The 130,154-nt window shown below is 46.4% G+C and overlaps 1 protein-coding gene across 2 annotated transcripts; it reads right to left on the bottom strand.

Annotated features, from left to right (window-relative positions):
• Window positions 1-15,165: 15,165 nt before the first annotated feature.
• EPHA8 (EPH receptor A8) lies at window positions 15,166-76,786 on the bottom strand. Of its 2 annotated transcripts, none has more exons than XM_083752526.1 (17): window positions 76,541-76,786; window positions 58,608-58,672; window positions 55,885-56,548; window positions 47,399-47,554; window positions 40,434-40,769; window positions 36,577-36,701; window positions 35,113-35,275; window positions 33,633-33,729; window positions 33,139-33,206; window positions 31,251-31,376; window positions 30,818-31,003; window positions 27,981-28,042; window positions 26,953-27,162; window positions 25,032-25,181; window positions 22,035-22,225; window positions 20,923-21,078; window positions 15,166-17,668 (listed from the first exon to the last, which is right to left on the bottom strand). In XM_083752526.1, exons 1-17 carry the CDS (start codon window positions 76,626-76,628, stop codon window positions 17,554-17,556), a joined length of 2,958 nt encoding a protein of 985 aa, XP_083608652.1. In that variant the 5' UTR covers window positions 76,629-76,786; the 3' UTR covers window positions 15,166-17,553. The 2 variants fall into 2 exon arrangements, with proteins under 2 accessions (XP_083608652.1, XP_083608653.1); XM_083752527.1 differs by having other exon boundaries at window positions 33,633-33,726.
• Between the last annotated feature and the right edge of the window lie 53,368 nt (window positions 76,787-130,154).

The raw sequence follows: 130,154 nt of genomic DNA, 5'->3' as shown, positions 1-130,154 counted from the left end.
ATCTCAGCCGGCGGAGGCCCCACCAAAGGAAAACTGACAAGCCAACAAATACTGTTCCCCCCTCCTGCCGAAGCCAGTCCTCAGCAGGGAAACACATGAAAGGACAGCAATAAAGCTGGGGTACATAATTAGTCAATGAAGATGATTAAGCAGCCATGATGGTGTGTTGATGTGAAATGACGGACAGCTGGAGGCAGCCAGCAGGGATTTGCTTTGCAGAAGGAGTGGGCTGTTGGGTAAATTTCTCGTAAACAGAGTTGCCAACACAAAACTGAACACAGCCTGGACAGGAACAGGAAATGGCCTGGACATCTCACTACCTCTTTGTGGTGATGAAAACGTTTCCGTTCTTTGCAGCAGTTCCCTTTGGTGGGCAGGGAGGGCTTGCCACCCGCTTGTTCAGAGAGACCAGCTTGACTCTGTCACGGGGCTGCTGAGAACTGCCAACCTTTGAGGTGGGCTGTGAAGAAAGCCGGCAATTTTTCTCAATATGCTTATCCGGAACTGTCAGCCATTAGCCAGAGTGAGGTAGCTGCCTCAGGAGACAGATTCCAGGGGACGAAGAATGACTGGAAAATGCTAAGAGGACAGAACTGCATGAGGCATGTGCTCAGAGCTCACTAAGCTAATCTGTTGCCATTGTGTGCATTGGAGGAAACTCTCTGGTCGACAGTACAGTGGTACCTCGGGTTAAGAACTTAATTCGTTCCACAGGTCCATTCTTAACCTGAAACTGTTCTTAACCTGAAGCACCACTTTAGCTAATGGGGCCTCCTTCTGCTGCCGGAACATGATTTCTGTTCTCATCTTGAAGCAAAGTTCTTAACCCAAGGTACTATTTCTGGGTTAGCAGAGTCTGTAAGCTGAAGCGTCTGTAAGCTGAAGCGTCTGTAACCTGAGGTACCACTGTATTGCTGTAAAATGCAGCACTAAGACTTGGTGCAAACGGTGTGGATTTGATCTTGTCCTTTGTTCCAGGCACCAATTTTTGTACATCCCAGGTAGAGCTGGAAATGTCCCCCATCTGAAGCAAGGGACCAGTCAGCGTAGACAACACTGAGCTAGATGACCCAATGGTCTGACTCTGTGCAAGGGAGCTTGCTTTATTTCTCAGATAAATGCCCTTCCGTTGAGCTCCGGACCTTGTTGGTGCAAGTTGCTCACTTGTGAGTGTCATGTCCTAAGTCCTAATCAGAGTGAAGGGACGCGGGTGGCACTGTGGTTTAAAGCACTGAGCCTCTTGGGCTTGCCGATCAGTAGGTCAGCGGTTCTAATCCCCACGACGGGGTGAGCTCCCATTGCTCTGTCCAAGCTTCTACCAACCTAGCAGTTCAAAAGCACTCCAGTACAGGTAGATAAATATGTACCACTGCAGCGGGAAGGTAAACGGCATTTCCATGCACTCTGGTTTCCATCATAGTGTTTCATGCACCAGAAGAGATTTAGTCCTGCTGGCCACATGATCCAGAAAGCTGTGTGTGGACAAACGCCAGCTCTCTTGGCCTGAAAGCAAGATGATCGCCACAACTCCATAGTCACCTTTGATTGGACTTAACCATCCTGGGGTCCTTTGCCTTTTTTACCTTTACCCTAATCAGAGTTGACCCATTGTAAATAATGAACCTAAGTTCACTGTTCCCGTTAAGTATCCTGCCATTGGAGTGTTGGCACGGAAAATTAAGATCCCAGGAGTGTTCTTGGAAAATCATCTCCTGCGAAATTTCAGCAACATCTGTGCCTGGCCTCCTCCTGAGTGATAATATGTGTTGCTAGACACCAGGTGGCACCAGTGACAAAGTCTGGTATTGCTCAGCCACTGAGACAGGGCAGGTTTGTTAAGGGAAGCCTGACAGACAGAGAGGTCCGGTTGCTTAGGAAGGCAGCGGACTCACTTTCTCTAGAGAGCTCCAAGGGAAGGTTAGGCAGGCATCCACGAAGGATGCTTTCGAAATAAGACGACCTGTCTTTCGGGAGGTGGCTAGATGTGAGGGGCAGAGGCAGCTGGGAGACGAGGTGAACAGTTGCAGCAATTTCACCTTGTCCGGGTGGAATTGTTTGTGTGTGTGATGTTCATTTTTTGATGTGAAAAACTGACATTTTGAAAGGTTAAGAAACACCTCCCCACTCCTTCCTGCTATTTGGATCTTTTATTTTATTTTTATGCCATTTGTTCTATTGACATTCTGGTGCTTCCAATTCACATTTTTGTTTTGTTATTTTATTTTATGTTATTGAAAGGACATTGTCTTGCTACTCTTTCAGCCCCATTGGCATAAGCAATGGGTCCTCAAAGTGGTGCCCAGCACCCTCAGAATCCCCCCTCAGTGCCCACTGAGACACTGTGCCCCATGATTTCCTTTAACTGAAGTGTTGCTTTTTGTTCTTCATTTGGGGTGGGTGAGGGGTCCTGCTTTTTTTGTCTCTGTTTTGTGTTCCGTAATATGTCTCTTTGGAGAAGGGGAAGTGATTTAAAGCACCACCACTTTTACTTCTGTGAAATGGGTATTTTGTGGTGCCCAAGGCAACCTCTTAGATTTCCAAGTCATCATCATCAAACATTTATTGGCATCACTTACAAACATTCAGAATAAATAAGCCAGTGCGATCTAGTCGCCATTTCAACAGTACAGTCATTTGCCAAAGGGAAGAAGAGGTGAGCAATCTATTTCATCTCTGTGGGTCTCCAGCAAGGGCAGGATCCTGTAGCGTACTTTGGCGACAAAAAAAAATCTAATAGAGGAACTTGGTGAGCTCCTGGTCTCTCCCCTGTAATAAGAAGCGTATAACCTCCATCTCTGGTTTCCATGTTGGAATACATAGATGATCTAAAAATTGTTGGCGGAGATCATCATACATTTTACATTTAAGGGTCATGTGAGCTAGAGTTTCCACCAGGTAGGCATCACATGGGCAGATCCTATCTCCTGCCATACCCCCAAACCCTCCCAAACAAGGATTTCCATGTCCTTCAGTCCCCGTGAAACAGTTAGGGTGCTCCTGCAGTAGGTTGATATACTTTGTTATTTACTGCACTTTTAAATATTTTTCAAGCTCACTGCACACTAGTAGCCTATCTACTGTAGATTTCCCAAACACAGAAGTCAAGCAAGCAGAAAGTCATGTTCATTTCCTTCTTTTTAAGGGTTTTGTTTGTGTGTGGAGACTTGCCATTGTTTGTTTTTAAAATAAAAGTCATAAAACTCCAGCTGGGGTGAGGTGGTATCAGTTTAGGGTCGACTTTTTATGGATGCAGAGTGAGAAATATCATGGTGTGTATTTCCCAAAATACAGTGAAGGAGATGGGGACCAGAATTTGGAGGAAGTTTCCAAAAGCTTCTCCTTTTTTCCCATTGTCAAAGGAGGCAAGTGTGGAGATGTTAATGGCCAACTCTGCTTGGGGTTAAACTGACCAAAACCTTAGTCCACACAACCAATTTATTTAAGTCTTCAGTGATGTCAGACTGTATCCTGTGGAGCACAATGAGGCTTACTCCCTAGTAAAGTGTACATAGGCTTGCTGCATACAGCTGCAGTCCCAGGCTCTTACCTTCAGCAGAAGAAACAGGCAGAAGAGCCTGCTGGATCAGGTCCATGGCCCATCTGCTCCAGCATCCTGTTCTCACAGTGGCCAACCAGATACCTCTGGGGAACCCCCAAACAGGGCAAATCTATCAGTAGACTCAGGACCTGGTTGTCACTTGAGTCAGCTGTATCAAAGAGTTGGAATGGGTCTTATGGGCCATTTAGTACAACTCCAAAGCAAGAGCATCTGTGGCAGATGACCTTCTGGAGCAGTTGGGTCCTTGGATGTTGTTGGACTACAACTCCCATCATCCCCAGCCATTAAGGATGATGGGCATTGTAGTCCAATGACATCTGGGGGACTCAAGGTTGAGGAAGTTCTACCTTCTAAGCAATTTGCTATGTTGCTTAATGGCTCTTACTGTTGAAGTTGTTTTCCTAATGCTCGGCTGAATCTACCTTCCTGTAACTGAAATCCCATGAGACCTAGCCCTGTCTTCTGGAGCAACTGTGAATAACTCTTTGCCTTCAACACTCATCATTTTCCATTTAAGAAGCCATTTGTCATGTGCTGCTCTTCTTTCAAATAGTTCAAGTGTGTTTCACAGGGAACAGAGAACCTTTCTCAAAAGCGGATGTGAGTTTGGTCTTTCAGATACCTGAGTTCCATCGCACAACATTTGCCTCCTCCTGACATTGTTCCTTTTCCTAATCCTTCCTTCAGTTCAATGAGCTTAAGAGATGGCAGAAAGACCACCTGATAGCAACTTCATTAAGGGCATAAGAAGAGACCCACTGGATAATAGCAAAGCCCTTTCTAGTGCAGGATCTGGCTTCCCACAACAGGCAGGTAGATGTTTCCAGGGATCCTGCAAATTGAGGCATTGAAGTTATATTTTGCTATCATAGCAAATAGTCATTGGCAGACCTCTTGACATGTTCAGCCTAATATCGTGGTGGAGGGGAGGTTTACCTGGGTCAACCATACCTGGGCCAACACCTAGCCCAACCTGGATCCAGCCAGAAGGAGGATAATCTTTAATTTGGATTTTTTAACCCGAACAAAACATACAGTTAGGAAGGGCCAGAGGAAGGAGATCCTGTGTTTCTTCCCTCTGCGAACCACAATGCAGTGTTCCTGCAGGGAACACAATGATGAAGCAAACCTCGGCAGCCAGAAGGATTGAATCTTCTGGTGACTGGAGTATTCAATGGAGGATTCAATCCTGCTCATTTTGGACTGCATGCATATGTTCCCCTGCTGAGAACACACAGTCAAAGCTCCTTCTTCCTGCCCAGTGCCCCACCCCATTGCAACCTTAGTTTGTGGTGCAGGGCTGTTTCCACCTGACTTAACCAAAGCCAGTGGCCCCAGCCAATTTGATTCAGGATTTGGCTGGATCTAGTGCATAGCCCTAATCCTGAATATTCAAGGACGCATTCCAGCCAAGTGAAAGTACCATACCTTCCAATAGTTTTCCAATGAAAATGGGGGGGGGGGCTATTCCATTGTTGTTGTTGCTGCTGCTGCTGCTGTTGTTGTTGTTGTCATCGTCCTCATCATCATACCCAACCCATCTGACTGGGTTGCCCCAGCCACTCTGGGCAGCTTCCAACACATATAAAAACATGATAAAACACTCAACATTAGAAAATTACCCTATACAGGGCTGCCTTCAGATGTCTTCTAAAGATTGTATAGTTACTTATGTCCTCGGCTTGAGGGTCACATAACTCCATACCCTCCAACATTTCTCCGATGAAAATAGGGACGTCCTAAGGAAAAGCGGGACATTCCAGGATCAAATCGGAAACCGAGACGGCTTCTGTAAATCCAGGGCTGTCCCTGGAAAATAGGGACACTTGGAGGGTCTGAAGAACTGGAGGGAAGTGTGGAACAAGGCTGGTGAGGGGTGTGGTCTGGGAAAGGGGTGTGGCCTGGGGATAGTCCCAGAGGCTGACAGAGAATCCTGGTGCTCTGCATTTGGCTCTCTGGCTTAAGCTTCCCCATCCCTGTGACTTGGAGGTTGACTGTGAGCTGTGTCCTGCTCCTCTCCCTCCCTCCCTTCCTCCCTAACCTTCGATGGCAGCAAGGCCTCCCCCACGTGATTTTTTTTTTTTGCGGAGCCTGAAATGTAAAATGAAGAGAACTCCCAGGAGAGAGAATCCTGCACAAGAAAGGGACAGCCTGAGACAGGAGGAGGGGGTGCAAAGTCACAGGGAGAGAAGAAAGGGAGGAGAAGGGAAAGGAGAGGCCAAGGAAAGCGATTCTTCTCCGGCAGAATACTCTTTGCAGCTCTTTTTGAAAGCATTTATCTCTTTTCCCCCTGGAAATGGTGTCTTGCGTCTTTAAGGCACTGCTGCCAGAGAGAGAGAGAGAGAGAGAGAGAGAGAGAGAGAGAGAGAGAGAGAGATGCTTTCTCGAAACTGTGTGTGTGTGTGTCAGTCAAGAGAAATCCCTGGCTATTTGCCGTGTTGTGACAGCACTGGCGTGTTAAGGACTATCCGTGTAAGGAGGCATAGCATGTCAAGTGCTCCCCAGGGGAGGGGTGGGTTCGCTGCTTGGCTGTTGCTCCCTTCCCCCCTCCCTTCCCAGGGAAAGGAGGGCCCAGGGTGTCAAAAAAAATAGGAGGAGGGGCAGGGAGGAAAGGACTAGACCATAGCAGTCAACTTTCCCCTTTTCTTGCGAGGAATTTCCCTTTTAAAAAGGGAAATGTTGACAGCTATGGACTAGACTCTCCATCCACTATCAGGGACAGCAAGTAGCTCTGGATGTCAGCTGCTGGGAACAGCAGGAGGGAAGAGTTGTTGCGCTGCTCAGGTCCTGTTTCTGTTGGCTGTGTGGGAACAAGATGCTGAATTACATTGGCCCCCTTAGGCCTGATCCAGCAGCGCCCTTCCTCTGTTCTTAGCTCTAGTCTGAACTGGGAAGTGGGGGTCACTCATCACTTGTCTTGTGAGACAATGGGGTACACCTCTGGGAATGAAGTCAAATCACTGTGTTAGCAGCACTGACGTGACCTCCACAGGGGCAGAGAGTGCATATAGAGGTCCTGGGCTGCCCAGATGACAGGACTCTCTCCCCCTCTCGACCTCACTGATGTGGCCCAAAGGAAGGCAGAGCTTGCCTGGAAGGAGACATACAGGGGCCATCCAACTGTCTTAGGGACTCTTTTGTAGGGTCTACTCCTTACTTTTCTTCTTCCAAAGATATCCCACAAGGCAGCAGAGGTTTAGAAACATCAGCTACCTTCCCAGGTTGATGAGCCCCATCTGCCTCTCACCTCCCTCTACAGCACATGCAGAAACTGCCTTCTTGACCTTGGACCCACTATTGGTCTTGTCTGCTCAATCTGCCAGAGCTTTGACTAGAGGTGTAAAAACTGGGGATTGAGGCAGCAGGGGGTAACTGTATTGGGGTCTCAGGACTTAGGGTCAGACTTAGGGTGGTGCAGGCAGGTCCCATGCACAGGGCGCCGAGCTGAGAGGATGCAAAATTGGGAAGATCCATAACTGAGAAGATCCATTTGGGGGTGCCAAATTTTGCCCATGAGCAGGGCACCATATTACAAAAGATTACCAAAGTCCACTCCTGCCCAACACTGACTTTCGACAGCCGTAATCTCCCTTTGCCTGGGGCAAGATGCTTTGGTTGGCATGTATGCACCAGCTGAACCAGGTGAAAGGGGTCCAGTGGTGTTACCCTACTAAGGACCCCACCCACAAAAAACCCCAGGAGTTCGTACTGGGGATTCGCAGTAAAGAGTTTCCACACTTTGTGTACAGCAACCTCTTCCCCCAGAGGCCAGCAGAAGGAGCTGACGTCTGTCCACTTTGCATGCAGGAACACGTTCATGGTCAGCATGCAGCACTGTCTCTGAACCAGGTATGCATGAATCTATCAATTTCACTTTCATTCAATTTCTCTTCCTGTCCCCCATTCTTAAGATCAGTTTTCCGCATCAGCTTGTGAAAATGTGCCAGAATTTTATGGAGCATTTCTCCTAAAAATACATACGCTTTTCATATGAAGTTTTGCCCGAGTTACACATTTTCACAAGAAATTTACCTTGATGCAGTGCATTATTGCGTGTTGTTTTATTCCCAATTTCCTCTAATAAATGTATTATTATTATCAATATTATTATTATTTTAGTACACATTGGTTGAAAAATCATTGCAAAATTCAGAGGAGTGTGGATTTGTAAACTTAGCCACATTTTGATTCACCTGTTGTCTCTGGGAAGCATGAATTAATGCAAATGGAATCAAATCTCTTCTCTTCTCTTCGATCTTAGAGTTGGTCCCTTCCAGCTCTAAGATTCTATGATTTTTTTTTACAAGTCTTGGGTGCACTGGACTGCATCTTCAGTTTTATAATGGCAGGCTTTACTTCCATTAAGTACAACAGAGGTAGGACCCACATTAACAGGCCCCAGAAGGCCTACTACCCCACCTCCAAAAAAAGACCCCACATTCTTTTTTTATGACTAAGCTCTATTTAGAGAAGCACCAGATGAGGTGGTTGTAGCTGATGCTACCTTAACAGGACCTGGAGGCAACATGGGGAAATTTAAGGAGGTGGTGGCAGTTGTGGTTGCCTTGCATGGAGCTTATCTTTGGAGTGCCAGGTATTTGCCACCACCCATCTCTGCAACTCCTCTGTGCAGCATCTCTACCACCCTTGTGGAGGGTTCGACTTTTCTGACTCTTGAGATGCAATTCTCAGACAACCAAAGTTATTTTAAAATTGCACATATGATAGGGAAACATGCGTCTAAATGCATATATTCATAAGAACAACATATAAATATGCATTATATTAGGAGGAATCATTTGGGGGGGGATGCATGTTAGCTAAACAAATATCCATTAGGAGAAATTCACATTAAAACGCAGGAGAATTTTCACGAACATTTGGGAACAAATTGCAAATTGCTGCAGAGATACAGAGAACGGAATTTAAATCTGGAACACCGAGAGGACCAAAATGGGGCCCTCCTTCCTAGCCTTGTCCATTGACTCCAGTGGGTCTACTCTGAGTAAGACTAGCCTTGAGTCCAAGCAGCTGGAGAGCGTGCAGGCCCTGCCGCCAGGGCTCTTGAGGAGCAGCCTGCTTTGCTGGTGACCCCTCCTTGGGCTGAGCTGTGCGCCAGGGCGGAGGGAAGAGAAATGTTCTGCCCGCACGGAAGCGGGCGCGAGGAAGCCCTGCACAGCGGGAGGCATTGATCTGTTTGCATGTTTCCGTGCCAAGGTTTTCGTGCCTGGCTGGTGTGTGGATGGATTCCATTCCCTCCTTGTCACCTCCGCTGAAGCTCACGCAGCAGCGATAGCGTGCTGGGATGGCCGTGACTCAGCCGCAGCTGATGCCAGAGCAGTGGGTGGCGAGGCAGAAAGCAGGATGGCCTGGCATGAAACACTTCGGGGGGGGCAGGGAAGATCCCAGAGGGCCCCACAGCACCGTCGACTAATAGTCAAGTGGCTAGACAGAGGAGGGAGAAAGGCGGGTGGGGTGAAAGAAAGAAAGAAAAAGAGAGAGAGGGAAAGAGAGAGAGAATGACTTTTGAGCATTGCAACTTGTATGGTATTTGAAAAAGACATCTCAGCTGAGCACTACAGATGGCTTTTCCATGTCCCGTGCTCCCAGTTCCACTTCCCACAGTGGCAAAATGCCATCTGGAGTTTTCTTCTTTGTGTTCTACATGCTTCTACCTCCCAAAGTATCACTGGCTTTCTATTGTTGTTGTTCTAGCGTTGTTGCAATAGTGCCCACCTGAGAGGTGCTGGAACTGAGTTCTTGTGAGTTCCAGCCATAAAACTCATAAAATCATAAAAATAATGGAACTAATACTATATATATATATATATATAGCTCAGCAGTATTAAAACCCACTTCCTTAAAAAGCAGCCAGTTCCAAAAGGTCTGCCAGAATAAAACAGTCTTCACCTTCCGGCCAAGGGACAAGAAGGAAGGGGCCAGTTTGGCTTGTCTAGGGAGTTCCAAAGTCTGGGAGCAGCCACCAAGAAGACCCTCTCCTATGTCCTCACCTAGCATGTCTGTGAGGGTGGTGGGACTGAGAGAAGGGTCTCCTTTCTCAGAGCCCAGGAAGGTTTGTATGATGGACTAGTCTTTCCAACAGCTTGGACCTAAGCCTGAAGTGGTAGTCATACAACCTGAGGTGTAAATTCAGACTTGCACTCGGTTCTGCAGCTTACATCTTCTGCTATTAAGATTAGAGCTCATATTCATTGACTTGCTGAATATGTGGTTGGATGTTGCCCTGCAGACTAGGGAAGCTTATCTTTGCTTGAGCTACAGGCAGGGATTATTTCTTTACATGTTCTGTCATTGGAGCGGCAGTGGAGGAGTTTGTGTCCATGTGTGTGCATGCTCATTTCAACACACATTCAGAAACCCTTCTCTATCCTCCATTCCAGCAGGCAAGAGGCATGGTCAGAGTTCAGCCAGGAAGCCAGGGACTGGGGAGAGAGACCCAAGGACCAGATAGAGACGGGTCTATGGGAGGGCTGCATTTGGCTCCAGGCCTAGGGTTCACCACTTTTGGCTTAGAGGACCACATTCCCTTATAGGTCACTCTCCAGAGGTTCAGTCCAGAGACAAATGTGTTTGAGGCCAGAGGCAAACATGAGCTGAAGAAAGGATGCAACTCTTAATTTTGTTTCATAGGATACAGTCCAGACATGCAGTCATGTAGGGCTGCCATACGCCTGGGATTTCCTAGACATATCTGGGATTCGTCTGGGCAGAATTTCTGAAAACTGGGGGAGAAATGTCCGGGATATGGTTGCTCATATTGGAAGTATTGTGTGTTTTTCTGGTGAACTTCCTTAAAAATAGCTCAAAAACTCCATATTTTTTTTTAAGATTTTGCTGGGGAAAGCTCAAAAACTTTGCCCTTGGGTCTGGGTTTTCACTTTTTGAAATATGGCAGACCTACAGACAGTCACTTGCACACTCGCACAACCCTGGCAGGTGAGAGGCATTGTCTAGTACTGTGCAAAAACCTATCCTCCAGTTTCTTTTAAAAATATATATACAGTAATCTTCTTCTTTAAATAGGTTTCTGTTTTTCCAACTCATTCCTAGGGCACTTGAGAATTAATCTAGTATTCCCCTCACTGAGGGTTTTGAGCTTGACCTTACGGTTATGTGTTTGTGCGTGCCTCAACTCCCCTAAATGGGTCTAATGGGTGCTGCGTCTAGTGGGTGTCAGAGTTTAATCAATGTTTGGAGTATTAAGTTGTGCACCTAGGTGCTGAATTTAGCAGTGTCAAAATACAGGCAAAACCAGTTTGGTGTTGTTTCTTTCCCATGCCCAGGAAATTGCATGGGAAAAGATGGAGCACTAAAAGTGGACAAAAAGGGAGGTGAAGAGCCATTAGGAAAGCCATAAAGAAAGCATAGGCTGTGCCAGACAGCAAAGGGGTGGAGCCCCTTCTTCCACTGAGAGATAGTTAGCAGAGACAAAAGTGTAGCAGTAGTGGAGTTTTGGGGTTGCAAAGCTTTGAAGCAAGCGAGCTGGAGGAAAAATAGTTGCAGTCTCTAAAAACGCAGCTGGCTGCAGAGGATCAGAGAACCATGGCTGATTTCTGGTTTGAGTGTAATGCTGGAAGCCCCTCAATTTTAGGTTCAGGTTGTATATACGGTGGTACCTTGGGTTAAGAACTTAATTTGTTCTGGAGGTCCGTTCTTAACCTGAAATTGTTCTTAACCTGAGGTACCACTTTAGCTAATGGGGCCTCCTGCTGCTGCCGCACCTTCGCCGCGTGTTTTCTCATCCTGAAGCAAAGTTCTTAACCCGAGGTACTATTTCTGGGGTAGCGGAGTCTGTAACCTGAAGCATCTGTAACCCGAGGTATGTGTAAATAAGCCATATACCATAAAGACACCACAGTCTCTGCTGTGCCTCATTTCCAAAGGAAACACAAATCCTGGGTAAGTAGAATCATAGAATCATGGAGTTGGAAGAGACCACAAGGGCATCGAGTCCAACCCCCTGCCAAGCAGGAAACACCATCAGAGCACTCCTGACATATGGTTGTCAAGCCTCTGCTTAAAGACCTCCAAAGAAGGAGACACTTTCCAGTGTCTGGAACCCCTGAAATCTCACACTGGCATAGGAATTGTGGTGGCATGTAACATTATTATGAGATGTCCAGGGGTTAGATATGTTGCTTCTTTGCAGTAAATATGTCTGCTACCTTCCTGGTGGCTCCAGGGAGCCATAGTGTCTGCCCTTGGCAGCAACCCGTCTGAACCCCTTGATCCGAGAATATGGGGGATGTATGGGAGAAGTTGTCTCGTGTTGTCTTCTCCTGTGCTTTAATTGAAGTTAGATGCTTTGCAGAATGAAAGGCCAACACCCCTTGGCCACCTCATTAGTAAAGGAAGCCATTAAACTATGGAACTCGCTCCTGCGAGGGGCAGTGGTGACCACCAATGGCTCTAGAAGAAGACTAGATTGGTTTGTGGAGGACAGAGCTCTCGGTGGCTACTAGCCACAATGTCTATGTTCCACCTCCACTGCCAGAGGCAGCATGCCTCTAAATGCCAGCTGCTGGGAGTCGCTGGTGCGCAGAGTGCTACTGTTGTGCTTGGGTGCTGCTAGCAGCCTTCTCATAAGAGGCATCTAGTTGGCCACTGTGATGCTAGAGCCAATAGGCCATTGGCCTTATTCAACATGCTCTTCTGGTGTTCCTATAAAAGAACCTGCTCCGGACTCTTCATCATTGCACATTTTGACATCAGAGTGCTAGGTACATACAGTTGGGTTCCTCTAGCTGAGTGGGCACCTTGGCTTGTGGAGCATAGCCAACAGGTATGCTGACATGAAAGAGTTGGAAAGGTAAGGATATTTATACGGGTAAGGTTATTGATGGCTACAAGGCGCAATAGCTGTGTCGTACCTCCGCTGTCGGAGGCAGTGCACTTCTCAATTCCCAAGTCGTATCTCCTTTGTGGGCTTCCCACATAGACATCTGGTTAGCCACAGTGAGAATAGGATGCTGAAGCAGATGGTCCTTTGACTTGATCCAGCAGCCAAGGCATTCTGGCGGTGGTTTCCTCACTGCGAGAAGTGAAGCTATAGGGAACCAGAAAGGAGGCCTTCTCGGTAGTGGCACCCAGCCTGTGGAACACCCTCCCATTAGATGTCAAGAAGATGAGTAACTATATAACCTTTAGAAGAACATCTGAAGGCAGCCCTGTATAGGGAAGCTTTTCAATGTGTAACGTTTCATCATGTTTTTATATGTGTTGGAAGCTACCAAGAGTGGTTGGGGCAACCCAGTCAGATGGGTGGGGTACAAATAATAAAATTCTAATTATTTTTTTCATAGAGTGTTAATCTTTGAATGGATCAGGTCATCCACTGTGAAGAGCAGCTACAAGTAGAACTCCATTAGCAGAATTGGCCACTCTTATAATGAGGTTCATGGGAAAGGGTGGAGCTGAGGCTCGGTCAAAAAGCCCCCTCCATGAGTTTCCTGGATTATTATTATCTGCCTTCCTAAAGTGGAGGCCATTTTTTTCTACTGCTTTCTAGTGGGCTGAAGGACTTCTCTGAACATTTCAGGGGGTACCACTCACCTTCCTGGTTCCCACCAGGAAGTATGTCTCTCTAGGGAACCATAGTATCTGCTTTGAATGCAGGAGGTCCCAAGTTCAGCCCTTGGCTGAACACCCTGTAGAGCTGCTGCCAGCCAGTGTGGACAGTATTGAGCAGGATGCACCAATGGTCTGACTCAGTATAAGGAAGTTTCCTGTGTCTTTCTGCCCCACAAGTGCTTGGGTTGTTTTTTTCCCAGCTCTGCCTCCCTGCTCCTCAGCTGCCAGCCAGGCCAGGGAATTGCGGTGGGGGGGTCACATCAAAGGGTGATTGTTTGCTTCTGCCTGTTTGAAGTTGGCTGCTCACAGTTGGCATGTGGAGTGCAGCCCCCGCTCCTCAGCTCCCACAACGAACCCTCATTGCCTTGCTCTTAAATTATCAGAGACACCTGCACCCACCAATTTCCATCTTTTATTCATGCTCTCCTGCCCAAGCAGAGGCAGGCGGACACCTTCCAAAATACAAAACGGGAGAAATCTAGAATGGGAGCAAGCAGGAATCTTTTTGTGGTCAATTGCCGCATTCCCATCTAGGCAATCTTATGAAGGCCATATGTCGCTGGTAGGCAGGAAGGGCCGGAGACAAAGGAGGGTGGAGCAATTCATGCTAATTTCCCCTTTGTACAGTAGGCCAGTTTCTACTGTCCCACTTTTCCTTAAATGCAAAGGGACCCCTGACCATTAGGTCCAGTCGCAGACGACTCTGGGGTTGCGGTGCTCATCTCGCTTTACTCACAGAGGGAGCCGGCGTACAGCTTTCGGGTCCTGTTGCCAGCATGACTAAGCTGTTTCTGGTAAACCAGAGCAGCGCACGGAAACGCCGTTTACCTTACCACCGGAGTGGTACCTATTTATCTACTTGCACTGCATGCTTTCGAACTGCTAGGTGGCAGGACCAGGGACCGAGCAACGGGAGCTCACCCCATCGCGGGGGATTTGAACCGCCAACCTTCTGATCAGCATGCCCTAGGCTCTGTGGTTTAACCCACAGCGCCACCCGTGTCCCTCACTTTTCCTTAGGACGTCCCTATTTTCATCAGAGAAATGTTGGAGAGTATGGAGTTATTTGACCCCTGAGCCAAGGAGATACAACCTTTAGAAAGCAACTGAAGGCACCTATGTATAGGGAAGTTTTTTAATGTTTAATGTTTTATCATGTTTTTATATATGTTGGAAGCTACCCAGAGTGGCTGGGGCAACCTGGTCAGATGGATGGAGTATAAATAGCAAAACTGTTGCTGTTGTTTTTGTTGAATAGGACATCCCTATTTTCATCAGAGAAATGTTGGAGGGTATGTAAAGTTTATGGCATGTGGAGAATCACACCAGCTCTCCAACCAGGTGGGGCAGAAGCAAAAATAATTAACAAAGAACCCGCTGCCCCCAATCTTGGGAACTATAATTTGTTAAGGTGCTTGGCACTGTAGCTTTGTGAGGGCTGAACTACAATTCTCAGGATTCTTTGTGTGGAGGGTGGGGAGAGAAATGTGTGTTAATTGTGTTTTAGGTGTATGGAGAGGATGTGACCTCAATAAGCCTAATGTCAATTAAAATGCAAACTGATCTAAATGTCTCCTCCTTCCATATCTTGAACTTTGGGAAAAGTTTGAGAGAGAAATAGCTTGTGCCAGAAGGGATAAAAGCACCTCCCTTCTGAAGTGAACTGCAGAAATTGAGTAGCCACAGATGACACCTCATCAAATAAGGAACAAAGAGGCAAGCTGTGAATGGAAGAGTTTTATTCTCTGAGGACAGCCTGGACAGGAGAGGCGTAGGAATCAGAAAGAGCAGGAAGGATGAATCAACTGCCTGGCAGAATCCTCAACCACATCCCTCTTCCTGGCCCTTCCTGGCCCTGATTCTGGGGAGCAAGGTCTGCCCTGCAGCTTTTTCTCCCCCCAATGCACCCTCTTCCTCTCACCTTCTAGGAGTCCCTTTTAACCCCCTATGTGCTGGCTGCGAAACAAAACAAAACAAAACATTGGGCTCTGCAAGCCCTTGCAGTTCATACAGAAGGTATTGCATCTTTCTCTGCTTAAAAATAAAGAAAAGGAAAAAAACGAAAGAAGGAAGAGCTTCCATAGGAAGAAAGAGTTGCTGCTATACAACTGATGTGGCATTTGCCCTGCAGAGATGGCTAAGGTTAGCCAGGTTTATTGCATTATGGAATGACTCAAATATTCCTCCCATGTCTTACTCCTAGGATCTTGCATGTGTCACATGAAAATATATGTATGGAAACTGATCACTGGTCCACTTAATTGAGAAAGATCTGCTCTTGGGGCCTTCAAAAATGACACCCTTGATGTTTTTCCTTTACACCCACAAAGCCCCTGAGCACCCTCTTCCCAGACTTACTGCCCTCTTGATGATCATGGTCTCATGTTGAGAGTGGGAGTGGTTATCGTCTTATCCTTTGAAAGGTACATAGAGATGAAGGAGGAAGTTGGAAGAGTGACAATCTTCCCCACTTCCTCTTTCAGCTTTGTGTGCTTTTAAGGCTCAGACTAATGCTACTTGGCTGACTTTAGCCCAAATATTTTGGAAGAGCAAAGTGTGCCACGCTCTGTCTCTTTTTGTGGGGAGAGTTGATGTGGTGGATAGAAGCGACCAAAGAGTGTGGCACCCATGTCAACTCTCTCAAAAGTTCAAATCTGCCCACTGGCTTAAAAAGTTGGTGGCCCTGACTTACTCCAGCAGCAGATCCCCAAGGTCTCTGGTAGAGCCCCCACCCAGCTCTGCTACCAGAGTTCAGGAGATGCTAATTATTGAACCTAAGACTTTTGGCATGCAAAGCAGGCAACTATACCACTGAGCTACAGCCTTGGGAATGCACAAAGAAAGGTGGCAGCTGTGGGTGGTGGTCAACAAAGTTCTACTCATAGTAGAACCACTGAAATAAGTGAACCCAAGGGTTGCATTCAAATGCTAGTCCTATTTGGAGTTGATCCACTGAAATAAATAGACATAACTAACTGAGGTCCATTAATTTCAAAGGTTCTGCTCTGAGTAAACATTAGTTGGAGACGACCCTGAGTGAGCCATGTCCATATTCTGCTCTTAGGACTAGCATTGGGTATAAATGCTCAATTGTTATGCTGGGAGTCAACATTCCAAAAAAGATGGACCAGTTGAGCTTCCTTTATGTTGGAGACTGTGCAGGGGGCAGGGAGAGATGCTGTGCTTTTAGACCGTTTTTGCTTATTCGAATGGGGGTGGGGTGGAGAGAGAACCATCTGGACTGTGGCAGACAATCCTATTTACAGGGAGGGCTGTGAGTAGTCTCTCTCTCATGCATTGCTTGTTCTGTGTCTTTGTTTCTTCAGAGGGTTGTTTCTCCCCTCCTTCAAAAAAAAAAATGAAAAGAAAATGGTACAGCCCAACACCAGAGTGCCTGGATCCTCTTGCCAGCAGAGAGGCCTACTAAGAGATCAATGGGCTTTCTCAGACCCAAGTTCTGTACTTGGCTGGAAACTGTCACAAATGCCTTTCAAGGAACCAAAATACATCAACCCAACCCCACCCTGTATCCCATAATGAAAGACCAGAAGTACAGTGGTGCTTCCTAGCAGCTGAAGAGAAGCTATGTCTGGTCCCATCCTGTCCCAGTGAGGACAAGACCTTGGTGGACATTAGAGAGATCAAATAGATGAAGGTCTTTCTTTTAGCAGCAATGGAAGAACAGCGATAGTCTCTCCCCAGACCCGGAAGAGGAACTGGGCCACATCAGGTTAGTCTCTGGCTGGGTGAGCTGGAATGTGGGAAACCTGAGTTTGTGGCCCCTAGTCCTGGGCCCCCAGCCCAAGCTTCAGGCTTGTGGGTGTGAACTGCTGGTAGATTCAAAGTGTGGCTTTTTCCTCCCCGGCAGGCAACATCCTCCACTTCTGAAAGGATCATCTCAGATTCCAAGGCGCAGGTGAGGACCCAGAATGCATCTTCTCTGCCTGTCCTGGTTTTGGTGAGGTGTTCCTTGAAAGCCCATTCTCTTCCATCCCAATAAAGGGCAGCTTAGGGTGCCTGCCAGAGCTTATTGCAATGGGATGGCAGGATAAGGCTTAAAGTCCCTTGATAGTCCTCCATCTCTGCTCATGAAGAATGGTCAGGACCATCACGCATTGCAGAAGTGCTAGTCCTTGGTCCTCTGCAAGCAAAGTCCAAGATATGGGAACTGCAGTGCATATGAAGTCCACCCTAGTGATGAATTGTGCAATGCAAGCCCCAGCCCTCCATCTCCAGGGGGAACAGGCCTTCCGCTGAGAGTGGCAGATCATTCTGTGTGCAGCCCAGAATCCTACGTCTAACCAACCATCCTACCACACAACCTTTAGAGGAATTTCTCCTTGGCAGGTGCTTAGCCACCAACACAGGTGAAGAAGCTTCTCGGTCTATAGAGGAAGGGTCCATCACAGGTGTCTTCTGGAGCCCATGGTATTGAGCAGTTGAGACCTCATGATCTGGATGCTGGTCAGGATCTTCCTCTGGTGACCCACGAGGCTGATGCCCAAACTCTGCACATCACTGTGGAAACAAAGGCAGCATCAGGCAGACCAAAAGAAGAAGACTCAAAGAGGGTGCAAAGTAGGGGGAGTGAAGGGTGTGGCCTGGGGAGGGTCCCAAAAACCAGAGAGAAAGAGATCTAGAGAGCAACATTTAGCCTGTTCAAGGACATGTTGCAATCAGGAAGAAACACTCCTAGGGGGTATAAAGCAAGGCTGGTGAAAGGCATGGCCTGGGAAGGAGGTCCTGGGGTCATATAGAGAGAGCCACATTTGACATACACAGCCCTGCTGGGGCCAGATGCTTCCCACCCCTAGTCTAGCTAATAATGCTCATGGGTATTCTGAGCCAGGCGACATTATGCCGATGGAACTTGCAATGCAAAATGAGATTCTACCCACGTCCCTCCAAAACACCATTTAGGTTGCTTGATAATTGAAAGTGCAAAAGTGTGTTCAATGAGGGAGAATCTTTCACTGAAGCAAATCACGGGGGAGGGGCGGAATGAGTATTTCTCCCTGTTTTTCATTTTAAGTGAGATTCTTTGCAGAGCTCTATCTAAACTGTGATCACTATCCAGGACTTGGATCCAAAGGAGTGGTGGTGGTGGTAGGGAAGTACGTTTTCAGGGGCAATTGAAACTGATACGGCAATAGGATAAGGGACAGATCCACCACCACCACAGTGGTGGTCAGTGCCCACTGGGAATGGTAGGGTGAGGCCAATAGTAAGTGGCGACAGAGCCAACAAAAGGAAAAAGCAACAAATTCTACTCTTGTCCCCATCTCCCAACAGCAACACTGGGACTAAGGAGGAGGAAGCTGATAGCCAGGGATACCCTCGCTGGACTGGTTGTCAGGAAGATGGCAGGCAGCTGAGGGCAGGCTTAGAGCACACAGAGGTCATTGGGGCAGTGCACAATTTGCCCTAATGGAACAACCTCCACCTTCCCTGAGAGTAGGCATGGGCAAGTTCTCTCGGTTTCTCATTTTTCCAACCTTGAGTTCAGGTCTCCACGTTTCCAGAGCAGTTGCCTCCCCACCCTGCCCTTTTAAAGAGTCCTTGTGAAAATTCAGCAGTCATTTAGCGTGAATTTCTCCTGAAAAACACACATCCGTATGCAATTTGGCCCAATGCACACATTCCTTTGCAAAATGTTTTACCCTAATAGAATGCCTTTTTGTGTCTTATTTTCATGAGGATATGTAGTTTTAAGGACACTGGTATGTGCGTTTCTATACACAAGTTGTGGCTGGAGAAACGGCATTGCAGAGAAGTGTGAATGTTGAACGACGGCTGTGGAAATTGCGAATCAGGTTGGTTCGCCTTTGAATGCGAGCCGAGTCATAATTCCCCCCATCCCTACTTGAAGGAGCCTTGGGCTTCAAGCTGATTTTGAGCTGAGCTGAATCGAGTTCACCCACCATGAGCCAGAAAGTGGGATCTCTTAGAATGCCTTGCTGGTCACCCATGGAGCACTGAAGTAGCTTCTGCTGATGTTTTGTGGCTGCTCTCTGAGTGAATGAGGAGGAATCTGTTCTGGGTGGGTGCGGTAGTTGCCTATTCCTGCACCAGCATGACTAAGTCTCTTAACATCTGCACTTCCCAATTTTCTCCAACAGAACCGCACCTTCTGCTCAAGCCAGAACAGGTGGGGGATACAGCCAAGTCTGGAACAAAAAGCTCCTCAGCTGTGGCTGAGGAATTGCCTGACACTCCTTGTATAATATGCTAATGCTTCTCCTGGCTTCTTTCAACTGATAGGTTGTGTAGCAGTTTAGGCTCCTAAAATGTAATGTCAGGGAGATCCAATGGGGCTCAAGAGGCATGTAGATGCATCCCAGGGATCCTGATTGGAGGTCAGTAGCAAAGCAGGCCACTGGGATTGGTAGGGTGGGAAGCAGGGAGGCCAACAGTAGGTGGAGCCAGAGCCAAGAAGAGACAGACCCAGAGTCAATGATAGACGAAGCCAACTAATTCTGGTTTCATCCCCATCCTTGTCTCTACTGAGTTCTACAAGGGCAACACCGAGGCTAAGAAAACAACAGCCAGCTGCAGCCCCTAGAATGGGGGCTCATCCAGACTTCCGCTTGTCTTACTTCTTTCCTCAAGAAAAACCCAATCTTTACCACTGAATTGGAGGAAACGTCATCTGGGTTTCCTGCAGATTGACAGCTGCTCCAATTTAGCACTAAATAATTGGGTTTCCCTAGGGGAAACAGCGGAGGAGACTCTTGAGAGTCCCATGGACTGCAAGAAGATCAAACCTATCCATTCTTAAGGAAATCAGCCCTGAGTGCTCACTGGAAGGACAGATCGTGAAGCTGAGGCTCCAATACTTTGGTCACCTCATAAGAAGAGAAGACTCCCTGGAAAAGACCCTGATGTTGGGAAAGATGGAGGGCACAAGGAGAAAGGGACGGCAGAGGACGAGATGGTTGGACAGTGTTCTCAAAGCTACCAGCATGAGTTTGACCAAACTGCGGGAGGCAGTGGAAGACAGGAGTGCCTGGCGTGCTCTGGTCCATGGAGTCACGAAGAGTCGGACACAACTAAATGACTAAACAACATCAACAGGGGAAACAGCATATAGAAAACCGTTTGGATAAGCAGAAGCATGGAGGAACCCTAAATGTGAGTAAAGAGGTAAGCTGATGGGGGCCTGAGGGCCGACTGAACTTGGAGGGGCAGTGCCCCACACATTCCAATGCACCAGCCTCCATTCAGTGGAATAACATGGGTCCCCTACCAAAGAGGAGCATGACCAAAGCTCAGTGTAACAGAGAAAGGGGTGTCACAGTCATAGTACAGAGGGTGGGGGATCCTTTTCAGCCCAAGAGCCACATTCCCTCTGGTCAACCTTTGAAAGACCATAGGCCAGGGGTGGGCAGGGCCAGAAGGAAAAGTGGGTAGAGCACAAGATGTAAATTTTACCTTTCTGCAGCAGCCTAGTTCTCTCTCTCTCACACACACACACACACACCTCTCTAGCCTCCAGCCATGCAAATGAAGTGCATGGTCAGAGTTCGAGGACCAATTCCAGCAAGGCAAAAACACTCAAGGAGGGTGCAAAGTAGGGGGAGTGAAGGGTGTGGCCTGGGGAAGGTCCCAAGAACCTGAGAGAGAGATCTAGAGAGCCACATTCAGCCTCTGGTCCTTACCCCTGCCATGGTGCCTAGCAGTGACTGAAGAAGAGATGTTGGGACTGGCACCCCATTTTGGCCCTGTTCACCAAGCCTCAACCCCCCCAGCCCTCACACACATTTTGTGCTTACTCGATGTTCATCCGCATCACCATGCCAAGGGAAGAGTAGCCGGCCAGAGCAAAGTTCTCTTGGTATCGCCCCAGCCGAATGGAGTCCAGCCAGTCTTCCACAGTTGCACAGCTGGTGAAATCGATGCAGCCTCGTTCCGAGATGGTTTGGGTGAATCTGCAAGCCAAGAGGGAGAGGTGAGTGGAAGGTGGAGCAATGATTCTGTGTAGAAAGCGTGTGGTAGTAACACAGCACCTAAGGAAGCATAGGCCAGTTATTTTTTTTCCCCTTTCACAGAATGAGCTGCTTCTTGACAAGAGGGAGAACAAGGCAGAGCATGGCAAACTGAGCTCTGGCTCACTCTGTTCAGAGCCAGTAAGCCAGACAAGGGAAACATCCATCATCCCTGCTGGCTGGGGCTGATAGTCATTGTAGCCCAACATCGAGAGCAGTGTTTCCCAAACTTGGGTCTTCAGCTGTTTTTGGACTACAGTTCCCATCATCCCTGCTCACTGGTCCTGCTAGCTAGGGATGATGGGAGTTGTAGTTAAAAACAACTGGAGACCTAAGTCTGGGAAACACTGATGTAGAGAGCCACAAGTTCTCCTTTTAGTGTGTCAATAGAAGTCAGAACAGCGACTCATACAGAGAAACAGCACAGAGCCCCCTTTTTGGATAGGGATTCCAGGATAGGAGAACCTGTGGCCTTCCAGATGTTGCTGGATCACAACTCCCATAATCTCTGAACATTGGGCATGCTGTCCAGGTGTTGGTAGCAGTTGGAGTCCAGCAGAATCTGAAGTGTCACAGGCTCCCCATCCCTGTAGTAAGCAATCACTGCTCCTCCTCCTCTAATTTCTCAAAGGTGTTCTTCTCTGTCGGTCTGCCTCATTCACAGAGCGCTTGAAACTTTCGTTATAATTTCGATGGCGCATGATAGACACCCCCGCCCATCACCTCACCTTGTCCTGGGTGGTTCTAACCACCTTTGGCTGCCTTCCTCCACTCCTGTCTTCATTGCCAGGGGAACAATGGACACCGATGGCCTTACTTTGGTTTCCAGCCATGGACACACAACTATCTTAGTTCTCTTCCCATGGGAGCAGAGCATCTCTCTGCTGGCAAGCACGTACCTGTTGACTGTGGCCGTGCACTTGAGGTTCTGTGGGCTGCGGATGAGCTTGTCCAGGATGCTGACAATCTGGGAAAAACGTGGCCTCTCATTCCGATCTTTCTGCCAGCAATCCAACATGAGTTGATGAAGTGCTGTGGGGCAGCCCATGGGGGCAGGCAGTCGGTAACCCTCCTCCACCGACTGAATGACCTGCGATGAAGATTTGACAATGTGTGTTTATTGGTGTTACACCTCTCTTTCCTCCAAGGTTGTGCACTCAAGGTTCTGCCCTTCTCCATTTTATCTTCACAACAACTCTGCATGGGAGGTTAGGCAGATAGGTAGTGACTACCTCAAGGACACTCAGCGAGCTTCATGCCCGAGTGGAGATTTGAACCCTGGTCTCCTAGGTCCTAGTCTGATACTCTAACCACTACACAGCACTGCCTCTCCCAAGGTTTGCCTTTCTAAGAATCACCCTGCTAGGTGAGGTCAAAAAGTTTGTCTTGATGTCCCAAGAGAAGCTGAGAAGCAGGAAAAGACAGTTGCAGCTAAGGAAGGGTGAACCTGCCCATTTCAATTTCTCTCATTTTTTCAGTCTCAAAATTAGTTTTGCCCATTTCTACATCAGTTTGCATTTTTAAAGGAAAGAACAAAATCCTCAGGAAAATCCGTCAGCATTTCTCCTTATATACACATTTTCATATGCTGTGCAACATAGCAGACACATTTTAACACAGCAATTTCCCCCAATAGAATGCAATTTCATGTTATTTTCACTAATATATGCCCACACCATCCTAGTATGTGTGTTCTCTTTAAAAACTACTTGGTTGGAGAACTGCCTTGCAAAATTCAGAGAACTGCAAATGCTGAAGGACTGCTGTGTTCCAGTTTGTGTATTGTTTCAAGCATTGCAAACTAGGCAGGTTTGCCTTTCAATGCAAACACTGATTCAAATCTCTCTCTCTCTCTCATCCCATCTTGTCAACCTCCAGCCTTGGGCCTTCAGGGCTGCCTGAAGAATCCTTGGAAAAGGATACTGTGATGCTTTAAAAAGAGAGATGGCGGAAAAGGAAAGGAAAAGTAGAATGTGCTTCTAGACCTCATATCAAATTCACGGAAGACCTTTTTTGAATGGGTAGAGCCCTGCTCCTGCCAGAGATCATCTGCCCCATCCAATTTCCACTATTTTTGCCTGAATTTCCTTCTACATGCCTTATTGTCCCTGGAGGCTACAGGGACTGAGCAGAGGTGCAATTTGCCTGATTTCCCCAATTCGTTCACTTTTCTCTAGAGCCTAAGCCCACCCCGCTTTGCAGCTGTGTCTGTTTCGTAAATGACCAGCTCTTTTGCTTCAGTGTGCTGGGTCTTTGTATGATTTCATAATTGCTTACTTTGTGTTTTGTGAACACACAGAATGCCTGCATGATCTACACTTCTTCCCCACTGCAACATACAGTGTGTGTGTGTGTGTGTGTGTGTGTGAGAGAGAGAGAGAGAGAGAGAGAGAGAGAGAGAGAGAGAGATTGAAGCAGTACTAGCCATGCTGGGTAACCTGCAAGCCCCCACTTGGGAGGGTACGCAGGGATGGATAAGCAGAGACCGAGCCAGGGTTCAGGCTAGTGCAAGATTCATCCAGGGAATTGACTCACTTGCAATTAATGTTCTTTTTTGTTTTTCAAAACAACACTATCAATTGATTCTTAACAGGGTAATCAAGTCACACAATTAACTGAAGCATTTTTTTAATTTTTGACAAAAAAAGATTCTAAACACATGTGGAATCCCATTCAATGTGGAGTGCACAACTACAACACATGCCATGTTTGGGTAGAGAAAATTCTGCACATTACGACTTTCTTTGCAATCCCACACAGCAACAATGATGTGCAGAGGTTGTGGGGGGCTGGGAGACATCTATAACAGGTTGACCCCCTGGCTGAAGGACCTCCCTCTGCTCTTTCGTTGCCCTTCCTTGATGTCTTCTTGGGCACACTTCCTTCTAAACTGGCAGCCATCTGGATTGAGTAACAAATTCCTCAAGGAGAGGCCAGCTAGTCTGTCACAGTGCAAAGATCCCCATGGAGCCTGTTTAAGACCAACACACTTGATAGCGTGGAATGTGGTCTCAACAGATCCTGAGGCATAGGAGAACATGGCAGGAGCCGAAATTGGTGGAGTGATGGTGATGGCAGTAGGGTGGGGACCCTATGAAATTTATCAGTTCAGAGAGCTTTACCAAGGTGTAGGGGTAATGAGAGAGGGAGCCACCATAGACAGAGTGATGGGAATAAGGGGAGAAATCCTGTTTAAGTCATCGATTCAGACCTCTGGTAAGAATGGTCCTTCTTCCAGGAACCTGCCAGGATCAGGAGAGAAACTAGAGTGACAGAAAGTGGGGGGGGGGGTTGGAGGTATGTCCCCACCCATTTTCTATTCTCACTCCATTTTCTACCCACACACGGCCCTGTGTCCAACTTCTGTCTGAAACCCTTGAGAGTCACTGACAGTCAATGTGCTTAGCTTGATAGGACAAATGTCTGACTTGGGATAAAGCAGGCTCCTTTGTTCTCACATCTTAACAGAAGGGACATAGCTCATTGCTTTCCATGCAAGAGGTTCCAGGTACAACTCCCAACATTTAGACAGGTAAATCCCTGTCTGAAACTATTGGAGAGCACCTGCAAGTCAGTGTACACAATACTGAACTAGATGGACCAATGGTGTGATTTGGCAGAAGGCAGCTCTTGATGAAGTGCAGGAGCAAAGAGTTGAGAAGGGCGCCTGTCTCTGGTTCCAGGGTCTGTTCAGATGCTGCACCCAATTCTCCTACTCTGATCCCACCAGCAGAGACCATTCTTGTCTTCCTGGCAACTTGGGGAAAGGAATGACCCGGGGATGTGCACAATTCCCTTCCCACAATGCTGAAATCTATAGGGATCACTTTCACACAAGTTCTGTTTCAGGTGGAGGAATAGATTAAGTCATGGGCAGCAGCAGCTGCTTCCCTTACGTCCCGGTTGGTCATGTTCCAGTAAGGCCGCTCCCCATAGGCCAGCACTTCCCACATGACAATGCCGTAGCTCCACACATCACTGGCTGATGAGAACTTCCGATACGTGATGGCTTCTGGCGCTGTCCACCGAACGGGGATTTTCCCACCCTGCAATAAGGAAAGTCCAAGGCAGAGACATGCAAGTCAACCAGTCTGAATGAAGCAACTACCACTAGCCACCAAGAACCATTGGATTCATCAAAACAGGCACCCAGGGGGTGTGAAACCCTGAACCCTTGACTGGCTGCTAAGTTAGCTAAGAGCTTTCCATAGCTAGCTGTGTTTGTGTGCATGAGCTTCTGCAGTTAAAGGTAAGTAGTGAGAGAGTGCACAGCAGCGGCAAGGAGCATTTTTCAGTCTGTGGGCCACATTCCCATCTGGGAAGCCTTCTGGGGGCCACATGCCAATGGTGGGTGGAGCCAGAGGCAAAAGTGGGCGGAGAAACAAGGGTCAATTTGACCTCTTGCACAACAGGCTAGTTTCACACACCCTCTCTGTCCTTCATCCAGGGAGTTGAAGGACACATGCCAACATCTAAAGAGGGTGCAGTGTGGGGCAGGGAAAGGATTATAGAGGCTTGGGGCTGCATTCAGCCCTCCATTCAGATTCTGCATCACTTATGTACAAATTAGTGGTGAGTGAATGATCCTTAAGCTCAATTTGGGATCAGCTGAATATTTCTCAAACCATATGAAGCTGGCACACGATAGGGATGTCTGCCTTTTCCAAAAAAGTTCTTTCCTGGCTGTTAGCATTGGGTATATCTTGATGGTTTCATCTGCCCCTCAAATGGCCATCTATGCTGTAAATGTGTGTGCTATTTTCTGGGCGAAATGAAGCTCAATTCAGGATACTTCTGAGCATTGCAAGCTGCCCAGATTCATAACTCTGAAGCAGCACCAGCAGCAACATCTCAGATGTAGAACCGGATGCTGGAGGAAGGCAGTGAAAGAGACCTGTGGGGGCAATAGGAACCTGACAGGCTCTAGAAAGCAGGATCAGACATCCTTAAGGAAAGGTCTGTAGCTCAGCAGGAGAGCACATGCTTGGCCTGCATAATGTCTGGTGGTAAATTCCCAGCATCCCCAGGTGATGAGAGCCTGGAGAGCTACTGCCAATCAAAGTGGACAATATTGGGCATAGTGGACCATGGTCCTGCCTGGTGTGTATATATATATATATATATATATATATATATATATATATATGCCAGGCTCCTATATTTTGCTGAGAAAAGAATATGGAGGGGGGGGAGGCTGTCTAAGAAACAAGGAGGGGACAAGCAGAGTTAAGCTGAATGTGGTTCTCTCTGTGTGCATGTGTGCATGAAGAGCCCCCAAGCTAGGATCTGCAGGAAGAGGCACCAGTTCAACAAAGCTACAAAACTGCTTGAAGGATGGTTTCCCCAAAATCTGTTAAGGTCCAGGGAATTCTCCAGATGCCTTAAATGTCTACAGAGATGCTGAGGAGTGGGGTTCATTTGGGTTGATGGGGCATTGCCCTGCTAACCTCAGTCTGCCCTCTTCCACCCCCACCTGCCTCTCTGCTTTCAGAGTCCAGAGGTGGCAATACCTGCCAGCATCAGCGTTGTCCCTGTAGAATGCATCAGAGAGGAGGATGGGTAAAAAACTAGCGAAAGCTGGCTCTGCCTGTTATTGCCTCTGGCTCCGCCTACCGCTGGGCTCCCTACCTTCTGCCCCACCAAATGCCACTGGTCCCAAGAGACCACCAGTCTCCTTTCAGAGGCTTAGAAGCCAGCATGGCAATCCAGCAGTATTTAAAATCATCATCACCGTCAGGACTCCATAAAAAGAAAGCTAATCATAATCACAACATTATCACAACAAGTAGCCCCTGTGTGCCGCAAGCCAGAGTGTACCGTGGTGGTATAAGCAGCCTCGGGGTTGTTCTCCAGGATTCGCGACAGGCCAAAGTCAGAGACTTTGCAGACCAAATTGCCGTTGACCAAGATGTTGCGTGCTGCCAAGTCGCGGTGCACGTAGCCCAGGTCTGCGAGGTAGCGCATGCCAGCGCCGATGCCTCTCAGCATGACGACCAGCTGAAGCACTGTAAATTGCCCGTCATGTTTCTGGAGAAAGATCAGCCCGTGTTAGTTTTCAGCCAGTGTCATGTCACCGGTAGAGGCTTGTCCGGAGGGTGAACAGGGCACCGCCACACCAAACTCAGCCTGCCTCTAAGCAGCCCCAGATTGCCAGCCATCTTACTTATAACCAGTCCTGTGGGTGGCGCTGTCTGCCAGCTTCCTCCTCCTTAGTGTTGCCTTTGTAGATCTTACCAGAGAGGAGGACGGGAATGAAACTAGAATGAGTTGGCTTTGTCTCTCATGGGCGACCCCTGGAGGCACCAGCCCACACTGCACCCCACTAATGCATATCCCAGGACCACCTAAAATACAGGGGTTACATTTCATCACTACCCCTTGTGGAGGCAAATTCTAGAGTTTAACAATTCACCCTGTGAAGCAATGCTTTCTTCCATCCTTTCTTGAAAGTTGGGAGATGTTGGAAGAACATTCAGCTTCATTGGATGCCCCTATGTTCTAGTATTCATAGAATCATAGAATTGTACAGTTGGAAGGGGTCCTGAGGATCATCTAGTCCAACCCACTGTGATGCGGGAATATGCAGCTGTCCCATATGGGGATGGAACCTGCAACCTTGGCATTATGAGCACCATGCTCAAACCAGCTGAGCTATCACTAGCTCCACCCCCTTGATCATTCTGGCTGCCCCTCTCTCAACCATTTTGGGCTCTATACTATCCTTCCTCCTGTGATCCTCCAGTCAGACGCCACTGTCATGAGGCTGCAGCACCCGCCTCTCCTTGCTCCTGTCAGTCACTCTGTCAGGAGCCATGCAGCATGAATAAGAAGGCGTGCTGTTTTACCCGGAGAAAGGAATCCAGCGAGCCGTTCTCCATGTACTCGGTCACAATCATGACTAATTTGCCTGCAGGAGACAAGAGAGGTCAAGTTAATAGGCATGTGCCTTTGCAGCTGATGTGTTTCTGTCTGTTCAGGACTGGTATGAGACATTGTGCTGACGAGGGGCACCAATGGGTCCCCCACTCTACCAATGGGTCCCCCCACTCTACTTGACCACAACTGTGCATTATTTTCTTTTTCAGCTACTGCACCACTCACTGCCCTTCCAGATGCCCCCCTCCAAGATATCATTTTGGCAGTAGATGAGGAGTAGTGCCACTTTTGAATGGGGGCCAAGCTTGATTCCCACCCATGGTGGTCACCGGCCATCATTATTTTCCCAAAAGGAAATCTAGCTTTGTCAAACCTGGAAGAGCCTGTAGAGCCTATATAGAGCTATAATAACTGCAGAGTCTCTAGGTCAGGACATTGCATTTGGGGTAACCCCCAGATTAGAGGTCAAGCTTCGCTCTCATTCCAAAGAAGAATCTACGCCTGGCTATTTCCAATAGGGCTGATTTGGAGCTCAATGGGGAAGGCAAGGAGGCAGCTGGGTCAGGCACTGCAGTGTCCCTGGGACATGTGACCAGTGTCTGAATTGACTAACTGCTGGTGCCAGGTTTTGGGGTGCTTACTGGTGGGGAAGGGACATTTAGAAAGCCCTCTCTTCTCCACCATAGTTCCTGAGACTTCCTCACAGGATACCAAAGACAGACAATCTATAGGCACCGTTCATGCTATTAAGTCATTCTGATATTTGCATCCTATTACCATAATGCTTTGCATTAGAAGTGTGACCCGAAAGCTCCCCCTCCTCCCCAGCTTTATAATTCAATTCAATTCAGCTCATCCCAAAAAAAGAGAGTGAAAGGGCATTTTACTTCTGTGCAGGAAAAGAGAGTCAGAAGCGCAAGCCAAACGTTCCCTCCCCCCCTCCCTTTTTTCTCATCTCCATCAAATGAACCGCTGCAGGAAGAACAAACCCAAATCAACGGCTCATTTTGCTAATGATATTCGTAAGGAAGCAAGGACAGCAGTCGGGGACAGGCTGCCTTCCTCTCCCTCTGAAATGAGAGGCAACAACTAAAGGAGAGAGGAGAACTAAACTCCCGCCTGAGGCTTCAGAACAATTGACAGCTGGCCAGTAGGCCAATCCAAGCTGAAGGTTACCATGTCTTGGGCTGGACCCTTGTAGGTGTCTCTTTTCAGAGGGGTCTAACCTGTAGGTAGGGATGGGTGAATCATAGGAACAGAAGAAGAGCATGAGGGAATAGGTCATTGACCAATGTGGCCCAGCATCCTGCTCTGACACTGGCCAACCAGATGTCCATGGGAAGCCCAAAAGCCGGGCATGAGCACAACAGCACTCTGCTCACATGCGACCCCCAGCGACTGCTATTGAGAGACTTAATGTTTCTGACAGTGGAATAGAACACAGTCATGGACACTGGGGACCAAAACACAGTGACATATGTTGATTTAAACCAGAGGAGGAGGATCTGTGGTCCTCCAGATGTTGGACCAAAAACTCCCATCATCCTTGAATTTGCTGGCTGGGGCTGATGGATGCTGGAGATCAACAGCATCTACTTTTGTTTTATTTATTACATTTCTATACTGCCCTTCATCTGAGGATCACAGGGGCAGTTTACAATATAAAAACACAAAAATATATAGCATAGTAACAACTCAAATCAATAATCCCCAGCCACACACACAAGTTTAAAAGGCCATAGATGGTTTAATTAGCCAAAGGTGAATCTAGAAGACTGCTGGGTCCTCATCCCTGACAATCACTTTCTCAACATACATATTGAACCTAATTTGCATTGTGACTGGTCAGGGTAAAACAATTGGAGGGCGGTGGAATGAACGTGGCCACTAGTAAGGCTGAGTTTGATAGCCAAAAGATGAGACTTGCCCAATGCCTTTCCAATGTCCCTCAATGACGCAGGTATCCCTGAAACAATTGATTGATTTCTTAAAGCCATTCACGACTCCCATCTTCATAATAAAGTCCCTTTCTGGGTTGGCCTGCAATGCTGATGAGTCCAGACTGATACCAAAAAGGTCTTTGATTAGTTTTCCTCTCTGCTTGGGGCCTCAAATATCCTGCAGTTCTTCTGAAGACTGGCCCCTTTCACCCTCATTGCCCACAAATTGATTCTTGATGTCCTTATTCATAGGAAATTATGCATTCCTCAAGTGTTTCCCTCCCCCCCACCCCGTATTTTAAGAGCCTTTGTCCTTTCTGACAGCCCATTTGGATGGAAGGAAGATAGGTGTGTGGGTCAGGGGAGGCAGAAGAAGAGAGTAATGGAGACAAAGGCTAGCTAGCTACGTTGCAGCATCACATCATAAATAACTGTGAAATCTGGGTGTAGACTGATCTGTAACCCAGGAAGGATCTGGTTCAAATCTCACCTGTGCTATGAGTTCTCTGGGTAGCCTTAGGCAAGTCACACTCTCTCAAACCTGCCACCTTCTGCACTATGGAGGAAAATAATACAGGCCTCTCTTACAGGATTACTATAGGACAGCCTTCTTCAATCTACTGCACTCCAAAAGTTCTGGACTAGAACTCTCATTGTCTCTGACCATTGGCAATGAGTCCAAAACATCTGGACAGTAGTGTGGAGGAGAAGGCTGTTGGAAGAACTGCAACCAAATCAATCATAGGCATGCAAAGTGTTTTGAACAACATCATTCTCTCTAGCAGCCCCTTGGAGTCATGAGACATGTTCCCCTTGTTCCATACACTAAACTAACCTAGTTGAGTCAGACCTGGTCTCACACTTACTTTTGGTGACCACCCCCTCCAGGTGGATGACATTGGGGTGGTCAAACTGGGCCATGATGCTTGCTTCACTCAGAAAGTCCCGTCGCTGCTTCTCTGTGTACCCAGCTTTCAGGGCCTTGACCGCCACGGGTACCTCCCTCTTCCCAGGTAGCTTCAGACGGCCATAACACACCTCTCCTGACTCTCCTGCAGACCAAGATGGACCAGCACATCACATTCGGTTTTTATCTTACTGCCAAGCCCCTTCCAAGCTTCCCTTGGCCACCAATTCCACCCTCAGATAAGCTTCAGAGAATCATCCAGAAGGCCAATGATTCTCATTTGAGAAGATGAGATCTGGTGCCTCATTTGCCTTAAAAGAGCAGCTTCCCCGCCCCTGGATGTTCTCTGGGTCCAGGGAGAGGGCCATTTATGGGGGAAAGGGAGTACACACCAGACCCAATGACTCTCTCGATTTTAATCCTGGAGGCTTCGATTTCTCGCGTGAACTCATGCACAGCCTGGCAGGGGTCCTCATAAGTGTGGGGCTCCACATAGAACTTTGACTCGGGGAATTTCACTGTAGGGCATTCCGGAAGGACAGAAGAGACATGAAGCTTGAGGCAGTTATGCAAAGCAGGGACAGGGGAGAAAGTCGATCTTGTTTGCATTTGAATGAGAAACTGGCTCCTTGGCACTTCCCAAAACAATACACAAACTGAACCCCCTCCCAAATCTTCTGAAATTTGCACTTCCCTGAATGTTGCAGTGCAGTTCTCTAACCAAGCAATGTGTACATACATGAAACATTATTTTTAAAAAAGAAAAAGAAAGAAGAAATCCTGCATGCATTGATGAAAAACCCCCACTATTATACAATGGAACACTGCTTGCGAAAAAGTGCATGTTAGTCAAAACTGCTTACCAAAAAAAAATGTGTCTCTTAGGAGAAATCAACACTAAGATGCTGGCAATTTTTCGTGAAGATTTAAAAAGAAGAGAGTTGTAAAATGTGGAGGATATATGGATAAGCACATTTAAGATTGGGGAAAAGACCCAAGGAACTGAGAGAAACTGAAACAGACAGATTTATCTGTCCTTGGATGCAGCAGCAGGTATCTGATGCTCACCTGAGGCCAGCTGATGTGTCCTGGGGTGAAGGTGCAAAGGATACATCCCAATTGGAGAAGGGAAGGGACTTGTGTTTTAGGATCATCATCCCTCACTATTTGCCCTGCTGGTCAGGCTGATGGCAGTTGGAATCCAGCAACGCCTCTCTCTGGCTCGCCAGAGCAGCGATGTCACACTGGCCACGTGACCCGGAAGTGTCTCCGGACAGCGCTGGCCCCTGGCCTCTTGAGTGAGATGGGCGCACAACCCCAGAGTCTGTCAAGACTGGCCCGTACGGGCAGGGGTACCTTTACCTTTAACGCCTCTCTCCCTGCTCTATGCCAGTGATCTTTGACCAGTTGAGACCCAAGACCCACCTGAGACCCCCAAGCTACAACATGGGACCCAATTCCACATTTTCACTTTTGTTATATAGTTTTAAGTACTAATAATGCACACTATCAATCCTTACATGGCAATTCACAGAGCAATATGCATAGGATTAGCATGAAAACTAGTCCTCCAATGTGTCAGGAGAAAGGCATAGGCATGCGGTTGGTCAGAAATATATATCTTAGCGAAAAACAGTGTGTGCCTATCTCTTGCCACATTGCATCACTCATGAAAATTGATAAAATGAGCATCTCATCAGAAGAACATATTCCAGGCCTGACAAGCATGTAGTGCCCCTTTGGTATGGTCAGTCTAAGCTGGATTCCAACATGGAAGCAAGAGCTTTGCTGCAACCCACATGGTGTGGCCTTGCGACCCACCTGTGGCTCCTGACCCACTGGTTGACGACCTATGCTTTAGGCTTGTCTACGGTAGCTAATGGTTGAGGAAGTCAAGTGAAAGTCCTCTGCCAGAGGGAAATCATCGGTGGCCTCCTCAGCACTGAATGGATATCAGGGAAAGCAATACCAAGCTAGCAAAACATATCTCAAGGAAACAGAGGCAGGCTCATACGAAGCTTCTTCCTCTAGAGAACCCAACTTCCTATCATCAAGGTTGCATCCTCCTCCCAGGTGGTTCAAATCTCAAGCCAGCCAGGTACAGTGATGCCTTCACTTTGCATCCTGGGACAGTCTCAGAGTTCCATGTGCACCATGATAGAGGCTCTGACCCTGCACATTTACCAGGAGAGGATTACTCTTGGAATGGTAATGTTAGCTCTGGTGCTGCAGAATGGGCATACATGAAGGTCACTGGACAAGCTTTAGCTCAACTCTTACCCTGTCCGTTTTGATAATGCATCTTCTCCTCGTCGGAGTCCTGGAATGCCTTGCTGTAGCCACAGTGTCTGCACACCCGGTGATGCGGCGGGGTGGAGGGTGAGGAGAGAGATGAGACACGAAATATGCTAGTGAGGCACCACCTTGAGAACATAAGAAGAGCCCTTCTGGATTTGACCAAATGCCCATCTAGTCCAGCAGCCTGTTTTCACAGTGGCCAACCAGGTGCCTATGGGAAATCCGCAAGCAGCAGATGAAAGCGACTTCTCCACTTGTGCTCTCCATTATCCATCTCCTTCATAAATGGTCTAAAACTCTTTTAAAGCAATCTAAATTGGTGGATATCACTTGTTTGCCTTCCTTCCAAACTAAGAAGAAGAAGGCCCAAACCCAAATGTTGCAACTTTGCCTCTTAGGGGCATGAAAACACGCAGAAGCATACCACTTGGGAGGAGGTCCCTGGTGAGAGATCTGCCCTTAAAAGATAAGCCTACCTCTTCTTGCAGATCAGAAAGAGCAGCAATGCGACGAGGCCACTGATGAGGGTGAGGCAGGTCCATACGACCGCTGTGGTGTCGTAATGGGGAGCTACTGGGAAAGAAAGATTGCAGGATTCTAGCTCTGCAGCCTGAGGCAGGCAAAGACCCACACATGTGAACTGTTCTTTTCCCTTTATCCCTGGGCTCAGCGCATCCTGACTCCCCATGGAACAGAGGCAGCTATCTTTCATCAAGTCCAGCTAGCTCAAGACTGTCCACAATGACTGGCTCTCCAGGATTTCGGATAGGGGCAATTCCCAGCCTTACCTGCAGATGCTGGGGGTTGAACCAGGGACCTTCTACATGCAATGCAGATAACTCTCCAACTCCCCTACAGCCCTTCCCCAAGGAAGCAGAGGCAAGGGTGATCCGACGACAAGGAAATATGTTCTTCCTAAGAATGGAGTCTGTTCCCTGAGCATGACTTACTAGTGGGAGATCATTGGCAGTTTGATCTTTTTGCAGCATTCCATAGCTCAGTGATGGCCAAACCTGGCCCTCCAGCTGTTTTGGGACTACAACTCCCATCATCTCAACTAACAGGACCAGTGGTCAGGGATGATGGGAGTTGTAGTCCCAAAACAGCTGGAGGGCCAAGTTTGGCTTTCGCTGACATAGCTGATACGCCTTTGTTGCTTGAGAACACCAATGGAGAAGAAATTATGGAGGAAAGTAATGGTAAAGCAGGAGAGTAATTCTAGCAGTGAAGGGCTGTAGCTCATTCATAGAGCATCTGCTTTGCAGGCAGAAGGTCTATGGTTCAATGCCTGGCATCTCCAGGAAGAACTGGAAGGGACTCGTAGAGGAAACCCTAGAAAGCCACTACCAGTCATTGTAGACAAAACTGAAATAGGTGAATCACTGGCCTGTCTCCCTCTAAGGCAGCTGCCTCTGTTCCTTCATTGAGCTGTGGCTGATGGAAGCTGGAATCCAACAACATCTGGAAGACCCAATGGTTGCCTGATTCTCCATCGGTCCCATGTCCAAAATTCATACAGAACCTCAGAACAGGTGAAAGACCAAGGATAACAGGGATCATGACTGTGTCAGCACACTGCCCTAGAGCCTTAATTCTCCCCCTTCTGGACTTAGCCCTCCCTTCCATAAGAACATAAGAAAGAGCTCATCTAGTCCAGCTTCCTGTTCTCACAGTGGCCAAAGAGATGCCCCAATGGGAAGCCCACAAGCAGCACCTGGGTACAACATTGCTCTCCCCAGTTGCGATTCCCAGCAACCAGCAATTCATGGGCATAACTGCCTCCAGCAGTGGAGGGAGAACTCCTTCTCTGAAATGGGTATGTCCTGTAGGGGTTGGAGGCCACTGCATGGGGGAAGGCAAACAGAGCTTGCATTTTGGGGTGGGGTGCCTTCCAGTCCTGCCCCATCCCACACCTGCACTCTCATGCACCCCTCTCCTCCCTCTGCTTTGCCTCACTTGCTTTGGCGGTCTCCACTTCCACCACCTGGCTGAATTTGCCACAGCCAGCAGAGGTGCGGGCTCGGACCTGGAAGACATAGCAGGTTGCTGGCTTCAAGCCTGAGACGGTGGTGCTGTTGCCTTTGGACTTCAGGGTGGAGTAGCTCTGCATTTCTTTGTCCTGGGGAAGCAGAAAGTGACGTCAGTCCAGGGCAGGGGTGGGGAACCTCAGGCCTGGAGGGCAAAAATGGCCTTTTGGGCCTCTCCATCTAGCCATCAGGACTCTCCCCAGGTCACCCCGTCATCAGCCCTGTTTTGCCTTCCCACTGCTTTTTCCTGGCTGGAATGTGTCCTTCAATTCTGTCAATGTCTTTTGGATGGTGGTTGCAGATGGATGGGTGCAGGAACTAGTCTTTTATACAAAGGTAACATCTGCAATTTTTGCTCCAATCACTTTTGCACCTGGCCACTCCCACCACCAGATCTTTGAAGGGTCCCCAGAAAAAGAATATTCCTCCCCCCTGGATTAAAGCCTTGTGCTAGAGAAGGTATTATTGGCAATGGGAACAGGAAGCAGCAATTGGTTTATTTCAGCCTTTCCATACTTGCATGGCTTGCCTTCCAGGTTAACTTGGGCAATTTCTAAAATCAGTATTGGAATCTGGGAAATGCAGGGTTTGCTGGAGTCTTCAGTTCATGGTTTTATTTAGTTTCCTTGTGGCTTACTGAAGCACACCAACCATTAGAGCTTATGAGGATGGGTGAAATCTGCAATTTAGTCACTGCATATACAAGCACATGTGCATGGAATCCTGATGCAACTGCATTTAATCAATGCACATGCATGCAATCGCATTAATATTCCGTGTTGTGCTGTGATTTAATCGGTGCATGTCGGAGCATGAGCAGTTGTGCGTGGAATCTCGATGTAATCATGCAGTCATGTCAGAACTCCATTTTACACTTTGATTAAATCAATGTCATCATTACAACTGTAATTTGTAAGTTTAAAAAAAAGGCAAGCTGAAACCCGTGAGAAACTGCACATGCACAGTTGTCTGAACAAAGTCTGGAAATAAGAGGAAGCAGAAATAAATAGCTGCTTGCTAATGGAGAGGTGCCCTGTGGAAGCAAGACTCTGGAAGAAGGAGGAGGAGGGGGAGATTTCCATTAGCTTTATTTGCACCTTAGATTCTGGGAAGCAACTTGGATGGAGAGATTTAGCACATGCAATGGCACACCTGGCCCAACAGAGATAGCAGACAGGTCAACCCAGTAGCGTAGCGTGGGGGGTGCAGGGGGGGGCCGGCCGCACCGGGCGCAACATCTGGGGGGGTGCGCTCGCACTCGCAGCTCTCTGCCCCTACTAAAATCCATGGGTTAGGGGGCGCAAATTACTTGCCTTGCCCCGGGTGCTGACAACCCACGCTACACCACTGGGTCAACCAACACAACCAGGACAAGGGTAAAACCAACTTTTACCTTTTCATAGTACTTGATCTCATATTCCAGAATGATGCCGTTGGGCTGATCCGGTTCCTGCCACAGGAGCGTGACACTGTTTTGGCCCACGTTCTCCTGGTGAACAGCCAGCACTTGGGATGGAGCTATGGAAACAGATAATAGGAAACCATATGAGGGTGGTGCTGATAACGCCAAGGTTGCAGGTTTGATCCCTGTATGCTACAGCTGCATAGGTTGGGCTAGATAATCCTCAGGATCCCTTCCAACTCTACAGTCCTCTAGGAGAGAGAGAGACAGAGAGAGGCCATGGTGGTAGTGGAGAAAGCAAGGAGGCCAGCTGTGGATGGAGCCAGAGCCATTGCAAGGTGGGCCCACCTCCTGTTTGATTGCAAGTAAGACAGTAGAACGATAGGAGCTGGCCAAGGGGAGACCGAGGTTGGTGGGGTTCTGTTCCATCTGCCTTAGTGGACCACCATTGTCAAATGGGTCAAGAGGTTCTAGGTGGCTTAGGTAACCAAGCTCAGCCATACAGCAATTGGTATAAGAGGGAGACTACATTTAATCTCACAACAAGCACCAGTTAGTGGCATTGTCAGGCAACTGCCGGGACATCAGTACTCCAGGAAGGCTTGCCTGCCTTGTGACTTTCTAAAAACACCCAGCAACCATAATAGTATGACACTGACTTCCACCCATATACAATTCGGGTTGCAAATTTCCCCATTTGTTTATTTGATTCCATTTAGAAATCACTTCCCATAGGATAGCTCAAAGGGACTTCATGGCAAAAATGCCAACCACCAAAACAATTAAAAACAGTTCCAGATACAAAAACAAAATTTATTTTAATATGTAAAAAAAAAACCAAAAAACCAAAAACAGTTTCAGGCTTGATACAGGCACAGTCTGGAATAAAGATCTGCCATTGAAAGTGTTGTTGACAAAGGAAGGTTTTCAGACAACTGGAAAGAATTCTTCAGCAAAGTATACTCCAACTCTGAACTGGAAGAGTACTTCATTCCTCAATAAATTGGTGCGTTGACCTATTCTTGGTTTCTAGAATTAGCGATTCATCATTGCTCTTGCTATGTAGACGACATTTTGTATGTACTGTATATAAAACATTTCTGCAGAGATGGCCCCTGCCTGATACGTAGGGGGAGAGAATTCTAAAAAGGAGGTGCCACCACATTAAAGATTGCTCTCTCAAACAGAAGTGACGTCCTGATAAAAGCAGAGTAGGCATGTCAGGGGTAAGATGATATTTTAGGTATATTTTTCCAGGTCTTCCTCCTCAGTTGGGGATTGGACTAGATGATCCTTTGGGTCCCTTCCAACTCTGCATTTCTATGACTCTATGAATTAAGGCTGCAATCCTATGCCCACTTACCTTGCGCTATGCTCCACTGAACTCATTTCTGAGCAGACATGTATAGGATTGCTCTGTTAATCTGCAATGTTTTTAATGGGTCAAAACATCCAGAGTAGGGTAGGTATGTGAGATGGAGTTCTGGTTGGTTCTATCGTGGAGGGGAAAGAAAAAGAAAAGAAAAGCAGAAAATAATGGAAGTGGGAAAGGTCACAAAAGGCAACCCAAATGAACAGAGGATGGAGAATCTTCCTCACAAAGAAATGCTTTTTATTATTGTTGTTATTGTTTTTAAAGGCTATTGGAGGGACATGAAAGAGGATTATATAATGTTTCATTGGTGTGGAGGAAGTAAATAGAGAGGATTTCTTCTCCTTCTCTCATAATACTAGAATGCAAGAGATCACCCTGGGAAATTGGTTGGCAATAGATTCAGGATGCATGGAAGGAAAGGACTTCCTCATGCAATTTCTAGAAATCAGTCAAGTTTGTGGGATTCAGTGCTACAGGGGTGGCGATAGCCACTAGTCTAGGCTGCTTTTCAAGAGGACCAAGCAAGTAACAGAGGAGAGAAGGCAAGCACCTAGGACCTGCCAAAATGAAAAAGGAGGTCCAAAGAGGGCAGCAGTTTGCATAAAGCCTGCACGTGCCAATTTGAGGGTTGCCAGAGTAGCACCTGTGGAAGCCCATGAAATTAAGCTTGAAAGAAATATTCCATTGTTGCTTATAAAATGGGTTGCAGTGTGTGCTTGGTTGCAGTGCGCATGGTACCCACCAACAGATTCTCCAGTCTGCAAATGTGTGTATGGGCCCAAAACGGCTGGTGAACCCAGGGCTCATACATTTGCAGAAATGCGTCATCGATGGGAAACATCAAGGCCCCTTCCATCTTCGTGTTCATTATCTTTCAACATTATCAGCAAAGCAGACCCTACAAATGTCCCTATTTTTCAGGGACAGCCCCAAATTTACAGACGCCATCCCAGTTTCCAGTTTGATCCTGGAATGCCCCGTTTATCCTAAGGATGTCTCTATTTTCATCGGAGAAACGTTGGAGAGTATGGAGTTATGTGACCTCCCCAAGCCAAGTTACTTATAGATAAGTAACTATACAACCTTTAGATGACATCTGAAGGCAGCCCTGTATAGGGAAGATTTTTAAACATTTTATTATGTTTTTATATATGATGGAAGCTGCCCATAGTAGCTGGGGCAACCCATTCAGATGGGCAGGGTCTTGTTGTTGTTGAATAGGACATCCCTATTTTCATTGGAGAAATGTTGGAGGGTATGGTAATGCTTGTGATCTGCAAAGCCCTTCAAGGAGAGGACTGTCATCTGTAAAGTAGGCCACATAACCACCTGAAATAACATGGAGTTGGTGATGAAGAACATCTGACCTAGGGAACCATCCATGTCACTTCAATTTGGGAGCACCTCAATGGATTCCAACCAGTGCTTTTTTCTTTTCTTTTTTTAGAAAAAAGATGCTGGTACTCACCATGAAGTTGTTACGTTAAGTGCCACACTTCTAACATTTAGGGGGGAAAGCTACTTCCGACCTAAGGAGGAGGTGGTGGTGCGGGCTTCCCACCCCCAACACTCGCATGGTGGCTGACTCCCAGCCCCGTGTGATCAGGGGAATCCTCTGCCACGTCATTCCCTGGCCAGCCAATCAGCTGGCTCAGGGGGTGTGGCTTGCACCATTTAAGGGCAAGCGTGGCAGAGGAGTGTCCTCTTTTGCCGCCTATCAGCTGGGGAATTTCCCACCCACCCTTCAAGGTTCTCTTTTGAACTTGCTATGGACTTCGGTTGGTCACCGTTAAGGGGCCTGGTAAGAATTTTTCCACTTGGCAAATTGGAACCAGCCACTGGGTTTTTCCCCCTACCTCATAGCAAATCGTCACAACTTCTACGGTTTGGTGGTTAGGCATTGATCGGGGTATTGTTATGTAGATGAATTGAGGGGAGGAGCACCATCACCTCCCCCAGATAGTGAAGGGTAGTCCGGTAAAGGACTCTGGGGGGCGTGCCCCTGTCCGAAGCCTATGGAGGCCAGGGCCCAAGGCACGCCCAATAGCGGTGACCCCGGGGGTATGCCTAGTTGATGTGCATCAGCAGGGCTTCCCCTGCTGGTGTTAACCCTTCCCGGCCTCTCAGACAGACAGACTGAAGCCAGATAGTTGATTAGGACCAATGCCTAAGCCAATACCACTCATCACCTGTAACCAATAAAGTTGTGGCCCGGTGTCTTTATTTCTACTGGTGGGAGGAAGGAACCCGCCACACAAATGTGCCAGTACTGAACAACCCTGAGTAGACAACACTTGGGTTAAATGGACCAGGCGTCTGACTCAGTATAAGGCAGCTTCTTACATGCCTGATCCTGCCATAAAAACCTCTTTGCCCATTCAGTGATATCCACCATTTTCAGCCCTGAGAAGCAGGCTAAGCAGAAGCTGAATGCCACTCTGGCAGGGCATGCAGCGGGGAGGGCATCTCCTACCTGCCTGGTTTGTGGTGATGTTGACGGCAGCGAATTTCGGTGGCTCGAGGGTCAGGTCAGAGACCCCATTGACGGCCTCCACCCAGAAGGAGTAGTTGGTGTGGGCTAGGAGGTTGGTGACAGCTAGGGATCCCTGAGCCAGGTTCACTGGCTGGGGCAGGAAGCGGATGCCAGTGCTGCAAGCCTCACACTGGCCAGAATCCCACAGGCAGTGGCGGCAGAGGACGTTGTAGAGGATGTCGCTGCGGCCGCCTTTGTCCAGAGGCGGGGACCACTCGAGGGTGACGGAGGTGCCATTCACGCTGGAGAGCAGGTTCACGGGGGCAGAAGGAGGACCTAGAAAAAATCAGGAGGAGCACAGGGTCATGGAGGGAGAGTTGGAAGGAACTTCCATAACAGTCCTAATCAGTGGCGTAGTGTGGGTTGTCAGCACCCGGGGCAAGGCAGGTAATTTGCACCCCCTAACCCATGGATTTGAACCCCATAACCCGTGGATTTGCGCCCCCTAACCCCCAGATGTTGCGCCCGGTGCAGCCGGCCCCCCCTGCACCCCCACGCTACGCCACTGGTCCTAATATTTGTTTATTTATTTAGGGCATTTGCACCCTGTTCTTTAGGGATGCGGGTGGCACTGTGGGTTAAACCACAGAGCCTAGGGCTTGCCAATCAGAAGGTCGGCATTTCAAATCCCCGCAATGGGGTGAGCTCCCGTTGCTTGGTCCCAGCTCCTGCCAACCTAGCAGTTTGAAAGCATGACAAAGTGCAAGTAGATAAATAGGTAGCACTCTGGCGGGAAGGTAAACGGCTTTTCCGTGTGCTGCTTTGGTTTTCCAGAAGTGGCTTAGTCATGCTGGCCACATGAACCGGAAGCTGTACACCGGCTCCCTCGGCCAATAAAGCAAGATGAGCGCTGCAACCCCAGTTGGCCACTACTGGATCTAATGGTCAGGGGTCCTTTTTACCCTGTTTTTCAGTCAAAAAATGATCCCAGCCTGCAATCCATTAAAACAGGCTTATCATCTTAAAACACACACATGCAACACAACACACAAGGGAAACGGGACAGGGAGGAAAAAGAAAAACCGGAGCCAAACCTCAGGCACCAATTTTTGAACAGCTGTTCCTGTGCCAGCTGGCACAGTTCAAAAGCAGGAGGTGCCTGATGGAGCCAGGCCTCCAGCAAAGCTGATGCAATGAGCCTTCTGAGTCCTATCTCTTCCACCGAGGCAGCCTGATGGAATGGCTGTCCCCACATGATGGGAGAAGAGGTCTGCAGGCAGACCCCCTGCATCCTCTCCTCTGCTCCTGTAGACATATAACCCTGTCCCAGAGTGGGGAACATGCAGCTCTCCAGATGAGGCACAGCCAAGGAGGTACCCTCCAGATATTACTGGACTACAAGTCCCATCAGCCCTGGGGCATCTGGAGGGCACAGCCTTGGCTACCCCTGCTTGAGATGATGTTGGGCTCCCATCCACCCCAACCAGCATGGCCAATGCTCAAGCATGAAGGGAGTGGGGGGCAAATGTTGCACATGGATATAGGAATACTGCCCCCTCTTTTTGAGCCAGGGAAATAGGCTGCAAAACAATGCATTGGCTTGCACAGCTGCACAGTCTCAGTGTAAGGTGTTTAAATCTGCTGTTTGCATGTGTGTGTGTGTGTGTGTGTGTGTGTGTGTGTGTGTGTGCATGTAATTGATCATATGTGATTTTCAACCAGGCAGATGTCTGCAGGAGATAAAGGGTGTGGCGTGCCTGGTGACAGGTGAGTTTTCCACTAGCTCTAACTATTTAGAGACAGTCAGGTGTATTCCAGTGCTTGGGCTCACTCAAGAGCTCATCCAAATGGGAATATGGAGATCATCCAGCAACTTGCATACAAATATTCAAAATGTTTTCATAGTGTTTATTGATTGCATTTTATATTCCACTTCTTTCTCCAAGGAGCTCAAGGTGGTGTGTGTCTATCTATCTATCTATCTATCTATCTATCTATCTCTCTCTCTCTCTCTCTCTCTCTCTCTCTCTCTCTCTCTATCTATCTATCTATCTATCATCTATCTATCTATCTATCATCTATCATCTATCTATCTATCTATCTATCTATCTATCTATCTATCTATCTATCTATCTATCTCTATCTATCTATCTATCTATCTATCTATCTATCTATCTATCTATCTATCATCTATCTATCTATCTATCATCTATCTATCTATCTATCTAATCTATCATCATCTATCTATCTATCTATCTATCTATCTATCTATCTATCATCTATCATCTATCTATATCTATCTATCTATCTATCTATCTATCTATCTATCTATCTATCTATAAATATATATATAGATAAAGGGACCCCTGACCATTAGGTCCAGTCGTAGCCGACTCTGGGTTTACGGCGCTCATCTCGCTTTATTGGCCGAGGCAGCCGGCGTACAGCTTCCGGGTCATGTGGCCAGCATGACTAAGCCGCTTCTGGTGAACCAGAGCAGCGCACGGAAACGCCGTTTACCTTCCCGCAGGAGCGGTACCTATTTATCTACTTGCACTTTGATGTGCTTTCGAACTGCTAGGTTGGCAGGAGCTGGGACCGAGCAACGGGAGCTCACCCCATCGCGGGGATTCAGACTGTCGACCTTCTGATTGGCAAGTCCTAGGCTCTGTGGTTTAACCCACAGCGCTACCCGCGTCCCATATATATATATATATATATATATATATATATATATATATATATATTCTCTCCTACCCATTCAATTTCACAATCACTCCTATTTAATTGGCAGCACCAGCTTGAACTGGGGCCTTTCTGCATGCAGTGCATGTGCTCTAGCATCAAGCTAAGGTCACTCTTTCTGACCACAGGATTAAAAACAGAGAAGCATAGAAACGAAAGCTGCCCTAAATATCCAAGTCAGTAGGACTCTGGGTCCTTGCTAACCCCCCCCCCCATTTGTTTACCACTTCTGCTCCCCTGTCAACAGGCATCTTCCTGGCCACAAAAATAATTTGTTCAAGCAAATGATGGGATTTGCATGTCCATCCACAAAAAAAATGCAATGAGATGCAAATGGATTTGCATGGGTCTCCTGCTCCTAAAACGAGGCAGGCTTTCTTCCTCTGCCTCACCCCTCTTGCAAATTCTGCCCCCTTTTATCTTTGGCCTGCAAATCTGAGAATTTTGCTTTTTTAAAAAACGTTTCTCATTTTTTCTACTCTTAAGCTGTCCACATCAGCTTTTAAAAAGCAAGTTCTTGTGAAAATGTGCCAGCGCTTTACGGCGAAATCTTCCTAATGTTTTCGTACGCTGTTTTCCCTAATACATACATATTTTGCAAAGCAATTTTCACTCCTTTGATGGATTTTTGCAGGCTGCGTTGAGGACTAGTACAAGGTGTCCAATGGTGGAAAGCGATGGGTTCTCCTTTGTTAGAGGTTTTTAAGCAAAGGCTGGGTAATTACCTACCAAGGATACTGGAGCAGCATAACCTTGAAATCCAAAATGCCGAAATATAATTGATAGAACATTATAATCTATATAACTGATAGAACATTATAATCTATATAATTGATAGAATACTACTACTACTACCACCACCACTACTACTACTATTACTACTATTTAGGGCAGGAAAATAATATTACTATTATTTAGGGCAAGGAATTTTTTATGGACCACATCAGATCCTCTTTCAACTTTTCACATTGAGGTTTCATTTTATCTCCCTTTGGAAATGCCTCACCTTTTTGACCTGGATTCCAGAATAAGTGTGCAAACAACATTGAGCATGCTGCTGGCTCCCAGGGGAAGACTTTTTTATTATTAATATTATCTAAAGGAAAACCAGTTGACAGACAGAAAGGCTGAAGCCCTTAAGACTAGCAGAGGAGCTTCCTGCTTGGCAGGTCCCTCAGGTAGCTCAGACCTTTCGTGAGATGCACATGCTTGGCATGCACAAGTTTGCAGGTTCAATCCTCACCATTGCTAGTAAAATCATCATAATTTTAAAGGTAGCAGGGACTGTAAAAGCAAATCTACCTGAGACAAAGTTGGGTGAAAACAGCCTGTGGAAATGATCTGCCCTGTGTACGCGTGTTTATAAAATGGTTGTAGCCAACTAAGTTCTACTCAGAGAAGACCCACTGAAATCAATGGCCTTCAGTTAGGGCTCATCCATATTTAACTTTGCTCTGTGAATTCTAGACATAGGTCCGGCCTTTCTAGGGTTCCAAGTGGGATTTTACTGTTCTGGCGGTTTCCCTGGGAAAAGCTGCATTTTACCACTGAATCGGAGCAAACAGCAATCAAGTTTTTCCCAGGTTGCTATTTGCTCCAATTCAGCAAGAAAATGCAGGTTTCCCTGAGGAACATGCCATGACCAGACCAAAAAGAAAAGAAAAGAAAAGAAAAGAAAAGAAAAGAAAAGAAAAGAAAAGAAAAGAAAAGAAAAAACTCAGACACAGATCTGGAAAGCTCAGACCTGTACCTAGAAAAGCACAGAGCAAAGGTACCATATTTTTTGCTCTATAAGATGCACCAGACCACAAGACGCACCTAGTTTTTGGAGGAGGAAAACAAGAAAAGAAAAATTTCTGAATCTCAGAAGCCAGAACAGCAAGAGGGATCGCTGCGCAGTGAAAGCAGCAATCCCTCTTGCTGTTCTGGCTTCTGGGATAGCTGCGCAGCCTGCATTCGCTCCATAAGACGCACACACATTTCCCCTTACTTTTTAGGAGGGAAAAAGTAGAGCGAAAAATACAGTAAGTATGGATGAGCCTTTTGCCGTATTCTTTTATTTCAATGGGCGTACTCTGAGTAGGACTATCAATGCAGAGATATGTAATGTAACAGAAAGAAAGAAAAAAGAAACATCAGCTCACATTTAAGAACTATCTATCAATCCTGCTTTAGGCATATTCTTTAATATAAGCAGTCCACACGCCCAAATATATATGTAAATTAGACTGGCAATTATAAGATATATGTTTGAATGCAGAAATGGCAATAAGATTTTCAAGCCCAGTGAGTTATGGATGGTGGGTGTTTATCTTCCTGTAAGCCACTTTGCAACCATAAGAGCTTGAAGAGTCCACTTTCATTATCTCATTTCATTCTGGCAGGAAAACAGTTTAAAAGCACTTCACTGTATTCGTAAGCAGATAAATTGGGGTGTGTTGGATCAGAAGTGTTGGTTTTTTGGTGATTTCCCTAAAAAATATGGCAACCCGATATGAGCTAGGGATCATATATGCTTAGTTTGCTGGAATTAGATAATTTTGATGTTTTGACATTGTTGTCAAAGACATTTTGGTTAAAGAAGGGAGTGCAACCCGGCCGTTTTATGGCAATTGTACAATTGTAGAAACGGTTTTATTGCTTTAGTTTATGGGGTTTATCATATTTTATCTTATTTATTTAGGAAATGCATGGACTGCTGGATCAAAATAATTTTCCAAGTGGTGCACAAATAAGATTGGAGTGGGTGGAGCCAGAGGCAAAGGAGTGTGGGACAACACACACTCACATGATCCTCTCTATCCTCCATTCAGACATGCAAGATGTAATATCAGATTTCAAGGACATGTTCACCACAGTAACTCGAGCAGGGCTCTTACTGTGGTGGCCCCTATTCTGTGAAATAGCATTCCTGTCGATATACAATGGGCACCTACTATCTTCACTTTCTGGAAACAATTGAAGACAGGTCTTTACCACAAATGTCTATTCACATGGCTTCAGTTTTAAATGCATTTGCTCTTTTTTTTTTTTTTGCTTTTTTAATTGTCTTTAATTATGTTTAGTCTAAATCATATTCGGATGGTTGTTTGGAGGGGGATTCATTTACGATTACTATTATTATTACTACTACTACTACTACTACTACTACTACTGCTACTACTACTAATAATAATAATTCTACTCAGCATAATACTTCAGATGTAAAGCAGTGAGAGGTGTGGCCTGAGTGGAAATCCAAGGGCCAAACCGAGAAAGCTTGAGAGCCACATTTGGCCCCTGAACCACCCACCCCTGCCCTCGTATTTATGAAGTTATGCTGCTTCACTTCCTTATTGCGTTCTGGTATCAGGCTAATTTATTTCTGATGTACCTTATCCCAAGAAATCTGAATCACAGGCTGGAAAGAGAAGCCAAGCCAATTATGAATAGTGCAAACGGTGCGGTATTATTTATTTATTATTTATTTTATTCATTATTTCTTTTATTCACCATTCCCACCCCCTCAGGAGCTCAAGGTGGTGTAAATGGTTCTGCCCGTCCTCATTGTTCCCCACAACAACCCTGTGATATTGGTTAGGCTGAGAGGCAGTGACTGGCCCAAGGTCACTCAGTGGGTTGCAGGGCTGAGTAGGGATTCGAACCCTGGTCTCTGAGGTCATAGTCTGACACTCTAACCACTACAGTAAAGGTAAAGGGACCCCTGACCGTTAGGTCCAGTCGCAGATGACTCTGGGGTTGCGGCACTCATCTAGTTTTAGTGGCCGAGGGAGCTGGTGTACAGCTTCTGGGTCATGTGGCCAGCATGACTAAGCCACTTCTGGCGAACCAGAGCAGCGCATGGAAAAGCCATTTACCTTCCCACCGGAGAGGTACCTATTTATCTACTTGCACTTTGATGTGCTTTCAAACTGTTAGGTTGGCAGGAGCAGGGACCGAGCAATGGGAGCTCACCCCGTTGCAGGGATTCGAACCACCGGCCTTCTGATTGGCAAGCCCAAGGCCCTGTGGTTTAACCCACAGCGCCACTCGTGTCCCAACCACTACAGTACACCACACTTATTATTTGTTGGCTCTGCCTCCTCCCTCACTTTGTGGCTAAAGGGTGCTCATCAGTATCCCGGGAATTATCCTCTTTTATCTGACTGAGACTCGCAGTAAGGGTCTGGGTTGTCCAGGCACGCATGCAATTTGAGGGTTGGATGAGATGAAGTACGTACGTGTGCAGGCTGCCGAAGGAGGGTCCTGCGCTGCTCTGTAAAAGTTGTTCTCACAGCGACACACCTGTGCCGCCTGGGTCTCAGAATAGCTGTGGGCAGGGCAGATGGCACACAGCTGATCCCCAGGGGAAGACTTGAAGAAACCCTGTTGACAGGCTAGAGGGCAAAACAAGGAGAAAGGAGAGAGAGATGAGAAGGCAGAAGACCAGCAGATCAGTGCATTAGCTCCCACTGTGGCAAATCCCTGGGCAGCCCCAACTTTTGCTGCCAACGCGACACTGTGGAAAGGCAGCCCGTTCCCATTCAGCTGACTCCTGCTTCCCTCATTGAATTTGTCCTATGGGGAAACTAGGCAAAAGTTGGCTGTAAATTCCACTTTGGGTACCATAGGCTAGTTTCTTCACATGCACCCCTGTCTTTCCCTCCATCAATGTATGCAAGAGGCACCATCAGATTTCCAGGGCATATTCCAGCCAGGCAAAAACACTCAAGGAGGCAGCAAAGAGGGGTGAGGGGTGTGCTTTTGCAGAGTCCCAAGGGCCAGATTTAAAGGTCTGGAGGGCCACATGTCACCCATGTGACTCAGGTTCCCCATCCCTGCTATAACCACTACACCACATAGTCTCTCTAGCTTTTAATTGGTTGGTTTAGTTTCTGGAAATCTGAGCTTTGAAGGCATGGTCTTCCCATTCCGCCACTCCTTCCCATTCATCAGTAAAGAGCCACTCCCCCAAATACTAGTTGCTAGGCATCATAATTGGGGAGTGTGATGTATGCTACTACTGTGGCCTGTGTTTCGTTAGCCCCAAAATGGAAAACGAGTGACGTCCCAACCAAAGAAGAAGGACAGACTATGCACAACTTGCAGACTTAACATATAGAACAAGAGAACAAGAAGAACATACGTTTAAAGAAGATTGGAAAACATTTATTGAATGTATGGGAAATAATTGTGTGCAGCTGAAAACACTGGCAGCATTAAGATAAATTCAACAGTGTAAACAAGTTTTGATGCATGCAATAATGGAATACTGAATGGTATAGTGTTTGTAAAATATGCAGGGATTTATGATATGTAAAATAAACCATGGAAAGAGAAGAAGGGAAGTCATGGATGTCTTGAGGATGTAAAATCAGTATTTTAAATTGTAAAACAGAAAATTTAATGTGTGTGTGTGTGTGTGTGTGTGTGTGTGTGTGTGGAGTAACAATGGCTGATAGTCAGTGTGGCTCTGTTCCACCTCCACTATCAGAGACATGAAGGCTTTGAATACCAGTTTCTGGGAGTTGCAGGTGGGGAGAGTTTCTCTTGAACTCAGGTCCTGCTTGCAGACTTCCCATAATGCGTGTCTGGTTGACCACTATGAGACAGGATCCTGAAGCAGATGGTCCTTTGACTTGACCCAGCAGAGCTCTTCCTACGGTCTCAGAAGATGCCCTAAGGCTGCTCGACAGATCCCATGACATTTGGAGTACACCTTGATTTTCTAGGTTCGCTCATTTCCCCACCACCTTCCCCATAGGCAGAGTCCCCCTCTATCTCCTGTTCTTTCTTGCCTGCCTTTTTCCCTCACTGCTTTCCTTCTTCCCACCCATCTCTCTATGTAACCAGCTGCCACCTGCCGCGTCCTCCTGCCTCGGGAGCTGACAGGCTCATCTCCCAAAGCGCGTTGGGACGGGTGTGGGTGGGAGGGCCCAGCCAAGCCATCTGCAGCATGGTCCATTTGTCCTCCTGCTCGCTCTTCTGAGAGACAGGAGAACATCTGCTAATAAGCCGGCGGGATGGCTGAAATGATAGGCAGGCCTGTCTGTCAAAGAGATGATAGCAAAGCGAGAACCACTCTGCTGGGTACCAGCTCAGAGTTCAGGGGAGCGGGGGCTGCACCATGCATATGAAAGGACTTTGGGGACACAAAGGCTGCATTCAGAGCAGCTCAGCACAGGAGTAAAGAAAAACAAGACAGGCTTATTCCACCCACCACCCCCTACCCCACAATTGCCAGGTTCAGAGCCTGCAGCTACCACACACCCTTCTTGCAAATTCCACTGTTCAACCTTATTTACTAATTGACTTCCCTTTGGTTTTATCTAAGGCAGGGATGGGCTCCTGGGACTCTCTGTCTGGCTCTTGGGACTCTCTCCAGACCACACTCCTCTCTGGCCCTCCTTTTCACCGTACTTGTGTGTTTTTGCCTGGGAGTAATGGGTCCTTGAGCTGGATCTACAAATTTTGCCATAGGAGGCAAACGTCTGCGCTGCCACCCTCACACTCTGTGATTGTGAACTCCAAGCGTCAAGGGTCTATCGTTGATTTACTTGAATATTGATAATCTGCACTTCCCTAAAATATATTGCAACAAGTTGGGTGCCACCCCGCACTCTCTGCCGAGCAATGAAAAAAATCCCACGGGGTTCCAGGCACACCCCCAGGGTCTGTGGACTTTTGGAGACTTAAGACACAATGGAGACTGTCGGAGCTTGAAGAAATATGGTTTATTCACTTATTTACACCTTCAGTCTGCATGGAAGGAGTCTGGCTTTTACAGCATGGTCATTTCAAGAAGGGCTGTGCAGCCCTGGAGTCCAAGGCATCTCTCTCCCTGTTAGCTCTGCTAAAGACTCCCTTTTCCTGTCAACCTTCCAAACACGCCCCCCTCCCCGTCTCTGTTCACATGGGGAGGACAGTTCTCTTGCATTGCCAATAGCTCTCAACGCTTAGCTTGGCCAGGTCATTTTTGCATAGGCTACTTTGGGAATTCCTCTGCAGCTTGTATTTTCATCCATACCCCCAATTAATCAAAATCCTACCATTTATTAATTTCTAGGATTTGTGTGTGTGTGTGTGTGTGTGTGTGTGTGTGTGTCCCGAATCTATGACAATATCAAAATGGCTTACAAAACAGCGGGGTCTTTATTCGCCTTCTGCCACCCACTAGTCTGCTCTCGTTCCAAACAGCAACAGCAAAAGCTGTAACCACAGCAAACCCCCATCATCAACCCCAGCCTTTGGTTAGCCACGGCTAAAGGAACAGGGTCTTTAGCAATGTGGCCTGCTTCTTAGGGAACAGCAAGGACAAGGCACTGCTGGAAACTGACCAAGTTCATGGGTACCAATTTGCATAAAATATGGGGGGGGGTTGCAGGTAAGCTCCATCCTGCATAATCGATCACAAGACACACACCATTTGAATGACAATGCCCATTAACTTTGGGGAAGCCCAGCCCCCTCAAATATTTTATTAGGGAGGGGGGAGAGACGAAGGGACCTCAACCCCTAGGAGTTGGCTCCTATGAGCTGATGTCTGGGCCTTGCAGAGCACCAAACCCTGTGCTAGGCATCACCACGGCTTGGAAAGGTGTGGGTCAGCGGGACTCGGCTTGGCCACACTGTGTGCCAAATCAGACCTATGGGCCAGAGGTTTCCCTATCCCTGCCCTTTCCCTTCCTGAACTGCTTGTCTGCTGGAGAAGCTGATGCTTTGACTGTCAGTTCATTATACAGAGAGAAAACCCTGGGAGAGTTGAGGGGGTAGGAGGCGCTGAGAAAGGTAGCCCGGTTGTACTAAGCTGACAGCACCCAGGCCTCTGTGACAGGCCCTTGCCTCTGGGGATGTGCCTTCTGGTGACCTGCAAGGGATGAGAGAGACTCTGAAGCAGGAGCTTAGGTCTCCCCTCTGTGCTCTTTCTGAAGACGATGGCTCCTGAGGGACGGCAGGGGCGGCCCCAAGGTTCAGTCCCTTTACCTCTGATTGGCATGGGGGTCACAGCCTGCTTAGCATAAGTGACACAGCCATGGCTGGGAGCCTTTGGAAGGGCTCAAGCAACGATCCCTGTGAAATGCTAAACTCTCCAGCGAACCAGGCTTGCAAGGCTTATGCTATCGGAGCAGTTGCAGGGCTAAGGGAAAATTCTTTTGTATCTAGCCCGCCCTAGATACAAAAAGACAACATCTTTTTGCCAATATCAGAGTACAGGGCAGAGCACATGGCATTCGCAGCTCTGTCCTCTCCCTGCACCTTAGCATTTGCCACCTGAGGCAGCTGCCTCGCTCTGCCTCTTCCTAGGGCTGGCTCTACCCACTCAGCACACCCTATTCCCCAATCCACACCCCTCACTAGCCTTGCTTCACACCCTTTTTAAGGGATCATTAGAAAAAGGAATTGAAAGCAAAAGTGCCGATATCATAATGGTGTTATATCTGTCGATGGTGCATTTGGAATACTGTGTACAAGTAACTCATGTCTTAAGTGAGGGTTAGGTTCCGGGAGTCTACGTATATATGCAAAAATGTGTAAAGCCAGGAACCCCGGGAAGTGGGCTCTGGAATGTTACCAGAGCCCTTGCAAGCTCCTTCCCCAAGCCAGGTAAGTCCACAATTGCAGCTTTGTGCAGGGGCAGGGGAATAAATTAATAGAAAATGGGTTTCCTTCACTTTCCATTGATTTATTTATTTCCACCCAGCCACAATCTTACAATCAAGTAAGTAAAATAATTACTAGTGACCTGTACAAAATCTCGTCATGTCACCTCAGAAAGGAGCCGGGAAAGGTTCAAAATAAGTCAACCAAAATGATCAAGGGGTTGGAGTGACCTCCCCCTCCAAGGAAAGGTATTTGGGACATTTTAATTTAGAGAAAAGATTAGGGAGATGTGACATGACAAAAATTTGGAAATTTGCTTTGTGACCGACTGACAGCATTGGTAGCACAGGGAGCCAGTCTGGTCCGTGGGGCTCTTGGTTCTGCCACCTGTCTGACCCTTAAAAAAAATGCATAGCCACAGCAAGACTGTGATACTTTCAGGAATTTCCAGCAAACACAGGAGGGGTGATCAACTTTCTTTACAATCCCTGTCCAGCAACAGGCACTATCCTATGTCTCCTCTTTTGCTGCCTTGAAAGCTCCTTTCTTAGGTAAACATTAAAGCTATAAAGAAGTCCTTAGCTGTGCAAACATCTTTAAGAAATAGGATGCCTAGCTGTGAGAAGGAATGGGGAATTAATTTGGAGTCACATTAGGATGCTACTACGAAGCTAAAGGTTTAATTTCTTCCCTTGCCCAAAAAAATTGAATTTCTCTGATATTTATAGAAAGATGATTAGGACTACAAAGTGGGGTTTACATCATCCTGTCCCAATGGCAGGGAATGAAATATTACCCAGGGTGACAGCAGTGTGGGATCTCATTCTGACAATTAAAACGGCGGAACGAGGAATTTCCAATTCCAGTTGATTTGGGTTATCAATCTTGCAGCGCCGATTCTTTTCTCTGCTGAAAGAGCAAGCTAAACATCAGGAAGAACTCTCTGACGGTAAGAGCTGCTCAACAGAGGAACGGTCTCCCTCGAAAGTGGGTGGACTCTCCTTCCTTGGAGGTTTTTAAGCAGAGGTTGGATGGCCATCTGACATGGATGCTGTAGCTGACATTCCTGCATTGCAGGGGATTGGACTAGATGACCCCTTGGGGTCCCTTCCAACTCTACAACACTATGATTCTAAGTCCAGGCTAAGAGTGCTTTAACTGTGACTGGGACATTACATTCAATGAGTGTGCTAATGTGCGTGCCTGCGTACACAAGTGGTGAACCTGTGCACTCACACTGTTGTTCAAATGTAGCATTCAATGAACATGGAATCTCTAGTCTTCACAAATTTGCTGCCAGACAAAGGAAAGGGTTTAAGTGACACCAATTAAGGTTGCATTAATATGAAACTGTGTTCCATTTCTCCGATGCTTCCCTAACTGCTAATTTCCGCATTATATCTGGGCTTCCCCTCAATGTAAAAACCACTTCCAGAAAGGTAGCAGAATATAGCACATGTTTAGCACTCGTTACTTGCTTCCGGAGGGAGAGGGGGATGCTTTGCAAATAACACAGAAATGAGCACTAAATTTGCACAGTATTTCCAGGAATGGCTTTGACGTTGGGTGAAAGCTCAGATGTAGTGTGGAAATTGTGGAAACATTGGGGAAACAGGTTCAGCTGCTGTGTGAAAGCAGCGATAAGGCACCATTGAAGCAATTCCCTTTTACTGGCAACAAGGCAAGGCATTATAGGTCTGTTGTGCTTCCTAAAAAACAAGCCCGCTACCAAGGTTTACATTTGATAGAAAGAATTGTGCAGTGTTGCTCTTTTCATTTTTTTCTGCACAGGGTCTTAACTTTAGAACAAAAACACTAACTTCTCAAACTATCAGAATCATAGCAATTTAAAAAAAACACCCTGTAAATAAATTATTCTTACTGTCTAAGGGGTGTTTGCATGTTCAATTCAATGCATGCACTATCTGTGCACCCGTGTACACAAATAGCTAAGCTGTACCAAGTATATTACTTCACACAGTACATGCAGAGAGACCTGTGTTCAGTGTAATCCCAGGTCTTTTTGGGGGGTCCAAGGTGCTGTTTTTGATCTTTAAGTCCCTTCACAGCTCAGGGACAGGGGACTTGGAGGACTCTCTGATTCTCTGACTCTCTCTCTCTCTCTCCACCTCCACTTATATCTCCCTAGACCATCATATTTTCTCTGGAGGGTCTTCTCCAACTGCCCTTATTGCAGTGATGCCCACATGACCTCATGAGCCCTCAGATTCAGGACAGAAAAAACTGCAGGCATAACTGAAAAGGAAGAACTGGAGTTCTATTTTAGGGGAAATTGCTAGCAAAGAATATATATACAACAATGGAATTGCAGAGTTGGAAGGGGTGCCCAGCAGTCATCTAGCCCCACCCCTGCCTGCCTGACCTGACATTCACTTTCCTGCCTGATGCCTACCTCCCAGATCACCCCTCCACTCAACAGCTGTTGAGGGGGCAATCTGGAGGAAGAGGACTCCTTCCCCAGTCTTCTCCTTCCTATATCATAATTATGGTTTTAAAACCTAATTAAACATTAGCAGGGCCAATGAGGGCTGTGGCTTGCGGAGAGAGTGTGTGACCTAGGAAGAGTCTTGAGGGCCAGATACAGAACCCTGAAAGGCCATATTCAGCCTCTGGCCAGGAAGTTCCCTCTTTGCTTCACGTGGTTCACAGCCTATGTGACTTCCGAACTTGCAATGTATCCAGGGCACGTGAAGACGGGCATCTGTCTAGCATAGCCGTGTCCTTCCCTGTGTGACTTTGCCAAAGGTAACCTTGTGCAAGGTATTGTCAATCCTGCTGTTCACATTCCCCCCGCCTCTAAACAAAGCCGCCTTTTCATATTTGCCAAGTCAAAGCTCTGTTCCTCTAAATAGCGCTTTTTCCCCCCTGAAAGAAACTGAAAGCAAACAAAGCCTCCTATGAGGACCCCAGTCAAGTCGCCTGTTGTACACATGTAGCCTCAGGGCAGTGTGTACTGCTGCCTTCTGCACAGCTGCTGCCTCCTTATCGTCGTTTATACAGTTGCGAGCTGCAGCCGTCTTCCCAGAGCCCACGGACACTCAGGGAAAACGCCTCCGTCTTCCTCCAAGTGCTCGCCGGCGATGGATTAAGGAGATAGCTCTGTTTCTGTTGACTTTGCTTTTGTTTTCTTTGCTGAGGAAATTTTCTGCCAAAGCAAAGGCAGGGCTGCAGAAAAAACGGCCGGCTGATGGAGCCCAGAAGTGGCCAGAGCCCCCAAGGGAAGGCCCTGGAGCGGAGCCAAACGCACACAGCTGGAAGGGAGGCCGCTCGGCAAGGCGCCAAATAATCAATGCATGTGAGGCTGGCGCTCAGGGCAATCTCTACTCGGAGCAAATCGGGTATCTCCATTGTTATTGAGTCCTGCACTGTACGTGGGCCCAGAAGGACCTCCAGCTTCTAATTACACCTCGAGAAGTCCTGGGAAGGTAGACAGCGGTGGAACCGGAAACAATGTAATAATCCTTGACTCTAAGATGCGTGCTGTAAGCTGTTAGAGGTCTAAGTGGGCCATTTCCCTCTTCTGTCTGGTTTCCTATTTTTCTCCCTTTAACCAACACCTTGACATCCTCCAGGTTATGGAAGCAGCAGCAGTTTTAGGGTGGTGTGGGCTAAGGGGGCATAAAATTGAGGAAACCCATAATCCATTTGGGGGTGCCAAATTTTGGCCTTGCACAGGGGACTGTATTACTAGGGTTGCCATTTCCTGGACATATCCATAATATCACAGTCGGCAGCAGTGTCCGGGCAGAAATAGGTCAAATCTAGACTTATGGCAACCCATGTAGACAGTGCTGAAGAACAGCAATTCTTTTCATGATTTTGCCAAAAAAGGCTCAACAACTTTTCTATCCAGATTTACCCTAGCATTATGAAAGATTACTGAAGTCTGTTCCTGATGGAAGCTCACAGGTCATTGACAGGCAATATTGCAATTTCTTTTTTTTTTTTAGCTGCAATTTGGGGATGGGGGGCAACCCTGTATCTGTTCTTTGAAGTGGACCTGATCAAATAGAGCAGCACCAAAACATTTTCTCCCAGTGCCTCTTCCCTCCATCCTTCTCAACAGCAGCAACAGTAGTTTTGCACAACCCACATCCAGACTTACCCAGACACGAATCCCTTTGCTCCTCATAGCCGGCACTGCAGACACATTTTCCGATGGGCACCAGCCACTCCCCGTCAGCACTGCAGTACATTTTCGGGGTGTCCCTTTCCTCAGAGTGCCCCACGCACTCACCCCGCACCTCCACAAGGGACGAGGAGTCTGCTCCTGTCACTGCCTCGGAGAAGGATGCCAAGTTCCTCACCATGGCTGGGCACTTCTTGTAGTAAACTCGGACCGAGACGATGGCAATGCAGGCTCCAATGTCCTGGAAGGCCAGGTAGAAGCCTCTTTTGTTCAGGGGCCCCACGCCACGCACTTCCGTGTTGAGCTTGAGTCGCCGGACGCCCAGGTCCACGTTGGTGAAGCTCTCGTCGGCCGCAATGGTGTCAATTTTCACAAACTGGCTCTCACGGGGGGTGCTGCCCAGATCGCGGTCCGACTGGAGGTAGTAGAGGTTGAAGGTCTCCTTGCATGTGCCCAGGACCCCTGGCATGCTGTTGCAGTCCCGCAGGGTGAATCGGATCTCTGCGTACACCCGGTGAGCCCCGTGACGCTGCACCCAGCTAGTCCTCAGCCAGTTGTTCTGGTTGGGGGACATGACATTGCAGACTTGGTAGGTGTGGATGGGGTTGAAGAATTCATCCATTTCATTGATGGAGTCCCACTTGGAAGGAAAGAGCAGGAGAGAGGAGTTAGAGGCACCAGGTCCAGCAGATTTTGTACTTCAAACCTACGTCCCAAGGTAAGGGACGTCACAGCTTTAACTGACACCTTGACCTTTGTCAACAGACAAGTGTAGGAGGGTGCTGTAGGGCTACAGTCATAAAGACACTGACTTCAGTCTCACTGAATTCGGTCAGGCTAGGGGATGAAAGTGGTTCAATTCACATTTTAATGCCAGTGTACCAAGTTTGTGCTTCCAAAGGCGAATATGCAAACTGAAACACATTTCTCTGAATTTTGCAATGCAGTTCTCCAGCAAATCAATAAAAGTTAAAATGCACATATTCATGAAATGTGCACACAAAATTAAGTATAGAAATGCATTCCATTTGGGGAAAGTTGCTCATGAAAATGCATATACCAGAAACAAATGTGTATAAAAATGTACATATTAGGAGAAATGAGCGCACAAAAAAACAAGTACGGATTTTCATATTGCCATTTTGGGGGTAGGGAAATGTATGTGGGAATGGGGCAATCTAAATTAAGATTGGGAAAATAAGAAACTGAAAGAAACCGAAATATTCAGATTCATCCTTCCCTAAACAGGACTTATTTTGAGGAAACATTCACAGGATTGTTAGTTGGATGAGTTCAGAGGTTACAGAACTACGTAGATCTGGACAGAGGACCAGACCGGGAAGTGGCTAACCTGACACAGGCCGCTCTGGCAGGTAGGCAGGCTATGTTCCTGTCACTCATCTGATGCTATATGATGTTGGGTCATTGATAGTTCAGGCCCAGGTGTGCACTCTGAGTGTGCTCTTGATCCTTCCTTTGCAAACAAAATTTGGCATGTTTTGAAGTTGGAGACTTTTCTTTTTACTGTGCAAGGCAGCAGGAAAAAAGGCATCCAATTCAAAAAGTTCAGGGTTTTGCCTGCTGAATGCTCCCATATGACTTGAATTTTCTCATATGACATCAGGCCCAGGAAAGATGGCTCAGGTTTGCCCCAAACAGCCTCACAAGCCGACCTCCAAGACCATATTAGGCCCATGTGGTGGAAGTTTCCCAACAGCTGATTATTTAAAGCACTTTCCTTATTTGAAAGAGGTTCCTCTGATTAACTGGGATGCAAACTGTGCAAGAAAAGGGACAGGCTGTGAGAGCTCCTATTACAACCTAACATGCACTGCCTTGTTCCTATCTCTGTTTCTTTTTTCATAAAGCGAAATGACTCTCCTCTCTTCCCATGTCATTGAGATAAGGTCTCCTAGCAAGATGAAAATGAGGACATCATAATTAATGCGGCAGGCAAGCGGGTTTGATTACATCTGTATTCAGGAACTTGTTAACAGTTTAAATTAAAATCAACACAAGATTTTAAACACACACACACACATACACACCAGATTATAAAGGGATAAAGATGCAAATAATAGATACGAGTGTGGCTTAAGCTTGCCCACATGGGCAAAGGAAGAAGGAAGCGCAGATGTTTGCTGGGAGAAATTGTTTGGCTCAGCTCAGGGGGGAATTTTTTCCTCCTCCTACGCTACTAGAATTTGGGGTCATTCAATGGAAGATTCAGGACAGACAAAAAGAAGTAACTCTTCTTCGCACAGTGCATATTTAGACTGTGGAACTCTCTCCCACAATTGGCAGTGGTGGCCACCAACTTGGAATGCATTAAAGAGGAATAAATAAATTCTTGGAGGAGGAGAATAGAGGCTGTAGGGCAATCAGTTCCCCACTGACTCTTCTAAAGCGGTAGCCTAAGTCAGTCTATCAAAAAAGATGGTGGCTACTTCCTTCCCAGGGGGTGGGATTCTCAGAAACATTGGAAAACAAGAAACTTAACAGTATGGAAATTTGGCTCAACCCAACAGGAATCAAAGAAGTGCAGAATTGGAAGAGACCGCAAAGACCATCTAGTTCACGCCCCCTGCAATGTGAGAATTTTTCACCCAACGTGGGGTACAGACCCACAATTAAGATTCCCATGCTCTACCAACTGACCTATCGCTCATCCCTCTCCATAGGTTTTCCATGTGACTTACCCCATGGGAAGGGTAGGTGAGCCAGCCCCAGTCGCCAATAATGGTGGAAGTGTCCAACAAGTTCACTGAAAGATATAAGAAGAAAACTTTCATTAGAGAGAATGTGAGGCACGCACAGTTGTCCAACAAATGCTTGGGCCTTCTTGAGAACCTATTCATCAAAAGTCAGAATCTGAAGAACCTGGGAGCCCTCAAATAACTGGATGCTCCAATGCAGAGGTGAAGAACCTGCGGCCCAGGAGCCAAATACAGCTCTTTAGGCCTTTCCATTTGGCCCCTGTGATTCTTCCCAGGCCACACCCCATTTCTAGTCACACACCTTCTCCCCAGGCCACACCCCTCACTGGCCCAACTCTCTACCCTCCTTGAGTGTTTTCGCCTGACTGGAACCTGTCCTTGATAAGGCCTTCTGTTTGCCGGGATGGAGGATAGAGAGGATTGTGTGAGAAACTAACCAACTACAGTGGTACCTCGGGTTACAGACGCTTCAGGTTACATACGCTTCAGGTTACAGACTCCACTAACCCAGAAATATTACCTCGGGTTAAGAACTTTGCTTCAGGATGAGAAATTGTGCTCCAGCAGCGTGGAGGCAGCAAGAGGCCCCATTAGCTAAAGTGGTGCTTCAGGTTAAGAACAGTTTCAGGTTAAGAATGGACCTCTGGAACGAATTAGCCTGAGGTACCACTGTATACCATGGTGAAATTGTGCGATGTTCATCAAAATGTATTGATTAGTAAAAATAAGTATACAAACATGCATTCCATTAGGGGAACTGCTTTCCAAAAATGTGCAAAAATACCTGCAAACTATCAGGAGAAATTCTCATTAAAACTCTCAGTTTTCATGAGGAAGTTCAAACAAAAATTCACAAACTGATGTGGAGATGTAGAAAAGCGAAATTAAGAGTGGAAAGATGAGGAATAGAGAGAAACAGAAACTGACAGATTGGGCCATCACTAAGCTTGAGTGAAGGCAAGGTTGGGAGCCTCTGCCCTGGGAAGAGTGATGGCAGAAGCAGCAACTTTTGTTCAACAGCTGGTATTCGAGTCTGATATTGCACAGATGCAAGCACACCTCTAAAGCCCAGTGGTGTTACCCAGAGCTTTTTTCAGCCAGAACTCACAGGAACTGTGTTCTAGCACCTCTCAGGTGAGCACCATTGCCATTATAAGAGAATAAGTGAGGTGAGCTCTAGCGCCCCTTTTTCTATGTTAGCCACAACTGCAGAATAGAGCTTGCTTTTTCCATAATGAACCAGCCTCCATCGTACACCTGTGTTTGTGTTTGATTAACCGTTCTGAGAGTCTTTTTGGCTGAAGAGTGGGGTACAGATCCACTAAATAAAATAATAAATCCATCTAGACAGCCGGAAGAAATGCCGGGTCCAGCATTCCTCCCCATGAATCTGTGCATTGTTCTTTCTTTCTTTCTTTCTTTCTTTCTTTCTTTCTTTCTTTCTTTCTTTCTTTCAAGGGCAGAGCCACTCCATCCAAAACAACGTGCTCCCACTTCCCCCTTGCAATCTTTACTTTCCAGAGGCTCAGCCAAGTCCTTCTCTGTTTGTTTCACACTTCCTACGGGAATTAATCCAGGTTTGAAGTCTGCACACTAAAGCCAAAGTAATTATGCCCCGTGGTGCACAGCTACGACACACACACACGCAAACCCATACCAATACCTCTCTGCTCACACCAAAAGAAGCGAGGGAGCAGGATCTCCCAAGCAGAGATTTCATGGAGTAGGGGGAGACAGCAGGGGTGGAATCAAAGTCACCTGCTCCAAAGTTGTCCGCCTCCAGGGAGCCCAGCTTAAGTTAATGAGGAAGTCGAGGCAAATTGCTCTGCTCGTGATCTGGAAACCAAATGTCTTTCAACACTGGTGAAGGTTCTCTTTAATCTACCCATGTGCGTGTGTGCTGTGGGTGGGCAGCCAAAAGCTAAGCCTCCTCCATGTTGGACATTTGTTGTGTCAAGCGAGAGCCTCATGGGGCCATTTTCTTGGCAACCCTGCAATGGGTGGGAATCAGAAAAGGCCAGCAGCTGCCAGCCAAGGTCCGTCATACCCTCCAATATTTATCCGATGAAAACAGGGACGTTCTGTTCCATCATCATCATCATCATCACAATAATTTTACTATTTATACCCTGCCCATCTGGACAGGGTTGCCTCAACCACTCTGGGCGGCTTCCAACATATATAAAAACATAGCAAAACATTAAACATTAAGAAACTTTCCTACACAGAGCTGTCTTCAGATGGCCCGGGGGTCAGATAGCTCCATACCCTCCAGCATTTCTCCGGTGAAAACAGGGACATCCTAAGGAAAAGGGGACATTCCAAGAACAAATCAGAAACCAGGGCGGCTTCCGTAAATCCGGGACTGTCCCTGGAGAATAGGGACACTTGGAGGGTCTGTCAGTGCACGGATACTTTTGCAGGCTACAGCTCATGCTGCAAGCAACAGATTTTAGATCAGGGAATACAGTAAGCCTTATACTGTGTCAGAATTTTACGTTTATCTATCTCAGTACTGTCCACACAGGAGAAGAACCATGTAGCTTTCCTAGAACTCCTTGGCAGAAGGATGTGACTGAAATATACCTCTGAGTGTGCCCGTTTTGTTCCTGCAATGTATTCATCCTGCTTTGTCTGAATAATTTTCTGGAGCTTTCCCTTCCCTTCAGTTTCTAGCACCTGATATCCCAACCATGCATTGGAGAACAAAGCCCCACTGCGTACCTGCCCATTAAGTAGCAAATCCCCCCATTTTTCTTCCCCTAGGGCGCCGGCACAGAAATATTTTCCGCTCTCCATGCTGACATTTCCCATCCCCGCATTTCCTCTGCACCACTTCAGCCACAAATAGGCCACAAATTACGATCCAGTTCTTCAGGGGAACTCAGATGTTCTGAGTCTGGCCTTTGTTGTGAATCTGAGAAGTGATTCCAAGGCTTAAAATGTGCTTGTGGTGAAGAAACAACTCACCACCCAGCTAGCAATAAACTGCAATATTTATGCCGCTGGATAAATATTATTCTTACCATCAAATTGCATGACTGTGGCCACCATAAGTTGCTTTGTCAAATACAGTGGCATGCAGAGCCGGCAAGAGACATTTTGGCACCTGAGGCGAAGGCACCCCCTCCCCTCCAGGGAAGAAGGGGTGAGTGAAGATCAGGATCAAGGGGGGAGGATAAAGATTTACACTGGGATCTGATGTCCCTGTAGATCCTGCCACCTGAGGCATGGCCTCCCCTTGTCTCATGGGTGGGCCAGCCCTGGTGGCATATGTCAAACCAGCCTCTGGCTAGGGCTGGTGAAGACACAACTAGGAATTTGGACGCTCAATGTCATGCCCACATCATGTTGAACATTGCACTGTATTTAGAACTAAGTTTCATTGACTTACTCCAAGATAAGTGAGCACAGAAATCCAGCCTTCATTGCAAACCCTGTGCATGTCTACTCAGAAGCAAGCCCAGTTGAAATCAGTGGGATTTACTCTCAGATAAGTATGTATAGGATTGTGAGTTTAGGGAGTAGTCCTGTACCCATTTGCTTAGATGTAAGGATGGGCACCTATGCCAATTTTGGTTTTTCTCAATTCCTCATTTTTCCATTCTTAAGTTTGGCCCTCCATATTTCCACATCAGTTTGCAATTCTTTTATAAAGTCCTCATGAAAATTCATCAGCATTTTAGGGCAAATTTATCCTAATCTACACTTTTGTAAGGCTTTATCCCTAACAGACACATTTACTATTTTTTTTGGAAAGCAACTTCCCCAAATATAATTCATTTCTGTATGTTGTTTTTTATGGCATACGTACATTTGCATGCACACCTTATCCTTGCATGCACATATATTTTTTTTGGTAGGAGAACTGCATTGCAAAATTCAGAGAAATGCAAATTTCAGTTCTTGTTTTGTTTCTGAAAGTGCAAATTAGGTGGGTTCACCTTTAAATGTGAACTGAATTGAATTCCCCCCCCCCCAAAAAAAAAAAACCTACTTGGAAGTAAGCCTCACTGGACTTAATTCTAAGCAGACATGCATAAGGATTCCACTGTTAATATTTTAAATTATTCTTTTTAAAAATTGGGAGGATGTCGACTCAGCAAGCAAACACACCCACCCCTACCTATTGTATCACCCAATTGCCAGGAGGCTCAATTAGTTCTTTAAACCAAAAGGCTGGCCCAACCCCCCTTCCAGCATTGCTCTGGCCATTTCATTCTGTCTCCCTACCCCCATGGCAGTTCTCTTTTGGCCGACGAAACTCCCATTCCACTTTCTCTACATTAGTTCATTTGCCCATAAATTAGGATTGACCTAGATGTGCCATTGTTTGTGCAATTAGCAATTGCACGGATACGATTAAAAACAAAAACTGTAAACGAAGCTGGCATGGTCCATAGTGATGGCGTTGTGGAAGGGGACTTAATCCTTGCTTCTACTATGACTATGCCCCCCCCAACTGCAGCAAGCCAGAACTTTGACTGCCTCCGCTCCCCATAGTCCAGCTTTGACAGGTGGTTGACCCTGCCCACTTGTCAGTCACTTGACATCATTATGATGACAGGTGACAACTTCAAAGAGGCTGATCAGCTGTTGGAGGCATGCTGTCAGCATCAAGAGGCAGATTCTGCTGAAGACATGTCTCTGAAGGAGCTTGCTGTAACCCCTGGCAAGCTGCCTAAGGAATGAAAATATCTATTTGCAGTTTGTATTCTTAGCTGTTCCATCATTTACAACATCAGGTGTGGGGCAGCTAAGTACCGTTTGTGGAAAACCTTTTGGCTGTTCCCTCACTGGGAGAAATGAAGCTATAGGGAGTCAGGCAGAGGGCCTTCTCAGTAGTGGCACCTACCCTGTGGAACGTTCTCCCATCAGATGTCAAGGAGATAAGTAACTCTACAACCTTTGGAAGACATTTGAAGGCAGGCCAGTATAGGAAAGTTTATAATGTTTGATGTTTCATTATATTTCTGTATATGCTGGAAGCCGGGACGCGGGTAGCACTGTGGGTTAAACCACTGAGCCTAGGGCTTGCTGATCAGAAGGTCGGTGGTTTGATTCCCTGCGACGGGGTGAGCTCCCATTGCTCGGTCCCTGCTCCTGCCAACCTAGCAGTTTGAAAGCATGTCAAAGTGCAAGTACATAAATAGGTACCGCTCTGGCGGGAAGGTAAATGGCATTTCTGTGCACTGCTCTGGTTCGCCAGAAGAGGCTTAGTCATGCTGCCCACATGACCCGAAAGCTGTATGCCGGCTCCCTTGGCCACTAAAGTGAGATGAGTGCCGCAACCCCAGAGTTGGCAACGACTGGACCTAGTGGTCAGGGGTCCCTTTACCTTTACCTATATGCTGGAAGCCACCCAGAGTGGCCAGGGTGACCAAATATTAAAACAACCTTATGGGCCAAATGGGCCAGGTCTGTTTAGTGAGCCAGAGGCTCTCTACCTCTGCACTGTTGCATTAGAAATAAAGCTCTCATCAGTGGTGGGGGAAACTGGGTTCCTTCAAGGGCTTCTGTTGTACCACAGCACACATCTCACCTTACTGGGGCATGCCAGAGAGAAAGAGAGATTCTCAGTCTATTTTGGTTCTGCACTTTTGCTCCTGGAAGCGAAATTGGTTAAGCTCCATTTAGAGCATGCTGTGTGGCGAGGCAGTTCCCAAAGCTAGGTAGCAAAAATATTCCGCCTCCGCCTCCGCCTTCTCCTGGCATTCTGACCTGGCAAACTGCATATAGTTAATTAAAGGACCTGTCAGGACCGTGGGGAGGGAGGGGATGCAAGAAGTTTAAGAAGGTTGCAGGACGTTTAGCAGGATTGCATAATTAAGCAATTGAATGAGGCAGTCGGTACTGCTAGGTTCTGATTCTCTCTTGCACACAGCCTTCCTGCACGCTGGGGAGAAAATGTGTCTCTACAGAATTAACGCTGCAATCGACCTGTATCTCCTGCATTTATGACATTTGCATGGGAAAGATGATCGTGTAACAGGGGTAGTTGGACAGATTATTTTATTTTATTTTATTTATGTTTTGTTGAATGAATGAATGAATAAATGAATATATATATATATAAATCTTAACTGCTATTTTATTTATATGTTGTTGTTGTTTTGGTTTTTTATCCTGGTCTGTGGCCGTAATAAAGTTTATTCATTCATTCATTCATTGTTTTGTTTTGTTTTTTTGTTTTTTTGTTTTTATTATCCCCAAGCATTGGTCATGCTTGCTAGGGCAAAAAATATGCTTTTAAAAGCATACTTGAGAGATTCAGAAGCACTTGCTTTGATTCTTTTAAAAAAATGTTTTAAAATATTCAATAAATGCAGATTTTTGGTGCAGATTATTATTTTTAATCCACCTGATAATGCAGGAATGGGATGAAACTGGCGCATAGGAGTACACTTTGAAAGTAACACAGACATAATGTGCCCTTTTTAAGTTTATGTCATGCCTCACAATTGCTTTGAAGCCCGACAAAACAGATGAGTCCAGTGAGATTGATCAGTGCCTTATTCTGGGAGGGAGTTATACAGCCCCTCTTAAAGAAGTCTTCCCTGGATAAAGAGGTTTCAGAAAACTAGCATCCAGTTTGCAATACTCCTTTTCAGGGCAAGGTGGTTGAGAAAATGGTGGCTGGCCAGCTGCAGGTGTTCCTGAGGGACTATATAAACTATTTAGATCTATTCCAGTCTGGTTTCAGACCCGGTTTTGCCACCGAAAGAGCCCTGATTGCCCTGATTTATTACCTCTGTTGGGAGAGAGCTGGAGGCGTGTAACCCTATTGGTTCTCCTTGACATCTCAGTTGCTTTTGACACCTTGGCACTGCCCATGGTGTCTTCTTCTGGAGCAACTCAGGAAGGTGGGTATTGGAGGCCCTGTACTACAGAGTTTCGCCCCTACTTACGGGATCAAGAATGCTGAATGTTGACCAAGCTAGTTGACTATTCACTATGCATTTGGACAGCTCTTGAGATATCATGGCCAAATTTTGCATGACGGTTCCTGAGATCAAGGGGCAGGTTTTTGTCTCTGTTTGGATACAATTTTGATTTAAGATGGCGGACTGAAGCATTCAAACCAAACTGTTTTTGACCACTGGTTTCAAAACTGCACAGTCCTTTTCATTTTCCAGTAATTCCTTAGCAATGTAGGGTGCAGGGCTTTTAGTAAGTAAATAAATATGACATGTGTTTAGCATTGACCAATTGAAGAGATCTCGAGTGGTCAGGAATTAATTCCTCTTTGTTTGACTCTTATTACTTTGCACTCACTTCTTAATTTCAATCCCGCTGCTATTTCCTCCTCTCAAATCAGATGGAGGCAGATCTTGGCCGGCCAGCCGGCCGGCCACAGAATCAGGCTACAATAATCACACCCAGTAGAAAACAAAGAAAAACATGCCAGGCCAATGAGTTTGTACTAATGATGGCAAGTGGCCCCTTTCTTTCTCGCGCTCATTCTGCACCACGCAGGACTGTCAGAACGATGAAACGCTTCCAGACGGCCGAAGGCCTTGCTTTGAAAGCAATAGCCAATTAAACTGAATTTTGCATGATGTCAATAGAAGTCTCATTCTGAGGATATTGCATGACAAAAGCAGGCACCAGCCTGCTTAATAAGTCAGACAAATCACACACTGGAAAATCATTTCAAAATGGATCTCCTGCCGACATGGCTTATAAAACTATCATCAACAGCTTTTCAAAGGGTGTAGTTACAGTTAATGAAAAATTAGTCTCTCTCTCTCTCTGTCTCTGTGTGTATGTGTGTGTGTTATGTGTACAGATAAATCTGCCCTTGCATTCCTCCCTTCCTAAAAGCACACACACATAAAACATATTTTTAAACTAGATTGCTGGAAACAAGTGTGCTAAGTCATAAGCATAAAGCAAGTATTGTCAATTTACTTATGTAAGCATGTGTGTGAGAGATGTGGGGTCTTACAGAAGCAATTCTGGGGTGAACTCCAGCTTGAAGAAATAAATTCCAAAATTAGTGTTTATTGTGAGCTTAACACATTTCAGGGAAGGAAACATTTTTAAGGGCACTGAAAAATTCAAACATAATCAGGAAACAGATGATTGACACAAAATAAAATGGAGTGAAATATATTCTCCTGAATCCATTTAAAGATACTGAGTTGTATCCAGTGCTTGTGCTACACAAAGTAGACCCATTGAACTTAATGAACCTTAGTTATGTTGATTACCTGTAATGAGTTTGAGTAGGACTAATATTGACTACAACCCATAAAGTTCTTTATAGATAATTACATCACTCAAAAAAAAAAAAACTAATATCAAAATATGTTTAACATTACCAAGTTCAAAACAAATTGTTAATAACGAAACAAACCCTAAACAATTTTTTTGGGGGGAGGGAGAGCTGAACTATAAATAAGATATTGTACATATACACACACACGGCTTTTTTGCAGTTGGAGCTCACAGGAGGTAAGCTTGACACCTCTCAGATGGGCACCATTGTCGTTCTAAAAGAACAAGGGTGAAGTTCATGATGAGCTTCAGCACCTATTTTTCTAGAAAAATAGCATTGTATACACACATTATATCCAGCATGAAAGTAGGTGTAAAAGGTAAAGTAATATTTTTTAGCAATACTTCTAACACACCAAGGATAATGCAGTAGCTCCTGCTACAGAAAACATTCAGTGTGGAATTCGTCATAATAAAATGTGACCTCTAGTTTGGTGACAGACTGGAAGCTTGCTTACCCCTTTTAAAGGTAAAGGGACCTCTGACCATTAGGTCCAGTCGTGGCCAACTCTGGGGTTGCGGCGCTCATCTCACTTTATTGGCCAAGGGAGTGGTCATGTGGCCAGCATGACTAAGCCGCTTCTGGAGAATCAGAGCAGCACACGGAAATGCTGTTTACTTCCCGCCGGAGCAGTACCTTTTTATCTTCTTGCACTTTGATGTGCTTTCAAACTGCTAGGTTGGCAGAAGCAGGGACCGAGCAACGGGAGCTCACCCCTTGGCGGGGATTCAAATCACCGACCTTCTGATCGACAAGTCCTAGGCTCTGTGGTTTAACCCACAGCTCCACCCGCGTCCCTTACCCCTTTTAAGGACCCACAATTTAAGGACTAAGGAATGACGTTCCTAGCTTTTCGGTGACTGTTTGGGGCATGTGGATATTCTAGTCCACACCAGTGACTCGGAGTGGGAGACTGTACAGCCTAGTCTTTAATAACTTGAGACCAGTTCACTTGAAGGATCACCTTAACCAATATAGACCGACTCAGCAACCTCAATCTGACACTTTTAATGAGTCCCACCCAATCTTTGTTCAGTATGTGTAAGGAACTGATCGTTCCTACATTCTGGGTAGGAATGACCACTGTGTATCATAAGAACATAACAAGAGGCTCCTGGATCAGGCCAATGGCTCATCCTGTGCTCACAGTCACTAGCGGAGGAAGGGGGTTGTGATAGGTGTGGTCTGCCCCGGGGGTCATCCTTGAGGGGGAGTGACAAAAAGGCACACCGCAGGGAGCTCGCCCTGCCGCTCCCGTGTGCAGTGGCTTGAGCGTGGCAGACAGATCTGCCCCCATGCAGCTCACAGTGGATGGCCCCCACCTGTGCACCTTGCCCTGGCCCCCCTGGGTGCACACTGCTCACAGTGGCCCCCCAGATGAACCAATGGGAAGCCCCAAAACAAGACCTGAGCACAGCAGCATTCTCCCTTGGTTTCCAGCTACTGGTATTCAGAAACAATCCACCTTTGACTGGGGAGGCAGAGCGTAGCCATTATGGCTGGTAGCCATCAATAGCCTTCCCCTCCACAAATTTGTCTAATCCTCTTTTAAAGCCATCCATGTCGATGCCCATCACTGCCTCCTGGGGGAACAAGTTTAGCTACACTCCATGTGAATGCTTCCTTTTGTCCTTCCAATATTCAGCTTTTTGGGATTCTTGTGAGTTCTAGTATTGTGAGAGAGGGAGAAAGACCAGAGCCCTCATCGTCCAGCCCATATTTTCCAGTGCGTTTCTCCGTTACTTTGCTAGCCACAAAACTAAACAAACAAAGATTGCTCATCCTAGCCACTTTGATTGCAGCCCCTCCTGCAAGATAGTGAGGCACCAACCTGCTTCTGACTGATTTAGAAAACGCAGACTGTTCATAATCCCAAGGAAGCTGTTAATTAAGTTTCCACAATTCAGATCACTTGGGGTAAAAACTTCAGGAAGTCAATGAATCAGTGAGCTATACCATCCTTTGGCTTACATTCCACGCCCCCCCCCCCATGGTTTATTATGGTATATTTCATTGGATTTTTAAAATTTCCTTTTAATAGCTTGTTTTAATTAAGTAGTGGATTCTTCTGCCGGGGTGAAGTTGCCATAGCCATAACCTACAGGCGTAGCTCTAAATAATGTTGTGGCCACTTGTGCATCTTGTGGACTGGAGTCTTACTCAGAAGTGCTGTGGATCACAATGCTGGGATGCTAGGATCACAATAGACCTCATTTGCAGGTCAGTTTATTCCATTTCCCCTATTAATTTCTGCATTATATTTGAGCTGTCATGAGACGTAAAAGACCATTGCAGAAGGTTAGCAGAATATAGTGGAAATTTAGGACTCAGTTCCATGTTAATTGCTTCCAGGGGGCGGGGCTTGCAACCACGTTAACCCTGAAAATTGTAAGAGTAAAATGACGAAATTTGGGGCAGTATACTGGCATACAGTTCTTTCTTGCCATTTCAATGGGTGAATCATGGGAGAACAGAAACACGCATATGTGGAAAGGGTGTGGGGGTAGCAATTCAATCATCATCTTATTATTATTATTAATGTTGTCCAATTATGTTCATTGTTATGTCACACCACGCCCACTGGTGAAACAATAAGCAAACAAAAACACAGCCATTTTTTGAAATTTTAACCTATCTGGATTTTGCAACGCATTTTTCCAGCCAAGTGACACGTACAAAAATGCATACACCAGGAGACAATGTGCATTGTAATGCATGCATTAGTGAAAATAACACGTGAAAATGCATAATCTAAGGGGAAATTGCTTTTCAGAAATGTGTATATCAGACAAAATTGCATACAGATCTGTGTATGGAAGGGAAAATTCAAATTATATTATTATTATTATTATTATTATTATTATTATTCAAATGCTGCTGAATTTTCATGATTTTTTTAATTTAAAAAATTGCAAACTGATTTCAAAATGTGGAAAACTGAATAAAAAAATGAAATAGACAGATTCACCCTGGGTCAAATAGCACACTGTGCTAAGGGTGAGCAACCTACAATCCACAGACTAATTTTATGTGGTTCTTGACTTAATTTCTTTCAGGTGGCAAGAAAGGGGAAAGGGAGGTGGCAGGAAGAGAAGGAGGGAGTGATACCAGACAGACAAAAGAGAAAGGTGGCTCCACCCACCTTTGACTCCAGCCCCACCTACCTTTTACTCCAGCCCCACCCACAGCTCCCCTTTGATTATCCCTGCTCACCCCTGCCCTTCATGAAACTGCAACAAACTTCAGACAGACCTCATTTGGGATTGGGATCACATTCAGGCAGAGGAAAGGCTTTTCAAATGCACCACCCTCCTACCCAAACATGCCGTTGTCCCAACGAAAATCTCTTCTTCCTTTAAGCAGAAAGGGAGGCTGTAATTGGTGGTGACTGGCAGTGGAGAAAGAGAGGATCATGGGTCAACGGAAGTGCAGGTCAACCAGCTCTTTACCTGTCCGACTTTGAAATCATTTCCTCTCTTTCTGTCTGTCTCTCTGACACACAAAATACTGAATGCATAGGTAAGGTAATTGAACATCCTCCCAGTCAAAGGTAGAGAAGCTTTCTTTCTCAGGTGATGAAGGTGATTTGCCTTGGGTGCAAGACCAGATTCCAAAAGTGGGTGCTTCTTCTCACCTTCCTCCTGCCACTCCAATTTCTTTCTTTCTTTCTTTCTTTCTTTCTTTCTTTCTTTCTTTCTTTCTTTCTCTCTCTCTCTCTCTCTTTTCTGGTACTCCTTTCTCTTTCTCTCTCTCCACTCATTCTGCATTCACACAGCAGTTTATTCCAGTTTCTTCAATGTTTCCAACTGTTAAATTTTGTATTATATCTGAGCTTTCACATGACACCTCTGGAAAATTAAGAAAATGTAGCTCAAGTTTAGCATTCATTTCTGTGCTATTTACTTCCAGAACAGAATCTGGTTGCAAATAACACAGGAATAAGTTGTAAACTTGTGCTATAAGGTAAAGGTAAAGGGACCCCTGACCATTAGGTCCAGTCGTGACTGACTCTGGGGTTGCGGCGCTCATCTCGCTTTATTGGCCGCGGGAGCTGGCATACAGCTTTTGGGTCCTGTGACCAGCAAAAGAAGCCGCTTCTGGCGAACCAAAGCAGCGCACGGAAACGCTGTTCACCTTCCTGCCGGAGCGGTACCTATTTATCTACTTGCACTTTGATGTGCTTTCGAACTGCTAAGTTGGCAGGAGTAGGGACCGAACAACGGGCGCTCACCCTATCACAGGGATTCGAACCGCCAACCTGATTGGCAAGTCCTAGGTTCTGTGGTTTAAACCAGAACACCACCTATATCTAAAGGTGGCTTTTATGCCATGTGAAAATTCAATCTCTGGTCACAGCGGAAGGGCAGCATTTCGTGGTTCACCTCAGGTGCCTAAATGGCTGGGAACAGCCCTGGAATTGGAATATGGACCATTTGCCCAATAGCACCTGAGCCTTTATCTTTTCAGACACATTGTTTTCTGCATGACTTCAGTGCCCATACTCCAATTCTGGAGTATGATGTGATATTAGAAGCACATGGCTGCCAGGCCCAAATCATCCTGTTACTGAATGCAACCTTGACACCACACAATACTGTGACCCAAATGTGATCCTGGAACTAATAATAAATTATCTGGGCAAGTCCCGTACTGGAACAGCCTCTGGTTGTGTGAGTAGAAGGTCACAAATACACACTAGGTTTGGATGGATCTGGCAGCCTTGGTTCCTCTGACTTTCTCATTTTTGCAACCTACAGTTCAGTCCTCCATGCTTCCACATCATTCATGATAGGCACACAAACATGTATACATTTATAGATATAGATATATTTAAATGTCCTCATGGAAATTCTTCCGCAATTTAGAGGACATACAGATTTTGCAAGAATGCCTGTTCGTATATTATTTCATGAAAATATGCATTTTTTTAATGCAGCCATTCCCCTAATAAACCCATGGCTGTACTTCTTAAACTTTTGGGGGGGCAGGATCAGAGTACTGCATTGCAAAATTTGGAGATGTATGAGGGCTCATCCAGATTTGCCTTTGCCCCATCACTTTCCCCCGGGGAAGCCTACACTTTAGTGATAAATCGGAGCAAATGTCAACTGAGTTTTCTCTGGGTTGACATTTGCTCTGATTTATCGCTAAAGAGTGGGTTCTCCTGGGGAAAGTGGTGATGCAAGGGCTCAACTGCTGGGACCCATGCTTTCTAGACAAAGGACAGGTGGAAGTGTGGATGAGCTCGGAGTTTCCAGCGATTGTGCTTTTGTTCATGCAGTGGATGAATTAGTTGATCTGCATTAAAATGTGACGTCAACTGAATTTATTCCCTGTGTCCACCACAAACAGTATGATCACAATTGGAAAACCCAGACAAGTCAGTACATCCACCCTGGAAACTCGTGCTCACAGCATAAAAATGTCCAAAAAATATTTTTGTGTGTGAACGCAATGGGCATAAATATATCCAAAAATATTTTCTCGTGAAAGAGATCTTTGATATGGAGAGGAAAGGGTGGGATTTGGGGATCAAGTAATGAAATATGGAACTGGAAACAAGGCAGGGGCGGCGGATCTTCAGAATGGAAAGCCCGCAGCCACTCCCCCCCCCCAGCCACCAACCCTCCTTCGGTAAGGTGGCATTTGGAAACATTAATGCCAGTACCAAGCCTCTGCATTGCTTGGCACAGACCTGGCAGCGCGGACAGCATCATGCTGGAGCCAAGGACAAACTGGCCTCGTGTGGCCCATAGTTCAAACCCACCCAGCATCAGGGGAAAATAAATGCGCTCTGCAAATCATAGTTACGTAAACAGGAGCAGAGCCTCCCAGCCAGAATCAGGCTGGCATGATCTGTCTGGGCAGCTCTGTCTCCCTCAAGGAGACAGAGCAAGTGCACTGCCCCAAGCCCTGGGGTCAAGGTGATGGGCCCCTTTGTTTACCTGGCCTCAACTCCCTTCAGAACCATCTTTCCAGAAGGGTGGACTGCGCGAAGCAACGTCGGCCACTCAGCACAGGCTATTCGGGTATTCGGAGCCAAAGGAACGCAGGTCACCATGATCTCATGCAAATTCCCCGAGACACCCTCCTCTCTCCCACTTATCTCTACCAGCTTGGAAACTGCAGGTGTGGTGCCTGCGGAAAAGCTGCAGGAAAGGGCAGCGAAAAAATGATCAAGGGGATGCAGCAACTCAAATGTTCCGGCGTTTTAGGCTTTTTCACTTGGGGAAAAGGAAGACACAATGGGGTGGGGGGACAACAGCACATAATCCAGGTGGGTAAAATGGTGCCCTGCATGAAGAAAGTAGAAAGGAAGGCATTGCCTCCCCACCCCATAATACCAATACCAGAAACCAACGGGGTCACCCCGCAAAGCTGAATGGTGCGAGATTCAAGGCAGCAGGTAATTAGACTGCAGAATTCGCTGCCACAAGATGTGGAGGTCACAAGCTTAGATAGCCTCAAAAGGGGGTTGAGTAAATTCACGGAGGAGAAGTCTATCAGTGTCTATGATAGTCCCAATGGCTACGGACAGCCTCCAAGATCACAGGAAGCATGTCCCTGAAGACCAGTCTCTAGAGAACAGCAGAGGGGGAGCTGCTGCTCTCATGTGCTGCTTGTGGGGGAACAGGTTGTGACCCTAGACCCTAGGCTGAATAGCCCTCTGCCCTTGTGGTTCCCCTGCAGCTCTGTAATAGGCCTTGAGTTTGATCCAGCAGGGCTCATCTGAGGCGCCCATCCTCCCTGTCACAATCCCTTTTCTGCCAGCTGTCTTTGACCTGACATGCTCTCTCCGTGTGGCTGTGGTTAATGTAGCTTCAGAGTTGGCGTGTGAGAGAGAGCAGCTAGGGAGCTGGGAGGGTTGTGGGAGCTGCTTTGCCCTGCTGTGACCTCCTTGTGATCTCTCAGCCACCAGGGGAAGCAGGTAAGAACCGTGGGTGATGATCCCCCTGTCTCTAGGTGGCAGGGAAACACAACTGCACTTGTGATTCTGAAGGTCTAGGCCAGGGTAGAAGAGGGGGACGAGTACAGGAGAGGGGCATATCTTCTTTAACAAGCACATGGAGGCAGGTGAGGGCCCAAGGAGAGCACTGCTGGATCAGACCAAAGGGCTATCGAATTCTACATCCTGTCTCCCACAATGATCAATCCGATGGCTCTGGGAAGCCCATAGGCAAAGCATGAAGACAACAACCCTCCTTCACTGCTATTCACAAGAGCATAAGAAGAGCCCTTTTGGATCAGACCAAGCACCCATCCTATCCAGAATCTTGTCTCTGTCAGGGGTCATCCAGATGCCCAACCACCCATCCCCCATTCTCCTCACCACCCCCCAGCAACTGAAATTTAGAGGTATGCTTCCCCTGAACCTATAGGTTGCTTTTAGCATTAATAAATGCTAAAATAAATAGCATTAATAGAATTATCCTACATGAATTTATTGATTCATAAATTGTAGAGTTGAAAGGGACCACAAGGGTCACAAGGCTGCCTGGCTTTTGGTTTGGACTCAGTCTGACCCTTATGTTTCCCTCCCATTGTGGTTTTGATCTATGGGCTACTTTTAAAATGAGGCTGCATTTTAAATTGCATTTTAACCTGTATTTTAAATTTGGTTTCTTTCTTTTCCTATTATGTTTTTACTTTCATTTTACTGATGTTAGATGCCCTGAGCCCAGCTCTGGCCGGGGAGGCCGGGGTATAAATAAAATTTATCATCATCATCTAGTCCAAATGCAGTAAATAATTTGCCCAATGTGGGGCTTGAACCCACAACTCTAAGATTAAGAGTCTCATGCTCTAATGACTGAGCTATCCCAGCTTTTTACCTTCGTAAGAGAGACTTGTAGCAGTTAGAGTCATGGCAAGGACTGGGGAGACTCCAGGGTCACATCCCAATGAAGCCACAAGGTTCACTGGATGACTCTAGGCTAACTTCTCTCTCTCTCTCTCTCTCTCTCTCTCTCTCTCTCTCTCTCTCTCTCTGTCTAACCTACCTCACAAGGGTGTTGTAAGGGTAAAGTAAAAGGAAGGAAATCCATGTACTTTGAAAGAAAGGAGGGATATAAATGAAAGCAGATACAGTGGTACCTTGGTTCTCAAACTTAATTCATTCTGGAATTCCATTCGATTCCCAAAATGTTTCAAAAACCAAAGTGCGGCTTCCAATTGGCCCCAGGAGCTTCCTGCACTCAATCGGAAGCTGCAGAAGCTGCATCGGACGTTCGGCTTCCGAAAAACGTTCGCAAACCAGAACACTCACTTCTGGGTTTGCGGCGTTCGGGAGCCAATTTGTTCATGAGCCAAACCATTCAGGAACCAAGGTACCACTGTAAATGAATGCAAAATCAGGTAGGGGCTTTGGAAGTACGGTTGTGGCACACAATTGACAGGAATAATGGAGAAATGGGCAGCTCTACCAAGAGGCATGCTGTAGCTCAGCTTTTGCTAACCTGGCGCCCTCCAGGTGCTGGCTGAGGCTGGAGTTGTAGCACCAAAAAAAACATCTGGAGGGCACCAGGTTGGTGAAAGCTTCTGTAGGTGAAGAGGTGCGGAGACTATGCTGTAGTTGCTGGAGAGGAGTAGTGGAAGAACTCAGGCTAACAGCACCAGACTTTACAGAACTGGTCAGTACTCTGGCTAGTTATCCATCTACCTGATGTTCACTCTAAGGCCCCACAGAATGATCCTGGATGTCTTCTGGAGATGAGACAAGGAAAAGCACAGAGGTCAACAGTGGAATGTGAACATGCCAGTGGATGGGCACTTATTTAAAGTCCAGGGAAGTTGGCCATGCAGAGTCAGCCGCTCCACTGCAGGAACTGGTTCTGCCATAGTTTCACAAGTAGGCATGCGTCATGGTGGAAGATGCAGGTGGTCTTGACAGTACCACAGGGGTCAGCAGAAATGGGCAGTTGCTCTAGAACCAAGAATGCCAGCCAAGACAGGCTGGCACTAGAGGTGGCCTAAGCCCCAAATCCCGCCCTGCTAATCCCCAAAAGCCAAGGGCACTGAGACCAGCATCTGGGCAAAGGAACCAGCAACAATGTTGTGGGACAGACTCCTCCTAAAGCACAGAGGTGATGAGCAGGTGTGTCCTGTCTGCCTCCCCTTCCTAGACTTTTCTACGCAACAAAGTCCATCTTTTAAGACGCCCAGCAACCCAGCCTCTTCCTCTTCTCAGCTCACAGACCACAAACGCCCACTGCACTCACGCAAAACTGGGGCATCCTGTCTGCACACACCTTGCCACTGATGGCGCCCTGAGCTGGGCACTCTTCATTATTTACAGAGCGGGAGTTCCCGATGTCCTTCTCCTCCGCTGTGTGGCGAAGTACCGTAGCTCCCTGAGCCCCTGCCTTGCAACAAAAGGTCCCTGGTTCAAATCCCGCCATCTCCTGCCCGAAACCTAGTCAGTGTGGGCAACGCTGAGTTGGAGGGACAAGCGGTCTCGGGCAGGTTCCCGGGTCGCTGTCCCCAAACCTCCAGGAGCATCAAACTCTGGGAGACCCTCCCCAGCAGTGCGAGAGGAAGTTTGCTGGGCGACAAGCCCTCGCGAGCGCCCAGCCCACCCGCGCCAGCCGGCACCCGAGGCAAGGGCTGCCTCTCCGCGCTGCTCCCGGGCTCTTACCTTCGCTGGTGGTGGCCGCGAGGCAGGCGGCGCAGGAGGCGAGGAAGGCGGCCAAGGAGGCTGCGCGCTCCGCCGGGGTCTTGGCCATAGTGCACCGGGGGCAGCCCGGCGAGCCAGAGCGAGCGCCCTGGCTGCGTGCTGTCAGCGGAGCCCCGGCGCCTCCGACTGCACTTTCCCCACATTTGCTCCCATCCACACTCCGGCAGCGCTGCGCGCGGGAGGAGGGGGCGAGGCGCCCGGCTGCCTGTCACGGCGCAGAAGCCAATTGGATTTGCAGCCTCGCCAAAGTTTCCCCTTCCTTCCCCCCCCCCACCCTCCTCTCCTCCCCATCCGCCACCTCCCACCCACCCCGATCGCTGGGCCAGGAAAGCATCTCCTTCCGCGCAGCCAGGGAGCGGGGTGGGCACCTTTGGTCAAACACCTCCTGCGCCTCCTGCATCTCGCCTCCTCTGCGTGCAGCTCCAAAAAGAAGCCCTTGCCTCTTCTCGGTCCTTTGCGCCTTCTGCATGGCAGGTTGTTTGCGGTTGCTAGGGAACCGAGCCTGGACAGCCTGGTGCCCGGTTTCCCCTTCCCGGACCCTCGGGCTGGGTGGATGCTCAAATGAGGGAAAGGGGCTGCTGGACAGGTCCCGGACCCAGCCGCTTGGACGGGAAGGCTGCAAAAAGCTGCCTAGAATGGCACGGATGGATTTGTCGATTGCAGTTCCTTCATCCCTTCCGCCCCCAATCTGAAGTTCGGTCCTGTACATTTAAGCATCAGTTTATGGTTTGTTTGTTTGTTTGTTTGTTTGTTTGTTTGTTTGTTTGTTTCACTGCACATTTTTCCTGATCTGCCTCCTTTTTTTGCAAGCAATTGGTATAATGCGTTTTGCATATTGTTTTCAAGAAATTCTTATTACAATTTATTACCTTTTCACCCTAAGGTCCTGGGGTGGGTTACAACAATTTAAACGATTAAAACACAGCACTGATATTAAATCACAATATATACACAATATTGGACAATATTGGACAGGACCCTCATGATCTTAACACCCAAGATCAGGAAGGAGGCAGTCTTTCATAGATTTGGGACCTGAATCGTTTATATGGATTTTATACATACACCCACCAAGGGGTGGATCTCCTATGAAACTAATGGAGATTACGCTTTACCACCCCTAATCCCGAAGCGACCTCAGAAGTGACTTTAGTCCACATTGTTTTTAAAAGATATGTCTAGTAAAACCAATTTCAGTTGCACAGCTCAAACTGATTATTATTTTGTTGTTGTATATATTTCAACAATCCCAAAGTCTTAGAGTCAGTTGCCTTTCCTCCTAACTAAGCCCCAGACTTGCCCCACCCCCCCGCTACTTCAGGGCTCCACATTTTCTTATCTCTCGTGAAAATCAGCAAAATGTTGATTTTGTAGGTTTCCTGCTCAGCCTTAAAATACATCTTTAAAATGACAAATTCACAGCACCATGTGATGATACATAAGGTAAAAACTAAAGTGAGCAAATCACATTTTAAACCAGAAGTAACACATCTGTTTCTAATCAAATTCAGCTTATTGATCTGGAAGTACAATTTTAAAAATGCTGTCCTGGGTGATAAAATGTTTGTTCTCCTCCAGTTCCTGACCTTCAGCAGAGGTAGAGAACCTTTCCTCAGTCCCTAGGCTTCACTCTCCCATGGGGAACCTACTAGGGATTGACTATGGGATTGGGGTCCCCTTCAGCAGGGGATGAAAGAGAGGGTAGAGGGGCAGAGGGGAAATTGCATGCAAATCAAGCCCCATGCAAATCAAGTCAATAAGGTGAGTCCGTAGTGGCTATCAGTGGCTCTCTGGTTTGAGGTAGTCACACTATCATCCTCCGACTCCATTGGAGTAAAAGGCTGCTGGAGCAGTTGAAGTGGCCCCTTTCCAGAATGTGCAGCTGGGGTGGAACTGCTGCTCCTACATAAGCCTCAATCTAAAGCTGAAGCAACATCAGAGGGTGAGGCCAGGCCTCTGACGAGGTCAAGGCTTGCATCACAACACAACACAACCAATTCATGAGCTTCTAAATAGGGCTGTGCACCAGAGCTGTCCAAATTCCAGATCTCAAACCAAACTGGGCCAAATTGGATCAATTCAGGATTTAGCTGGGTCAGGTTGAGGCAGCCACAGATTGAAGCAGGTCTGCCCTGAATCATCCAGGGCTTTCAAAAGGGCCTGTTCTGGCAGGTGGGGAAGAGAGAGAAGAGAAAATGCCATGATCTCCATTTTCTATCCCACCCAACTGCATGCTCTATTAAACACCATCCAAGACCCCTGAACTGAGTTGGAGCCAGATTCGGGTTGGGTCAGCCCCAGTTTGGATTGGGTCAGGTTGGGGCCAGTCTGAAGCATCAGGGGGCTTTTGCAAAACTCCTACTTCTACTATAACCACATCTTGCCCCTTTCACTGCCTCTTCTTCAAAAGGCTGGGTAGAGCATCTGCACACTGCCTGTTGTGGAGGAGCATGCTGTCACTATTTGACACCAGACTTCTGTTTTGTTTTGTTTTGTTTCCCAGGAAGTTCTGGGAACACAGTTCACATTGATGAAAGAGTGACCATAAATAGAGTCGGATTTCTTTAGCGTTTTTGCTTCTTTTATCATTTCCTACATAGCAATGAATCCCCACGGTCTTAACTCAGAGTCCTAGCCATCATGACTAATCTGATCAGATTCTGGAATTGCAGAAAAGGCAGATCTTCTAGTACAGAGGTATGGGACCTCCTTCCTTGGACCATTTGACCACACCCTTCAACATTTCACAGATGAAAATATGAATGCTCTTGTAAGACCTATGTCCTCATACTACAGATCATTGCATTGTGCGAGTTCACCCCCGCCTTCCTCTTAACTTTGTTGGATCCAGTATATGCTAATACTGTAAGAGTGATGGGCCCTGTTGCTGGTCTTGTGTCAAGGAACTGTGAATGAGCCAGGTCAACCGCAGGGCAGGCACACAAGTGGCAGGCACGGAATGCAATTAGCTCTTTATTAACAGAAAATAACAACACAGAAGAGTCCTCTGGTTCGCCTTAATCTAGCTAAGATGGTCTGAAACTGACCACTAGCTCCAGCCTCCCCCCTCTGGCCTCTCACTTTGAACCCCTCCCAAGAAGATGAAGGGGTGAGATCCTCCTCCTCTGGGCCTGTCTGGCCTGTTGCTCAATAACGTGCAGCACTCTCCTCAATCAGGGTGTCAGAGGAGGAGGTGAGTCACCAGGACTGGGACTGTCCTGCTGCTATGTGCTCACATGGTGACTCTCAGCTTCTAACTCTGTCTTGGAAGACCCTCCTTCTCCTGACCTCTCTTGATCTCTCAAACCCCCTGCTTCTAGCACTTCCTGGCTCATCCCTTCTGCAGACTGCTCTTCAGTGTCCTACCACCAGGATCCGGGATCTAAGTTGTCTTCTTCTGTGCCCTCCTTAGGGGGCTCTTGGGCAGGTGGCTCCCACCACTCTTCCTCATCCAGCCAGTCCCTGACATCTTGGGACCCTGACAAATGACCATGTTTGCCACCTTCTGGAGCCAGCTCTGCCTACTATATGTTGCTAAGCCATCTCTGATCCATGCTTTATTCCAGGGATGGGGAAACTACTTCAGCCTGAGCGCTGCATTCTCTTCTGGGCCACCTTCTCAAGTCCTCGTGCTAGTAGTGGGTGGGACCAGAGACAAATGTAAATTTTACCTTTGCTCAGCACACTAGTTTCTGCAAACACCCCTTTCTATCCTCCATCCAGGCAAGCAAGAATCACTATCGGAGTTCAAGGACATATTCCAGGCAGAACAATGCAAAGCTGGGCTGGTGAGGGGTGTGGCCTCAGGAGACAAGGCATGGTTGGGGGCGGTGTCCTGCAGAAGGAGGATGTGAAGCAGGGCTGGGGAGGCAAGGGGCCTGGGGGAGGTCCTTAGGGCTAGAGGGAGAGGCCTGAGGCACTGGGCTTGAGGTTCCTCACGGCTGACCTAGATAAAGCAGTGGCCAGAAATGGCACGAGGCAGCTTCCTCGGTCCCAGCCAAACCCAGCTAGAAATTTCAGAAGCCGCCGTCTATTTGAGATCCATCCATAATGCAGAGCTATTAACTTTAAACTGTTGTCTTTGCTGCCGGGCCTTTGCTCACGCTGCGAATGCAAATATCAGCGAGACCCAAATTACACAGAGATGTGCATAATCCCTTTGAAAGCAATTGGTAAAAGTACACGCTCTGTGCAGAGCACTGTTCCCTTGGCCCAGGCAAATTATAACTAAGGGCTGGGCTACGCCTTATGGTTACCGGGGTTGATAAACCATTGCCACTCTGCTTGTCTGGAACTCAGAGGGCAGGCTGAAGGCAAGACAACTCCCCAACAGGTTAGGAGAATTGGTGGGGCATAAAGATGTCCTTACATGGAAGGAGGGGCTGTGGACTGGTCACCGTTCTTCTACTCACTCACCCTGGTTACCTCTTCTTTGGGGTTTAATCTGCCAGGGGTTACTTACCAGCAGTGGGTGGGACCAGAGATTAAAGTAGGTGTGGCCAAAACCATTGGAGGCGGGGCAGGCTGAAGAGGGGAGAGGTCACATATTCACTCTCTCCTTCAGCTAGAAATTGGAATGGGAGGATAAACAAAATATTAGGAGAGAGAGAGAAAGAGGAGAGAGAGAGAACAGGCGCATTCACACAATACATTTAACAAATTTATTGACAGCTGCACAAATTATGATGGCTAGGAAGTGGAAGGGGCAAGCAGAATATAAAATGGATGAATGGTATAAAGAGGTGTGGGATATAGCTATTGATGAGAAATTAACATGTGCCATTAAGGCAAGGCAGGGAATATGCAGGATAAATGATTTCGAGGAGATATGGAAGGTGTTTGTAGAATTTGTATTGTTAAAACGGAAAGGGGTCAAACCACCGCAAGAGGTGTTGACGTTTTGGGGGTTTGATAGTTACAGGAATAGTCTCAGTGGTGGGGTGCACATTTTTATTCTTATTTATTTATGATTACACGCAGGCATGCTCAAACTTGGCCCTCCAGACTACAACTCCCATCATCCCTAACCACTGGTCCTGTTAACTAGGGATGATGGGAGTTCTGGTCCCAAAACAGCTTGAGGTCTAAGTTTGGCCATGCCTGGATTATAGCTTTGTCAAAATAAAAACGAATGAACGAATTCTGGAGCTGTAGTTATTCCCCACCCAGAGCTACAGTTCCAAGAATTCTCTGTGAAGAGGAATCAATGACATAGCATGGGTTGCCAGTGCCTGGGTCCGTGAGGAAGGTGGGTGTGAGGGAGGGAAACAGATTGAATACGCATGCACATTCACCGCTCTCATGGTGTCTGCATCACCCAGGTGATCGCAACCACACAGATATGAAAACAAGAGTCATACCGTTGTCTGGAAGGGTCACTACTTCCTGGTTCTCATGGAGAAACCATTTTCAACAGAGCCCAGCGACGGAAGCACGCAGCTGTTTTGAGGCAGCAGCAGGTGTTGAAATTTTGCGCCCCTAACAATTTTGCACCTGCAGCAACCGCCCCTGTGGAGGGATTGTTAAACCACTCTGTAGTGCTTCCTCAGTGTGAGGGAGGGGAGATGGTGAGGCCAAGGCCCAGCCATCACTGCCACCATGTTAGCAGCGGCAAAACAATGAACATGTTAGGGTGGAAGCAAAGAAGGGCAGAAACCAGTCCTGGTCATATCACTGAAGAAGCTGATCTTCAAAACTGCCTGATGCTTTAGGGAGGGGGCGCATCCTGGAGAGCAGACGGCATGAAAAGACAGCCTAAGCAATGGTTTGGAGTGTCCCCACGCTAGTAGGTGGTGCTCCCAGCCGCCCTGACCAGAATGTAGATGCCGGCCTCGTACAATGGATTCCCAGAGTGCAGTTCGCAGGTCAGCTACCTTCTAATCCCATCTGAGGGTGTCAGTGAGGCTCAGTCGTCACACGCCTAAGCACCCCGTATCCCACCCCCGGGCTCCGCTTTGTATGATGCCAGCCTCCGTGAAATCGCTCTGACATTAGCCACTTCCTAATAAAGCTGTCAGAGGCACCCCCATTATCTCCCAGCCTACCAGCCCCACTTGCCCTCAGTTTCACCAGATAATCTGCCTTTTAAAAATAGATTTTCTGCTGGCTCAGTGGAAGCTGAGCCCCATCTCAGCTACTTGTTACCACAGTGCAATGCAAAAAAGAAAAAGAAGGGGAGGGGGGACTTGATTGTCACAGAGACTAATTATTGTGCCATTCCCCAAAGTCCTGCTGAATGAAATTAAAATGTTTCAAGGGAAAACTCAAGCACCTCTGCTTTTTTGAGCCCAGGCTTGTGGAGGTTAGGAGTACAGGTAGATAGATCAGATGCGTAGTGTCAGGTAAAGCGAAGAAATTTGATTCAGTTTGCATTTAAAAGTAAACCTGCCTAAATGACAGATTAAGAAACAATATGCAAGGTGAAATCTGTGAATTTTCCTAATTTTGCAATGCAGCTCTCCAGCCAAGAAACATGTGTAAAAAATGCATTTAGGAAGGTAAATAACAATGCACTTATTGGTGAAAATAACATTTTAAAAATGCACAATATTAGAGGGAATTGCATTCATAGATAGATAGACAGAGATGATAGATGATAGATAGATGATAGATAGATGATAGATAGATGATAGATAGATAGATAGATAGATAGATGATAGATAGATAGATAGATAGATAGATAGATAGATGATAGATAGATAGATGATAGATAGATAGATAGATATAGATAGATAGATAGATAGATAGATAGATAGATAGATAGATAGATAGATAGATAGATAGATAGATGATAGATAGATAGATAGATGATAGATAGAGATAGATAGATAGATAGATAGATAGATAGATAGATAGATAGATAGATAGATAGAGATAGATAGATGATAGATAGATAGATAGATAGATAGATAGATAGATAGATAGATAGATATAGATAGATGATAGATAGATAGATGATAGATAGATAGATAGATGATAGATAGATAGATAGATAGATAGATAGGTGATAGATAGATAGATAGATAGATAGATGATAGATAGATAGATAGATAGATAGATAGATAGATAGATAGATAGATAGATATAGATAGATAGATGATAGATAGATGATAGATATAGATAGATAGATAGATAGATGATAGATAGATAGATAGATAGATAGATAGATAGATAGATAGATAGATAGATGATAGATATAGATAGATAGATAGATAGATAGATAGATAGATAGATAGATGATAGATAGATGATAGATAGATATAGATAGGTAGATAGATGAAAGATGATAGATGATATAGATAGATAGATAGATAGATAGATAGATAGATGATAGATAGATAGATAGATAGATAGATAGATAGATAGATGATAGATAGATAGATAGATAGATAGATAGATAGATAGATAGATATAGATAGATAGATAGATAGATAGATAGATAGATAGATAGATAGATAGATAGATATAGATAGATAGATGATAGATAGATGATAGATAGATAGATAGATAGATAGATAGATAGATAGATAGATAGATGATAGATAGATAGATAGATAGATAGATAGATAGATGATAGATAGATAGATAGATGAAATAGATAGTTGATAGATAGATAGATAGATAGATGATAGATAGATATAGATGATAGATATAGATAGATGATAGATAGAGGATAGATAGATGATAGATAAATACAGTCGATAGATAGATGGGGGGAGCACAAATTCTTGTGGAAATGTGGAGAACACACCACAGCACATCATAAAAAGCTTGGCAGGCAGGGCATAGAAACTGTTGGGACATATTTGTTGCTTCCATCCAGTTCTGAACTTCTTGCCTGATTCAGGAACTCCTCAGTTGTGACTCCTGAGCGCTGTCCTTTGCCAAGCAAGTCCTGCTCCTTGCCTGAATAAAGTTCTCTTTCTCACTGCTTGGGAATGTTGGGCAGGAGCCAGGACACCTTCTTCAAACACTGACTCTGCTCTGCCTTCTCCTTGAGTCTTTTCTGCCCAGTTGGGAATGTCTCATTGAACTCTGATCATGCCTCTTGCTTTCCTGGATGAAGGATGGAGAAAAGGCAATTAGCCTCCTGTGGAAAGGTAAATTTTTACATTTGGTGCTCCACCACTTCTGCCCTGCCCTGCCCACCGCTAGAAATTCTCCCCAAGTAGGCTACAGAGAAGGGAACATGGTCCTTGCCCTGTAAAAGGTTCTCCTGCCGTATTGGTTCTGTTCTTCCCATATATATTGAGTTTGTTCTATTCAGAGCAGATCCATTGAACTTAATAGACATAACTAGCTTAGGACCAATAATTCCTATGTGATTACTCTGAGTAAGACTTGGTTAGACACATTGCATTATATCCAGGGACATCTGTATCCTGTTGATCATTTGGCTATGAATACTGCTTTGCAAGGGGCAAGACAAGACAACCTTTTGGGTCCCTTCCAACCGTACAATTCTACAATTCTATGGTTTGCTCTGTGCCAGCATTTTTTCTGCTTGGCTCACCATGTCCATATTCTCTCCCTTTTTGCACCATGCACCCATATCCATGCATCTCACCCTTCTGTCTTCTAATATTTGTGTAGTGCCATTTATGTTCATATATACTGTCCATTGCTATTGAGAACCTCAGCGATAGAGGATTGCATATATTTTAACTTGGTCTTGGTTGGTGTTTTTTTAAAGAAAGATGCAGGTCAGTGCCCAGCAGGGGAGCCCTGGCAGACATGGAACAGCTGTGTGCAGCCTGCAAAGGGATATGCCAATCACGCAAAGCAGCAGCTGCAAGCATCAGACATGCTATATAGGGGGGGAAGGCTGCAAGTAGACCAAGCCCGACGAACACAAAAAGCTGTGAGCTTCAAAGAGAGACCCCGGTTCAGCTCACTAATGGGAATAGATGTTTGTGCTAGGAGGGCGACAAGATGCAATGGAGGATTTAAGGCTTCTTAAGATTTGTTGTTGTTGTTTGCAGGTGTCTTACACAAGGACATAAATTGAGGCTGCTGGATGAGGCCAATGGGCCATCTATCCCCACAGATGCCTGCGAAAAGTCTGCAAGATGGGTATGAGCAGAACAGCAACTCTTCCCTACTGCAATTGACAGCAACTGGTGTTCAGGGGCATACAGCCTCGGACAGTGGAGGCAGAGTATAGACATCATAGCTAGTAACTGTTATAGCCTTGTCCTTCATAAGAATCAGAAACAGGAGAATCTTTATTTGCATCAGCCACTAGCCATAGCAATAAAATAAAATAAAACGTACTGAAGACAGAGGTCAAAATGTAACTATATAAAATACATTTTGGAGGTTTGCATCAATAATCAAATAATAGATCTTATTCTAATTGCTCCTGCTAAAAAACATGCAGTTTTTGCTGTCACCTGATCATCTTGATCTGCTAGAAGAAATGACATGGTAGCAATGGTTGAGTGACCTGGCATGGACAATAATAGAGGGGTAATAACCTCACTCCTCAAATTTTTATAAAGAGTGCAAACCAGAAGCACACGAGGCACTGACTCAATACTGCCATTTCCACATGGACACAACCATTTTTCCAGTGGAATTTTTTGAAATCGTCCTTCAAGTACAGTGGTACCTCGGGTTAAGTACTTAATTCATTCCAGAGGTCCGTTCTTAACCTGAAACTGTTCTTAACCTGAAGCACCACTTTAGCTAATGGGGCCTCCTGCTGCTGCCGCGCCACCGGAGCCCGATTTCTGTTCTTATCCTGAAGCAAAGTTCTTAATCTGAAGCACTATTTCTGGGTTAACGGAGTGTGTAACCTGAAGTGTATGTAACCTGAAGCGTATGTAACCCGAGGTACCACTGTACAGCCGAAGGCAGTATATTCAATCTTGCGAAAGTGAAAGCAGGTCTGTATTTTGGAATGGTTAAATTTTGCAAATAGGGTGCCAAAGTGTCAAAATGACTAGGTGGGAAATAATCATACCATGGACAAAATTTCCTTATTGTGGCCAAATTATTCTGTCACTCGATATCGTATAGGCGATGTCTAATTAAATGATTTGCTTTGCTGAAGCCCAGTCTTAATAACTGTTATGGTGATAAACCAGAAAAGTACAGCTTTCGGTTGACCATTTTAGCCCAATCTCATGAGTTTTATCTGTTTGTCTTTTGAAGCTGCCTTCTGTGGGAGAGAGTTCTATAGATTCACCTATGTGCTGCATGATTAATTCCTTTCTGTTCTGCAACATGGCATTGACACAGTAGTACTGCATTAGTGGTGGAGGATTGTCCACACCTTATTCTACTTTATTAGTTGCTCTTTGGTTCTTCTGCTATGTTGGCAAATTATTGCCAGCTGGAGGGGCTCTCTTGTGCTCTAGCACAACAAAAGCAGGACAACACCACAAACCAGAAGATTTCTGGGACGGAAAGTTCCATGCTGTCTTCAGGAAGTTTCAGGACTGATTGTAAGCATAGCAGTGTCCAATCATAGAACTGTGGAGTTGGGTCATCTCATCCAACCACCTACAATGCAGGAATCACAGCTGAAGAATCCCTGGCAGGGGGTCATCCAAACCTCTCTTTAAAAACCTCCAATGAAGGGGAGTCCACCACCTTCCAAGGTAGTCTGTTTGACTGTTAAACAGCTCTTACCATCATAAAGTTCTTCCTAATGTTTTTAGTCAGAATCTCCTTTCTTGTCATATGAATCCATTGTTTTGGGTCCTACCCTCTGGAGCAGCAGAAAGCAGCCTTTCTCCACCTTCCGTGTGATAGCCCTTCAGATATTGGAAGGTGACTATCATCACCTCTCAGTCTTCTCTTCTCTTCTCTTCTCTTCTCTTCTCTTCTCTTCTCTTCTCTTCTCTTCTCTTCTCTTCTCTTCTCTGGGCCAAACATACCCAACTCCCTCAACTGGTCCTCACAAGGCTTGTTTTCCATCTTGGTCACTCTCCTCTGCACATGTTCCAACTTGTCTATTGACAAGGTCTTCTTAAACTGTGTTGCTGAAAAGTGAACTCACTATTCCACATGGAGTCTGACCAAAGCATAATAGAGTGGTACTATGTTTTCCAGTAGTTGTGAGAAGAATTGCAGGAGGTATATTTTCCTCTTTTTCTGTAGAGGACAGGTGAGCAACCTGAAACCCTGAGCTCAATGCAAACTCACCCTTCCATAAGGAGGTAGGTTTTGGGTAGAAGAACTGTGAGGAAAAGGGGTGTCATTGATAGCTATGAGAGGTGTTGTGTGCCTCCCCTTCAGTGACCCAGATGGAAGGTATGGAAACTATAGATCCTATGATACCCAGGGAAGAGAGCCATAGCCCAGTGCTTTGCATGCAGAAGGTTCTAGGTTTGATCCCTAGCATCTCTAGGTAGGCCTGAAAAAGAGATGGTCTAAAATTCTGGAAAGCCCCTGGCTGTCAATATAGACAATAATGAGCTAGATTAATCCATAGTCTGGCTAAATATAAGGCAGCTTCCCATGTTCCTATTTAAACAGTTGGAACCCTGAGGACTCGAATCTTGAATTACCTTTAAGGAAACAGACCGCAGCTGTGTAGTAGAACATCTGCTTGGCATGTAGAAGGTCTTGGGTTTAATCCCTGACACCTCCAGGTAGCATCAGATGAGCGTCTGAAAACCTGGAAGGCTGCTGCCAATCAGTGCAGGCAAGGCCAAGCTAGATGGAGCAACAGTCTGACTGTATAAGGCAGCTTTCTAGGTTCCTTTGTAATGGAGCGGAGTGGACAGAATTCTGAGCAGGCATGCTCTGTATTGCAGTTTCCACTTGAGTATTTGGGTTGCTAATTGATTGTATTATTTGTAAGAAGGCTTAGACACTGATGAGTGCAACGGTGGGATGAAACAGTTTAAAATAAATGAAACAAGTAAATCCGAACACACACACAGCCTTCTATCAGCCTGCTCTCTCCTTGATTTTCCCAGTGGCGAGGCAAGACTTTATTGGGATGCATGGCGCTCGCCTATGATTGACAAAAGGCATCACAATCTTCTCCATCTCCCTGTCACCATGACCGCCTCCCAAGCCCCTGAGACTGGCCACTTCTGGGGTCTTGGGGCTGATTCTCATTCATGTCAGTCTACCTGGTGGTCAGAATGTGCTGGCTTAGCTTCCATGGTAGTGAGTGGTGGCACTGATGTGTGCTCACGTTGTACAAAGTCAAGCAGAGTCTGGCTCAAAGCGACATGGACTCGGTTCAACATGGCCCAGCGGCCCAGCATGGGCGGCCGAGATTCCTTTGTCCCACGGTTCTCCGTCTCAGACCCTAGAAGGCAGTGGGATGAAGCCGTCTCGCAACAGGCAAGGCTGAAGATGTAAGGAGAGGCATGAAATTAGCAATGACAGTTGTAACCGCCACCGCGTCAGGCATTAAATGGAACATGGGCCACACAGCGTGGGTCCTTTCTCGCCATCAGCTACACTGCGCCCAGTGCTGCAAAGCCTGTCATGTGAAGATAAAGGAACAAGTACAATGAGATGAGGAGAAAAGAGAGGATTGGCTCAACCACTAGGCCACAGACAGCAGTTGCTCCAGAAAGACACCTTTTTCTCTCTCTTCAAAATATGAAGTTTGCTAACCATAGAAGATAACCATTCTAATGCCTAGCCTTAGCAAGGTCTAGGCAAAGGATGCTTTTTGTATGGGGACTGGAAGGAAAAAAGAAGCCACTTCCAGGATGTGCTTAAGCAAATTTGTAAGTGAACCAATCAAAAGATTCAAGTTTACCCCATTTGGATATAATGTTCTTTTCATGATTTTCATTTTTACACATTTCATTAATTTTACAATCATTTAAACATTTCAAAACTCGGCCTTCTTCCCCCTCTTTCTGCGATTCCTTAAATTTATTTTTTATATTTCCTGCATATTCCAAATTAACTTAATTTACTCACTTATTGATCTACTTTAAAAATATACTCTTATAAAGAGTATTTTTTTTCTCTTTTTTACTCTGTAACTTTTTTCTGTTTATAAAATCTTAATAAATATCTTTCATAATAAAAATATACTCTTATAAAACTGCGGGTTATTACAATAATCCTGCCAATGTTCTCTGTTTACAGTTTATTTGTAAATATTCAATAAATCATTTCCATTCTTTTAAAAAAAGGTTTGTTATCTTGATTTCTTATTTTTCCGGTAAATTTCACAGTTTCTGCGTATTCCATAAGTTTTTGTATCCATTCTTCTTTCGCTGGGACTTTTTCTTCTTCTTTTCATTATTGGGCAAGTAACATTCTTGCCACTGTAGTCACATACATGAATACATTTCTACACAGTGTGGGTAGTTCTGTCCGTATAATTCCCAAAATTATAATTCTGTCCCTATAATTCCCAAAATTATAGGAAATTATGGGAATTGGGGGGGGATTTCCTTTTCGAATATAATGTTCTTAGCTTCCCACAAGCACCCATTCCACTCTCCCTGTATGCAGTTCAGCCCAAAGGCACCAGGTTGGCCCCAAGATCGTGGAGGCCCAGCACATGACATGGGCATGATGTGTGTTACAGTGTGTGACGTCACTTGCGACATGCGTTGTGTGTGTGTGTGTGACGTCCCTGTGTTGTGTGTTGCATGCATACACACAATGCGCATGCAATGGAGAAGGTCGAGGCTCTGGAGAAGCCAGCCACTGGACCTGCAATGTGCAACGTGCATTGTGCATATGGCATCCCATGTACAACACACACAGTGCCTTAGGATTCTCATCAGTAGGCAGGCGCTGAGGTTTCTTTGTTTGCACTCCTGCCAATTAGCCCACCGCTGGGCTCTGCTACTCCAGACAAACCTCCTTTTTCTCTGTTTCCTCTCTTTTTGGTAACACTTGCCATTCACTTTTACTCGGCTGCAATTTCTCTTCTCTCAGTTCACCACAGATGATGCTCTTTACCCTTATTCCTGTGCTAGTCAATGTCTTACGTTGTGTCTCTCATTACATTTCCTGCTTTTCTGCCTGTCCTCTGTCTGCCTCTCCACTTGTTCTTTCACAGTCTCTCTTGCACCCTCCATTCCAATCATCCCTCCCATCTCATCTCCTGTCCTGCATGTTTTCTTTCACTCCCTTTCCCTCTCACAGGCTCCCATTCATCCCCACTCTCTCTGCTGCGGCCCGTTTCACCCCCGCTTTCTTTCCCATATGCCAGCTTGTTTACTCCTATTTCCCCTTCTGTTTCTCTGTTCCTGGGACCTACACCGCACATTTATCCTCTGCTGGGCTACACAGTGCTATGTTCTCTGCATGCTCTCCCTGTAACCTCCCAAAGAGAGGCTGAGAGTCAGTCAGAGGGAGATCTGACTTGCTAAACTAGGCCTGTATGGCAGGGGATGGCAAACCTTTTTTTTTTTTCATTTTGGGCAGCCTCCCAGAGGCTACATACCAGTGGTGGGCACAGCTAGAAGCAAATGTTACCTTTGTCCGGCAGTGGCATATCATGAGTTGCCAGTCCCTGGGACCGCGCAGAGCAGGGGATGGGAGGGAAATGAACGGAGTACGCATGCACATTCAACTGCCTAACAGCATCCGTGTCACCCAGGATATTGCAGCCACAGAGACAAGAAAAGAAGAGTTATTCTGTTGTGTGTAGAGGTCGCTTCCTGCTTTGCATGATGAAGCTGTTTTCAACAGAGCCCAGTCATGGAAGCACACAGCTGTATTCAAGCAGTACCGGGTGTTGAAATTTTGCACTCCTAACAATTTCGCACCTTGGCTGACTGCTCCCACGCCATGCCACTGTTGCCCAGTAAGTCAGCTTCTACACACCCATGCACACAGCCCTCTCTATTCTTTATCCAGACAAGCAAAAGGTATTATCAGAGTTTTAGGACACATTTCAGCCCCTTAGCATAACTTGAGGAGGGTGCAAGCAGATCTGCAGTGGGGGTGTGGCCTGCGTAGAGGGATGTGGATGTGTGTCCTGGGAAGAGTCTTGAGGTCTAGACAGAGAGCCTTGAAGGCCAATTTTGGCCCAGGGACTCAAAATTCCTTATCCCCGATTTAAAATATAGAATATGGCAGTGATAACATGTGGTTGGGAATGTTGCCATTTATATCTTTATTTATTTGCAGTTCTGATATTTCACAAATATTGTACCTTCAAAAAAGATATCTATGATGACCTTTACCGATATAGCAGTTCCTTTTCCTAACACATCCAATCCCCCTCTCTCCCTGCTTGTTGTTTTACTGTCACCACCCCCTCTTACAGATTTCCCTTCCCTTCCTTTCTCTCTCCCCCCCCAACGTCCCGCCGTAACAAATCAGTAACACACAGCAAGAAGAAGCAGTTCCACTGACAGATAGAACTGGTGCTATCATCCCTCTTGAATGTCACCAGGAAAATTGCATGGCACACTCTGAAATTCAAATTAGAGCTTGCTTGAAACTGCTAAAACTCATCAAATGCTTGCTTTGAAGTCCACTGGGAGGTTGGTCATTTCTTTTAAATTAGTCCCTGTTGAAAATGAAAATGCAGGGAGCTGATGCATTAGCATACCGGAGTGTCAGAGACGGTGAAATGTTCCCCTTTTTTTAAAAAAAGAGAGCGAGTACCTGTACTTTCACTTCCACACAAAGCCACACTCTCAAACGGAACTCTTAGCACATTAGCGTACATGAAGGAATCATGTCAAGCTCCCAGTTTGACAACGAAGTGATTTCCTTGTAGGAACGAGGTGAGACAGCTCCCGGCTCGTGCAGAGAATCCCTACTGCACCAGCTGGAGCCCTCACAAGCCATTTGGTTTTCCCCAATGGCCCAGCCCCTTTGCTAAGCGGAGGGGTTCCAATTCTGACATCATGAAAGTGACCCTGAGGAAGGGACATTTGAGCACGATGCTCTGTTTCATGTGTGGCCTCTTGCCGTATGTTGCATGATGAGTTAACTCCCTTAGGCTCAGAGTTGATTAGCTCAGCTTAAGCAGAGCTCTTTCGCCCCAAATTGGAAAATAACGCGGCTTAATTGAGTCCATCCAAATCAATTCAGACCCTTGATTGGGTCCAGTTCCTTGAGAGCTTGAGGCTCGCAGGAGAAGCAGGCAGTGCCCACTCAAAGCAGAGAGCAGAACGGAACAGGACCTTGGACAGCTCCAAGAGGCTGCTGGATCAGCTGTTGCCTCTGCAGGGAGCTGTGGTAGGTGGAGGTGCAATGTGCCTGCAGTCCTCGGAGATGCCAGGGATTGAAGCTGGGACCTTCTGCATGCAAAGCAGATGCCCTTCCACCGAGCTACAGCCTTCCCACAATTCATCTTGCACCTGCTGAACCACTAGCACAGCAAATTTCATGCTGCACATATTTAACGGCATTTAGAGTAGGGATGGGGAATCTGAGGACACCCATCTTCTCTGACCATTGGCCATCCTGACTTTGGACCGATAGGAGTCTGGCAGCACATGGAGAGCAAGACTGTGAATATGGTAATGGCAATAATGGGAATGAGATGTTTGGAGGCAGAGGGAGCTTGGCAGGTTCTGTCTGCTAAGGCCATGCACTGAATTTGGCCAAAGGCTGGATCTTGAACCAAATTGGGCCAATTCTGGTGGATGCAGGCTTACCCGTGTTCGTGCTATAAGAGAAACAGTCTATTTTGTTTATTTATTTATCATATTTATATCCCACCATTCCTCCAAGGAGTTCAGGGTGACATGCACAATTCTCTTTCTCCCCATTTTGTCCTTACTACAACCCTCTAAGGTGGGATAGATGCTGACACTGAGTAAACTGGACCTGAGGTCACACCCAGTGTGCTTCATGGCTGAGTGGGGATTTGAAACCTGGTCTTTCAGGTTTTAGTCCAACACTCTAACCACTACACCACACTGGCTCTTCAGCTGGTGTTACAGTCGTACCTCGGGTTACAGACGCTTCAGGTTACAGACTCTGCTAACCCAGAAATAGTACCTCGGGTTAAGAACTTTGCTTCAGGATGAGAACAGAAAGCGTGCTCCGGCAGCACAGCGGCAGCTGAAGGCCCCATTAGCTAAAGTGGTGCTTCAGGTTAAGAACAGTTTCAGGTTAAGAACGGTCCTCCGGAACGAATTAAGTTCTTAACCCAAGGTATCACTGTACTCTGTTACTCAGAGTAGATCCTTTGAAGTGAATGAATATGCCTAACATAGGTCCATTAATTTCAACTAGCCTACTCTGAGTAGGACTTAGTTGGAGACAACCCTATGTTTTCTTCCTAATGTTTCATCTTGTTCTTTGAGCAATTAATCAAAATCTTCCAAAGGTTATCGACTTTGAGAGGGAATTATTAAATAGTCCTGCAATACAGTCAGATGAAGAAGGGACTATTAGACACTCTTTAAATTAATTATCTGGATTGGATGGTGTTAGGAGAATCTTACTAAAACTTTGCCTTTATTCTATCACCTATGTTTTTTTTAATTAACATCTGGAAGGAATTAATAAGATTAAGCAGGATCCTATCATCTTGGGATGAGGCAAAATGGGTAGTAATCCATAAGTTAAGAAGAATCGAGACTCTTCAAAGCCTATTTCTCTCCTGAATATTGACTACACTGTTAGCTGTCCATTTATATGTGGATTTTCCAATCAATATACCAGTCCTGATCACACAGGGGTGCAAATTCTCTGATACTGTTTTTTTTTTTAATGATAAGTATAATAGCAAAATTATAATAGCAAAATTAGAAAGTTTTTTTTAAAAAAAGCTGTCCTACTTTTCCAATTACTGGTGCGTACCTGAAAGGCTTTCAGTGCCCAAAAGAATGGAAATTTCTGAAAAGTATCACTGGGGAATATGCCCTAGGAATGTATTTAAACAATGGCTAACACTGATATATAATATCCCTAAAGCATGGATGATTCTCATTAATGGGGGCTACTCTGTTTTTCAGTTTTCAACATAACACAGCTAGAATATGACCACGTCTAATGCTTGTTTAGTGTATGTAATACTTGGCAATTGTTATACAGGAGAATGAAATTGTCCAGGGGATTTAAAACTGGTTGAAAAGAAAATTGCCTTTATAAGAATAATATTATATACGAGTGACGTCGATGTTATTCTGCAATTCAGTATGGAACACCTCACTTTGAAACAATGTTGAACATGATTCCAGTGAAGATTATTAACATCACCCAAATCAGATGTAATTGTTTTGCAAATCTCCCCGAGAGAATCAAACAATGTCACATCTTTGTAACAAGAAGGGAATCCCAGCTATACATTAGGAATAGCTTTCTAATGGGAAGAACTATTTGACAGTGGGAAGGACTTCCTCAGAAAGTGGTGGACTCCCTTTCATTGGAGGTTTTTAAGCTGAGGTTGGATGGCCATCTGCCAAGGATTCTTTAGCTGTGATTTCTGCATTGTAGACAGTTGGATGAAATGACCCTTAACTCTACAGGTCTATGGGTCTCTGATTCTCTACAGCTTTGTTTATAATCTGTGCATATCCTGCAATTTCCACCTGAAATCGTGCAACGTTTTCTCCCACTCCAATTTGTGTTTTGTCTTGCTTTTGTTGTTCTATGGCACAAGAGAGCCCCATCATATTGCAACATTGTGCTGGCACCGCAGAAGCTTTGAAGGACAAGTAATAAAATGGAATAATGTGTGGACTTCTTAGGAGACCTCTGTTCCTCTCACAGACAGGGCCAGCCCAACCATGAGCCAAGGTGCGGCGACTGCCTTGGTCAGCAGGATCCACAGGGGCAATAGATTCATCCTCCAAGGAATATATTGCCCACTGGTGCTGCTGCCACAATTGCAGAAATGGCTGTAGTGCACTTCTTGGAGACTAGATCTGCCTTCTCCTCAGCAGCCCACTCCATGTCACCTCTACAGTGGCTTGTTGGCAAACAGGAGGTGCCATCCTTGGAAGCCGTTCAGATATACCCAATGTATATCTTCATTCCTCTCTAGTCTCTGATGTACATCTTCACTCACCCCTTCTTCCCTGACAGTTGAGGGGAGCCATTTTGTGGTTCACCTCAGGTAGCAAAATGTCTTGGGCTGACCCTGCACACAGAGCTACAATCCTCAGAGTTATATCCTCCAACATTTCTCTGATGAAAATAGGGGTGCCTTTTCTAGTAGTAGTAGTAGTAGTAATAGTAGTAGTATTCTCCGCCCATCTGAGTGGGATGCCTCAGCCACTCTGAGCGGCTTCCAACAGTTACTTATCGTCTTGGCTCAAGGATCGCCTAACTCCAACATTTCTCCAAAGAAAATAGGAATGCCCTAAGGGAAAGTGGGACATTCCGGGATCAAATCAGAGACCAGGACAGTTTCTGTAAATTCAGGACTGCCCCTGGAAAATAGGAACACTTGGGGGGGGGGGTCTACAAAGTTCCCCTAAGAGGAATCACTGTTAAACCACTCTGGGAACTGCCATTCTAGGACAGGATAAGCATCTTCTAACAACTCTGAGTGCTCTTAACAAGCTACACTTCCCAGAATTCTCTGGGTGAACTCATGACTGTTCGAAGTGGTATCATAGCGCTTTAAATGTGTGGTTTAAATGTGGCCCTTGTTGGATACAACCTGTAGTGGATAGGCGACTGGACAGCTGGACAGAGGAGACATGCACCAATCCTTTCCCTGCTCTTGGAGAGGTGGTAGCCCTTCCCTTTCTGCCGTTTCCATTCCTCTCCCCCTCCATCCCAGCCCCCTAACCTGCCACGAATCTCTGAGCAGGGGCCTCATTTTGTATCTGAAATCTTGAGGTGTCAGCTGTCTGCAGATTGATTCGTCCCTTTCATGACTGCACTGATGGGATGGCATGGAGTGCTGAGTGATGCTAGTCACACACCAGCCAGTATCAGCTCGCAGGCTCCAACCCTAGAATTTTGCTCTCCCGGTTGCAGATTTCCACCATTCCGAGCGCGGAGGGGGTTCAGCAGACATCAGAGGTCAGAGAATGGCCGATTCTCTTGCGATCGGTCAGAAGCACAAAAGTGAGGTTTTTCTGCCACAGTGTGTAACCTGTGACATTTCACTGGGCTAATGTGGGTTGTGCTGATGCAGACAGCAATGCAAGCTGCCAGCATCACACAGATAAAGCTGTCAAGGATGGGATTTGTAGCCGGAATATTAATTTGGAAGAAGCAGGGACAATTCGTTTGGGGGTCAGCTGCAAAGTGGGTAGGCCCAGAATGGAGAAATTCTTGCAGCTTTTGGTACGGGGTGGAATGGCAAACTTACAGGGCAAATACTATAATGCAGGGGTTGGGAACTGCAGGCCCAGGAACTGAATGTGCCCCTCCCGACCTCTCTATCTGGCCCTCATGACTCTCTCAGGCCACACACCCTTTCTCTAGGCCACACCTCTCACTGACCTTGCTTCACAGCCTCTTTGAATGCTGTTTCCTGGCTAAACTATGTCCTTGACCTTCCTCTTGTTTGCCTGGATGCAGGCCCTCCAAGTGTTCCTATTTTCCAGGGGCAGTCCCAGATTTACAAAAGCCATCCTGGTTTCTGATTTGATCCCAGAATGTCCCACTTTTCCTTAGGACATCCCTATTTTCATTGGGGAAATGTTGGAGGTATGCATGTCCCCTAAGTCATCTGAAGGCAGCTCTGTATAGGGAAGATTTTTCAAATGTTTAATGTTTTTATATATGTTGGAAGTGGCTGGGGCAACCAGGTAGATGGGAAGGGTATAAACAATAAAATACCTATCATCATCATCACCCTTATTGATATTGAATAGGATGTCCCTATTTTCATCTGAGAAATGTTGAAGATACAAATTTCTGTGGGTAGATACCAGCCTCTATGCCAGGGCAAAATGTTCCTCAAGTGTTGCAGAAATAGGAATCAAGAGTGACTCTTCTTCTTCACCTGTATTAATAGGTGAGATGGGAGAGAGATTTTCCTACCAGCAAATAAATCAGGAAATAGTTTGGTTTAATTCAATCTGCATCTAGTCAGACATGGTCACAGGCCTACTGGTGATGCAATAGGGTCGGACTCCTGCCCTACTCCCATGAACCCCAGCCACTTTTGCTTACCCCCACAGGTCTTCTTCCTTGTCCCTCCCTGACATACACCCACCTATCCGTTCAGCTTGTTTGCTATTGCTCCCTTATGGAGCAATATTCTGATCAACAATCCTAGAAGTCCTAAAATCATAGAGGTGGAAGGGACCCCCAGGATCTGTGCTTATGATGTAGGACAAATACCCACCCCTCACAACCTGGTGCCCTCCCGGTGTTTTGGACAGCCCCAGTCAGTATGGTCTTGCTGGCTGGGGCTGATGGGAATCATAATCCAAAGCATTTGGAGGGCACTGGGTTGGGGAAGAAGCACCTAGGACTTTCAGGGGGCACCCTTGCGCTTGCCTGCGGTGAACTCAGAACTAAAATGCATTTGATGCTTTAAACTGTTTACGCAGATTCCGCTTGTGCACATTTGCATGCCAGGCTGTGAGAATCAGAGAAGCAAGTCTGTGCATCTTATTTAAAGATGAAAAGAGGCTGCCTTCCAGGAACAAGAAACAAACAGAACAATGGCTGCATGAAGTTTTGGATCTTTGGCGGAAAAGATGGTGACAAGGCAAGGATAATGAGAGACTCTTTGTGCATCAGTCACTCTACAATTTCCCCTCCTCTCCCAACCGCTTTAAGTTTTGTTTAGCTATCCCCCCGCACGCCTTTGTTCCTAAAATACAAATGCCCCAATCCAGCTAAGACAACCCATATGTGGAAACAGACTTCTGCTGCATATGCAACAGCTGCTAGATCAGGAACCGCAGGCATAACTTGGATATACAGCCAAGTGTGGAAACAATGAGAACTGGGGCCGGGGCATTCAATTCTATGAATGCATTTGAATGAAACACTTGTCCCACTACAGCCACCATGCAATTATTCTGCATCTACAAAATCCTGTCATCTACACTGTACAAGTTTTAGTGACTCTTCAAGATTCACCTTTTCACTCGGGATAAATGTGAGTTTTCCTTTCTGTTGCTGATGCTGGTATTGCTTCATTTTCAAATTGATGCTTCCTTATTTTATATAGTAAGTGATTCCCCCCCCCCCCCATCCTGGGACATTTTGTGAAGGGTGCGTAGTAAATATGCATAATAAATTTTGGGGGAGAAGTGGGGTTGAGAAAGCATCACTTTAATGTCAGGAGACCTAACACTGTATTGAAAATACCTTCTGTGGTGTTGCTGTTGTTTTCGACCATTCTCCAGCAATGAGTACAAAAAGAAATCACATTCAAACATTTTCAAAGGGGAAAGACAATGTCCGTGAATTTCTCAAGGGTGTGGGAGGGGGTGCAAGGCTTTTACAAATCACAGAATCATAAAGCTGGAAGGGATCGCAAGGCCCATCTAGTCCAACCTCTTGCAACACAGGAATGTTTTCGCTGAACATGGGGCTCAAACGCATGACCCTGAGATTAGGAGTCTCATGCTCTACCAACTGAGCTATCTCTCTGCTGGTGGGACTGGGTAGCTCCAGCTTCCAAGCTTTTAAACTCTTTCTATAAATTATAAACCAACCAACCAAATTGCAAAACCCAAAAGCCCATAAATTGTGGAACTTCTTCCCCACAGCAGTGAGTCTGTCACCTTCGCTATGTCACGCACTGACAATGCAGCTCTGTAGTAGCCTGGCCTTTAATAGCTGAGATGCATATTTTTAGGAGCCCACTCTATTCTTGCAGTTGTGATTTAGAAGCACAGAACTGTAGAGCCGGAAGGGTCCCCAATGCTCATCTCACCTGGAAATGCAGGGATCACAGCTAAAGAACCCCTGACAGATGGCTATCCAACCTCTGTATGAAAACCTCCAATGGAGAAGAGTCCACCTTCCTCTGTATTCCACCATTGTGCAACTCTTGGAAGTTCTTCCTAATATTTCGTTGGAATCCAGTTCCTTGTCTTAAACTGCTTTTTAAATTGCTGTGACCTCTCCTGGGACTGTTGACTGAAGGATGGACAATAAATCACATCCATCACCACTTTCCAGGAGGACATCCCATTAAGCACAGGATTTTCAAGCTAAAGACACAGGAAAGACTGCATGTTGAGTTGTATGTTTCTGGCTTCCACTGATAAGAATCTCTCAGATTCTGTGTTTGCTTGCAGTCGTGTGACTCTCTAAGTTCATCATTGGGTGAGATCACATCTAGTTGCGGCCCGGGGTGGAGGCTGCACACATGCAGGGAGGGAAGGTGCCTCCAAACCCTAGATAAAGGTAAAGGGTAAAGGGACTCCTGACCATTAGGTCCAGTCGTGGCCGACTCTGGGGGTTGCAGTGCTCATCTCGCTTTATTGGCCAAGGGAGATGGCGTACAGCTTCCGGGTCATGTGGCCAGCATGACTGAGGTGCTTCTGGTGAACCAGAGCAGCGCACAGAAACGCTGTTTACCTTCCTGCTGGAGCGGTACCTATTTATCTACTTACACTTTGACGTGCTTTTGAACTGCTAAGTTGGCAGGAGCAGAGACCGAGCAACGGGAGCTCACCCTGTTGCGGGGATTTGAACCACCGACCTTCTGATCAGCAAGCCCTAGGCTCTGTGGTTTAGCCCTCAGCACCACCCACATCCAAACTCTAGGGATTAACCCAAAATTGAGTTTACCTTTTGCTTAATGAACTGACTTGCTGGTGCCTGATTGGCGTGTGTGCGAGGAAGGGGTGAGGAGCAGGGCGGAATGAGCAAGCAGCCGAGACAGTCGCACACAGATCAAATCAAGGGCAGAGCCGAGTTGCACTGGCAGATCGCTGCAAAACTTTCTCGGTTTTTCAAATCCTCTTTTCCCCACCCCCATGATTGATACCCAGCAGTCACTGCCCTGGCTGCTCTTCTCTGCCTCCCCCCTCCCTTCCCACAGATTTAAAGACGCAGCCTCAGGGAGCTTATAGGAGCAGAGGTAAGAGATAATAGTCAGATCAATGCAGCACCCCACTGCGCAGGAGAGCGAGAGGAGGGTGGGGGGAGAGACCTCCGAATGCAAGCAGGAACAACAAGCAAAGGTAGGGATTGATCTGCTGGCTGGTGTTAAGGCGGTCATTTGCACATTCCCAGAAAAGAGGATATGTTTACATAGGTACATTTGTACATCTCAATTCAAATGCAGAAATAATTGCTCTCATTTCAATCAGGGGTGAGAAACCTTTTCCAGCCGGAGGGCCACATTCTTTTCAAGGCAACTTTCCAGGGGCCACATGCCAGTGGTGAGTGGAGCCAGAGGCAAGACTGAGTGGCTCAGTGAATACTAATTTTACTTTCCTATATCTGGTTTGCTTCTACACAAACCTCCGCACCTGTCTCACTCTGTTCCATCCAGGCAAGCAAAGAAGCACTGCTGGAGTTCAAGGACACATTTCATCCAGGCAGAAGACACTCGAGGAGGGTGCAAAACAGGGCTATGGAGGGGTGTGGCCTGGGGAAAGGAGGCGTGGCTATGGAGGGGTTGTGGCTTGGGGAAAGACTCAAGGACCAGGTAGAGGGGTCCTGGGGGCCACTTTTTACCCCCAGACCTGTGGTTCCTCTTTTGTCCCAGCCCTTCCCACACCATGCCAACGGAGACTCTTACTTGAGAGTCAGGAAGAGATCTTTATGGGTGCAAAGAAGAGACACAAGTGCAGCAAAAGTTAATGAATCACAGCAGCTGCTATGCTCAGGCTCAGCAACAGGAAAGGAAAGGAAAGGCTAGCTGGCCTAGAGGCAGCCACCTTTGTTTTAGGGGTCCAAGGTCAGGGCAAGGAGTTCAGAAGTGCATGGAAGCAGCAGAGTTGCCCCAATGGGTTGGCATGCCCACCCACCAAGCTTTCAAAGGCAGGGCAAGGCAAGTTAACTCATGAAACACTTGCGCCTTACAAGACTGCTGAGCATGCATTGGGGAGAGTGTGTCTGATCCCAGGGATGGATCTTTGATTCATTTGTTTACAGCTTTGGGGGCCTTTGGGCCAAACAGTAAATAAACCCTAAGATAACATCGCTATGCAAATGTTGAAAAATGTGCTTTCTAAAAAGAAAAACACTTTCCAAACAATGTCTCTTCCTCTTCTGATTTCAGAATCACGCGTGTCGGAATTGATTACACCCTTTAAAAAATTACCCTAAGATTATTTTAGTGGAGATAATCCACTGCAGATAACATAAGAAGATCCATTTGCACAACTCTTTGTAACACAGCGGCAAGAAAGGAAGTGAGGAGGGGTCCTCTAGCCCATGTTGTCCTTGATATGCAGAAAGTGGCTGGCCTTTTAATTGGCAATTTTGGAAAAAAGCAACATTAATTAAAATGAAATCTTGCAGAATCATAGAACTGTAGAGTTGGAAGGGAACCCAAGGATGATCCAGTCCAACCCCCTGCAGTGCAGACATCACTAAAGAATATCTGACAGATGGCCATCCAACCTCCATTAAAAAACCACCAAAGACGGAGAGCCCACCTTCTGAGGTAGTATGTTCTATTGTGGAACAGCTCTTCCCATCTGAATATTCTTCCCAATGTTTACTTGAAATCCCCTAGCATTAGGAGTAGCAGAAAACAAGCTTTCTCTCTCTTCCATGTAACAGCCCTTTTGATATTTGAAGATAGCTGTCCTATCACCTCTCAGTCTTTTCTTCTAAACATACCCAACTCCCCCATAAGGCTTGGTTTCCAGACTCTTTATCCTCTGCCCACATTTCAGCTGGTCAATATCCTTATTAAACTGTGGCTCCCAGAATTTGGCCCTAGACTTATTAAAATGGTCCGTATTCCCCAAGGCTGCCAAAGCAGCAAATGCCATATTAAACCAAATTGCTTTGGGGAGCGGGGCACCTTTCCTGCATTTCCTATACTCCTTGTGCTCTTTGCTCACACCATCAGGGATAATCCTAAAATAGTTGGTTATCGCATTGGTTCTGCGACGCGTCGGATCAGTCAATTTCCAGATGGTGCTACTTTATTTACGGTAACGACGTTTCCAAGCAATTCAAACTGGAAGGCTCTGAGAAATTGCAGGGTTTGAAATTAACGTGGGCAAACCTGAAATATTCCAGATTTAGTTGACAGATAGTTCAAAGCAAGATCTTTAGGGTATCATGCTATATAGATTGCTTGACTACCCCATGAAGATGCTGGAAGTATTAAGGAGAGAGAAGATCTCATTTCCTAGAGTGTCAAAAATATTCAAGTAAGAACTCCTCACTGGCAGATAAACTACCAGCTCCTCAAAGGAAAAAAAGGGCAGGGAGAAATGGAGAACGTGGATATTGAGTTCTCGTTGTGTTGATGGATCCTAGAATCAAAGAGCTGAAAGGTTGTATCCTGAAGGTCATCGTGTCCAAGCCAGTCCAGGAATCTTGCAAGTCCAGCATTCATAACAGATTGTTGTCCAGCCTCTGTTTAAACACCATAAACTCTTCGTGACCCCATAGACCAGAGCATGCCAGGCACTCCTGTCTTCAACTGCCTCCCGCAGTTTGGTCAAACTCATGCTGGTAGCTTCAAGAACACTGTCCAACCATCTCGTCCTCCATCATCCCCTTCTCCTTGTGCCCTCCATCTTTCCCAACAGCAGCGTCTTTTCCAGGGAGTCTTCTCTTCTCATGAGGTAGCCAAAGTATTGGAGCCTCAGCTTCAGGATCTGTCCTTCCAGTGAGCACTCAGGGCTGATTTCCTTAAGAATGGAGAGATTTGATCTTCTTGCAGTCCATGGGACTCAAGAGTCTCCTCCAGCACCATAATTCAAAAGCATCAATCCTTCGGTGATCAGCCTTCTTGATGGTCCAGCTCTCACTTCCATACATCACTACTGGGAAAAGAAGCTGCCTTACAGTGAGTCAACTCAGCCATCTCTTTAACTCAGTATTGTTTGTCTGCAATAACTAACAGCTGCTCTTCTATGTTGATATGTACAGTATAGGTAGGTATTATATAGAGTAATGTAAGTATGTTTTATGTTATGAAAATAAGGTAGTGTGTTGTATATGTGTATTGTGTAAATTTATATGTATGTGTTTTATATGTTAATAAAATGTAAATAAAATGAAAGAAATCTGACAAATGCTCTTCAGAGTTTCAGACAGGGGCCTTCCTCAGCCCTGCCAGGACTGAACCAGGGACTTTCTGTGTGCAATTTATAGCATTGAGTTATGGATCTTCCCTTAATATAAATTAATATTCTAGTCCCCATGGTCCCAAACAAAGGGCTGATTTAAATAGGAACCCAGGAAGCAGCTTTATACCATGTCAGATCATTGTCCCACCTACCTCAGTATTGTTGACCCTAGTGTCATGGACTGGTTGGACGAAGAGGAATGGCAGGAGGAACCAGATGGGGAGTAGTGGTGGGACAGTGGTGTGTGGTCAGAGGGAGAAGACTGGGAAGAGGAGGTGTCAGAAGTTGAAGAGGTAACAGGGTTAGTGAGCTAGGAGTCTGTGGCAGAACGAGGTCCAGAATCAGAGGCAGAAGCTGAAGCAGGAGAGTGGAGGAGGGGGGGCAAGAGGCAGAGGGGAGGCAAGCTGGTGAAGAGTCACAGGTATCTCTCTCTCTCTACTGCTGCAACAAGCTCCCATTTCTCCTGATCTCCCAGAACCAGAAGAGGCATGAAAGGGCAGAGGATAGGTTGGTTTCATGCCGGCTCAGTCTCCGATTGCTTGGGAAGAACCCTGGAGAGGAGGGGCTTTAGACAGCTGTGGGGAGAAGGGGAGGCAGGGACTTTCAATCTCATGGGGCCAGACCTACCAGAGAATGAGCTACTGTGCTCATTCGGCCTGACACTCACCAGGTCTACCGAGAATGAGCTTTTTTTTGCTAATAAAGACTTTGAAGCCACTGAGGAATGAGATCATGACCCCACTCTTACTTACAACCCCAGGCCACCCATCTGCGGTCACATTGTACTTTCTTTTATCAGATCAAAATGATCAGACAACAGCAAAGGTTGCTAGGTTTATCAAGGGTGCAATGAGATTAAGGGCCACTACCTGAACAATAATCTTGGTCATCTGATTGTCCTTTTTACCCATTGTTGTCTTTTTAATTGTATATATTGCTTGATTTATGTTGCTATGACCGTTGGCTAATGCGAATAAAGTTTATCTATCTATCTAAAGACTTTGAATGGTGGGATCTACTGCCGGCTGGCTCTTTGACTACTGGCTGGCAGCAAGTCTCCAAGGGGACATTTCCAACCTGGGAGCCTATTGCAAGAAAAAGCGGATGCTCTGCTTTTGTTCTATAGCCCTTCCCCTTAAATAGGAACCTATCCATTCTTAAGGAAATCAGCCCTGCGTGCTCACTGGAAGGACAGATCCTGAAGCTGAGGCTCCAATACTCTGGCCACCTCATGAGAAGAGAAGACTCCCTGGAAAAGACCCTGATGTTGGGAAAGATGGAGGGCACAAGGAGAAGGGGACGTCAGAGGACAAGATGGTTGGACAGGGTTCTCAAAGCTACCAGCATGAGTTTGACCAAGCTGCGGGAGGCAGTGGAAGATAGGAGTGCATGGCGTGCTCTGGTCCATGGGATCACGAAGAGTCGGACACGACTAAACGACTAAACGACAACTATCTATCTAAATACTTTGAATGGTGGGATCTACTGCTGGCTGGCTCTTTGACTACTGGCTGGCAGCAGTTCTCCAGGGGGACATTTCCTATTGCAAGAAAAAGCGGATGCTCTGCTTTTGTTCTATAGCCCTTCCCCTTAAATAGGAACCTAAGAAACTGCCCTATACTGAGTCAGACCATTGAGCCACCAGTTGAATATTGCCTGCACTGACTGACAGCAATTCTCTGGGGTTTCAGGAAGGGGTCAGGGATTGGACAAGGGACCTTCTGTGTGCAAAGCTGAACCCTGGCCCTTCCTGTGTGAAATTCAACAGAGTGTTGCACATTAGTGGGAACAGCAGCCTGTGCAAATAACAGGCCTTTTGCGACATGCACACAACACCTATTGTAATACCTCGTTCCCTCTAGTCTCCTGTTCTTTATAGCTCAGTTCATTTTTCTGCTTCTCTTGGACCTTCAGAGTCGCATCATGACAGACTTTCTATCCAGGAGTCTCCCTGGCCTGGAGACATTGAGAAGAGAAAATTCAATTACAGGCCCAGGACCAAGTTTAGAACTCTTGGATCTCCACTGTTTTTTGAGTTGATTGCAAAAAAGAAGAAAAACAAGAAAGAAAAAAAAGAAAGGGCCCAAACAATTTCTCAAGCAGCTAAAAATAAGCACCGAATAGATGAGAAATGGATTGTCGTCAAATTTCTCTGGGGGGAAAAAAAATCACTTCTGAGCTTGAAGAAGAGAAATATCAGTCCCAAAGGTAATTTGGGAGCAGGGTGAACTGCGACTTGCCGTAACTGAGGACTGTGGAACACTATTCCCGGGGCTGTTCTCATCCCTGCTGGGATAAATAGGATCTGTGACACCAGCGGGTCTTCCTCGCTCGGCAACTTTCTCCATGCATCAGCCGAGTGGTCTGAGATTAGGTGTGTAATTGACTGGAAGATGTATCGGAGCAATGGCTCAAAACAGAGAATGCCTCTCCATAGCAGGTATTTTGCAAGAGGCAGGGAGGGCAGGAAGCTCTGCTCCCCACCCTCTTGGTCCCCCACCCGAATAAAAGCCACAAAGCAGGAGTCATAAGACGGTGGCAGAAGGAGAGGAGTAATTGACTCTGTTTGCACAGGTGAGAGCTTTATGCTGTGTGGGGTTTTTTTTTGGGGGGTGGAACTGTCTCAGATTGGCTGTGCTGACAAGATTTGTCAAGAGTTCACTTTTGTTTCTCACTGGTCATTTATTGACTGGCATGGCAAGCAACAGGCACCCATAACTCAGTCGGTAGAGCACGAGATTCTTAATCTCAGGGTTGTGGGTTCAAGCCCCACATTGGGCAAAAGATTCCTGCATTGCAGGGGGTTGGGCTAGATGACCCTCGTGGTCCCTTCCATCTCTACAATTCTAGGATTCTATTATCCTACTTGACTGCATGGTACAGGGGTGGGGGAAACCCCGAATGTGGCCCTCAAGGCCTCGCTATCTGGCTCATGGGGCTCTCCCCAGGCCATGCCTCTCACCAACCCTTCTTTGCACTCCTTGTGTGTTTTCTCCTGGCTGAAATCCGGTCCTGGTGGCTGCAACTGACATCTACCCCAGCCAACCACAGGATGGGATTCTTGGCAGTCCAAGTTGGAGAGTTGGCAAAGGTGTGGACAAATAAAGGTTTATCCCATCACCTGGGAAATACAGCCAGATGGGTGGGGTATATTATTATTATTATTATTATTATTATTATTATTATTATTATACCTCGGGTTACATACACTTCAGGTTACAGACTCCGCTACCCCAGAAATAGTACCTCGGGTTAAGAATTGTGCTTCAGGATGAGAAGAGAAATCATGCTCTGGCGGCGTGGCAGCAGCAGGAGGCCCCCATTAGCTAAAGTGGTGTTTCAGGTTAAGAACGAATTAAGTACTTAAGTACTCTCCACTGTAGGGGAGTATTTCTTTGGTCTGTTTGGCACTCATTGCGGGCAGGTAAGGGAATTTAAGAACTTAATTGATGGCACTCTAAGACATCTTGGGTTAAGGGCACTCTTGAGCCATTTTTTGCAGCCTTTGACTTGTGGGTGGGGGGGTGTTTTGGGGTCTGCCCTCTAGGCCAGAGCTTTCCAAACTTTTCATGTTGGTGCACACTTTCTAGACGTGCATCCTTTTGCAACTCAGTAATTCAGTTTTGCATCATTTTGTGACACAGTAATTCAGCTTTACTAGCAGACCGGAGGTTAAACTAACCCCTGTCCAGCCCCAGGAGGTGCCCACCTATCATGACACGCCTATGCACTGCAGCCGACGCACTAATGTGTCACGACAAACGGTTTGGAAAGCTCTGCTCTAGGCCTTTGTGAACACTGGACAGTGGGGCCAAGGTGCACATCTTGGCTCACTGAGAAGGAACAGAGAATTTCCTCCCAGTCCTTGATTGGGCAGCCACATAATCCAGCTGTTTACATGTCCAATGGAATGGGGGGGTGCTTCCCTCATATACAACAATTCAATATCCACCTGCCCGTACTTAGATCAATGAGTTATTGCTTGGCAGGCTTTCTGTTGCTCCATCTGGTACACAGGCTGAGATCCTACCCACAGACAGTCTCACCAGAGTGGTGCATGCTCTGGTTATCTCCCACTTAGACTACTGCAATGCGCTTTACGTGCGGCTACCTTTGATGGTGACCCAGAAACTACAACTAATCCAGAATGCGGCAGCTAGACTGGTGACTGGGAGCGGCTGCCGAGACCATATAACACCAGTCCTAAAAGACCTATATTGGCTCCCAGTACGTTTCCGAGCACAATTCAAAGTGTTGGTGCTGACCTTTAAAGCCCTAAATTTCCTCGGCCCTGTAGACCTGAAGGAGCAACTCCACCCCCATCGTTCAGTCCCGACACTGAGGTCCAGTTCCAAGGCCCTACTGGCGGTTCCCTCACTGTGAGAAGGGAGGTTACAGGAAACCAGGCTGAGGGCCTTCTCGGAAGTGGTGCCCGCCCTGTGAAACACCCTCGAATCAGATGTCAAGGAAATAAACAACTATCTGACTTTTAGAAGACATCTGAAGGCAACCCTGTTTAGGGAAGTTTTTAATGTTTGAACTTTTATCGTGTTTATAATATTCTCTTGGGAGCCTCCCAGAGTGGATGGGGAAACCCAGCCAGATGGGCGTGGTATAAATAATATAAATAATAAATCTTTATGATTATAAATTATTATTTGAATAGATACAACCTTTCCACCTTTACTCTGTCTTACAGAAAGCGTTGGACTTGTCTTTGCCAGAGGTTTTTTTAAACAGAGGTTGGATAGCCATCTGTCAGGGATTATTTAGCTGAGTTTCCTGCATTGCAGGGGGTTGGAGTAGATAACCCTTGGGTGTCCCTTCCATCTCAACAATTCTATGAGTCTTCTTCCGGGGTATGTGTGGGAGTGGCCGGAAGCAAAACTATGCAGAGCAAGGAATGCACATTTTACTCCACTCCACTCTGTCCTGCATCCATCTCAACACACATACACACAGACACACACACATACACACACACACACACACACACATACACACACAAACAAACACACATCTCTGATGAAGACCATTAAGCCCAATGTTCAAAATTATCTAGCCCCAAAGAAATGGTGCTTTAATAAATCAGAAGTCTTGCCAGGGCCAGATTTAGGTTTGAGGAGGCCCTAAGCTACTGAAGGTAATCGGGCCCTTTATATATCCAGCTGTCCTTTGTCAACAACAAATTGTCACTTTTGTATGTGCAATGCTATATGGTAATTTATGGACCTAATGGGTATCTAAAGTCTTTTGCACATGCAGAATGTAGGCACCCTATATATAGAAATGAGCAAACCAGTGATATTTTAGGGAGCAGGCTAGCAGGCAGGGCCCATTACTTACATCATAGGAGCCTGCACAACACTGTTGCTGTATGTAGGTTTTATTTTATTTGTTTTTTATCTTTTATTTTGGAAATGTATATCCAGTTTTTTCCCCTTTAATTTTTTTGGGGGCCCACAAGAGATTGGGGCCCTAAGCTATAGCTTCTTTAGCTTATACGTAAATCCAGTGGCGTAGCGTGGGGGGTGCAGGGGGGGCCGGCCGCACCGGGCGCAACATCTGGGGGTTAGGGTTAGGGGGCGCAAATCCATGGGTTAGGGGGCGCAAATCCATGGGTTAGGGGGTGCAAATCCACGGGTTAGGGGGCGCAAATCCATGGGTTAGGGGGCGCAAATTACTTGCCTTGTCCCGGGTGCTGACAACCCACGCTACGCCACTGCGTAAATCCAACACGGAGTCTTGCTATAAAGCATCCTTTGCCAACCAGGTGTCAGACTGCAATTCAGATTGGCACCAGCCAACACAGCCACCCAACATGGGCAAGTGAGGCTTTTACAGCAATGCATCTGCCCCCTTAGCCAACCTAGCACCTCCAATCTATTCGGAAAAGCAAAGGGCACTGGCTGAAATCAAAGGGCACTGGCTGAAACGTGTAAAAACCCCTGTCCCCAATATATGATATAAGAGGGAGAGCATAATTGCCATCTCAGTATGTAATGTTCTTTTTTAGGCTTACCACTGAACAGTAAAATATTTGGGTCAAATAATGCCACGTCAACACTCTCCCCCCCCAAAAGAGAGGGAAATTAAATGTGAACCCGCAATTCTGCTGAGCCCACTGTGCTTTCAGACAAAGCTGCTTGCTGGCTCCTTCTTAAATGTGCATTCTGGCAAATGTGTTAACCCTGCTGCGCCTCGTTGTCTTGATTCTCATATTTTATGCACGGGATATGCTCGCAGGAGCCGTCGGACACGCGAGGAAACCGCTCTCCAAACTCACGGAACAACACGATGGCACGCAAAAAAGACATGCATGAGTTGAAGGCATCCCAGGGCTTTGCTTAAAATTCTGGAACGGATCCTGTTTTAATGAAGCTGTGCACAGCCCCCAACAAGCTGTGAAAATGACAGAAAGTTCCGTGGCAACTTATAAAAAACGGGTTTCTTGGTGGAACCGGGTTTCATAGACCAGGGTCCACATTGTCGAATGCTTGAAATGTCCTAAGTCAAAAGGTACGAACATATGATTGGAAGGGAGATTGTAATATGGATGGGAGGGGGGCAAATTCAATTTTGTTTGCATTTTAGTGGAAAGCTCACTGATTGCTAAAAGCAATACTTCAACCGAAACAGAAGTGCCCATTGAAATTCACACTTCTTGGAATTTTGCAATGCAGTTCTCCCAGATGTAACAAAATGTTAGGGGGAACGGGACATAAAAGTGAAGGCATTTGTGAAATTAGCATACAAAATTGCATTCTGCTAGGGGAAAGTGCTTGCAAAAACGTGTAGGTCAGTCAAAACACCATACAAAAAATGTATATATTAGAAGGAACGTGCACTAAAATGCTGGTGAATTTTCATGAGGGAAAAGAAAATCAAATTTCTGTGAAAAGGTGGAGAATTGAATTTAATATTGGAAAAATAGGAAACGGGGAGAAATCAAACCTGGCAGTTTTGTCCATCTGTAGATTGTAAGCAGTCAAGTTAGTGTCCCTTTGCCATTCCTTTATTCAAGTGGATCATGGTCCATGAATGTTTGTGCCATGATATTTATTTACTGATTTGTTTAATTTTTATCCTGCTCTTCCTCCCAATGCACCCCTCTGTCGCCTCCTTCCAGACAAGCAACAGGCATGATCAGAGCTTGAGGGCACATTCCAGCAATGCAAAAACTCACAAGGAGGGCAGCAAACAACAAGTTTTAAAACAATTTTTAAAAACCCTCTTAAAAAAATAATAATAAACAAATCCAGCACAGAGGCCGATGGGGAGAGGTCCCTGCCGAAAAAGCTTGTTGGAAGAGGAGGGTTTTCAGTACATGCTAAAAAGACAACATAGACTAGTATTTCCCAAACTTGGGTCTCCAGCTGTTTTTGGACTACAGCTCACATCATCTCTACTAGCAGGACCAGTGGTCAGGGATGATGGGAACTGTGGTCCCCACAAAGCTGGAAACCCAAGATTGGGAGATCATGATATAGATAGTGCCTGTCTAATATGCAATGGTTAGGTAAAGGTAAAGGACCCCTGGACTGTTAAGTCCAGTCAAAGGCTGGACAATGGGGTTGCGGCGCTTATCTCATTTTCAGGCCGAGGGAGCTGGCGTTTGTCCACAGACAGCTTTCTGGGTCATGTGGCCAGCATGACTATACCGCTTCTGGCACAACTGAACACCGTGACGGAAACCAGAGAGCATGGATACACCGTTTAGCTTCCTGCCACAGCGGTACCTATTTATCTACTTGCACTGGCGTGCTTTCGAACTGCTAGGTTGGCAGGAGCTGGGATTCAAACCGCCAACCTGATTGGCAAGCCCAAGAGGCTCAGTGGTTTAGACTACAGCACCACCTATGAGGGAAGTCCAAAGAGGGTCCAAAACAGTGTCAGTGAGAGATGTCGCTGGTCCAGCCTGGAGAAAATTTTGAGAGGCCTGGAGGGCTGCCCTTGAGCCCTATGTCTAATGTTCTTCACCCTTGGCCTTGGAGATGAAGGAACAAGGTGGGAACAATGCCCTCCCCTCAAGCTGAAGCCAAAAGGGCCACAAACCAGCCCTTTGCAATCTCCTCCTGATTGTGGGCTGTGTTGATGGGATTTGGAGTCTGCCCACGTGCGGAGGGGGGGCTGCCACTGCTTGCCCACCCCTTCTCCTGGGAGGGTTCTTCTGCCTGCTTCTGTCTCAGCCAGTTCTAAAGACACACTTTGCCTTTGCTCAGCGGTTGGGTGACCAGAGGTTCCTTGACCGCCTCTGGAGAGTTAGCAGAGTTGTTTCCCCCGCTCTTCCATCTGACAGCCAGCTGCGGCCTTGTACACCAAACATTAACCACCAGCTCGCTTTGTGCTTTGGTGCGCCTTCAGATAAATGAGACGTTTTCCCTTTCATTGTTTAAAGGGAATAGCAAAGTGTTTTCTGTTCGCCTCGTGCCTGGGATAAGCTTTGCGATTCACTTAGATCTGTGGCAGGGACGCTTCTAACTGCTGGGGAACAAAGCATACCTTGCTGCTGCTGTCCTTTTGCTGACTTCCCCGGCATTGCTACATCTTTCCCTGACCATTTTTTCTTCTCTCTAATAGGAGAAAGCAACCAACATAAGAACATAAGAGGAGCCCTGGAGGATCAGGCCAAAGGCCCATCCAGCCCAGTATCCTGTTTTCACAGGACAGCCAACCAGATACCCATGGGAAGCTCGTATAAAAGACCTGAATGCTTTTGATCCCCAGGTAACTAGTATTCAGAGGCATACTGTCTCCAACAATGGAGGTTGTTGGCATCCGTCTGTCTCAAGAGACAATGGAGTGCTTCTCCAGGGGTGAAGTCAAACCACTGTGATAGCAGTGCTGAAGTGACCTCCCTGGGACGCAAGTCTGGGCAGTGTGTATGGAGGTCCTGGGCTGCCTAGATGACAAGACCCCCTTCTCAGTTTTGCTGATGTAGTCCAAAGGAAAGCAGAGCAATACATTTGGCACCAGCTTGGCTGCAGGAGTTGCTAGAAGGAGGTATACAAGGCACCATCCAACTGCCTTAGGGACTCCACTCCGGATTTGTGTATGGTCTACTCCTTAGCCTTTCTTCTTCCAAAGATATTCAGCAAGGCAGCGGAGATTTAGGACCACAGCTTTCTTTCTCCTAGATGGGCTACCTTCCTAGGTGGACGAGCTCCATCTGCCCCTCACTTCCCTCTATAGCACATGCAGAAACCACCTTCTTGACCAGGCATAGGCAAACTCCGGCCCTCCAGATGTTTGGGAGTACAATTCCCATCATCCCTGACCACTGGTCCTGTTAGCTAGGGATGATGGGAATTGTAGTCCCAAACATCTGGAGGGCCAGATTTTGTCTATGCCTGCTCTTGACCATTGGACCCAGTACTGGTCTCCTCCACTCAATCCACCAGAGCCTGTCTTCTCATGCAGGGGAAGTCCCTAACTCACAAAGAGTGTATCTGAAGAAGTGTGCATGCACACGAAAGCTCATACCAAGAACTGACTTAGTTGGTCTTTAAGGTGCTACTGGAAGGAATTTTTTTTTTTGTTTTGACCATGGCAGACCAACACGGCTACCTATCTGTCACAAAGAGTTTGATATCCATCAGCTTCCATCAATTAGTTTGGCCAGCCAGTCAAAGCCATCCCTTGGGTGTGTCCTCTGTTGCTTGCTGACAGCTTCTAGGAGCTGCAGGTGAGAGCTGAGTGTGTCTCCCACCAGAAGTACTACCCCCAGCAACAACAACACTCCATATACCCCTATCAGTGGAGATGGAACAAATGCATTGTAGCCAGAAGCCACTGAGAGCCTTCTTCTCCCATGGATTTGTGTAATCTCCTTTCCAGGGAGAGAGTATGAAGAATAAGAACGTAAGCAGGGCTGGCTCAGCCATAGGGCAAGTGTTGGTTCTTGGCTGGCTCTTCTGGCTGCCAATATGTTTTTGAGCCCAGTTCAGGTGCTGGTTTTGAGCTTTAAAGCTTTATTTGGACTGTATTTCCTCTGACCTGCCAGGACCCTGAGATCATCATCCAAAGCCCTTCTTTGCACCTCACCTTCAAGGAAGGCAAAGAGGGTGGCAATGAGAGAACACGTCTTTTCTGTCGACAGATCCCTGTCTATAGAATGCAGGGCCACCAAGAGTGGGGGGGGGGATTCAGTTCCCGCAGAAAGCGTGGACTGGATAAAAAACATTGTATGGGATATAAAATAAGTATGTAGTCTCATGTTTATGATAAACATCTGTACCTGTTGAGAATACAGTGGTACCTCGGTTTTCAAACAGCTTAGTTCATGAACAACTTAGAAACCGAACGCTGCAAGACCGGAAGTAGGTGTTCTGGTTTTCGAACTTTTCGAAGCTGAACATGCTCCGTTTTGAGTCCCCCTGTGTTTTCTGTTGCACTGCTAATTTGCGTCCCCCATTGTAATTCAAGCCTTCTGTTTCCAATTGCAGTGTTCTAAGATGATATTTGGAGCTTATATTGGGTGCTTTTGTTTTTGCTATTTATTTTGCGTTTTTTGTTTTGAGGCTTTTTCAGTTAATATGTGTTTGTGACTGTGTGGATCCCAGTTCAGCTACTGATTGATTGATTGTGTGACTGTGGAAATGGATAAAAGCCCCCGCATCCAAACAATGACTATCATTAGTGCAGGTAAGACTTTTTAAAATTTTAATTTTTATCATCTACAATACTGTTTTATTTATTTTATAGTACAGTACATTGATTATTGCTTTCAATTTATGGATCAGTGGTCTCACTAGATAGTAAAATTCATGTTAAATTGCTGTTTTAGGGGTTGTTTTTAAAAGTCTGGGACAGATTAATCCATTTTGCATTACTTTCTATGGGAAAGTGCGCCTTGGTTTTGGAACGCTTTGGTTTTGGAACGGACTTCCGGAACGGACTAAGTTTGAGAACCAAGGTACCACTGTACTATGAACCTAATTGCAGGGGGTTCCTACATTGCAAGGGTTGGACTCGAAGGGTTGGACTTGGGGGTCCCTTCCAACTCTACAATTCTATGGTTCTATGACTAATATCAGTCATGAGACCCCCCCCCCCACACACACACACCTAATCCTTGATGGACTGAAGCATACACTTTAATAGGGTGGCCATATGTCCTCTTTTTCCAAGACGCATCCTCTTTTTTTATGGGCATGTAAAATGAGAGTCGTCATAGTGACCCATAGTTAAAAGCATAAGTTGGCAAATGTGTCCTCTTTTTTGCTCTTCAAAATATGGCAACCCTGAACTTAAACTTGTATGTGTAGCAAGCATCACGCAAGGTGAGATTGTGATGAGCTCTTTAATATAAACAAACATTTGTTTTGTAGTATTTGGTTTCGGTCTCATCATTTTTAATTTTAGTATGGCCAAGGTCTCTGCATATGGCCTGTGGCCTCTCTAGACTTCTGAACAGGATGGTAGGCCAACACCCTCCCCAACAGCCGCTCTTGCTCATCCTAACCCAACCTCCGGGGAGTTCCCCCAAAAAGCCTTAAAACACTCTTAGAAATTAACACCTTCTCCCTTTTGACAGCCCGGTAGCCTCAAAGGAAGGACAGGAATCCAGCAGCGATTCACAAAGCGGAAGCATTTGCCGCCTTTCTAGCTTCGGAGAATGGGAAGAAAGGAGCGAGGTTTCTTCCCAGAAACAAAGTTTCAACAGGGGGGGTCTGGGAGAGGTGAAATAAAAATAGCAAAGGTCTGTCTTTATTCTAATGGAGAAAGGCATCTGATTGCATCTATTGGCAGACGATTCTTTCAAGGATCTCGATCATCACCAGAGACCAGATATTCTAGGGATTGCTGCCCAGTAACAGAAGCCCCTCCAACAGTTGGTGCATTATGAGCTTCCCCTACTTATGAGAGCTCTTCACCAATAGAATTAGTCTTATAACTTTTCTCCATTGTAATAATCCTAATGAATAGATGTAGTATCCAAAAGAATAAAACTCTCACTTTTTTAAAAGTTTCTGTGAAACAGGATCCAGGGGGGAGTTTGTATTAGAGCACTCTTCTACAACTGTGTTAGCTCAAGATATTCTTTTTTTTAACTGGCAGGGAATGGTGAGGGTTGTAGTCCAAAGATTCAGAAGGCACCAGGTTAGCAAAGGCATTAATAACCTGAAACAAACCTTTAAAACACCGTAGAACAACCGCTGGACTTTTAAGTTTCAGGACTCGGCTACGTTAGTCAAAATACAGCGTTATAAGTGTGTTATAACCCCGTGACACCAGGTGGCACTTTAGAGCTGAAATCGCAACACAATGTTTTCAATTGTGAGCTTTACAATGTTTTTTTGCAGAGTGTATTCGGAGCGTTGTTTTTTTTAATAGCTGTGTAGATCTAGCCTCAGAAAGGGGGATCAGCTGACTTCTCAATTTGCCCCCTAGAAACGGTTTAGCCACAGATAGCTTTGTCTCACCTACTTTTATAGTTTTTCTTGGTTTTTCGATATATACATCCTTTATGAAATATCTCTCTAACAATTTTCCATTTTTTCCTGCCCCCCTCCCCTGGACTTCCCTCATACTTCCACTTCGTTTTACTTTCAATTTATTCATCCTGCGTATTATTTCCCCAATTAATTCCTAATACATTTACATCTATTTTTTTAAAATTATTATATACATTTCTGAATCTTTACTCAAACCCTGCCAATAAGTCCACCTCTTCATGTTGTCTCTTCATATATATTGTAAATGGTTCCCAGTCTCACCTACTTTTCAAGCCGTACAAGTTGGCATCGGAGAAAATTTAATAGTGTTAACTATGCAATGCATGAAGAAGTGCTTTCTTTTGCCTGCTCTGAATCCCCTGCCATTTCACAGAATCACAGAACTGTTGAGTCAGAACGGACCCCAAACACCATGTAGTCCAACCCCCAGCAATGCAGGAACCACAGCTAAAGAACCCCTGAGAAATGCCCATCTAAACTCAGCTTAAAAACCTCAAATGAAGGAGAGTCCATATTTGACTTGATTGAGATCCAGTCGTATGAGAGAGGGAGGAAAACTTCTCTCTGTCCACTGAAGCGTCGCACTATTTATTGGGGGGTTGGGTAAAACATACAGGGAACTTTTAGATCACAGCCACATGTGTGGTGGAGTTCAGGAGCTCCCTTGGTTCAGTCTTCAGTGGGAAACAAGAGAACCTGGTCTGGAAAATCAGGGTTAAGCTAGTAATCGAGCTAGTTACCTGTTTCATGGTTTTGCCCTGTCAGCTCCAGAGGGATAATCACCCCAGGGGAAGCGGGGTAATTACAATAGCTTTGTAATTAAAAAGAAAGAAAGAAATGCAGTGATTCCCCCCCCCCCTATAAATGTCCCCAACCCCTCTCACACTTTGGGGTGACTGCATTTGCTTATTCATGTGGGGCTACCTTTGAAGGTGACCCGGAAACTGCAATTAATCCAGAATGTGGCAGCTAGACTGATGACTGGGAGTGGCCACCAGGACCACATAACACCGGTTCCCAGTACGTTTCTGAGCACAATTCAAAGTGTTGGTGCTGACCTTTAAAGCCCTAAACGGCCTCGGTCCTGTATACCTGAAGGAGTGTCTCCACCCCCATCGTTCAGCCCGGACACTGAGATCCAGTGCCGAGGGCCTTCTGGCGGTTCCCTCATTGCGAGAAGTGAGGCTACAGGGAACCAGGCAGAGGGCCTTCTCAGTAGTGGCGCCCGCCCTGTAGAATCCCCTCCCATCAAATGTCAAAGAGATAAACAACTACCTGACATTCAGAAGACATCTGAAGGCAGCCCTGTTCAGGGAAGTTTTTAATATTTAACGCTGTACTGTTTTTAACACTTGATTGGGAGCTGCCCAGAGTGGCTGGGGAAACTCAGCCAGATGGGTGGGGTATAAATAATTTATTATTATTATTATTATAAATTATTATTCTCCTCTTGATGACCCTTCTTTGGACCTTTGAGGTATGCCAGCTCTTTTCATATTGCATGGATCATAGCTCAGTTGCACAGCATTTCCCAGGTTCAGTTGTTGGCATCTCCAAGAAGAACTGGGACTGTCCTCTGTCTGAAAACCCCGAAGATCAAAATGGCCTAATGGGTCTGATTGGGTATAAGCAGCTTATGATATCCCTGTAGACCATTTGCTTTGCATGTAGAAAACCCCAGGTCCAACACCCCCAGAATTGCTAGGTGGGGTTGGGAATATCCCCTGCCTGAAACCCCAGGGAGCTGCTGGTGGTCAGAGTAGACAGTAGACAGAGTAGACAGCTAGATGGGCAGTATCCTGAGTCAGTATAATTCAGCTTCCTGTATGGTGGAATTTGGGTCTCAAATTCCAGCAGTGCTTCGTGTGACACTAAAACCCCACCTTTTGCACTCCATTCTTCATCGCTGTAGCTGAACTGGTCGTGCTACCCTAAAACTGCCTATCTCCCCATGTCCCTTTGTTATAACCTGAATTGTGCTCCTTAATCTGTAGGTCGCTTAACTGCAAACAGATGCTAGAGGGTTAGACTTAATTTTCTCCCACCTTCCTTTTTCTCCTCCTTCTTTTTGCTCTCCAATAGTCAGTCAAAATTCTGAACCTACTGAATATTTTTTTTCCGTTCTCCCAAAACCCTGGGTTGACGCAGATCTGCTGATGCCTCCAGTCTAGCTGCTTAATTATCTACACTGAAAGATGGAGTTTGCTATTGGTATGGAAGTATTCCTCTCATTTTAAAAAAACTTGATGGGCTTCAGGTCACCTCCACTTCTATGATGAAAACTATCTTGGTTTGTGTTTTTTTCTTCCCCATTACTGTCCCCCGCCCCCAAAGTGCACAACTGGTTATTTTAACAGCCCATCTTTCTAAACACCTGCAGATTTGTAGTCTTTGGCTCCCCCTGCTGACATGATATTTGTACATTGCATTCAGTTTGTTTGAATAAGTTGAAGCATTCCCTTTCCATTGTTGCCATCTGAACCCTTGAACTGAGAGGTTGGGGTCAGTTGTCATGTACTGTTCCATAGGGGTACAGGTGGTGAGAGCTGTTAGAAGACCCCTATTCCTTTCACAGAGCTGCCAGAGTGGTTCAACAATCAATCCCTCTTGCCAGAGCACTCTGGAAACTGTAGCTCTATGTGGCTCTCAGCCCCCTTAACAAATTACAGTTCCCAGCCCTAGTCATTTATTTATTATTACATTTGCATTCCAACTTTCCGAGGAGCTCAGAGTGGCGTAGATGGTTCTCCCCCTCTTCTCAATTTTGTCCTCACAACGACCTTGTGAGGTAGATTAGGCTGAAGTGGGAAATGGGTTAGTCCTACTCAAAATAATAATAATAATAATAATAATAATAGTTGTTGTTGTTGTTGTTGTTGTTGTTGTTTATTTATACCATGCCCTCCCTGTCCAGGGCTGGGCTCAGGGTTTCTAACACCAAATATAAATTACAATAAAATGTAATAGAAAACAACAACAAACAGTTAATTAAAATACGGCTTAAAATACAGCTTAAAATACAGCCTCATTTTAGTTGTAGCCTATAAATCAAGACCATAAAGGGAGGAAACATCAGATATTCACCTGAGCCAGCTATCCATGCTGGTCCTACATGGGCCAGCAAAAAAGCCAAGGGAAAATTTATATACCAGTTCCCATATAAGAGGTCATAGTGAGTCTAAGCCGAAGGCCAGGTGGAACAGCTCTGTCTTGCAGACCCTGCGGAAAGATGTCAAATCCCACAGGGCCCTGGTCTCTTGTGACAGAGCATTCCACCAAGTTGGGGCCAGTGCTGAAAAGGCCCTGGCCCTAGTTGAGACCTACTGAGAAAAGACCTACTGAGATTAATGGACATGACCAACTTAATTTCAGTGGGCCTACTCTGGTTGAAACTTAACTGGATACAACCCAGTGACTAGCCCAAGGTCAGCTTCCTGGTCAAGCAGGGAGTTGAACCTGCTGTAACCACTACACAACACTGCCTCTCCTGTTTGCTGGAGGCTTATTCTCCCCTGCAGTGCTGAGTGGGATAAGCAAAGGTCTTCCTTTGCAGCTCCACGGGTTTACTCTCTGTGTTTTGCTTCTCCTGGATTCAGGTTTAGCAAGATTGTCCACTGTGTGTTACTCATGAGAGTGAGTGATGTGAATAGACAGGAGTTTTGGTTAGAGAAATGGATTTTGAGGACTCAGGAACCAGTAACCATGGTAAAAGCTAGCAAACATAACCAGGGTGAGGGAAAGGAGGGAAATCTAATCATTTATTCATTGAAAAACAGAGCATATTTGTTTATGGATTGGTGTGCCAGGATTGAAGGGAATATTCTGCTGCATATATTATTAGGAGCCCTGTAAAATATTAATCATCTATTCCGGTTTCTTTCTTTATATTTTGTTATTTATTTATGAGTCTCCCGTATATTAGTACAAATCAGTATTGCTCTAATATTGGATATCTGTGCAGGCAATCTGTTTGCTGCTTTCTGTTTACCCTGGGCAATGCTACACATCGTCTTTACATATTTATTTTCAATCTTTGCCGTGCATTATCTGAGTACGAGTGAGGAGGGCTGGAGGAGGAGGAGGGGAATGAAGAGCGGAAAAGGAAGAGGAAGCTGCAAGACGGTGCTTCTGTTGCTAACAGCATATGAAGAATCTGCTAGGTCAGGCCAATGGCCCATCTAGTCGAGCATCGCATTCTCACAGTGGCCAAACAGATGGTTTCCAGCAACTGGTATTTATTGCTGCCCTCAGCCATGGAGGCAGAGCCCTCTCCTCCATTATGTGATGGCCTGGGAATCTGATTCAGAGGCTGAACCTGAGGAATCCCAGCCTGCACAGGAGTCCCCACCTCCAGGGCCTGCTGAGCTGGGGCAGGGGCTTGAACCTGAAGGGCTCTCACCTGTCCGGATCCTCAGGAACAGACACCGGAGCTCTGGCTCCGGAGGTGATGGAGGACCCATTGCCTGCAGGTGCTCCTCTCCCAGCCCTGTCAGGGGAAGGTGAGGTTGCCTCTGGGTCCAGCAACCCTCCAGCCTCTCCTGAGCTGCAGAAGCTCAGGGCAGAGAGGCGGAGGGAACTAAGTTCTCACAGGAGGAGTGCTCGCCTTAAGGCCAGGAGAGGCGAGTCACCTGTGGGCCGGGACTGCCCTATGCCTCAGAGGAGATAAAGCCCAGTCAGCCCAGTCCCAGGTTGCGGGAGCAACATTATTGGTAACCTGTTCCTGCATGCACCCTGACCTGCTCTTCTGAGTTCCTGGCCATGCCTGACTCCTCGCTTTGGACCTCGCTTCGCCACTGACGGACAGGGACAGCCTCCTTACCCTCAACCTAGGACTGGACTTAGACCATGCCACACGGTAACCCCCCGCCCCCCGGGACCAGCAAACATTAATTTGTCTAATCCTCTACCTCCTGTGGGAACAAGTTCCATACTTTAACTATGTGCTGTCCTTTCTTTTCTCTATCCTGAATCTTCCAACATTCAGCTTCAAGTTCTAGTGTTATGAAAGGAGAGGAGCATTTCTTAATCCACTTTCTCCGAGCCATGCATAAGACACTGCCGACATGGGTTGACATACGTCCATATTTTCCCAGACTTTGTTGTTGATGTTTTTTGCAATTTCCACCCAGGACACCGCTGCAGTATTCCAGCTATGTCCAGGAAATTCCTGACATATGGCAACTCTATTTAAGTGCATCATAACACTGTGACACCAGATAGCGCTGTGGAGTTCAGACCTTTGGCAACGTGATTTCCCATTATGAGCTCTACAACGCATTTTCCTAAAACCTTTTTTTGATGTATCTACTGTAGATACATGGGACGCAGGTGGCGCTGTGGGTTAAAGCCTCAGCGCCTAGGACTTGCCGATCGAAAGGTCGGCGGTTCGAATCCCTGCGGCGGGGTGCGCTCCCGCTGCTCGGTCCCAGCGCCTGCCAACCTAGCAGTTCGAAAGCACCTCCGGGTGCAAGTAGATATATAGGGACCGCTTACCAGCGGGAAGGTAAACGGCGTTTCCGTGTGCGGCTCTGGCTCGCCAGAGCAGCGATGTCACGCTGGCCACATGACCCGGAAGTGTCTCCGGACAGCGCTGGCCCCTGGCCTCTTGAGTGAGATGGGCGCACAACCCCAGAGTCTGTCAAGACTGGCCCGTACGGGCAGGGGTACCTTTACCTTTACCTTTACTGTAGATACTGTAGATCTATTGAGGGCACAAGGAGAAGGGGACAACAGAGGACGAGATGGTTGGACAGGGTTCTCAAAGCTACCAGCATGAGTTTGACCAAACTGCAGGAGGCAGTGGGAGACAGGAGTGCCTGGCGTGCTCTGGTCCATGGGGTCACGAAGAGTCGGACACGACTAAACGACTGAACAACAACACTGTAGATCCAGCCCAGATGTCAAAGAGATGAGTAGCTATATAACCTCTGAAGGGAGCCCTGTGTAAGGAAGCTTTCTAACATTGAGTGTTTTATTATGTTTTTATATATGTTGGAAGCCGCCCAGAGTAGCTGGCACAACCCAGTCAGATGGGTGGGATACAATTATTATTATTATTATTATTATTATTATTATTATTATTATTATTACCTCCTACTAGGAAGTCCCCAATACTCCTTCCTCCATGCCTTGAATCATTTTGGTTCCCCTTTTCTGAACCTTTCCCAACTTTTCAAACATCCTTTTTGAGGTGAAGTGACCAGTATTCCAAATTTGGCTGCAACATAGATTTGTCTACACCTCCCAGGATAGACCTACATAAGAGGAACCACAACTTTCCTGCATGCGCTTCCTCTGTCTCCACATGACCAGGAACTCCGAATGTGCAGACTTCAATGAATGAATGTCATGATTTTGGTCAGAAGGATATCTTGGAAGCAGGAGAAAAATAGAACCATGGAAAGCTGTAGAATGTATTAAACACCTCATCTGTCTTCATACACCTCTCCTCATTTCTCAGGCAAGCTGTCGGCCTATCAGAATATCTTAATGCATGGTTCAAATATTCAACCAGTTGTACTTTCCTCTCCTTATTGTCTTCCAGAAGACAAGGCAATAAATGTTGACATTGGTGGAAGTCATTTTGTGACATCATAAGGCACTAGCCAATTGAGACAGTATATCTTCATACGGCCTGGGATCCTTGTACTTACGGGACCACCTCTCCTGGTATGTCCCGCGGAGGACCTTACAGTCTGCAAATAATAATATATTGGATGTCCCAGGCCTCAGGGAGGTTAAACTGGCCTCAACCAGGGCCAGGGCCTTTTCGGCTTTGGCCCCATCTTGGTGGAATGCTCTATTGCAGGAGACCAGGGCCCTGTGGGACTTGACATCCTTTCTCAGGGCCTGCAAGATGGACCTGGCTTTTGGTCTGGGACCAGTTTGACCCCCCCCCTCTATGGGACCCTGTAAGATGCCTCTTTGGCCCATTTATCGGCTCATGTGGGACCAACATGGATAGCTGGCCCTGATGAATACTTGAGGTCCCCGATCCCTATGATTTTAATTCATGGGCAGTCATTTAATTTTATCCTAATTCTAATTTTTAAGCTGTATTTTAATCAATTGTTTGATTGTGTTTTAATGTATTTGATATTTGATGTTAGCCGCCCTGAGCCCGGTCTTGGCTGGGGAGGGTGGGGTATAAATAAAAATTTACTTTACTTACTTACTTCCTTACTTACATATGAACCTGCCCAGGTTTTGAGATCTTCAGGGGAACCCCCTTATCTCAGTCTGCCACCTTGGTGGGGACATAAGAGAGGGCTTTCTCTATGGGTGCTCCCAGATTCTAGAACACCCTTTCTGGAGAAGGTAGAACAGCTTCCCTTGTTGTCCTTCCATCAACATGTGAAGACTTTCTTATTCCAACAGGCTTTGGGGAACTGACTGCTCTTTAATAAATGAGCTGGTGTTGTGCTGTTTTTATTGCAATAATCTATGTGGGTTTAAATGGATCCTGTATGTATGTATGTATGTATGTATGTATGTATGTATGTATGTTAATGATCCCCCCCTCCATGTTTTTAGCTGTTCCTATCTTAAGCTGCTTTGAGTCCCTATCAGGTAAAATGCAGAATCATTGTCATCATCCATACTATGCACATCTGGATGCTCCAACCAGTGTGTGTGTGTGTGTGTGTGTGTGTGTATATGGCTTGGTTCAACAGATCCCTCTTTTGTTCAGAGCTGACCAGCTGTAAATGTAGCAGAAGTGACAGTACTGTCTGTTTGTTTTTCAGGTCCTGGATTTCCATCTCATAATTTCATGGTGCTCCACTTTCAGTGCTGTGGAGCTCCTTGAAGCCTGTTTCAACCATAAAATTTTAAAAGAAGAGTTCCCCACAGGCTTTATAATGCCAGAGCAAATCCAGTAGCAATGCACTCTGCTGGTCAACAGATGGCAGCATGAAACTACCCAACAGAAAACGAACAACTTTAGCAGTTAAGCAATTAAGGAGTCGCAAACAATTGATATGTGAGTGTAGAAAAATCTGGGATACAAAAATGTGCAACTTAGGTAGAAATACAAGAAATGCATTTTGAGGGGAAATGCCTAAATATTTTTTCATTGTCTCCCCAGACAGACGCCAACAGCAGAAGTTTAACCATTATTAGAATACTTGTTATTAGATTAACACATTTCCGCAAACAACAACCATTTTTTTAAACTAACAATGCAATTCTTTGTAAGCATACAAACTCTTTCCAGCAAAATTCAGAAAAAAATCAAAATAATATTCACCACAGTTCACCTTACTATATTTTTTATTAGCTAATACTATTAAATTAGCAGGGATGCGGGTGGTGCTGTGGTCTAAACCACACAGCCTAGGGCTTGCCAATCAGAAGGTTCAAATCCCCGCGATGGGGTGAGCTCCCACTGCTCAGTCCCAGCTCCTGCCAACTTAGCAGTTCAAAAGTATGTGCAAGTAGATAAATAGGTACCGCTCTGGTGGGAAGGTAAACGGCGTTTCCGTGCGCTGCTCTGGTTTCGCCAGAAGTGGCTTAGTCATGCTGGACAAGTGATCCGAAAGCTGTCTGTGGACAAACGCCAGCTCCCTCGGCCTATAGAGCGGGATGAGCGCCACAACCCCAGAGTCGTCTGCAACTGGACCTAACGGTCAGGGGTACCTTTACCTTTAGTAAAGGTACCCCTGCCCATACGGGCCAGTCTTGACAGACTCTAGGGTTATGCGCCCATCTCACTCTAGAGGCCGGGAGCCGGCGCTGTCCACAGACACTTCCAGGTCACGTGGCCAGCGTGACGAGGCTGCTCCGGCGAACTGGCACCAGAGCAGCACACGGAAACGCCGTTTACCTTCCCGCTATAAAGCGGTACCTATTTATCTACTTGCACTTAAGGGTGCTTTCGAATTGCTAGGTTGGCAGGCGCTGGGACCGAGCAACGGGAGCACACCCCGCCGCGGGGATTCGAACCACCGACCATGCGATCAGCAAGTCCTAGGCACTGAGGTTTTACCTACAGTGCCACCCGCGTTCAGCACCTTTACCGTTACCTTTATTAAATTAACACCTTATTAGTGACCACTGAATTAAACCAATGCAATACAATTCTATATCCTTAGGTCAAATACCATTTTGAATTGATACCTTAGAATGGGGGTTGGGGCTCTTGGAGCTTCCTTCATTTCACAATTCATCTTCATTTGACTTTCAAGGCTCCTTTGGTCAAGCCAGAAAAATAATTTTATAATATAATAAGAATTTATTATTTATACCCCACCCATCTGGTTGGGTTTCCCCAGCCACTCTGGGGGGCTCCCAACAGAATATAAAAAAACATGGTAAAACATCAAACATTAAAAACTTCCCTAAACAGGGCTGCCTTCAGATATCTTCTAAGAGTCAGATAGTTGTTTATTTCCTTGACATCTGATGGGAGGGCATTCCACAGGGACGGCGCCACTACCGAGAAGGCCCTCTGCCGTATTCCTGAAATTATAAAGGGCCCCAGGTGTGGGGCAGATAAAGCTTGGCCAAAGAGGTTTGCAGGTTATCAGCTATGCATAACACTATGGAGGGTCCCTGTGATCAGCAGTTCATTAACACAAGCAAAGATCCATAACCTGGTGTCACATAGCTCAGTTGGGAGAATGAGACTCTTAATCTCAGGGTCATGGGTTTGAGCCCCACATCGGGTAAAAAGATTCCTGCTTTGCAGTCGGTTGGACTAGATGCCCCTCATGGTCCCCTCCAACTCTACCAATCTATGATTCTATGTCAGGTGATTAGCGGCTAGGTGCTCTCACAGTCCTTTCAAACTTGGCCCATGGGCTCTGGTGTGCTCAGGGAGATATGGACCTGTCTGAGCTAGATCCAGTCCTCCATTTTTTTTAAACTTCCAATTTAAATGTAATTTTGTGCATATGCGTGTGTGTGTAACACCTAGCAGAAAATGGGATGGAAGGGGTTGTACTCAATTACTCAGAGTAAACTCATTAATGGAAATTAATGGCTGTTAATTTAGCCATGTTCGCTAACATGCTTAAAACCTTCACTGGAGGTTTTCAAACAGGTTGGAGGGTGATCTGTCAGCTTTCACAGCTCCCTGACTGTAAGGGTCTTCGCATGCCAGAACAAGGAGGGTCCATTAGTTCATCTTGCACTCCAGTAGAAGGAACCATACTTCCTGCTCTGAAAGATGTCCCACAGCGGCTCTCTGCTGGGTTCTGTTTCCGCTGCACCCCTGGGATGCCGTCTGCATTATCCATTTTTAAAAAAGCAACAACAATTTTGTATTGATTTTTAAACAAACAAATGCAATAACCATTAAACACTGAAGGAGCGTCTCCACCCCCATTGTTCTGCCCAGACACTGAGGTCCAGCGCCAATGGCCTTCTGGCAGTTCCTGCACTGCGAGAAGTGAAGTTACAGGGAACCAGGCACAGGGCCTTCTCGGTCGTGGCACCTGCCCTGTGGAATGCCCTCCCACTGGATGTCAAGGAATTAAACAGCTATCTGACTTTTAGAAGACATCTGAAGGCAACCCTGCTTAGGGAAGTTTTTAATGTCTGATGCTGTATTGTTTTTAATATTTGGTTGGGAGCCGCCCAGAGTGGCTGGGAAACCCAGCCAGATGGGCGGGGTATAAACAAATTATTATTGTTATTATTGTTATTATTTATTCAACCTCTCTACTGAAAATATTGAGTGGCTGGTATAAGAAGATCTTGATTTTGATCATTAACATAGTTAAAAGAAAGGGGTCCACGTTTCTTGGAAACTGTCTCCGTTCATTATGCCTTTGATTTCCCTCCTATGTCAGACAACCTCCACTATCTGTTTCAAGCACTGTCACAACACTTTAAACAGTCATGGCTTCCCCCAAAGAATCCTGGGAGTTGTAGTTTGTTAAGGGTGTTCATTGCTGTTAGGAGACCCCATCCACCTCATCAAGCTCCAATTCCCGGAGTGGTTTAACATTCAATCCCTCTTCCCAGACAACTCCAGAAACTGTTGCTCTGTTTGGGGGTGGGGGGGCAGATGTCGGAAAATACAGACAGAAATGGCAATGGCAATTGCCAGTGTTTGATTATTTGTCCCGTGTCCAGAATGGAAATCAATCCAGCAAATATTATCAATATGCACTCTTGTTCCTGCTTTCAGTCCGCAAGTGATAAGTAATGGATTATGCTCCCACCGTTCTGCAGTTTGCTGCCTTTGCATTGAAATGAATGGGTTGGAGCAATGACAACAAAATTTACATCACTTACAAAGCTAATCACATAAATTGCCTAAGTTGCATCATTTCAGCACAGCCAGTGCTGTGTAGTTTTTTTTTCGGGGGGGGGGGAGATGATCTGCAGCATTAGGGCAAGCATCAAGGGCAGACATTAGGGCAGGCATCAAAATCAGGGCAGGACAGAAAACCATGCCTTCTTACATCTCTAGGAACAGCTAACAAAGGGGAATGGTATGTGTGTGACCAGTCCAGTATAATAAATCCACCACTAAGGCACATTACAGAATATATCTCCCTCCCACCCGCAAATTTAAAAAAGCACCACCCTTCTTGGAGGGACCTTTCTTGTGCACCCTTTTGCAAACCCAGCCTTTGCCGAATCTTCTCTCTTACACCCCCCACCCCCACCCCCTGCCACCTCTCCCTTGGGACAGCCTTGCTAACAGACACTGCTCATCTGTAGCAACCACAAGCAAGGCGAACAGAAACCCTGCCTGACAGCCCTGTTCCCTTATAAATCACTGAGGCCTGGAAGTCGCCACATTTCTAAATATTGATAGTGTCATGGGGGAGAGCTCAGGGCTTGAGAGAGAGCCCCCATTCACCAGGGGAGAGAGAGACGTCGCTGTTATTTCTGGCTTTGTCAACAGAGGTGATGTGTGGGTTGCCTGTGTGTGGGGACAGAGCTCCAAGGAGCCATTGCCCGGGTGTTTGAGAAGCAGCTGAGTGCCCAGGGGGATATTTGTTCTGGGGTCAGGGACCTGGAAAGAGCTTGGCTGTCAGGCGAGCTTTGAAAGAACCAACCTGGGTGTATGGAACTTGGCGGCGAGGCTTGCTCCTCATCTCTTGACCCTGCTCAGGCAGGAAAGATGGGATTCTGGAGCTGCAGATCAGTCAAGACAGCAGGAATTGGGATTCAGGCTTTGTGCAGTGCAGTTAAAGAAGCCTCCAGAAAAGAGATCATCACCATCATTTTATCTGTATGCCGCCTTTCCACAGTTAAAACAATGCTCAAGGCAGCTTGCAATATGAAAAGATTTAACATTCTTTTCCGTGCATAAGACGATTTTTTTTATTTTAAAAGTATGTTAAAAATTAGGGGTTGGATAGTGCATAGGGGAGATGTGGGATTGGTTGGTTCTGCAAGCCAGAGATTGTCAGCGGCTATTGGGCACGTTATTGTTGGCTGCGGCAAGGGCTGGTGTTGATTGGCTGTTGCTGCGGCAATTGGGCAGGTGATTGGCGGCCTCTGCCGGTGATGGGACAGATGATAGGTGGCTTTTGCGACGAGTGCAAGTGGCAGTGAAGATCAGGCGGGTGAGCGATTTTCTGCAATCCTCCCCAAAAGATGCTCAACAACTTTGGGCAATCCCCCCCTCATTTTCTTTATTTGGAGCCCCCCAAAATAGGGGGCGTCTTATACACAGGGGTGTGTTACACACGGGAAAATACAAACACCGTAAAGCAGTCATAAAAATAAAATCAGTGGTACCTTGGGTTAAGAATTTAATTCGTTCTGGAGGTCCGTTCTTAACCTGAAACCGTTGTTAACCTGAGGTACCACTTTAGCTAATGGGGACTCTTGCATGCTGCCTCGCCACCTCTGTGCTATTTCTGTTCTCATCCTGAAGCAAAGTTCTTAACCTGAGGTACTATTTCTGGGTTAGCGGAGTCTGTAACATGAAGCATCTGTAACCTGAGGTACCACTGTAAAACACATCAAAAACTGCATAAACAAACTGAACAATTTCCACATAAAAATAGATACAAAAATTAATATCAATAACAGCAAAAACTCCCGACAAAACTTCCCCCAAAATACCCCAGTCCTTGCTGGGCAGCAGCAGTTTTTATGAAGCCTGTCAGGCCAGGTGGAGCGAGGCAGAAAAAGGGCCCTCAGGCTCCCAGCAGGTCAGAGATGGGTGGTGGAAGCCCTAGAGACCCTCAGGCTTGAGGAACCCCATCCCTGCTTTCAGGGAGTTAGTCAAATTAAAATTGTGGCAGGCAGCCAATTCCATCAAGGGAGGCAGCCAGGCACCAAAGCTCAAAAGTACAGTTGCAGAGCGAAGGCCGCTGGGAGACGATCAATCCTGCCACCTAGCAGACATACAAAAAAAGAGGGGCTAGTACCAAAGAGAGGTTGGCAGCCCTGTTCCCCTGGAAAGTGCTTCACCTGCTGCGGAACTCAAATCAGGCAGCGCCTTCACATACTCTCCAACAATTCTCCGATGAAAATAGGGAAGTTCCATTCCATAATGATAATTTTACTATTTATACCCCACACATCTTACTGGGTTGCCCCAGCCTCTCTGGGCATATTTCAACATATATAAAAACATAATAAAACATTAAATATTAAAAAAAACCTTCCCTATACAGGATTGCCTTCTGACAGCTCAGGGGTTGGATAACTCCATAACCTCCAGTGAAAATAGGGACATCCTACCATACCCTCCAAGGGACGCGGGTGGCGCTGTGGTCTAAACCACAGAGCCTAGAGCTTGCCGATCAAAAGTTGACAGTTCGAATCTCCGTGATGGGGTGAGCTCCTGTTGTTCGGTCCCAGCTTCTGCCAACCTAGCAGTTCAAAAGCACGTCAAGTGCAAGTAGATAAATAGGTACCACTCCAGTGGGAAGGTAAACGGCATTTCCGTGCGCTGCTCTGGTTCGTCAGAAGTGGCTTAGTCATGCTGGCCACATGACCTGGAAGCTGTCTGTGGACAAATGCCGGCTCCATCAGCCTATAGAGCGAGATGAGCACGCAACCCCAGAATCATCCGCGACTGGACCTAACAGTCAGGGGTACCTTTACCTTACCATACCCTCCAACATTTCCCCAAAGAAAATAGTGACGTCC

This window comes from Podarcis gaigeae (assembly GCF_964106915.1).
Source record: "Podarcis gaigeae genome assembly, chromosome: 8".
Taxonomy (NCBI): domain Eukaryota; kingdom Metazoa; phylum Chordata; class Lepidosauria; order Squamata; family Lacertidae; genus Podarcis; species Podarcis gaigeae.
This window is presented reverse-complemented; position numbering and strand designations above follow the sequence as displayed.

Bases quoted from the DNA above. Each gene is read 5' to 3' on its own strand.
- EPHA8 (XM_083752526.1), bottom strand. From the start codon at position 76,628: ATGGCCAAGACCCCGGCGGAGCGCGCAGCCTCCTTGGCCGCCTTCCTC. The intron at 33,207-33,632 runs GTAGGCTTATCT...CCGGGTGTGCAG, and splicing joins TTTCTGATCTGCAAGAAGAG to ACACTGTGGCTACAGCAAGG. The intron at 22,226-25,031 runs GTAAGGGAAGCA...TCTTCATCGCAG, and splicing joins GGAACATGACCAACCGGGAC to GTCATTCAGTCGGTGGAGGA.